Raw genomic sequence first — 141,146 nt, 5'->3', positions numbered from 1 at the left:
TGTTGTTTTGCATTCCGATATTTTATTTAGTAAATTAGTTTGTTTCTCCTCAGATTGTTGCCGCTGTTCTTTGCTCTCAGGGCCATCTCCCTACCCTTTTCCCCTTTCCCCTTTTCCCGGGACGTGGGCCCTTGGGTCCCCCGTCCCCTTTGTCACGGAATCGGGCCTAACGCCCGTAAACCGTTGACAATACATGTTCCAGGAAAATACATGTTTTCTGAAATGGAATGCCCCTTTTAATTCTCCCTTTTCAGTCAGATCGTTGATTCTAGATGTTGTGGGAAAGGAATTCTTGCAGTGATTTTAGCAAGCGCCCAGCATCCATGTAAACATTTATCCTCCTACAACAGCTGACACTATTTTTTTATAAACATCTCCATTTCTTTTATTTTCTTGGTTATTCAGTCCCATTTGATTTTCCCATTTCCTCTGACACTGTCTTTGTAGTCAGCAGTTTCATTTGATTTGAAGGGGCAATGTTCTCAGTCTTTGGGGTATCATTCTTGGATTTAGATTTCACAGTATACAGTCTGAACTGAGCTTATTTTATCGTCTCTGCAACAGAATGTCACTCAGTCTTAAAGGGCACAATCTGCTAAAACATCAGAGCTGTGTTAACAAACTCTATCTGAAGAATTGATCTCTAAGCATGTTGGTTAAAAAATAGAGTTCATTTATTTGAATAATAGAGGTAAACTCTGTGGTTAAATCTTAGGAATTGAACAGAGAGGCTCAGCAAGAATTCTGCATATGTATATGAATATATTAGTGCAGTAGGAGTGAAAGGCTCAAAGACATTTTGCTTATTGTGAGAAATAATTCCTTCTGTAGAATTATCATTCCTTATAAAGTCAAGCAGTTTTTTTGCTATGTTCCCAAGCTAAACTCTTGAGTTGTGTCTATTCAGTAGATACAAATGGCTTTTCAAAATCAAGAACAGCTGAGAAAAATCATGAAAATACAGAACTGATGGAAGCTTTTAAATAATAATTGGTCCAGGTATAATGTCAGATCTACACTTGTTTGCTTGAAGGTTAGTCAAACAAGGAAGTAATAAATGATGGCTAGTCCACAGCTATAACGTGAATCATGACCAACTGTGTGTTTGAAGAACTTCATTATGCACAACAGTATACTGGGGATTTTTCAGTATGTCATGATAAATGTGATGCTTATTTGCCTTCCCTCCTGCCTTTGATCTATACTGACTTCACTATACTGGAAGTAAATTTGCATTTGGCACATGGATAATAATGAATGGTCATCAAACCTTAATTATCACCTGAACCTTAATCTTCATCTGTTTGTAGTAAGCTCTTTTGGACAAAGCGGTGTCTAAAGTGTAGAATGTGCCAATATTTCAAGTTTGAAGACTTGATTTAGATTTAAAAGTGTTGATATCTGCTGCTAAGGAGAAGGAAGAGAAAGGAAGGGAAGGGAAAGGAAGGGAAGGGAAGGGAAGTTGGTAGTTCAGTATTTAGTAGATAGGGAAAGAGGAAGAGACCACGATGTAGAGAAGAGGCATTTAGAAGAAATTCATGAGCTCCTGGAGGTATCTTCCCATTGTTCAAAAGCTTAAAAGAAAATTGTGGGCAGTAAGACAAGCAAATGCTTAGAAGTATTTTACAGCTTCAGGCTAAAGTTATGAATGACTAGTTTGGAAATGGTATAACTTGCTTGAACCTAGTGAAAAAATTATAGAAATATAACATTTCCCAAATCTGTGCGTCATAAAGGCCAATTAGGATCAGACTCAAATTCAGAAGTCAGGCTCTATGTCCTCTACTTGTCAATATCCATACTGTTTATGTCCAAGGTAGATTCTAATATTTAGTCAGATGAATCTGATCCAAGGTGCTGAATGCATGTGAGCCAAGTCTTTGAGGCCTAACCACAGCATTCAGTCAAAAGCCCAGAAGCAAGGGAAACCCTGCCAGGGCTGGAACAGTATGGACTGTCTGTTTGAAATGTCTCAGTGTTGATAAGAAATGAAAATAATTCATCTGTTAATAAAAATGAATAGGAAGTGGCCTATCCCTCTACACTACATTGCAAATCCAAACCTACTTTTCCTCCCAAAATTAAATGCTTATAATGTTATAAATTTAGGAGATATCTTCCTTGATATTTACTTTTTTTTAAATCCAGAGAGGCTAGATGTTTTTGATCTGGTAATATTCTGGAAAATGTGTCATTCATGATCTATGCATTTCATAACACTTCTGTGAGGTATTCAGTTTAGGCTCAATATTTTTATCTTCCTCCTTCAAAGGGGCTTAAGAAAATCTATCCTTTTGCTGCCCCACAAGTCTCCATGACCTCAGCTGCACCTCAAGAATCACGATCATGAGTCAGATTGTATCAGCTGTAATTACCTCCCTGGGAAAGGAACAAATGAAGGCACAGCTCTTTGTAGTTTGCTACCCACCCAGAAACTTGGTGGGGAGGAATAAGCAGTAGGTGCGGGGGCAAGGACTTTTCTCCAACTCAGTACCTGCCTGTAGTCTCAATCTGTAAGTTCTACAAAATGAACACGCCACAGTTCTGTACTCCCAGAAACACATATACACACTTATAATAGTGCTTTAAGGACTGACATAGAAATATCAGTCTCATCTGCAGCCCTTTCCCTGGGAAGCACAGAAGTAGGTGCTTCACGCAAGATAGAAGAAATACAATCCCTGATGGACATATCTACAGTAATGACAAAGATTGTCATAAACTCGTGTCATGAAATTTATTAAATCTTCCAGAATTCATATTAGCATTCACTACTGTAATTGGGGATAATTCTTGGGAATTATAAAAACATTCAGCTACCTCTTCATCTCACTAAGTCTTCAGCCTTAACAGCATCCTTTGAAAAAGCTTTAGTATTTATTTGCTCTGTTCAGCAATGTATTTCTTTTATTCTATTTTGAATTTACCTCTTTCTAATTTCATAGAAGTCCCCATATTCTTGTGTTATGAGACAGATGTTCCTGATCTATCTCTTCCATACTGTTTATTATTTCGCATATTTTTATCACATACTCTTATTCACTTTTTTTCTCCCAGTGTTTTCAATTTCTCTTATATGAGTTTTTCCCCTGCTGTATTCATTGCATACATGAAGATGAGAAATGAAATAATTTTAAAATAGTTAAATCAGATAAAATGGCTGAAGCTTACAAAAAAAAAAAAGATAAAGCCAAAAAGAAAGAGGAAAAAACAACTCTTTAGTGAGACCAGGGACAGGGAATATTAGTGATAAAATATGCTATTTTTGAAAGGCCCAAGTAAAGAGAAGGAATTGATTAAAAATGAATATTATTTTCATTATGTATTTATGCATTATGAATATATGTGTGAATATATATGTATATATGTGAATATGTATAATGAATATACGCGTGTCAGTACATATAAATGCATATATCTATATATGCACACACACACACACACACAAACACTTACTGGGATCTAAGTATATAAATGTATATAGGAACATACATACAATACATTTAATTTAGCTGGGGGAACTGAGTCCCGAGTCAACGAAACAGTTAAGTCAGAATTGTGGCTGCAAAGATTTGCCAGCTCGTGCTACACTTCAGGGTGTTCCAGAAGCTGAAATTGATTTGCCACATTATTTAAGTAGAATGGACATTAATATGATAGAATTCTATTTAAAATAAAATGTTCATGGTATTACAGACCAAGCAACATCATGGTGCCTGTAAGTCTGTTCTGTTACCAAGAAAAATAAAGATGGGTCTTACACCAGCTGCTGAACCCAGCCTTGCAAATATGCAGAAATAAGTAAATTCACCCAAACACATTTCTATTGGCCACATTAGTTTTCTCATCTTTAATCTAGATCCCTGCTTCAGTTGATTTATTACATTCATTTCCTTCTTAAATCACAGCCTGAGACACCTTTTTGAGCTGAAATAGATAAATATTCTAGTTTCCTACAAGTAATGCCGTATATTTATCTATTTTCCCACTCTGGAGTTGTTCTTTTACATTATAAATGGCAGTGAGTGCACTGTATGCGAGCAGTAAAACTGTAATTCAGTCCAGAATCCCAGCATCTGTATGAACCATGGATTATAGCATGGTTTACAGTGATAGCACAGTCCTCAGCAGCATTAACATCTTAAATCACCAGTAGCTTCCAATCTGCCTGTATTTGACCAATGCATTAAAAAAAAAAAAAAAAAAAAAAAAAGGAAAGATATAGAAAGCATTTGCTGAATCTTTTTATGAATATGCCTAGTTTATTTTACCTTTCAAATAGATAGAAGCAAAACCAGGAGTGAGAAATATCATCTCACAGGAATTAATCTCATCTTGAATTACCACTCAGCAATACACTTGGTGGCAGAGCATCCATCGTGTTGCATCAAGCTCTTATTTGCTGAAGCAGAATTGAGCAGGGAAGTGCAGTGAGAGCCCAGCCTGGCACCAGCCGTGATGTCTTCACACAGCCCTGGGAGAGAGCAGGAGGAACAAAGCTCCTGTAAAGAAGACAAGGGAAGAGCACGTTTTCATTTGTATACCATCTTGCCTAAACCAAAGGACAGGTCAATGGCTTCTGCTCACTTCTGAGTCATTTTGGCATCGGCCCCTTGACCTGAGAATGAATATTCCAGTAGCTTGCTGTCATGGTTTTATGATTTTGTTGACCACATCCGTTGGGATGTGATGACGTCCATCTTGCCACTTTATACCTAGGAACTGAATTTCCCGTGCAGATCCTTTCACCTTGTTCTGCTTAATAGTGAAACCAGCTCGCAGAAGGATCTGGATTATTTGCTCTCCTTTCTTGAAAATTTCTTTTGCTGTATTGCCCCACACAATAATGTCATCAATGTACTGTAAGAGCTCGGGAGCACCAGCCTGTTCCAGTGCAGCTTGGATCAACCCATGGCATATGGTTGGGCTGTGTTTCCACCCTTGGGGCAAACAGTTCCAGGTATACTGAACGCCCCTCCATGTAAAAGCAAACTATGGCCTGCATTCTGTGGCCAAAGGAATGGAAAACAAGGCTTTAGCAATGTCAGTGGTGGCATACTACTTGGCTGCTTTGGTCTCCAGTTCATACTGGAGTTCTAGCATGTCCGGCACGGCAGCACTCAGTGGGGGTGTGACTTCATTCAGGCCACTTCATTCTCCACTGGCTTTATATGCTGGCCATATGGGGCTGTTAAAAGGTGAGTGAATTTTGCTGATCACTCCCTGTCTCTCTAGTTGACGAATCAACCTATGAATGGGAAGCAAGGAATCCCTGTTGGTGTGGTACTGCCGTCTGTGCACCGTTTTTGTGGCAGTCGGTACCTGTTGCTCTTTCACTTGTAGCAACCCCACAACAGATGGATCTTCTGACAGGCCAGGCAAAACAGACAGCTGCTTAATGTTGTCTGTGTCTACAGCAGCTATTCCAAATGCCCATTGATACCCCTTCGATCCTTGAAATGTCCCCTTCTGAGGTAATCAATACCAAGTATACGTGGAGCCCCTGGGCCAGTCACAGTAGGATGTTTTTGCCAGTCTTTACCAGTGAGGCTTATTTCAGCCTCCAACACAGCCAACTCTTGGGAACCCCCAGTCACCCCAAAAATATAAATTGATTTTGTCCCTTGGTGACTCGAGGGCATTAGAGTGCACTGCACACCAGTGTCCACCAATGCCTTATATTTCTGTGGTTCTGATGTGCCAGGCCATCGAATCCACACAATCCAATACATTCTATTGTCCCTTTCCCCCCCCTGGCTGGGGGCAGGGCCCCTTAATTTGTTACCTCTATTGTTCTTCTTCTGTGAGTCATGATCAGGGTCCATACGGCTTTTGATGCGTCCCACAGCAACTGGAGCAATCACGTTTTTGGAGGATTTTGCCTTGATGGTTGATCTGTCTTGTAGTTCTTTTACCCACGCTTGTAGTGCAGGAGTGGGTTTTTTGTGAGGAGAAACAAACTAATTTACTTAATAAGATATTGGAATGCAAAATAACACAATAGAATACAATAGAATACAATATAATTGGAATTGAAGCTAGTAAACCAAATAAAATGAGAGAGAGTGTCCAAAAAACAAAAGGCCTTACTCTAATGCTGGTGGCAAGACAGGCAGGGAGAGACACACTGCCGGGATGAGCAGGAGGGGAGCGAGAGCAAAAGGGGACGTCTCGTGATATGTGAACAGTTTTTATCTTTCCCTCTGAATGGAAAACGGTAACAAAACAGCGAGTAGTCCTCTGGGAAATGTAGTTCTTCTTCTCTTCTGAGAACCAGGTACCCAGATCTATTCACAATCCACGGAACTCAAGCATTAACTCTTTAACTCCCAGTGCACTACATGATGTTATGATGTGGAATACTGATAACCAAAAATCATAAAACCATGACACTTGCCGAAGTCAGGGCATCATTTCCCAGAGAAGGGAAAGTCTCTTGTCTCTTGCTCTGTTCACCTACCCTAGAATCAACACCAGTCACTTGGTTAGTCAAGTAGCAATATAGGCACAACATCTTTGATTAGGAAAAGACACGTGATTTTACGTACTCAATAACAGTGGAAATGGCCAATTTCTTAAAGCTGCTAACAAATAATATTGTACATTTGTACCTTTCTGTGTTGTAATGGCATCTCCTTGACAGATATCATACTTCATTTTCTGAAATCTGATATTATGTGTACTAAGCTCCATACTGCATACTTCTCACAAAGTCAATATACTTCAGTAGCAGATGAGATGAAGATTGATACATCCTTGTTTGTAGATTTGGGGTCAGTACATTCAAGATGTGTTCAGCTGCACAAGGGGCAACAGCTACAACAGCACAGCAGAAAGCCTATTTTATTGCATATAGGACATGAGGAAGAAAGATTAAGTATGAAGAACCAGTACACAGGAGCAGACATTCGTATCAATTTTTCCCGTGGAAAAATTGTAGCAAGGAGTTAATTCCAGATTGACTCACGCCCTCCCATCCTCAGATGCTCAGCAGAAGGACTATCTGAAGGTCTGCTGGGAGCTCAGGGTCTGATCCAAAATCCTTTAAGCCAGCATTTCTTTTAGCCACCAGATTGCAAGTGCTGCTCCAAAAGTAATGACTCCTACTTTATGATGTTGGCTCACAACATCAGAAGTGGATGTCAGTGGTACAGCAGTAGAGGTTGAACCTTCCCATCAATATCCCATTTCATTTTGTTGCCATGTGACAGATGGCAGAAGAGGGGCAGTCTGACAAAATGGCATCTGACATGGAAGTGTGCATGAAGCAGAAGTGTGGAACTGAATTCTTATATGTGAAAAAATGGCACCCATTGACATTCATCAATGCTTGCTGAACATTGATGGAGACCAAATAGTGGATGTGAGCACAGTGAGGTGGTGGGTGGTGCGCTTCAGCAATGGTGACAATAAGTCATATCCGCTGGTGCAGATTTTTATAAGCATGGCATGCTGGGCATGCCAGCATTTGATCACTGCTGGTAAAAATGTGTAGTTAATGCTGGTGACAATATTGAAAAACAGTTTTTTGTGACTGAGAATTTTCTCAGTCAAGTATTGCTATTGTCCTATTTGTACCTGTTGGAGTTTCCATGGAAATAAATAGGAGGCACTACTTTTGGAGAGACCTATATAGAATGAACTACTCCTCCTGATGCATTTTCACGCTTCTGAGTTTGCTCAGTTGATATTAACTGACCAAGACAAGTAGCCAAATATTTATCACACATAACTCTACCCAGCCTGGATGCCTTGTTCAGTAATATGTCTGTGCTGAATAAAGGAAACACTAAAGCCTGAGAAGTTATTTGAATTCAGATCTCTACTGCTAGCTAAAACATTTGGTAGTTGTTACTATAAAACCTGACAAGATGTCACTCTTGACAATGAAGAAGGAAAGCCTGGAGTTCTCTGCAAAGACCTGTTTGAAACAGACAACAAACACTGAAATCACACATTTAAGAGGTTGCAACAAAGACTGACTTAGTAGCTAAAAAAAAAATTCTTAATTCAAGAAATGATATCATTCTGAGCTTTGGTGTCAGCTATTAAAATTCTTAAGAGAGATATTTTTAATACTGAATTTTATTGCTTTTTGTAAGTGGCCAGGCTCGCTACACAGGAGACCAAAGCACAAGACAGGCACAAGCTGTATTGGAACTGGCTGCCTCTTCAGCCCTGCGGTCCCCTGACCAGGGCAGACAGATGACCATCGGAAACAATGCCTCCATGCCTCTCCTGTTCTTGCTATGTCTGTCTGCTGACATTGCCAGAGGGTCGTTTTCAGATAGAGACAAGAGTGCATCACTAATGCATAAACATGTCAAAACTAGACTGTTTAAAACTCTGTTTTATTACACTGGAGCTCACAGCAGTGATCTGGAATGAGTGATGAGTCTGGGTTTCAGGTTTGAGGATGGCCAAGTTTTCATTAATTTACATCATTTTTGGCCTTGACCATTCACTGGTATGTTTTTTAAGATTTCGTGCTGGCACAGTTCTGATTGGTTCCCATCCAAAAACCCATCTCAAAATAGGTTTACCTCATGCTTTTCAAGAGAGGCTTTATTAGCATTGTCTAGTAGTGAGAAACGAAAGCTCAAAGTGTCCAATTTAGTTTTTAGAATGCCATGCCGCTGATGTATTAAAAACCATCACAGTAAGTCTATGGAACAAAAAGGGAGGAAAATAATAGTGATAAAAGTAAGAAATGAAAGAGGAGATTGTTCCATAATTAATATAGCACAGAGCTCCTCACTACTAATTTAAATCCAGTTCAGATATTCCAGACCCACTTATTGTATGTAAGCAACAGTTTTTCATTATTAGCTGTTTTGTCATGTTTTCATAGATTGCTTTCTGTCACAGACCTGTCACTCTGTATCTTATACAAAACACTGGCTTGTTCTTGGTGCTGAACGGATAATGAAGTTATCCATTACAGTTTCTGGACCACTCTGTCATGGAGTCACTCAGTTTATTTAGCAGAAAAGAGGCTTGTGGACACAGATACTGCACTCTTGCAGCACTTCCAGTAGGAGACGAAATCCCGACTGCCTGTACTTCTGACAATAAAGTGCTCAAGTCGCATTCCTGTTGATGCCTCTGAATGATGCCTGCCTATAGGCTGCATGCGTTGCCTACTCAGGCAAAGGTTGACACAAGCATTCCAATATACAGTCCCTAGCAAAAACCCTGTTAATGTCTCCAGACTGGTAGTGAGTGGCAGTGCAGTCAGTTTAGAGCCTAAAGTCCTATTCTGACAATCTTTTTCAAAGGTATTTTTACAGAGTGTTGCACTCCCGATGCTTTCCCTCAGTCCCAGTCTGGACCCTATTTAAGCTAATCAGCTGGGAATTTTGTCTTGTCACAGAGCAGAGACAGTTTTACTCCAAAATTCTTAAAACATGCATATGCTGCATTACAAAACCCTGACAGGAAGCCCAACTTCAGAGAAAAAGGGGAAAAAGGGATCCCAAGAACTCTATAAAATACTTCATTGGCATGTGCAGTTTAATGTTTAACATCAGAATAAAATACAATAGATTTATTTTCACTTGAGAATATCAAGATTTATAGATTCAATTATATAGAAACTTTCAATTCTGTGGAAATACTAAACGGTAATAATGGCCAAATTTTTGAATTTTAAAATAACAAAAACAAAAGGCAGAAATGCAAAAGCTTCCCAGAAAAAAGATCTAATTTTTCATTTGGTTCTGATCTTGAAACTCACAATCAAATCTGAAGAGAATTCTGTCTGGCATAAAAGTCTCCACAGTCTTACAACTGGTTTTTAACTGATTACAAGAATTAAAAAGAGCTCACAAATTCAAAGAGCTTCAGCACAGAAATAATGTGTATCACTGTAGTGGACAAAGTAAATGCATTTAGAATTACAATTTATGTTCAGAATAAAACAAAACAAACAGACAAACCAAAAACCACCACACATATGTGCATAGCTTTCTGAGGCACAAAGCATGTGCTTTAAGTTAAATTTGGTTAATATGCTTTCGTGGACAGAGATAATTTTCTGCATCAGGTTGTTAACGAAAAAAAACTGTAAATGAAACATTTTTTCCCCCTACAAGTACAAACGTATCATGATAATTTCAGACCAGCAAGTAATAAAACTATATTGTGAGAAATACTTTACTAAGAAAATCTACTATGAAATGTTATATAAAAATAACAGATTGTTCTGCATTTGATTTCTCCAAATGATCTCATTTAAATGTAAATTTTAACTAAGTTATGCTTCCCTTGGTGGTATTACTGTTTAAACTAATTGCTGGCTGTTAGAACTCAAAATCATGTGTGTATGCAGCTGTGAATAATGAATTTCTATCATCTCGCTAAAGAGCACAGGTTTTTCTCTCTTGATATCTCTTTGTCTTCATAGTATCTATCAGAACTTGTTTTTACACAAAATGAAGATTAAAAAAAGTGACCTTCAAAAAGAACTTGAAAATAGATTTTGGAAGAGAGTAGGTAGATCTCTTCTGAGGGAAAAATTGGCAAACTTGAAAAATTTGATTCAAGAGTCACAATAAAATCATTCACTTCTATTAGCACAAAATGACCCCTTACCTATCTTTGTTGCTTTGCTTTTAATTTGTATCTTTTTTCTCTCTCTCTTAGTTTTTGCACTTGTATCAGAGATAATCAGTTTACTTATGGCATCACGCACAGTAAGGGGAGCAGAATTACAAATCTATGGCATTACCACAGTATATACCTCATACCTATGATTTTTATTTTCTCACAGATTCCTTCAATTTGCAGCTGGGGAATAATGCATATCCATATTTGGATGTTCCTCTCCAGTGTAACCATGTGCAAAGACCAAGATTTGCCCCACACAAAAGCACATGTAAACCCACTGCCTTTTGTGGCTTGGCAGGACCATGCAGGGTCGGACAGCACAGCCACATTCAGCTTCAGATCCAGACTTGCTTGCTCACTGCATATCAACGTGTGAGATTTGCTGGATTCCCAGTGTGTCGAGAAAGGGGAAACTGAATGCACGTGGTGCAAAATGTTTCCTCCAGGAAGTCTGAATAGATCAGAGAGAGATGGGGATAAATGTATTGGAGAATTTCTGGTGTTACTTTTTTTTTTCTTTCATACCACAGGGATTTCTTTCTAAAGGAGAACTGTATCTAAGAGGATTACTACAAAAGTAATGCCTCCTATTTTATGATGTTGGCCCATGACATCAGAGGCAAATGGTGGTGGTATGGCAGTAGAGGTTGAACCTTCCTGACAATATTCCATTATATTTTGCTGTCATGTGACAGATGGCAGCAGAGGGGCAGCCTGACAAAATGGCATCGGACATGGGAGTGCAAAAGAAGCAAAGGTTGAAATCGAATTCCTACATGCAGAAAAAACAGCATCCACTGACATTCACTGACACTTGCTGAAGGTTTATGGAGACCAAAGAGTGGATGTGGACACAGTGAGGTGGTGGGTGGTGCATTTCAGCAGTGGCAACAGTGACAGTGGATCATCTGCACTGGAGCCGATTTTTACAAGCACAGCATGCAGGCTTTTCTTCATTGCTTGAGAAAGTGCATAATGGTGGTGAGTATATCGAAAAATAGCATTTTGTGACTGAGAATTTTCTCTGTCATCTGGCGTTATTGTCCTCTTTGTATCTGTTGTAGTTTCCAGGGAAATAAATAGGAGGCATTACTTTCAGAGTGACCTATGTATTACCAGGAAGTAGAGTCAACTGCACAGGGGATGTGTTCTTAGTAAATTTAGCCCCACTCTTAGGATACCTGGTATAAGCCTTCAGCCCACGCTTGTCCTTCTGCTGTTTAGGCTGACCTTGGAAGCTCTGCCAAACAACTGGGCATGAGATCAGCTGCCTACTTTCTGCCTTCTAGTCCTTTCCTTTATAACATGTATCTGAAACCTACCTTGATCTCCCACTGCTCTGACCTTAGAAAATCTGTCAGCAGTCTTTCTGATTCTGGTAACTGGCCCTTCTGCTTAAAAGTAAATACAGCAGGAAAGAGAAGCTGTTGGTCCATCATTAATTTGTAAAAGGATTTTAATGTTGCAGTGGAGAAAGAATAAAAGGATTACAAACAAATGACGTGATGTTGGAATGAGATATGATAAAGGCAGTAAGTAGCAGTGATATAATCTCTTTTAAATTCAGAATTTCACAGCATGGATGACCTTGGAGATTTTCACTCTGCATTCCAATAATATATTTGCAAAATTAAGAAAAAGATTCTTAATAGAAAAATAAAATAAAGCTGGTTTACGTGTTTAGAAGTGTAGAAAGATAAACCTTCAACTTTTTCTCTCACAAAGCCTGAAGGAAAAGCTTGAATTCTGGCTCCTTGTGAGAAATATAAGATTTTGCAAAAATTCGTCACATGAAAAACCAGACGAATGAACTGGAACCCAATGTACAGTTTACATGCATTATTTAAAAGCCAGACTACTTAAAAACACAGTTTTCCTTTACAAATCTCCTGCCAGCAGAGTTGAAATATTTTACTTTGTCCAGCTTCCATTTTTCTGCCAAGGCTACAAAATAAATTAATTCATTCCTCCTGCTGCCACTTTACCTTAAATTAAGTTTCCAAATATTCATTTAACTTAAAATACAAGCTGATGATGATAAGTTTAGCTCAGAGGTGGAAGCTTTAATGATATAGGAAACTCATAACTGGGCAGAATCTTTCAACTTGGATTACCAGTTTAAACCCAACCAAATGGTAACCTCTTGTGGGTTGGTTATGCAATTCATTGACACTCTGAGCCTCATTCCTTGAACAGGAAACCACTTTGTAACTGGCACTTACTGGCAGACGTGCTGGCAATCTATGCAGAACAAGTTAAGATTTAGGAGGCTTGGAAACTGAATCTCTTCCAAGTTTGGAAGAGCGCAGAAGGTCCCGTGGCTGCTGGAGTCACTGGGAGCCCTTCCACTTTCCACATGGGCTTGGGATCACCAGTGGATGCTGAACTTCAGCTTCCTTCAGCAGCTGCTCTGGGGCTATTAACAGCAGAAATGTCATTTTGTTTTTAGCTGGCTTTAGGTGTGTTTAAGACACCTTCACATAGTGCTAGAAAAATGCTACATGCAGTAAAGTCATAGACCCTACCTCAAATAGTATAACTTTTATGGTTGCCAAACTTAATGCACTGATAACTATCTAAAGTCCACTTCAGTACTTACCAGGTAAACACATAGCACCAGCAAACTTGTACCGTTCCCTTTTTTTATAGAAGTCTGTGTTTCTGTACATTTTGACAGAAAAAAAAAAAGGTAATATTCTGCAGCAAAATTTGGAAAACATAAATTTCTCAAAGTTAATAGTGAAACATGAACTATAATTATTGCCATCATTAAAGTTATATTTATTTAAAGAATAAGTCTATGCTTAAAACAAATGAGAACAATAGTGCTACATTTCTCTCTGTTTTGTAGTCTTCTAAAACAAATTGAAATGACATGAAAATATATCAGAAATATATAATAAGAGCTTGGAAATGAATCAGGAAACATAAAACTATGGTTCTGACCAAGGCACTATATTTTCCACATTGCATAATGTCATTGCAGCCCTTTAAATCAGGGTTAAGGCAGCTTAGACTGAAATTCTGTTAATGTTAATTTTAAAGATACCTATTGACTTGAGTGACTCGGGACAGACCTAAAAGAGATTTTACTTTTATTTGTTCTTGTTCTTTCAAAGTGAAATTGCAGAATTCTGACCAAAGATATGCTTTCTCTTTGTCAAAAGCATTTGTCACTTCATGATATTGTCTCCATTGAATCTCATTTATCAGGAGAGTCAGAGATTGTTATATTATCAAATTAGAGAAGAATGAAGAAAATCTGTTGAATGGCATTAAGCAGGACCCACAGCAGGGAAACTGTAAACCTCAGCCCTTCTTTTGGAGAGTTGCTTGAACACCCTCCATAAATTCTCTCTGAATATCTTCTGTGTGTTTTTGTGTACTGCCTATTTAGCCATGGAACATTAATTAAATTGAACCAATATGGATATATCATTTTGTATTATTGAAGGCAATTTTCTTCAATTAGTATAGTAAGACGAAAATAACATATCTTACTAAGGGTCACTTGTGTCATTTTCCTGAACACAGAGGTCTTTCCAACTGATTGTTTTCAATCAGCTTAGAAAGCACGATGAACAAAGCTGCTGGAGTGTAGCAGTCTTACTTCCAGCATTATTCATTTCATACATGACATATTTTCAAACATGGTTTCTGAGATCCAGACCACATGAAAGGATTTCTTTTGACTCTTTCAAAAAGTTTGCGGTCGATCTGTTTGCTTACAGTCATCATGGAAGGACTTACTCAGTGACTGCATGTTTTTAGTGCTTTTTTTCCTTTTCCGTCTTGTGAGTGAAGATGAAAGAAGAACCTAATTACTGCAGGATTAAGCTTCTTTATATGAAGGACATTTTGCTGTGACTTTGAACATTAATATCGCTAGAAAACACAGAGACAATTCTCATTTACCATACAGGTTCACATGATGCAATGTGTTGAATTAAAGAATGGAAAACTATAATTATATACATACGGCTTGTCAGAAAGTAAAAGGAATGTCATAATAGCTGCTAATTAATTTTTACAGCATGAGCAAAGTTGGTTAGGTAGTTTGAATCAAGAGATCGTGAAAAGTTATTCTTAATCTGTGCTGTTAAAAATAGACATTAGTTGCTTTTCCCCTGATGAACTTGTATCTGAACATTTGCATGTCAGTAATAAAGGCTTTTGACATTCAAGAGAAAGTTTTTTTCTTAAATATGAGAAAGGGAACAAGTTAAAAGAAAAAAAAAACACTAAAGCCTTCATTTCTTCAAAATTCCAGAAGTTGTAAAAATTTTTATATGAATATTTTCAGCTTCACAGAAACCTAGTAATAAAAAAAAAAAAAGGTGGTTTTTTTTTTTCCACTTTCATAGTTCCTTTCTATCTGAGTAGTTGGAAATAAATTGAACTTCTCAAACAATTTCAGTAGAAAATTCTAACTTACGTGGTTGGGCAATCATGACTCACAGTCTTACTTACCATAGTGGAAAATGAGGACATCCACCCAGGACAAGTAGCTATCTAACTCCATCTTTGAGTGAAAGTTCTCCTGTAGATAAGCCATAATTACTAACCAAGAGCCAGACTGAATTCTTTATTCATAGCAAGCAACCCCCAGCTTCCCCAGAACTCTTATACAAGCACTCTTGGAATGTTGACCAAAAAGAAAAATATAAAAATGTCCCTTGCAAAATGAATTCAATCGAAATCCGTAAGTACTACAGTCTGCTTTCTTTTTGAGGAATCTAAACTTGAAGAAAACTGAAACTCTTACCTCTGTCAAAAGATATTGCCCGGTGCTTCAGAGTAAAGTACTGATTTTTATTTTACAATGACATTCTTATTAAAATCCAGACTGTCATTAAAAATATACATTTTTTTTTTCATCCAGTGAAACTTCCATTTCCAAAGAAGTTCTGCAATTGAATTTTTTTTACAAGTTTTCCAACTCTTCAGATTTTTGATCCTCCCTGCCTTCACATGAAAGTGATCACTCATTAAGATTGTAGTCATTCCATATCACAAGCAAATTGATTTTCTCAGCATAAGAACATGCAGCATTGAGCACAGATTTGCCCTGCACCAGAATAGTCATGACGTAAAGCACAGTACATGCATCAACATATGTACCCATAATTCTGAGATATGACGCTTACATTGCAGTTCACAGGCCTTTGAGACAAACCTTTTTGCTGTTCATTACCTGGCTTTCCAGCACATGTGCAAGATTTAGCAACAGAGGTGACATGATTTTCATTTATAATAACAATAGAATGGCTTGTGTATCAACATTCCCTTGCAAGTAACATCCTTCCCAAGTAAAAGACTTGCAAAGAACAAATAAATACCTCTTAAATAAGCATTTATTTTGCAGTGACCACAAGCAAGGTCACAGGGAGTTTGAAAGAGGCCACTTTTCTAAGCTTGTGTAAATTCAGTGACCATGCTTATCTGAGCAAATCAAGCCCAAACTGCTTTTGTGTAGAATTTTTAAATGTGAATTACCCACAGAAAGCTGCTCTGGCTTTGATTCTTCATTTGGATTACCTGCAATTTCATGCAAGTACTTAGATGCAAATAAGCACCATTTCTTTTCAAGATCAAAGATTTATTGGATGTCAGATTTTATCTCTGACAATCAGAGCACTACACACATAAGCTTAATGCTGTATGTTCCTACATTCAGATTCCCATGTTCATTGTGTTAAACAGAAAGTAGGTCATTGCCACATAGTAAGTGAATGAGCATAACAGTATAAGAAATCCATAATTCTCTCTTGAGGGTTCAACAAGGGAAGCAGAGAAAGAGATTGGATTAATTCTCCTGAAACAGTGTGGTTGATCATTATTCTTTATGTGGATCAATATGAATTGAGTCTGGGCTATTCTAAAACGTACTGTTACTTTCCAGAAGGCAGTGAGCTATTCTGGTGGTGTGCTCAAACATTTGTCAGATTACCCATTATACCTCACATCTCCATAAAAATTCTCAGTGCTCAGATGTGCTATTGAAATAATCTTGAGTAATTTTGCTTGGAGGTGAGATGATACAGTTGGATCTATTTGGGGTGGTATTTTAATGATGGACCATTCTTTAAAAAAAAAAAATACTGAGGGCAATTTGCTCATAATTATCTCTAGATATTTTGACTCTTTTAAAAATTAATTTACCATCTAATGTGAGAGAGAACATCAGAATACGACAGGATTAGACCTTCAGATATTAACCTTACTATTATTAGCAAGGTTTTTTCTTCCTTTTCTAATTATGCGGCTTGCTTTCTTAGCAATAGAATCCCTACATGCAACCAAGATATATGAAATCTCAGCTTCCCATTGGGAATATGTGCGTATATACCACGGTGTTGTGTGTGTCTATTGATCAGGTCCTGTAAAGGGCTAAACAACTCCTGGAAGTGTTGAGTTTTCTTTTTTTTTTTTTTTTTTTTAAGGACCAGGAATTTGCGGAATATGCTGGTTGAAACTTTTACTGGAATAAGAAGAAAGACTTCAGTTGATCTATGATAATTTAAACCAGCCCTCACTTCCAAGATTTCAGAAGTTCAGGCTTTCATCACCACATTATAGGTTGGAGCCATGAAGAATAAAAGTTAAAAATCCCCTTACAGCCTTTATCATAAGGACTATGTGCTCAGAATGCATATTGAAGAAAGAGTTTAGAGCTGCATAATGTATGCTGTGCAAATGTCCTTCCTCCTTTTGACACTTACACCGGTTGTCTCAACCCACTGCAGAATGTTTCCTGCTTATAGTTAACTTCTTTTTTGTTTATCTTCACTGAATTAATAGATTCTGATAGTAGGTACAAGGTGCAGTTATTTGGACCAAAGCAGTGTGCTTATAGGCATCGCCAATACATGGTGTTAGAGAATAAAACAAAGATGTCCAGGAGCAAGGGAAGACTGTAAGGAAGCCATAGAGGGCATTGAGAAGTCAGCTTTTTGAAGGGAATGTGTAAGGAGATTATTGCAATAACCTTTATATGAAGGTAAAGCATTAGACCTTTATCTTTGCTGCAGTATTTAAAGGATGAGTGAAATGTTTTAGAGAGTTTTATTTTTTAATTCAAAAGATGAGAAATAAAATGTGTAAAAAAGCGCCTATTTTCAGTACTAGCTGGATCAAGAAAGTAAAACCTATTTTCTCATATGATGTTTAGAGACACTGCTGCTCAGTAGATGTCAGTCGAAATGAGTAAAAAGAGTTGTAACAGTGACTAAAAATCTTTTCTTCTGTCATTTGTTCAGATTTCAGCCTCTTTTCTCTTGAGATGTTATAATTCCATTGTAACTCCAGCTACCACAGAGTCTTTCAGGATGGACAACAGATGAATGCACATAAAAGAACAAATGACTAAATGAATGAAAGAAAAAAATGATTTTTTTTCTTTTCCAAGATCACTATTAAATGATATCTCTGTTCCTGATCTTTTCTTTCCTGAGAAAAATAAATACAATGACTTAAATTAAAGCAATGTTGACACTGTGACATGAAAACACAAGGTCGTTATTCATTTATTATACCCTGCTGAGTCACAAAATTTAGAGAAACATGCACTATCTCACAGACTATTTCCTAGAGCCCTTGATCTTGCCAACATGCACTTGAAATGTGGAAGTCACTCCACGGACCTCAATGGAAAAACTGACATGCTTAAACTTAAGCAGCTGCATAAAGCTACATCCTTTGTGGGATGGAAACCCAGACACATAGCAGCCAATATGAACACAGAAATGAATCGGAATTTCTGTATATTAGCTATGAAGGAATAAATATTAAATTTACTTCTCCTGGAAATAGCAGCTTAATTTCCCCCTCGTGGGTATCACTGCACAAGAGGAATACAAGGAGATTAAAACAATATATCAAATTTGCTAACATAAGCCCTTTAAATCATAGAAATTCCAGTAATAATGCTGCCTAAAGGTGATGTAACACGCTTCCTCAGGATATTTGCATTAAATCAAAGGAGAGTGCAAACACACAGCATCCCTATCAATCAGGTTGGTTAGTTAAGAGACTGAATGCGGATTTGGGATCAGGATTTTCAAATAAAGCTGAAGGAATTAGACCACCCCTTTGCCACACTGCCTTCAAGCCTAAGCAACTAAATGATTTAAATCTTATTGTCCTTTCCTTTGACCTACTAAAAATCCTAGCCTTGTGCTGAAATCCTTGTCTCACCAAGGTCCATTACAAACCAAACAACTCATTCGATCTCAGCAATGCCAGGTTTTATCTGGGCCACCAAACTTTCCCCATTCCAAAATAAGCACGCTCTAGATGAGGAGCTTGTTTTTGCTCCCACTAATGATTTTATTTAGAGCTAGGCTGAGCCACAGAAGATTAGCTTGACTTCAATCCAATTTAAGGTGAACAGTCTTTAAGGGGGGTGATTACATGGTGACAATAAGGCCTGAACAAAATAGCCTCAATAAAAGCACAAATTTCTGCAGGAGCTTTTATTAAGTTTCCAGTGTGCAGAAGGCAGCATTGCTGATCTGTGCTGCCACCCTGTGTCCCTTAGCTGACTGCCTCAAGACTGCAGTTGCAAACACATGGCGTATTTTCACTTACAATACCGGTTCCTTTTCCCTTTCTTTAGTATTGAACTTCTCTCACAGCAAGCATCCCATAATAATTTCCATTCAGGGTCTATATTACAGCGGAAAGTGTTTGACATCAGTATGGTTCCAAGCATACATGTCTTAATAGTTTTTTTAAAAAATAAATTAAAAAGGCTTTCATTGTACCAAAGTCAAACTGATATTTATTTACCAGCAGGGCAGGCATCATCGCATGCTAACTGTCAAATAGGTTAGGCCCTGATTTAATTGGAAAACCGCAATTGAAAATGATGGATAATGTTTTCATCATGCTTATTTCGAGGCATTACTTAATCACACTTATCGTTCACAATGGGGAAATATTTTAATTGGATTTCCCTGGGCCAGTCAGGGGACAAAGGCTGTCCTTTCATTTTCATGTGAAGTCCTTCAGGCAAGAAGATTCCGATCTTTAATCATGGTGTTTAAACACAACAACTAATAAACACATTGTTTACATATATGTATAAATTTTACTGTAAATTATAGTTTAAAATTCTTTACAGATGTGCAAGAGCTTGAATGGACGTGGGAAAAATTACCTGGCTGTTGCCTCACAGGACAATTAGGGATTCCCTCTGCTGAAAATCTGAAGGGTGCAAAGGGCAGAACCTTTTATTCATTTTAACCGCCATGTTCCACTTCCTCAAGAAAATATCATATAGAGAGACACCTGCAGTCTATCTGCTAAAACCATCTGCCAGCTGAACCTCACTGTGCCTTCTCCCTTGGCAGATAGGAAGACTTTAATGAAAGTCTGATTTTTGCACTGGGCAATATTCACTGACCAGTGAGCAGCCTATATTTTGCTTGCATTCCAAGCTGAGAGCTCTCTGATCACATCTCATCTGTTATGCCCTTGAAACCTGCAGTAGCCAAAGCAGGCAGCTTTGCAGAACCTCTGCAGTGTTGCCTTGGACTCTTCAGGTAGTTTGTATGAAGCTCAGTCATTTTTCCTCTTGAACTGCCTTTTCTCCAGACTGCAGAATAGGGCATTTCTCATGGGTCCTCTCTGCCTTAGAGAAATACTTAATGAGATATCTGTATTTGTATTACGTGTCACAAAACTAAGTTAACAAGTTGTTAACTGGTACACAAAACCAAACACACAGAAAATATGCGACCTAATATTGTTAGCCAATTAATAATTAATGAATACTGTCTTTGATCACTATTATTTTTTCCAGTGTTCTTCATTGTCAGGAATGGGCAACACTCAGGAAACTGGGATTCCTAGTAATGCTCAGGCCAGCCGGAGCTGAATGCCATTTACAGCCTGGAGGGTATACAGGGTTCCCATCCTTCATGGGCTTTTCATAGTCATTGCTCAATTTTTCACGAATGACTATTTGTGAAAATAGTCATTAATTCCAGGCATATTTGCACCCGGCAGTGGAGCACTGGACAAGCTGCTCACAGAACCAGAAGCATTTTAAATGTATCAGAGCCACATCGCATCTAGTCCTAGGGATGGGTTTTGCTATGTTAAGAGAATCACAGTTTTTGTAACTCAGACAAGTGTCTCTGAAGGTAACGCACTTCACTGGTGAGCTGTACCAAATTAGCTGAAGTTGGCAGAGGAATTTGGATCATGGCATTGTCTTACACCATACAAACACAGCTTTATCTGCAATATGCTGTGAAAAGGTAGGCAATGTGTAAGGAAAAAGACTATCCCTTTTTGTTCCTATCTGAAGATAACTGCAGCCTGTTTTTTCTGAGCTGCCCTGGGAACCTGATCTAGTGCCTCATTTAGTGGTTGGCAACTCTACCCGTGGCAGGGAGTTGAAATTAGATGATCTTTAAGGTCCCTTCCAACCCAAGCCATTCTATGGTTCCATGATTCTATGAAATCTCTGTCTCAGCCTAGGTCCTTTAAAAAGCAAATTTCAAATTGCACATGCAATAACTGCACTCGGTTTTCAGGGAAGACGGTGAATAGTGAAGGAGGTATTTTATCATTTTGCAGCAGTGACAAATTTTTGCTTTAGAATGTAATCCTACCTACCTAATGAGATATAAGTGCACAGCTTGTCTCCCTGCCAACTGTGTCAACAGAAGGCTCCTTTTAGCCAGCAGCACAATCAATAAGGTGATGCGAGAGGTAAAGGGAAGGAAGAAAAAAAACAGCAGTGTGACCAACACGAAAGCAAGGGTTAAGCTGAGGCTTTGGCATAAGACGGGACGATAACATCACTTTTAAAGGAGACAAGGGTAGAAGCTGTGCCATAAGACAGGACAAAATCCTGCTTCTATGAGGTTTTATGATAAAACAGGGAGCACTCGCCCTCTAGAGGATTAGTGACCAACAACTTATTTCAGGCTCGCAAGTCCTTTTGTCGCAGATGGAGAATGATGCGAAAGTGCTTCACGTTGCTGACATCGCTCCTGTGCCCTCCGTGCTCCTTGGCTCCAGTCCTGCTGTGCTCCCGTGACTGTGGTGAAGGCAGAGAGGAGGTGACTCACCAGCAGGAGCCTTCCCAGCAGTTGTCATGGAAAACAATTCAGACATTTCTGGAGCTATAAACTCACAAATTGCAATTTTCCTGGAACAAATGGGAGCAGTTGCTTGAATAGAAACTCTGCCTGTCTCCTCAGTCTCATTTAAAGATGATATTGCCACCCTTTCCTGTGGCCTTGGCTCAGTTTACCTCTTGTTCTCCTGCCCCATCCCAGCACTAGCCAAGCCCTGCCAAGCACTGCTGCCCACGGCCCAGGATGGGCACACCAGAGCACCAAGTGGAAAGGTCCTTCCTCATGTGGTACCAGACCACGGCTGCTTTGCTGACAGAAATGCGACCCCGGTGTCCTTCCTGCAGGTGGCACAAGTCTTTAACTGCCTCCTGTTGCATTCCACAATTTTCCTTCTGCCTTCTTCACAGTCTCAGAAAGCTTGAAAGATGGGAGATTATGACCCTTTTGCTAATTCAATATCTAACAGCATGCAGACCTAAAATTCTCCACTGCCAATATCAGTTCCCTAAAAGCTGTGAGAAAAACCAAAATTTGCCATCTGAGGAACGGTCAGATTTCCCAGTTTTATCCCAGTATGTGCTGTGTAGAATAAAACTTTAGTCTACTCATGGAGGACAAAGCATTTTTTTCTGATAGCTCCAGTCAATAACATAAATTAGTATTCCCAAGGTCCAGAAGCAAGGCTAAACTGATCATTTAAGAGAAAGCACTTAAAAATGCATGGCATGTAATGGCACTTTGGAACAAGTTACTATTTATACTTTTGTAACAAATGTAAACTCAACCAGGGTTTCTGAAGGCCTAAATTTTAAGGCTCAGTTGAATGCTAATTGCTTACTAACAACATTATGTAATTCTCTTATTAATCTTCTCTCAAAACAAGCTTACCCATGAGATGTATTCCAAAGTATTAATGTGGAAAAATGATATTCTTGAAAATAAAAATATATTGGATTTCCTAGCTGGAATTAACCTCTTCCATACTGAAGAATGTGTTAAGCAGAGTCAGAAAAGGTGACAGCCTCATTCTGCAAATAAATGCAGCCTTCTTGTGATTTCATTACATCACCTCTCTGAAAGTACTGACGTACTAGAAGAAGAATTGGGGCCAACATAAGGACAGCAGGATCTACAATCTAAAATGGGATGTGTTCTTTGAATTTTTGATGTTTTATTTATTTATTTTTACACATGTATGATATATATATAGGGGTGCTTGATACGTTACATTACACAAAGCTAAATATTTTATCTTAGACAAACATGGCTATCTGAAGGCAAAAAGCATGTTTGGTGAACTACTGAAAGAAAGATAGTAAGCAGGCCTGTAAGCAGGCCTGGAGAATATACATACAGTGATTTTTTGCATGTGCAGTTACTTTTCTAATGATAAATGTCTTATTTAGCATTCAGAGGATACGTTACTCCATCTACTGAAAATCTTGTTGGTTCTCTTTAGAAACTGCAAATTGTACCTGCTTGAGTCATCACAATGGAAAAGCTGAGCATAACAATGGGACACAAACCATGAGAGGGCAAAAGCTCCAGCCCAGAACAGTACTTCTGTATGCGACTGCACTCATCCAAGTGCAACTACACACTAAGTTACCTTTAAGAGTTGAGTAAGCCAAAGTTGCTATCATGTTCACTTTTATGCTCAGCTTTTCGTCTAGGGATCTAGTTTTCTCCACTCACAATGCTACTAAGGTGCAATTTTTATATTAGGTATTCATTTTAGTGTTTCAGACTTGCTAAATACAGGAATGCGAAATATAAAGTATGGATAAAATGAAAAAATATATATTTTGCTGAAACTTATGTTGGAGCTCACCTGAGGCTCCAAGAATTCAGTGTTCATAGCTACAAATTTTCAATTAGATTTTTCCAATTCCTTTTTAATTTTCTTTTGTCACAGTCTCACAACTGCATGCTAGATTTTTTCAAACTTTACTATTTGTTACTACATGCCATGCAGTCATAGTGCATTCCAGTTCTGAGTACCACTTCTCCTGCATGCAAAACCTTGCTGTGCTCATCCTATTTGCAGTGGGCCTTGATTTGGTCAGCAGTTCTCATATCCTCTTCATTTTCTATTTTCTTGTGAAAGACATGAGATGACCTTCCAGATAAAAAGCTGTTACATGTGTATTTCAAAGATATGGATATAAGCCATAGTTAAAGAGGATTTGGGTTTGGTTGGTTTGTTTGTTTTCAAAAATGCAGGAGACTGAGGCTATCATGTTAATTTCATGTCTTTTGTTTGTTTGCTTGTTTGTTTGTTTGTTTTTTACATAGGTTTTGCTTGGTTCAAAATGAGCAAAAGCAGCCTTTAGAGAATTTGCTGGTCCTGTGAAAGATTCACCTCTGAATTAGCTTTCATGGTCCCAGGAAAAATAACTTGAAAAAAAAACCTGAAATCTGTAAAAGCAGAAGAGATAACAGAATTTTTTTTTCAAATTGTATCGATTTTCTCAGGAAATCCATTTATGCAAAAAAAATATTTGTGAAAATTATCTTTTTTGAAATTAATAATGAAGGATTAAGATAAAGATTTATTTGAATTTCAGATGATTTGTATCTGCATTTGTATCTGTAAAAAAGTGTTCCAATTCTATGAGAATTTTGGAGGAAGCTTCATTCATAAATGTCAGGGAGGGATTTAACCCATAGATGTTACATGATTATGACAAAAAAATGAATATTTTCCTGAGTCCTGCTGATTAATTAATGGAAATCCATTAACTTATCTGTAGAATAATAATAGCAATCATAACTCATGAATTCCTTGTGAAACTGCAAAACTGAGACATGATTACTGAAGTAGAGATTATAACGATGCAGAAGTCACCATTAACCTTAGCAAGGCTGGGGTTTCTTTTCGTAAGTCGGTGGCAGAGTTAAAAGATTCCTGGAGTCATGACATGCAGTCTTCAGTTTTAATAACTACTGAAGCCATCAAAAATAATAACTTGATTCTCTTTCATATTATTGGTGCAGGCAGTCTTCCAACACTGAGCTTCTGTAGCAGGTTGACTTCAATTATTAAGCAGTAAAAGGTGGCAGGTCTTTATCAGAAACCAAGATGAAAGAGAATACTTTGCTTTACTACAAGATGGGAAAGACATATTGCTGAACATAATAAACTGTATACTGTGTGGAATACATCATAATGGGCTCTTTATTTGGCTTACATGTGGAAGATGAAACAAATATGTTCATACATTCCAGAGACATCTTTTCAGAACTTCAAACTATCTCATTTCATTCACTTTGGATAATATTTAACATCTGACAAAGAATAAGATCATTCAGCAGATTAGGTCACACAGCCTATTTGAAGTCTTTATGGATTATTCAAAGGAGATAGACTTACATGTCCTGAAAAAGTTAAGTAAAATAAAACATGCATGATAAAAACCCTGGCTCAGTTCTGCAGCCTTACTTAGGTAAATCTGCCAGTAGCACATAGCAGAATGCCACTGCTGCAGGAATGAAAGCTACTCACATCCTTGATGGAATGCAAGGACTGCAAAAGCTGCAGCTGTCCTCAAGCAGGTCTGCTTCTTTGCCTTTCTTTGAGCGCAGTGCTGGTAACTGTTCTTGTGCACATCCCCTTCCAGATGGCTAACAGTGCAGCTGCAGTTAAGAAGAAAGCACCATGAACATCAAAAGCCATGGGGCAATACTTCCTTGACGTTTGCTTCATGAAATTCTACTACTTCAGTGTGATTGACTATACCATATGTAAGGCAGAAGATATTTTTGGCCCATGAGACTTAAAAGATTAACTGAAAACAAGCTTATTGAGCAAATGAAAATACATGCACCATCTTCAACATTTCTGAAGTGTTTTGACTCTGAACCTTCAGAACAATGACACACATTCTAAAGTTTTACTTCAATAGTACAAAATGATAGTACAAAATACAGATACTTAGTAAGTCTTAATTTGTGTCTCATGTCTAGAATGTGATTATAAGAGTTGGACAACTGCAGTCCAATATAGACATTAACAGTGGAAGATACAGATAGTTTCTGCTTAGCTCTTGTTTATAGTAATGAAGTGTAAGTCAAGATGCATTTTGTGTTGTATTTTAAACAGCTGTGTAAGGCTGGTAAAAAATCTAAAATCAAGTACCACTTAAGATATAATGCTGTTTTACTTTTCTCAAAAGACAGTGAACTGGAGAATGTTTTGATTACTTTAACTGTATATCATTTGTACATTTGTTTTTATCTTGGTTTTCTAAGACAGTTAGACTTGCTGCTCATGCTTTTCCTGTCTGTCACTGAGTTCCCTTCTCCTCCACCAAATGACTACTTGCAGTGGAATCTGGTAAGAGCAGAAGTCTCAGGGACATTAAATTCCATGTTTTGTTAAAAGAGACAGATGAGCAGCAGAACAACTTAAGTGCTCAGATGAGGGAAAAGCAGGAAGAACTCATCCATTTTATACTCAGTTTTCTGAGCAATCTGTTCATGCATCATTCCAAATCAACCGCAGCATATGATTTTACACTGCTGTCATGGGCAATGGAAAATCACTGAAGAGATGAGATGCTCCTGAGAGCACTGCAATATGGGGACAGATAACGGAGAATTGGTTTACTTCAAAGTACAGGATGTAGCTAACAAGAAATGATATCTGTTTCTATCTGTTGCTCATGGAACAACTTGTCTAAACACCTACCTCTTCGCATAACAAAATTCTGATAGCTAAAGCAGACGGAGATACAAATATGGCCTTTTTACCATCACTGCTGTTTAAGCCTGCCGGAATACACCTGGCTGAGTACACTGAATGTTCAAACTAGCATTCAAATAGGAAAAGCTGAAGATTAGCAAAGAGTTGGTTCTCCAGCATTTGGAGTACAGAGCCGGGCTAGACCATTTGAGTGAGATTATGGAGATAGTTTGCTCAGAGATCTCCCCCAAAAGGCAACTGAACATAAAGTGAAGCTGGTTAGGCTGTCATCACCTTACACAACTCCCCAGCTTATTCATGGGGTTTTGTATCCTCAGACTTCTTCAAGGCCCTTCTTGCATACACAGTGGTACACAGCACTCTTTCATACTATAAAATCAGTGCACCAGTGCAGCTCTCTCACTTCTTCAGGTAATTTAAACTGAAAGTCCTCTCCCCCTAGCTATGCGTTAGGGACTCAGAGGGATCAGAAGAGAGCAGAGGCCAAGTGTGAACCTTAATTCTTATGAACTTTTTCTGTCTTTGTAATTAGAAGATGCTTTTCATCATACAGATGCCCTGAACACTAGTTTTTTTGTTGGTTTTTTAATTAAAAAAAAAGAAAGAAACTTCATAGTTAAATATTTTTTTACCTTTCTTCCCTTCTTCCCTTCTTCTCCCAAAATGAAAGCTAAGATATAATAAGAAACAATTCTTTCCAGCTCTTGACAGCTTAAATGTGAAGAGACGAAGAATGGTTTTTCAACTGCAACAAAATCAGATGTGGACTAAGTCCCATCTCTTCCCAAAACATGTTTTATTTTCCCAAAACAAGATAATATACTTCTTTTTTTTTTTCCCCCATTACTGCAGTTCCACAGGATCTAACATACAGTTTTGCAAACACAAGCAGAAAATTGCCTTAAATTAAACTCATAAATTCCATAACTCCTTTATGTAGGAGAGTACTTTGGCCTGTACATGTGCTATATGCGTATCTGCACTGTTAAGGTCTTAATAAAGGCTCTCTGTCAGCGGGGTGACAGGAGCAGGACTGAGTACTTTGTTAGAGCTATGTGAGAGACCAGATCTGCACAGCATTAATCTCCATTCAGGCTTGTCTGACTCTGGTGCAACAAAGAAGTTAAGAAATGAAATAAAACCCAACTAGGGCTAAAAGAAAATTCATGAAATGGAGCCTCTCCACAGTAAGTATCAAGAATGGAGCAGATGGCAGAGTTTTCTACTTGTTTATCCTTTTCTTGATGTTATGGATTATAGTTTTTGAATGGGTCTAAGAAGACAATAGTGGAATCTATAAGTAGGGAGGCATTTGTCTTTCTTCTGTTGGCAAAGATGGACTGATGTAATTCATGATTACCTATGTTATTGTTATTTTTTCCACAGCAAATGGCATTACTAATGGTTAAAATGGATTTATTCTAAACCATAAAGGGATGAATTATAAAGCTGATAAAACTACGTAAGTCATGTAGCGGAATATTTCTAAGAACTATAAGCAACCAGCAAAGGAAGATCTTTCCAAACAGAATCACCCTTAGAAAGGGTGATTATGAACTTTGTATGTCATAAATTTTTAAGGCATACTCAATGGCTTAAAATGTTGCTGCTTTGCTAATTCATTCTCTTTCTTTGTTATCCCTGAGATTCATAATCCATCAGCTGTATCGTTAACAAGTGCCTATTACAAAGTTTGGAAATAGTATGAAATTGCAATTTGGAGGCGGTACACAACAAGAAGTGCATTAAGTTCTTCTTAACCCTTGAGACATGAAGGTGTTGACCAACTTTCAACTCCTGTATTTGTGATTTTCTATATCAAAGTTTTTCAGTTAATGATAATTCTTTGTAATATCCTTTATTCTACAAATAATACTGCTGTTATTCTAGCTTCCCTTACTGATGTGTACACATAATATTACAGAAACATTGTATTTCAACCTTGACACAACCCCTACTTTCCCTCTACCTTTCGCTCTCCTTCCTCTGCCAGAATTCTTTACCGTCACACTATCTGTTAGCAGGGGAAGCAATTCAGATATTTAAATCTTCTCACAAAGATGAGGGAAAAGATGTGAAGGAGGGTAGTGAAATGAATACAAGTGTAAATGGTTAAGCAAGGTTTTCCTCTTGACTGTCATCAGATCTTTTGGTTTGGTTAAGATGATCCTACTCGTGATATGGCATTTTAGCAAGGCACAAGATTTTCCTCTTTTCCTGGAAATAAAACTTGTTCCTAGCATTGAAACACTAGGAGGCAATTTAATAGGAGGTATTCAACTTTAATAGTATAATACAAAGAAGGGCCTGCTAGCTCCAGTATCAATCCTGCATGGGGACCCAGAGCCCATTGTAGAGTGTATTAGCACCTTGTAGAAAGTCTTTGAGAAAAAGTGTCCAAAAATCATCATAATGAACATTACTTGTGGTTTTCATTTCATTTCCTCCTATAAAGTCTTTGTGGTGAACATCTACTTCTCTTTCACACTACAATATTACAAATTTAATAATCTTCCATCTGGCTTTGACAGGCTTCCCACTAACAGGCTAAAAACCTTTGGGTACCCTCAAATCTTAGCTTCAGGCTAAACAGGCATTTGGGTAGGTAGGAAAGAAGTAAAAAAAGAAGCAGCATCAACAGCACAAACATCAACTTCTGTCTTGTTCTGTCACTCACTTACAATCTTGTCCAGAAGGAAATACAGAGTAAATTAGGAGGTACACTGAACCTGACAAACTACTCTCCAAAGAGCTTTGTGAAATACTTACTTCAGCATGCTGCTGAATATTGGCTAACACATGTGGTGCAAGCTTAATAAATAAATTAATTGAGGAGAATACCTTCAAAAGTAGGAACATGACAAATTTTGGAAAGGAAATTGATATACAAGCAAAGGGTGCAGTGATGTTCAAGATAAAGCTGAAGCTCTGAAGCTGTGCTCATGCTCACATCCTCTCAAAGACCTATACTCACCAGATCCTTTTTCAAGAATACGATGGGTGGTGCACAAAGGGAACCAGGGCATCTGGGATGCTGAAGTTTATTCTTTTCAGCTTACAGAGTGCCATGTAACTGCCAGGAATTCTCTTCACAGAGCCTTTATTCATTGCCTCCAGAAAAGGGCTGACAAGCAGAGTCTCCTCATTATTCTTTCCACTGACAAAGCACAATTTCTGACATACCAACAGTATCGTTTTTATATTTCTGTTTTTCAGTAGACCTCGAGCTTAGGTTTTTTTTACTTGAACTTTTTCTGAATTTATAAGGAGTTTTATGTTGCTAAAAAGAACAGATAGTAGATGATTACACAGAAAATCACCAGTCTCTTACATGGGAGGGTAAAGCCAGGTCCTGCACTTTGGCCACAACAACCCTAGGCAACGCTACAGGCTTGGGGCAGAGTGGCTGCAAGACTGTGTAGAGGAAATGGACCTGGGGGTGTTGGTCAACGTATGGCTGAGCATGAGCCAGCAGTGTGCCCAGGTGGCCAAGAAGGCCAATGGCATCCTGGCTTGTATCAGAAATAGAATTGCCAGCAGGAGCAGAGAAGTGTCGAGTCTGGTACTACTTTTCTGAACGAGTGGTCAGGTGCTGGAATGGGCTGCCCAGGGAGGTGGTTGAGTCACCGTCCCTGGAGGTTTTCAAGAAACATTTAGATATAGTGTTGAGAGACATGGTTTATTGGGGTTATTGGTGATAGGTGGACGGTTGGACTAGGTGATCTTGTAGGTCTTTTCCAACCTAGCTAATTCTATGATTCTATGATTCTATGATTCTATGATTCTATGAAAGCATCGTCCTGACTTTGGTTTGGATAGAGATAATTTTCATCACAGTAGCTGATAAGGTGCTGTGTTTTTTACTTAGGGTGAAAATAATGTGGATAACACACCAATGTTTTAGTTGTTGCTATATAACTTTGTCAAGGACTTTTCAGCTTCTCATGCTGCTCTCCCGACAAGGAAGTTGGGAGTGCATGAGAAGCTGTGAAGGGATAAAATGAGGAGAGCTGACCCAAAATGGCCAAAGGGATATCCCATACCATTGTACGTCAAGCTCTACAATAAAACTGGGGGGAGTTGGCTTGGAGAGTTGCTATTGCAGGACATCAAGTTGTGAGAAATTGGGTTGTGCATCAATTTTTTTTTGTTATTTTCTTTCTCTCTTTCTCCTTCTCTTTCTCTTTCTTTCTCAATTTTTCTCCTTCCCTTTTCCCACTTTATTTCCATTCTCTTTTCTTCTTCCCTTGTTTCTCATTAAACTATTCTTACCTCAACCCAAGACTTCTCACACTTCTACCTCTTTCAATTCTCTCCCTTATCCCATAGAGGGAGAGTGAGCAAGTAGCTATGTAACGCTCAGCTGCCTGCCAGGTTAAAACACAAGTGGTCACAGAGAAAATCATTTATATTAACTTTAGCCCTGGGAGATCTCTGGAAGAAATGTGCAGATGCAGTCTATGCTCTGTGGAGGCAGAAATTCTGAGATCTAAGCATGGCATAAGAGCACTTCATAAAATAAAGTTATCCAGTTGCAATAAACATCACCTTTCAGAGGTTGTAACTTGGTAAAAAGTGGGCCATATTGTCCATAAAGGTAAGAAAAGACACACATAAGAAGAAGGGTCCGAACTCTGCTCCAAAAAAACAAAGAATGAAATTTCTTAGTTAAACATAGAGTAGTAGTCTTTTCATTCCTGAACAGTTTTATTTGAGTATTTTGAAATAAAGAGCTAAGCTAGTACAGGCATGGGAATCTTTAGCTTAAGTATTTAATTTAGTAAGGGCATCCCTCTATTCTAACAATGAGGATGAAATTGTCACCTCATTTCCACCAGTTATAAAGCTCTTTGTTGTAATTGCAGTTAGTTAGAATTTGCCACTAAATAACTGACAGCAAAATCTGATCATGGTAATTCAAACCATTTTAAGTGATTTGTCAAGACAAATCAACTAAGATCAATTTATATCTGTTATGCTGTTACACAGCTGTGAGACTGTTCTGAATCAGGAATTAAGATACAGAAGTCATGTTTATGAAATTAAATATGTACATATATATGCATAACTGTATACTCACAAATAACATAATGTCCTATTCATATAGGACAATGCAGCAGTAATCTTATACAGCAAGAATATGAAAAAAAAATACATCTGTTTCTGTTCAATTACCCAGACAAAAAGCCCTGATGTATAAAATACATGATAGACAATCATGTATAGAAAAACATTTTAAGTTTGTAAGGGGTAGTATAAAAGACCTCCATTTTGTGATTAAATTAAAGTGTGGGAATGATGTTTGACAGATTTTGAAATTCTGCCCAATCATATTCACTAAGTTTGTGAAAGGTTGCTTGTCAAATGCTATGTCAGTGATACAAAAACAGACAGCCAGTAAATCATCCTTCCAATATAAACATCAACTAAAAATAAATAAATGTCTGCAGTAGAATGCCAACTTGATGCTCCATTAAGATGAATGATATAAACCATGAAGCAAACTCAATATTGATGACAAGAAATCTGTAAAAAGAGACAGTAGCTCATGGTCTGATTAGGAAACTTAGTAGAACTAAGGAACCAAATATTAAACAGAAAAAAAAAAGTCTTTTAAAATCAGAATTGCTGTAAGTTAAATTTGTTGGGACTATAAGAAAATAAACTATAAATATATGAAAATATTTATAAATATTTGAAAATTGCACTATGCAGTGTAAACTCACTCTGTGTGAATCCCAGAAGTCTTTCTATATGTTCATTCTTTGAGAACACATTTCATCATATGCTTATGTCATTGTTTGCTTCTATCTTGAAAAAATGTGGAAGTTCGCATCTGCACTGGTTTTTCATGATGTTAGCCCCTAGAAACATAATGAAAGCAGCTTCTATCAAACTGGTGTGACAAAAGCAAAACAGGAGAAAAAAGGTCATAGGAAAGAAAAAAAAAAAAGAAATACAGGAGGTTAAATCATCGAATCATTAAGATTGGAAAAGATCTCTAAGATCATCTAGTCTAACCATCCACCTACCACCAATATTGCCCACATAGAATCATAGAATCATTAAAGTTGGAAAAGACCTCTAAAATAATCTAGAACTCTAAGATTGTCTAATAGTAGAATGGCAGGGATTAAGAAAATAGGCAGTAAACAAATGACATTCACTAGCACAGAGCTCCTAAGCTTCACAAGTTACTGGATCTTTTCACTGGGCTTAAAAATGAGTAAGAAATGTAATTAAGATAGATGACAGGTTGCATAGGTTAATGCACAACATTCAGAGTTTAACTAGAGCAAGTTATTAGCCTTGTTATTTAATATAAAAATTAATGAAATGGGAAAATTATATGAAAAACAAATGAGTAAAATAGAAGGAAGATGGACAGTGTGCATCAAGGCAGAGTAACCAGCAGCAGAGGCCGGGAGCAGAGATGGGCATCGAGAGTCACGGGATGATGCTGGAACCTACAGAGAAACAGATCAGAGGGAGGAACACAGCAAAGAGAAGGAGAAGGCTGGAGATGACAAAAATTCCTGGAGTGCTTGAAATTTCTCTTTTTTGAGTCAACATTGTAGATGAAGGCATGAAGCCAAGCAGTGTGGAATAGCAGCGCCGAAGGTGCCGAGCACCCGCGGCTCACGTGGGATTTAAAATCCCACCTCCTCTCTTATAATCAGGCCTCTGATATCTAAGTAAACATCTGGGCTTGGTAATTTGGTGGCCAGGCCTCATGGAAGTGAACTATGAAATTCCTTATTAAGCTATGACCTACAAACAGTACTAATTCGCAGAATGAAAGGAATAAAAACCTAGGCTTAGAACGCACCAGCTCTGTATCGGTGGGTGTAACACTGCACTGAAGCCCCTGTTAGCACGTTGGCTCGGGGGCATTTCTATGAGCCTCTCATCTACAACGTACCACTCCGGGACAAAACAACCCACGCAGGAGACAAACCTCCAAGAGCCCAGGCCGCCCTCGGGCTCACAGCGGCGAGCAGCGCGGGGCGGGCCAACATGGCGGGCGGGGCTTTCCGCCGCCGCCAATGCAGGTGGGGCTGCGGCGCCTGCGCTGCTCCCGCTGCTGTGCGGCTCGGCCTGTCCGCTCGTCTACCGGCCTGCTGTGCGGTGCTGAGACATGTGGAGCCGCTACCGGACGGCTGCGGGGCTGCTGAGCCGGGGGCGGTGAGGACGGGAATGAAGCGGGGAAGCGGGCGGGGGGCCCTCCATCCTTTCCTCTCCGTCCCCGGGTGCTGCTTGCCTGGCCCTTAGCTCGCTGCCCGCTGCAGAAGGCAGCCCGACCTTCCTGCCCCGCGGGCCCCACGGCTCCTGTGTCCTGCGAAAAGCTCAGTCCAGGGGCGGGGAATGGCGCATTGCTCCCCCGGCATGGACAGAAGGCCCCGTGCTGGCTGCCCCTCAGCACCGGGGCTGCCCTTCTGCTCCTCTCCCCAGCGCCAGGTGGAGGGAACATGCCTTGCTCCCCTTGTTGTGGCCCTGCGATGCGCTTTGCCTGAAGGAAACTTGCTGTTTTAGGTCTCTGAATCAGAAGTCATGGAGGTGGAAGAGCGTTTCTGCTAATGAACGGGCACTGCGGTATAGGGTTGGAGAACAAATACATGGCTTCACGGTAACTCAGGTGGGCATTTTCCTTGTATTGCTGATGCAGGTAAATTTTCCCTTGATAGGAAAAATGTCAAAACGACGCCAAGAGTTTGTACACTATGCAGCTGTTTGCATAGATGCTGCGAGTGGTCTGTTAAAAATGATGCAGTAGTTGTTTATCTTTCTGTGACTGAATTCTTTAGGTATCGTTAACACATGTTCCTGTGGGGATTTACCCTTCCAGAGTTAATAGTGCAGTGTGTGTGTGTCCGCTACAAACACTGAGTGTTCCATGTGGCCTTCTGAAAGTTCAGACAGTCTACTGATACCTCACTGTGTGCTGGTTTTATAGGAGACATTTAGGTAATATTTTATCCCCAGAACTACTTCTATTGCTTTGTTGAAAACTCCTGATAGGAATAATATGGGGAATTTCTTCTTACTTCTTTTAAGGAAAAAAAGTTGAAGTAGAGAATGAAGGTATTCTGCAGTCATTAGTAGCAACAGAACCAGTAGTAGAATTATTTTAGTTTCCTTCTGCTGTCCTGACCACTGATATGTGAATATATGTCTTCTCTTTTTTTTTTTTTTTGAAGAGTATGGTTTTTCCGATTGTTGTGTAGTTTATTTTTTAAAATTTATTTTCTATTTAAATATGTAGAGAGATTTCATAAAACGTGAAACAAAGAATCAGCAAACTGATTGTTGCTATGTCATCCTTAATTTATTTGATCTCTTGGCAGTCACTTTGTAATACAGATGTTTCCTTCCAATACAGGTTACGGCTGTTCCTGAGCTGTTCCTGACTGCGGTGAAGCTAAGTCATGACAGTACAGGAGCCAGATATTTACATGTTGCTCGAGAGGACTCCAATAATCTGTTCAGGTAAAACATATACGTCTCACATCCAGCATCAACCTTTGCTTTATACATTGTAATTCAACTTCATAGCTGGATTTTTCTGTGATAGCAAAGACAACAGTACTTTCTTTGTGGATCTTCCTTACAGTAATTCAAGTCGTAACAGATATTATGATGTCTGTTGTTCGGCATGCTGCTCAAAACAGGATCTGCGGTTAACTGAAATGAAGTTCCTCAGATAATCAGGTGGACCTTAAAAATTTCCGAAGATGGAGACTCTGCAGCTTCTCTGGGCAACTTTTTTTCCCAGAGTTTAACTGTCTATATGTGGATTATTTTTCTTTTTTTTTTTTTAATACATGTAGGAACCTTCCTTATTTCAATTAATGGTCATTGGTGCTTCCCCTTCCATTGTGTATACCTATGCAAATAACTTGTTTCCATTGTAACCTTCTTATAGGTATTGGAAGGCGGCTGTTGGGCAAGCTTCCCTTGTCTCTTGGCACAGTCAATCTTTTGTAGAAGGCCATTAGATTAGTCAGGCACAATTGGCCCTTGGTGAAACCATATTTGCTCTCTGTAATAACCTCCTTGTCTTCCTTATGCTTCCGCATAACTTCCAGGAGGATCTGTTCCGTGATCTTACCGAACACTGAGGTGAGACTGACTGATTGGTAGATCCTGGTGTGATCTTTATTACTAGTTTTAAAAATGGGTGTGATATTTCCTTTTCTTAAATCACTCTGGATTTTGTCTGCCTACTGTGACTTTTCCAATATGATGGAGGGTGGCTTAACTACATCTGCCACTTCCCCTCAGGGCACTGGGATGCAGTTCATGTCACATGGAGTCATGGATGCTCAGGTCTCAAACCTGATCTTCTGTTATGATGGAAGGAACTTCATTCTCCAAGACACTGCTCTGAGGTTCAGAGACGTGAGAGATGTAGAAAGAGTGCTTGCCAGTGAAATCTGAAGGGAAAAGATTGAGTAACTTGGTCTTCTCCATGTTGGTTGTCCCTAGTTTCTGCCTTATCTACTGGGGACAGTGGTGCATTTTCTTTTGTCTTCCTGTTCCAACCAATGTATTTGTATTATTCAGCTCCAGCTGTGCCTTAGCTTTCCTTATTGCACCCTTACATTCTTGGGCAGCATTAATATATTCTACCCAGGAATGTATGTCCCTGCCTCTGTTGTCTGTGCATTTCTGTCTTAAAATTCAGTATGACTAGGAGGTCCTTACACATCCATGCTGATCTCCTGCCTGATTACTTACGCATGGGAGTTGAGAGGTCTTGTGCTACAAGAAAAATTTCCTTAATAGCAGCCAGTTCTTTTCTACTCCTTTATCCCTGAGGATGGTTTCCAAAGTGGTCCACTTCATTATTTCCTTAAACAACTGAAAATTCACTTAAAATTCAAGGTCATGATTTTACTCTTCTGGCCCATATCTTTCAAGATAGTGAATTCTGCCAGTCCTGATCACTGTAGCGCAGGCTGTCACCAGTTTTGACCTCTCCAATTAGTTCATCTGTGTTGGAAGCAACACGTCCAGTAATGCTGCTCCTGTTGTTGGTCTTTCTGTCACCTGGATTAAGAAGACATCATCAACACACTCCAAGAATCTCCTTGACCACTTTCAGCTTGCTGTGCTATTTTTCCAGCAGATGTCAGCGTGATTGAAGTCCCCTGGCATGATCAGAGCCTATGAGTGTGATGCTGCCTGTACTTGAAGTAGGAACTCTTCATTAGCATCCTCCCATTAATCAGGCAGCCTGTAGCAAACACTAGTTACAAAGTTTACTATGCTGGTTTGGCCTCTGCTTTTTGTTCATAAGCACTTAACCTGCTTTTCATTGCTGTTTTTCAGTGACGTCTCTTTGCATTACAGACTTTTTTTTTTTGCATAGAGGACAATCCCCACACCTCTCCTTTTCTGCCTCTTTGCCTGCCCCTTCTGAGTAGTTTGTAGCTATCTATTGCACATGACTGGTCCCACCAAATTTCAGTGATAGTGATTAGATCATAGCTTTCCAACTGGACGATGACTTCCCAGTCCTTCTGTACCTGTGGGCCTGAAACTAGACTTCCTAATAAATTGATGTGTATTTGCAAGATGTAAAACTTCTCTTTTTGCCATAACCTTCCACAGACTTTTTATGAGCGATTTGACTAAAAGATGTGTATGTGTATGTTTTTTAGCTAATTAACTGAATAGAAGAGGAAAAAGATTATATTTCCAAGTAGGATGTAAATCTGTTTTGACAGCTATTATAGTTTTGTCAATTGCTTTTACATAAGTTGGCTTCTCATAGCAAATAAATGCATTCCTCTCTGTACTGTCTGTCTTACAGTTTACAGTTCCGAACCACTCCAATGGACAGCACTGGGGTTCCACATATCCTTGAACACACGGTGTTATGTGGTTCTCAACAGTATCCATGCAGAGATCCATTCTTTAAAATGCTGAACAGATCATTGTCCACTTTCATGAATGCATTCACAGGTGAGCCCAAAGTAAATACATTTTGCTTAAAATGAGTAAGGTGAATCTTTTTTTTCCCTTTGGGGAGGCATTATTATTGAGTGAATGAGAGATTCAGAAACTGTGAATGAGGGATTCAAAACTAACAAGGCAAGGTGACAAAATAGATCTTGTTTGTTAGGCAGTTACAAAGGCCCAGTAGAGCTAGATCTTTACAGTACACAACAGGACAATTGTTTATATATTTACATGTTTGATAAATAATTGCAGTGTTAATATATTAGTCAATTAGTAAGTTTCTTTACCAATTATTTGTATTGGTGAATGATTAATTATAAATGAGAGCAAAATACGCCTCAGACTTCCTAAAATTCTGGTCTCTTTTATGTTCATTTGTATGCAGCTAGTGATTACACACTTTATCCATTTTCAACACAAAATCCCAAGGATTTCCAGAATCTTCTGTCAGTGTATTTGGATGCAGCTTTCTTTCCGTGTTTGCGGCAACTGGATTTCTGGTAAGCTTGAGATGAAAAGCAAACATAAAATCATTTTTTTAGATTTAAAAAAATACAAAAGCAGACAGAAGATGTCTTGAGCTTCCAAGCAATGCTTCTTGTTATTAATTTTTTTTCAGGCAAGAAGGTTGGAGGTTAGAACACGAGAACCCAACTGATCCTCAGACACCTCTAATTTTCAAAGGAGTTGTTTTTAATGAAATGAAAGGGGCATTTGTAAGTTTTGTGGATTTTTCCTTTTTCCTTCGCTAAGGTCAGCAAACTGTGAAACATTTAGCCATGAAGTTAGACTGCTGAACGTTTGTTTGCATATAGGAGAGCACATTGTTGATGGATTTTATTGTAAAACTTGTAAGTTGACACAATGACATAGCTAATGTTATCAAAGTACATACGACTATAGAACAAATGCTTATGTGAGGTGTTCTTGTGTAAGTTAGAACTCAGGTCTTACTATTGACCACCTTTTATATTTAAAATGTGCTTTAATGACTTTTACTAAAATGTGGTGTTTTTTTTTTTCTCTTAAGACAGATAACGAGAGGGTATTTGCACAGCACCTGCAGAATAAACTCCTTCCTGATCACACTTACGGTGTAGTATCTGGTGGACATCCCTTAAGTATTCCTGATCTTACATGGGAGCAGCTTAAACAGTTCCACGCCTCACATTATCATCCCAGCAACTCCAGGTATGTGAAATTTGTGACTAACTTAGTAGGTTATGTAGTGAGTTAGCATTGTTTGTGGTTTTATGATGGGAAACCAGCTGTACAGTACTTCAAGACTACATGGTCAGCACCTTGGGTAAGCTATATTCTCCAGCAGCTAGCACAGCATGAAAGAAAGGAATTTGCTTTAGGGAAAGAGATGAAGGGTGAATTGGAGGCAGGGGCTTCTAAGTGAGAGGTGGCTGATGTACATTTTCTAGACTACATGTGCCTGGTTCGTTATGATGATTTGTCTAGGGTTTATTTACAGATGATTCTCCATGAATTTATACGTGTTGGGGGGAAATGGAACATCGTATAAGTACTTGGCAGTAATGTGAAACCATGTAAACCATACACTCAGATTAAAAGTATAAAAAGAAAGTGTAAGTGCATGACTGTTCGTTTGCTTCTGAATCACGTGTTACTGTATTGGGTTCTAAATACTGGTTATCCATGTGAGATGGACACTAATTCTGTTGGTATTGATAAGGTCATTAAGCTAAACATCTACTTGAAAATATGAGGGAATTCTTTCTTCTTTACAATTCTGTGGTCAATCTATTTAATTCATTTATGGAACATCACCTTATGACATGATTTTGAATTTACCATCTTTTGTTTGTTTCATCATTCCAAATATTCATTTGTACCTGAGTTAAGATTTTAATGGAGGAACAACATTTACCTGAGACATAACCCATGCTCATATTTAATCCAATGGGAGTTAATGTTTCTTGTAGATATGGGAGCGTACTTTGGTAAATTGACCTGCAGAACTCAGCTGTGTTTTACAGATCAACTGAGAAATGTATAATCATATTTTATATATTATGTGTGAGGATGATGAAAATTGTGTCTTCTGAAACATTAGAGCACTGGAGTTATGGTTCCAGTTGCTAGTATTTTCTTGTAATGTTGAAGCTAAATGAATTCAAGTTTTAGTGGACTCCAAAGCATAACACAGAGGCTGAGAAGTGTTGTGGAATTTTATCTGTACATCTGTGGGTTTACGTATGTGGCAAACTGTGATAGGTTTTAAACCTTACAAATCATGTTCCCTTGTAGATGTAACAGAATCACGGGAAATCACATGGAATTCAGAATAGAAAAAAAAAAAGTGTTACTATGAATTTCATGTAAAAATCTGATGCATAATTCTAAATTTATTTCGAAATGCAGATTCTTCACGTATGGTAACTTTCCACTGGAACAACATTTGAAGCAAATTCATGAGGAAGCGCTGGTAAAATTTGAAAGAATTGAATCAAAGACTGACATCCCAAAACAGAAACTCTGGGATAAGCCTGTAAGTATTAAATTAAAAATAAATCTATATCTCTGTATGATATGAAGTGCACATCCAGTAGTGGAATTGCAGAAACAGGGTGTTACAGGATAACATTTTTAGCCCAGCCTGCTGGGGTTATTTTGTTGAAGTGTACTTATATTAAGTGAGCTAAAACTTCTTCTTTTTTTTTTTTTTTTTGTTAAGGCAGTTTAAAAAGAGTGCTTACTTCAGAGTTTCAGTAATGTAATTATTCCATACCTGTGTTTATTTTCATTATTTTCAGTTTTCAAATGCCCTCAGCGTTTGGAGAACTGGAGCATTGGTTACTGTAAAGCATGTAAAACTAGGGATAAGAGTACTAATACTTTGTATTAGGAGATGTTTCTGTAATGTTACCTAAGCTTTCAAAGGTTGGTCTCAAAACAGCTTTTTCCATTTAAGTTCTTTTCCTCCCCAGTTTGTCCAGAAGCTTGAAAGTTTCTTTGAAACCAAGCTTAGAGTGTTAATTACGGCCAGATTTTCTTGATCCTCTTTATTTCTCCACTTCTAAAAAGTAGAGTTACCACTCTTAGTTTTTCAAGATATACTGAGCAAATATGTGTCAGTATACATATTCATGAATAAATATCTGCAAAATTATTTTAGGTCTTTGGGAGGAGGATTTGAAGGTGTAAACAGTCATTTTTTATTTGTAACTCTACTCTGAGTGTAGTCTGCCTCAGATGTACTTTTTTTTTCTTATGCTTTACAGCAAGAACACCGTATAACATGTGGCTTAGATTCACTTGCTGCTGATCCTTCCAAGCAGACGACTGTCAGTGTCAGTTACCTGCTGACAGAGTAAGTCTATCAAAGTGAAATTCTTAATCAACCCTGTAAGAGAGAACTAGACAAATCCTCCTTTAACAAAGGGAAGTTTAATGTGCTAAGAGTTTTTCTTGTCCTTTTCTTTAGCAGGTAGAGCTAAGGAAAATCAGGTGTTATCTTACAGAACTATTCAGTGGGTTAGGCTTTGGGAAACCTGGCTTCTTGTATTTCAGTTGCCTTCCATTTACAAGGTTTTCTGTCTAACCCAGTTGCTAACTTCATCTGTCCTTGCATACTAACTGTACTTGCAGAGCTTCTAGAATTGCTGGTTATAATGAGTGAAAAACCCAGAGCTCTTAATTTCCTAAGTTTGGTGTGGTGTTCATAAGTCATAATTATTTCTCTCTTACATGGTTTTGTAGAAGTAATTCTTCTGAAATGAGATCAGTGATGTTTGGTGTTACATATTTATAGCTTGATGACTTTTAATAACTAAATTTTTTTCAGGATTACAGATGTTTTTGAAACTTTCACGCTGAGCCTCTTGTCTTCACTGTTGGTTGACGGACCGAATTCTCCGTTTTACAAAGCCTTAATTGAGTCTGGCGTTGGTACAGATTTTTCTCCTGATGTTGGGTGAGTGTTACAATTTAATTTTCATCTCTATAAACAATATTAGAAAAGATATAAACCATTATCAAGCTGGAAAAAGTCATCTCTCGTACAGACAACAGATACTACATCAGAAGAATCTGAATGGTTCTTTTCTCCTGATAAAGCATTGTCAAGTGTAATTTTTGGCTTGTCAAAATAATTTGTTAAAAGCTATGTTAGTTTAAAGAAGCGGTACTATTTCTTGTTTATCAACAAGAAAAAATGTGTAGATAAGAACATGGTAAGCCTTCAGTGCACAAGTTTACTTGGAGTTTTTATCTTTTGTGTTTGGTATTACTCAAAAGAATGTGAAAAATGAGTTTGCTTGCCTTTTCTATGCACCGTTACCTTTGTTTTCTACTTTAATTCTGTGATTTAGTACTAGGTAGTTTTGGCACAAATGTGTTTTTGTGCAATTCGAAAGCATTAGTTTGTTATTGCCACAATATGAAAGGGTATGTATGCCAGCGTTCATTTATTCAGAATGTAGTGTTTGCAAGCAGTCTACTAAGCTTGCTCTGCACTGCAGTCTGTAGATGAGTGGATTCTGTTAACTTCACTACAAGCTGAGCTGTTCATCAAAGCTTGCCTTTATTGTCAGCAGAGAGAAGCAATTTCAGGGCATGAACATCTGACTGATATTAGACTTGAAGATGACAAAAATCATGCTTTGTTTCCACTATCTCAGATGTTTGAGTGCGAAGCCTAAACGTAATAATCAAGCATGGTTGTAATGCCTTGGGATAATCTACTTGGCTTGAAGTTATCTCTGTTGGTTTGCTGCAAGTCCTGCGTCAGGAATGCCAGTGCTGTGCAGATATCTTGACACCGCAAGGCATGGTATCCGTCTTTAGACACTGAAGGAGTGATTCAGTTGTATGTTTTGTCAGCTAAGCCTTTTGTTTGTTTAATTTATCTCGATCCATACAGTGCGTTGCCTTTAGCATGCATTAGTGACTGTGCTGATGAGTCCAGAGATGGTATTCCTGAATTTGACATCTGAGTGCGCCATTGAGTCTATTCTGTGTTTTTAAATATGGAATAGTGGATTTTTAGATTTGATTAACACTAATTGCTTTTTGCTTGTTGGCTTTGATCCAAATTGCTAGATGCTGCTTTTTTCTGCAAGTGTCAGTTTGGCTGTGTAAAGAGGAGTTCTTATAGTTCAATATGCCTGACAGCCTGGGCAAAATTATCTTTTTTTTTTTTTTCCCCCTCGGGTGCTATTGACAGTAATTGCAACAAAAACAAAATGCTTCACCTTCAACACTCACTCTACAAATACTTCTTCAGGTGTACTAATTAAAAGTACTGTTCCATTTGCTTGCTTAAGTGGAATATATGACTTCAGCTTCACAGGCAGCTGAATTTTTCACTTAGGAGGTTTTATTTCCTGAAGGTACTTACTGATGAACTGGAAGATGAACAGAAAAGACCAACTTTCCTTCTGTAACTGTTTTTCTTTCTGTAATATCATACGCCATATCGTTTCCTAACAATGTGCTGCTACTACTTAAATTGAACAAAAAGTGCTTTTAAGTTTGATTTCTTCAGTAAGATTTTTTTTGCTGTCTAGAGTTTAATAATCTCTGTGTGCATATGTGAAAATGTTTCCACCCCTGCCTTTGCTGGCAGATTTAATGCTTAAGTTCTAGTACTTGTTGCTGAGTTAAATGTGTTTTATTTTAGGTTTAATGGCTCAACAAGAGAAGCCTATTTCAGTGTGGGTCTACAAGGTATTTCTGAGAGAGACATTGAGACTGTGAAACAGATTATTGCCAGAACAGTTGATGAAGTTATTGAGTGAGTAATGTGAAATTTTTGGGAAAACTGCTCTCTCATGCAGTCTTTTACAATTAGATATATGTTTATATATGTAAGTACTACTAATGATACAAGAATACATATATATATTAACGTGCCTTGAAATTTTAATTAAGTTTCCAAAAAATTCACAGAAGAAGCAGTTATATTGATCATTATGCTTAAAACTCTTATCTTTTACTTCCTCTACTGTATTCATCAGCATAACCTTCAGGAGTTTAATGGTATTGGTGCTGTTTCATTAAATGACACGCCACGATAAGATTTTCCTATCAATTTTAATTCAGTGTGTGAGACATCATGTTGTAATACTTCCTTGCTCAATGCTGTAATTCATGTTCATACCTTCACTTAGAGTGATTAGTGCTAATGGATGCTATTTTCTTCTCTCTCCACTCCTTCTCAAAGGAAAGGATTTGAAGAGGACAGGATTGAAGCTCTACTTCACAAAATTGAAATCCAGCTGAAGCATCAGTCTACAAGTTTTGGTCTTGCCCTGACGTCGGTAAGTCTGTACATGTGCTCCTGTGTGATGTTTTCTTTAGGAATAAGTTAGAAATCTGTGTGGTACATCTTTATAAAACATGGAGTCATTTTGTAGGCTCTTGATACCTAAAACTTTTCACTTCATGGCTTTTGCCTTGTCATATCATACACATCTCTGATCTTTTCAGGAGTCTTCAAGCTATTGCTAGACTCTACGGTCTGTGATTTAATCAGGCAATGAACTTGTTGTCTTTGCCTGAATAGGAGCTTTGATTGCAGTAGGACTGATTACTTTTGTAAGAGAGGAGTGTCATGCTTCCTCTTGGTATGTTTTGGCCAGTTGCTTATCTGTTTGTAGAAATCAAATCAAAAGACTGTATTTTTCCTTGGAATTTAGGGTTGTGCCACTGTAACTTAATATAATTGCTAACCCTACCACTAGAAGGACTTTCTTCTGTGTGATTTCTTTATTTAGAACATAAATAGGAGAATTCAGTAACTGATAGCTTTTCTTCTTAGCCTGTAGGCTTCCTTTTGTTTCTAAAGTGATTGAAACAGTAGAAATTGTATTCTAAAATGAACAAGAACACAGTATATTTCAGGTGAGGCTGTACCAGTGCTAAATATAGCCGGAGAATTGCCTCTTTTGACTGGCTGGCTGCATAATGTTTAATGCACCCTAAAATGCAGTTTGTCCTCTTAGCTGCTAGGGCACACTGTTGGCTCATGATGAGCCTGCTGAAACCAGCCCCTTTCTGTAGGGCTGCTCTCCAACCACTCGCCTCCCAGTCTGTACCTGTCTCTGGTATTACTCCATCACAGGTGTGGCACCTGGCATTTCTCTTGTTGAGCTTCATGCTTTCTCTGTATGCCCAGTGCTGCAGTCTATCTAGATCCCTCAGCAAGGCCACCTGCCCCTCCAGGGAGTCAACACCAGCTCTTGGCTTATTATCAACTTGGAAACTTTTGTAAAGGATGGATTCAAGTCCTGCATCCAGATCACTGATAAAAAAAAACATTGAACAGAACTGGGCCTTGAATTGAGCCCGGTGGAACACTGCTGGCGATTAAATCGCTTCATCAGACTGATAGGGTAAATGAGGAGACTGTAATATTCATGAACTGTTTTGCATCCACCTCCTGGTCCACTTTTCCTTCTTTCTTGGGCTGAAAAAAATATATTTATTTTAAAAGGGGAAGAGAAAAGAGTATTTTCGTAAATTTCCAGAATGCAGGCATAAACATCTGTGCAAAAAAAGAAAGAAAATTTGTGTTATGATAAAATTGGAGGAGAGAAGGGAGGGAACAAGGAACAGATGATGGTGGTGGTGTAGTCCTTTAGTCTGAACAAATATTTCAGCTTTACAGTTCTACTCAATCTATTAAAAGCGTTCATCAGTTATTACATACCTGTGGTTCAGATACAGATGTAAGGTAGTTTTGGAACAAAGATGCTGCCAGTTATGGAAACGCGTATGGGTTGTTCTGCTTAATTAACTACCCTTTGCCTTTCAGTATATAGCTTCCTGCTGGAATCAAGATGGGGATCCAGTGGAGCTTCTGAAGATTGCAGATAAAGTGTCTCGGTTCAGGCAATGCCTTAAAGAAAATCCCGCATTTCTTCAGGAAAAGGTTAAAATGTATTTTAAGGTAGGAACATGTCCAGAAAAATAACTGCAGTATTAATTTTTGAATCACAATTTAGTACTTAAGGTTGAACTGAAGGGTACTGTGTAGATGAACAGCAGTGCTTTTGAAACGTGTTAATTTTAAGCGATTGAAGTGAGAACTTTTTAAAACTGGAAGAATTGGCCAGTTGGACACTTGGAAATGCACGTACCAGAACAATGACAAAATACTAATGTTTGATTGACCTGTGATGCCTGATGCTATAGAAGGGCACATGAGAATTGAAGACATGGACAGAATTATGGATCTAGTTGTGTTCCTTAGAATTGGTGTAGCAAGAGTTTCCTCTTCTTCCTTGAAAACACTTTGGCTGTTTAAGTAAGGTGGTTTTAGTGCACTTTGCATTCATTCAGTTGTTGTCTGAATTTTACAGTTGGCCCTAATTGCTTTCTGCTCTTTTTCTTGTTTACCTGTGTGTATGTTCTGCTAGAACGCTTACAGATTCAAGAAGAGCAAAGGCATTATGACCTTGAATGGTTCGAAGCCCTAAAATTCAGTGGCAGCAATGCTTGAAGGGTCTTTTGTTATTTTTGTTTTGTTGTGGTGATGTTTGGGGTTTTTTGTTGTTTCGCTTAAATTGTTCAAGTTGTTTTGAAGGACTCATCTTTTATACTTAACTGCCAACTCGATTTACCTGTGAGTAAATGCTTGCTCGCATAGACTCAAAAGTGAGAGGAAACAGTGGCATCTGTTTTCCCAAAGGCAGTATTAGTGTATGGAAGTAGTAAGGAGCTGTCAAGTGTTTGGCTGTTGTATTAAGAAATATAGACACAGTATCTTTGAGCATGTTCTTTAATGTGTAGTTCTGCTGAGGGTTCTGATATAAAAACACCACTCAGAAGTAACGAAAATTGTTGGATTTTCTGATATTAGAAGTTGACGCACCTTATGTTGTACATTGTGCCTGAAGATTAATAAAGCAGGAAGGCTGGAAGCAACGGAAAGGATGCTATTCATCTGCCCTTGGTTAATTTTGCATTTTACTTTCTTACTCTGTAGTCAGTCATGTTTCCTTAGTCTTTCCCTATAACGGTGGGGGGGATAAGCTCAAAACAGGGAATCCAATTACATTGTCTCAAATTATTGTCAGTGTATCTCAGTGACAGATGTTACTGTTTGACTCCTACTTTGAAATGGGCATTTTTGAGGTCACCGTCTTTTGAATAGCCCCCCATTATTAAATAAAGTGGAAGCTGCTGGGTGATTTTGTTATGAGAATTCCACAGTGCAGTATAAACAAAGAAATTTGACAGCAGTTGTGATGCTTGCATAATGCATGGAGTTCTTTGGCAGCAAGACTGTAAGGCATTTTTGAGCAGGATAAGGCATGCACATTTTACATCATATGGGATCTCTGTGCACTCAGGCTTGGACAGGTTGAATGAGATGTTTAATGAAGTTCTCCTGCATTTAACTGGATTCTCCATCTTAGAACATTCTCCAGATATAACTTATGGCGTGCTGCTCTGTAGTTGCTAAACAACTCACACAGTTGTTTATGCTTGATTTAATTACACAAGTGCTGTGTGCTGTTAGGGGAATCGGACTCCATACTGAAACTTCACCGAAAGTTGTTCATGCTTGTTCATGTGGTAAGCTGCCTCTTGTCTTCTCCCTGGCAGCAGGCTGCTCCTCATTAAATGAGGAGTTTGAATTGCCTGTTTGTGATTCTTTTGATAATATGACAAAACCAAATAGTACATGGACTCTTCTGATGAAGCAATAATCTGTGGCAACACAGGTGGAAGTAGCCCTCAAAATTAATAATTCCTTGTTTTGGGATACGTTTCTGCAGGATAATCCGCATCGATTGACTCTGTCGATGAGTCCGGAGGAAGGCTACTATGAGAAACAAGCAAAACTGGAAGCAGAAAAACTGAAAAAGAAGGTCAATGCTCTTTCTGAAGAAGAGAAAACCCAAATCTTTGAAAAAGGTTAACATACTTTTTCATGTTTTTGTTTGGGTAACTGTTTAGAAATACACCGTGGCTTTTTTTAAGCCATTGTGCTGGAAACTGTCTTAAATTCTTGAAGTGTATCATACACACTCTGGCATTTGTTCTGAACTGGATAGTTTTGTTGTTGTTGCTAGCTTGTGTAGTAGATGTGTTAGGAGGCTATGCAGCTTACACTAAATTATATGGTTGGTACATTCCATTAGTTTTAGCACTCAGAAAACAGAATGATCGAGGTCTTCAGCCTCCAGTCAGAAGAAAAAATATTTTAAAATTTTAGTCTGCTTCTTTTTCGTGTTAACTTGCAATTAGTCCAAGGTGATACCACCACTTACCTTAAAGCTCTTTGTTTCTGAGCATTTGCTCCACTCTTCTATAAAACTTACATTTTGTAATTGTATTTCTTACCTTTTCTACTTAAAAAGCCAACTATAAAAATAATACTGTTTGGTTTATTCTGAGGAATAACTTAAACTTGGAAACCTTGAGCAGTCGTGTCATTTTGTTAAAACATTGATCTAGACACAGAAATCCTATATAAAAATGGAGTTCATGTTCAGAAGCAGTGTCCCAGAGAGGGGGAATAGGGGAACACAAAATCTTTCAGGTGAGTTTATCTGCGTACAAAAATAATTTTGAGGGTACGTAAAGACAGCCAGCTAGAATCTTAAAGGGGCTGAGGCATAACATTAAGCACAGTGGTTTAGCTGCGTCAGTGTACTGACAGTGCTGGAGAAAGATCTCCTGTGGGTTAGAACCAAGATCTGTGTTGCCTAGTGGTGGTGTGTGCAGAGCTGGACAACAGGACAGACTGGCAGATATCACTTCTTCAGGGTTTGAAATACATGGAAACAGGATGTGAGAGAAGGGGGTGTGATGGAAAGAGAACTTATGAAGATACGGTGTTCTGTTTGCTGATATTGACACAGTAATGCGCAGAATTTGTTTCCGTGCAATATTTGAAAGAACATTTGTTAGTAAATGCTGAACTAAAACACATGCTTTTCTGATCTGCATCACCTGAGTAGATTTAAAAGGTTAAAATGATGAACTCTAGTATTCTGCTTTCTTTATTAGGTTTGGAATTAATTGATCTTCAAAGCAAACCTCAGGATACCTCTTGTCTCCCGGCTCTAAAAGTGTCAGACATTGAGCCCCAAATCCCATTCACTGTGCTGGAGACAACATTTGCAGGTTGGTGTAACCAGTGTTTTGTCCTGGGAGAAGTGTATGTGTGTACCTAGCTGTAAGCAAACAGTCATACTGTGAAACAAAACAGTAAACAGCAGTAGCTTGTGGAGAAAGAAACTGCAGTCATTTTGGCCTGAGTTGTTTGGTTTTGACTGTCAAGGTCGAGGGTGTTCTGTTAAGCTAACTACAATACTCAAAACAAACTGTGATAGCACTGTGGGTCAGGCAAAAGCCCTGACCACATAGCTCCTGGCTTTTTTTGTCTGCCAAAGCAAGGCTTCCAGTCTCTGAAGCTATCTTTTTATTAGACTTCAGAATTGTAGATTGGAATGAAGTTTTAAACACAGAGTGCCTAGAATTCTTTGGGTGAGATTAATTAAAAAAATAATATCTGAAAGTGATTCTCCCTGTTTGTTGCCCATAGCTGTGGTTCACCACCTCTGCAGTAGACCATGTGCAATGACATGTAGAAAATTCTTGCTATCACCTCTGAGGGGTGATGTTGAGGTGCTCCCATCTGCACTCCAGCTGCCTGCTCTTTGTCTAGCAGTAGCACTCCTGATGCAAGCAACCTGCCTCCTGCTTTCTCACTGCCTGCCCTGCCCTGCAGGCAGAGAAGTGGCTAGGTAGTATGCTCAATTATTCTTGAGCAATCCTGCTGCTTTCCAAAGACTTCAGCATTGTCCAAGGTGCAAGAAACATTTGTTAGTGCTCGCTTCCTACCTCCTACCTATTTTTAAAAATAAAGACGTGCAGGAGCCACGGAGAAGAAAAGTCACTCATCGTAACTTCATCAAACAATTGTCCTGCTTTGCCCATGGCTCTCCTTATGGGTTGATAGGAAACAAAGAATCATAGTTTGTCACTGTTCTGCCAAAATCTTGCAGGTGATATTGCTCTGTAGTACGTTTTTTAACAGAAACTTTTCTACTAAAATTGTCAGCAAGTGAGCAAGTGTCAAGAACTGGATAATTTTGATGCTAAAATGACTTGTTTTGTGAAAACTGAGTATATAACTGATGTTAGAGTAGAATGTACAGAGTGGAAACCCCTTTTTCTCAACTTCTGAGGTAGAAAGACAAAAAAAAAAGTAAGGGAGAAAAACTTCTTAAATTATTCAGAAACAAATTACCATGCCATTACTTGAGCATTATCTCTAAAATGTGCACTCTGCCAACAGAATTCTGTCTTGAAATTTTCCAGGCATGTCTTACTTTACCATGAATGAAATTAAACAAACACCAAAAAAAGAAACAAACACAACCCCCACTGCAGTCCAGCATTCAGTGCGATATTCGAAGTTTAAACAAAAAGTGGATCTGAAGTGATTACAGAAAATAACTCTAAGTTCTTGTAAGAAATGGTTTTGCTTCCGTGTACTTGCAGAGGAAACTTGTTCTTTTCTTGTTTATTCATCCCTAGCTGATGAAGTTCCTGTCCAGTACTGCACTCAGCCAACCAATGGGATTGTGTACTTCAGAGCTGTTTCCAGCTTGAACACGCTTCCCGAGGAGCTCAAGCCATACGTGCCGCTGTTCTGCAACGTCCTTACAAAGTGAGACATTTACTTTGCTAGAACCTAAAGCAGGAAGGTATAGTACAGCTTACTGAAACAGTACTGCTTCTAATAATTTCAGTGGCTGTCTTTATAGGAAGGGGACAGTGATAAGCTGGAGTCCTGCTGAAACAATGGTTCTTCCCTCTCCCCAGCTATGGTGCCAACTCCTTCAGCCTTCATCAGTCTCTGCATTGCTTTGTTCCCCAGTGTCAACACAAGCCTTCCCCACACAGATGGGAAACTTTATCTAAATGAAAAAGAGCCTTGCAGAAATTTAAGTTTTCATATAGATTTTCTTGGTTTAGTTTCACATGTGGTCAAAGAAACTCTGACAAAGGAGTGGAGTGGCACCGTATTTATTAAGTGACCTTGGCCAGAAGGAATCTATTCTTTTTAGTAGTGATAACAGCTTATGTGATGCTTCTGATCTCGTTCCACGTGTATGTTGGGAGCAAGCCTGTGCACTAAGCACCCTTTCTAATGCCCCATTTTGAATTTCTAGTGGGTTTTAATTGATGGCTTGGTGTATGACTTTTATTTTAATAAACCGTGAAGTATTACGTTTGCCTGATAATGTCCCAGATTGCTTAGCTGCTAAATTGTATTTGCCTAAAAGTTTCCTTCACATTTAGTATGAGCCTTGGTTTTGCCATATAGTGAAAATGGAAATACATCTGATTATTTTTCATAGGCTGGGATGTGGTGCCCTTGATTACAGAGAACAAGCCCAGAGGATAGAGCTGAAAACAGGTGGGATGTCTGTCAGCCCACATATCATTCCAGATGATTCACACCTGGATGTGTATGAACAGGTAAATTAATCATAAACTTACTGATGTTAAGTTGCAGTAACAACTCTATAGTTAAGGTCACTCAGGGCTTCCAGCAGAGCATCAGTTAATGTGTTTTGAAAACAGTGTATAAAAGGGCTTATGCATTTGGTGCAAAGTATATATTTGACAGTTATAATATCTTAATATTTTGTATTAAGGGAAGCATATGAGATGGTCATCCGTTTTAACGCAGTGTTTCATTGACATCTGGCTAGATTTTTGAGTTCTGCAAAACTCTTTGGAAACAAAGAGTAGAGGATAGAACGGAATAGTGCTGTGCACAGAGATTACTGTTAATGTGTATATGTCACTATTAACTGTGATTTGGAAACATTCAGTGTTTTCAGGTTTGTTCAATCTTAACACTGGGCATAGCAGTTTTAGCAATAAATACCTCTTAAGATATTTCAGAGTTACTGAGGCCTACTTCCTGTAGTCTGTTCCCCATGGATCAGGAAGCTGAATTAGGGAGACTTCTTTGCAGAAAGATTCAGCCCCAAAACAGTTCCTTATTCTTCATATAAAGTACAAGTAAAACTATTTGTGAACTTCTGTTTACTGCTGAGAGTCAGTAGTTGGCAGGCTTGCTTTGTGTGAGGATCAATCACATTTCATGTCTGCTCTGATTTTAGCAATGCAGCCTGCATTGAAGTGTTTTTGTGTTGCGAAGTATTAGATTGGCACCACTGTATCACTTCCATGACAAAAATTCTTGCATGTTTCTCCATTGCTTTAGTTATTTGTCCAAAGGAGTTTTTTTGTGTATGTTTTCTTTTTTTCCTTCAGGGTGTGCTCTTTTCATCTCTGTGCTTGGATAGAAATCTGCCAGACATGATGCATTTATGGAGTGAAATATTTAACAAGTACTGTACATTGTTTTTTGGGTTTCGGTTTATTTTATTTTATTTGCATGGTTTTGGGGGTTCTCTTTTTCCCTCTTGTCCCAGTCACTTCTTACAGATCCTACTTTGAGATTTGTTTTCGTAACTGTATCTTTGAGTGACTCCCAGATTCTAAATCATAGAATGGTTGAGGTTGGAAGGGACCTCTGGAGGCCATTTAGTCAAGGCTCCCCAGTCAAGCAGGGCCACGTAGTCCAGGTTACCCAGGATCATGTCCAGACAGCAAATCTAAGTACTCCATTCTCTGCATGACTGTATAATGGATTAAATGGAGAACTGATGGTCTGAAGGCTCTTTGTTGAAACTGGGTTGATGAAAGATGTGGTATTATTAAACCCCGTGGGCGTGATTTTGCACGAGATGTAGGGACCTGCTTTTACTCTTTTTCAGCCCTCGATTTGAGGAGGAAGAACACTTTAGAGTGCTGGTTAAGAAGACTGCCCAGGAACTGTCAAATGGGATTCCAGACTGTGGGCATTTATATGCTTCCATTAGAGCCAGCAAAAACCTTACACCTTCTGGAGAACTGCAAGAAATGTTCAGTGGGATGGATCAGGTGAAAAGTTAATGGCATTTTTAAGTGAGGCTCAAACTCTACTGTGGAATGACAGTGCTAATTTCTGTTAAATCTTTCTAATAACTTCATCTGTAGTCCTTCTGCCCTTCCTGTGCAGGTGAAGCTGATGAAGAGAATAGCTGAAATGCCTGATATTAAACCAATACTACGCAAACTACCGCGCATTAAGAAGTATCTGTTAAATAGTGACAATATCAGGTGAGTTCCAGCTTAAACAGAAAGAGACGTTGTGGTTAGAGAGAGGCCATGGCCTGCAGATGGGCTTTTCTCAGTATTGGAGTCCTGTGAGAAGAAGACCTGAGGAAACACTACAGAAATGTTCAGTCCATGTTTTATGTGCTTAAGAACTTGATGGAAGCTGTGGCTTTTGTTTGATTTTTTTTTAACTGGTGTGAAACCTACAGCAAGTGCAAAATTCCAATGTTGGATATTGTTGGATATATGTTGGATATTCCATCAATATTCTGCCTTTTTTTTTACCTTGAAAAATGCTCAAGAGAAATACTGTTACATTGCGTTGTCATAGTTTAATATAGTTTAGGCACCACTTAGGCATAGCAGTGCAAATTCTAATGGACTGTGCAAAGCCACAGAAAGATATTAAAAAAGGTAATGTTTTTTTGACAGATGTTCTGTGAATGCAGCACCTCAACAGATGTCAGAGGCATCTAAAGAAGTAGAGAAATTCATAAAGGGCATAACTAGAAGTAAAAAGGAGAGAAAACCTGTCCGCCCCCATGTGATTGAGGTAGGAAATCATTTCATTTGTGACTAATGCATCAAATACAACTGAATTTGGTCTTCTGTAAAGACAACAGTTCAGTCGGAAGGCAGTTTGAACTCAACAAGCACTATATCCATAGAGATGTCTGAATGAATTGGTGAGTCAGCTCTGTGATAGGCTGGCTTCGAGGCAAACATACAGCAGCTTGTCTTCATCCCGTAAAGCAGACCACAGCAATCCTGTAGGTCACCTGTTGAATCGTACCCTGAGGTGACTGCTTATGCGTGAGATGAAGGAAAATGAATTCTTCCTTTCTCAGTCACATGAAACTGTAACTTCTTTTTTAGCTGCGCGTTACTTGACATGCTGGCCAAATGGAAATAGGGAATAAAATGCAGTTCCTTAGTTGTATAGGGATCTGCTTCATTATTTGGAGGGACATTTGGCACAAATTGTACTTGGTTCGATCTAGTTGACAGAGAATCCACGCTCTTAATTTCTGGAACTGGAATAGACTCCTAGTTCCCTACCCATGAAGGAAACAATTGGCTGAAAGTTTTGGGGGCTCTTTAATATTTCTACTGGTGTTTTTCAGTACAAAATTACTCTTGAAAGGAGATCTATTTAGCATTTGCTTAGAAATACAAATATAAAGAAATGATCAAGTAGCTTGCTTATGTTTGTGAAGACACCATGGGCTGATGGTGGTTTCAAAAGTTACCATAGGAAATAAGAGGGAGTAGGGATTGCATTTATAGTATTCTTAGCTTAAATTGTTAAATCATCTTTTGATACAAGGGCTGGATCTTTTGCAGAAGTCTTCAGAAGTCAGACCTGTGGGAAGCAAAATGCTTAATAGTTTGCAGATCACAAGGAAACTAATTAATGTAAGTACATTATTGTTTGTGGATTGTGTGTGCCCTTTGCTCCCACACTGTATTGTTTAAACTGTCCCTCAAACTTCTTCATCTGTCTGTCATCCTTTTTGTTGTTTTCCCTTTGGTTCTGATTTGAAGATCATGTAGCTGACTTCACATCCATGCTTCCAGGAAGTACCCTGTAAAAATAAGATCTTGTAAAAATTGCTTCTTTCGGAATCCAATCCATGTGGTGTTGCTCCTGGTTAGCCCCCTCTTTTCCTTCCTTTACTCCCTAAATGGTTTTCAATCTGAATGACACTGGTCAAAAGAGCATCAGTGACAATTTAGTAAAAATGAAAACTTGGTTTTGGCTGTAGGAGAGAAATGGAGCTTAGCATACCATGAGCTCCCCATGGAGAAAAGGCTGTGAGAGCTCAACCTAAGATGTTTTTTTGCTGACACGTCATGCATGTGGTACTGTGCTTGGCCCAACCATCCAGAGATGTGTGGGGATCTGGGGGGCTGGGGAACAGATCTCTGTAGTTAAGAAACACTTGGGAGTATTGAAATGTAATTATAAAAAATTTTGAGAGTGCTTAAGGCTTTGTTTATAGTAAAGTAAGCACACAGGTCTATATGTGCAAGAGAGAAGTTGAGTGCTTTAGGGGCCTGGAGGCATGAGAAGGTTTGGAAGTTTTGATGTGAGGGGATCTGCATCTCTGAAGGTATTTGAGAGATGCGTGGTGCTGGCACTAAGGGACATGATTTAGTGATGACACTTGGTGGGTCACGTTCTTGGTTGGACTTGATCTTGAGGGTCTTTTCTAACCGAGGTGATTCTAAATAAGAATCAAATTTGCTGCCAGGGATATGTGAAACTTGTTGCTGCTGCTTGTCATAAAACAGTTGTTTTTGTGGGGAGAAGTGTTGTTTTCAGGATTCAATACATATGGTTGAATAGATGAACTGAAGTGTGATGGATATAGAAGTGGAGAGTTACAAACACTTTGTTCAGTCAGAGTAAAGGCGTGGCAGAGAAAGTATGCGTATCAAAACTCTTTGGTAATAATGTATGGCGTGGAATACTGAGAAACTGGTGAGCAAGGATGAGTAGCTGATGTACGGTATCTACACACTGGTTTCCTAAGGCAGTTGTAGTACAGGATTGCTCATATGGGTGCAAGCTGAATGTCACTGACTGCAGTGTATGTCAGCTGGCAGCTTTAGCATCTGTGTGTCTGTACCTTCGGCAGTTTTTCAGTTACAAAAATGCCAGAGTTCTCAAAGGGATAAATTGTCTCATCTCTGCTGTGACGACCATGCATTTTTTTTTTTCTCTTAGGATCCTACTTTCAAACCATGCCCAATGAAGACCCATTTTGTACTTCCCTTCCCAGTGAACTATATTGGGGAATGTGTTCGAACAGTTCCCTACACAGCTACAGACTACGCAAGGTAGGAAGCAGAATCAGCAGGGAGCTTGTATGTATGTTGCTTAACACAAAACAAAATGGGAAGTTTTAGGCCATTGAAAATGGAGTGTCAGTAAAAGCTTTGTGGTGTATTTGTGACATTCTTTACAGAACAATCTTTGCATGGCTAGGTCCATAAATGCCCTGTTTTAGTAAGTGCTGAGATGAAGTAACTAGGGGCTACTAACCACTAACTTCCAAATAACAGCCTTGATACTTTAATGTGTCTGAAGTGACAGTCCTATTGCATATAAGAGCTGCAGCTAGGAGGCTGCTTTTGTATTTCATTAAGGTGAAAGAAATGGAACTGATCAAGAATTGTTCCAAAGTAGCAACTCTTACCATTAAGTCACTTTATTCAGCTGTTACTAAATGTTCATTATCACTAGTGTTGTAGATTACAAGAAGCAATGCATTGTAAATGGAGATCTTCTTGAACTGTAGAGGCAGTTGAGAATACTACTGTTACCCAATTAATTTAACATTTTTCTATTATTTCTCTCATTACAGCCTTCGAATTCTTGCACGGTTGATGACATCTAAGTTCCTACATAGAGAAATTAGAGAGAAGGGAGGAGCTTATGGTGGAGGTGCTAAACTTAGTCACAATGGAATATTCATTTTCTACTCCTACAGGTAAGTCCAAATCTGAGGGGACCACTGACTACACTTGCATCTTTGACTTAGTTGCAGCTCTCCTTCAAGATGAAGTGAAACATTAAGAATACTGAATGACAAGAAAGTGATTCAGCATTGATGCAGTTAAGATTAATTGCTTAATGTATATTAGTTTTGTTAACAAACTCTCCTTGCTTTCTCTGGTTTCTATCCCTGGGAAAGTCTAGCTTATCTCTGATGGTGTAGCAACCAGTGTTGTCTTTGCACCAGGTTTATGTAAGACAGGTTTTCATTTATTTTGTTATGGGTTGAGGAGACTCTTAAAAACCTTTTGAGATCGTGGAGTAGAAGAGTGCTTTTTCTGAACGTCTTGCTTTTGAAAATACACAGCCTCTTTTGGTGACCATGGCTGGAATCACCAGACATTCAGAAAAAAACATTCAGAAAGCATTGCTAGTAATGAGCTAGAATGGAGAAAGTGTATTTCCTTCTCCACTTTTTGTCAGTCTGAGACAGTTAACCTGCTCTAGTTGTACAAGGGCATTTACAGATGAAATTTGAATTCAAAGTATTAAAGACTACATATAATCCCCACTAGAAATGTCACGAGTCGAGGAAGGTTGTGTTTTAAATCATTTTCTTTACCAAAAATAGACTAGCACAGTACTTGGGCAAGATTCACGGCTAAAATCTGAGCAGCATTGCCTTTCTGCAAAGTTTTCAACATGGTGGGACTTGCCTTAGGTAGTATTTCAGTAGTTGTCGACCTGTTGCACCTGTTTTACGGAGAGCAAAAAGAGGTCTAGCAGGAAAAGCAACTTAGAGAAGATATGGTATATCATAAATACTACTGGTGTTCTTAATGGAAGCTATGCTTAATAAGCTGCTGCAGCAAATTGATGGTGGATTGCCAAGTGTTGGTTTACCATCTCTTTAATACCAATTCTCTACACACTGCCATGAAGCTGCTTTTAGCAACTGAGCTTGCTGCTTTGTGTTCTCGAAAATTCAAAGTAGGTTTGGTTCATGCTATTCTAAGAAGCTTGGTTTAATCCCCATGTATGCGTGTTTTGTGTAATGCACATAAACTGAATGAAGTAAGAGCAAAGTAATTACTGTAATTCATTTTGTAAGATTCAAGTCATTAATTTCACTTTTTTCCCTGCTAAGGGACCCAAATTCACTGGCCACCTTGAAAACATTTGAAAAAGCTGTTGAATGGGCCAAGTGTGGAGAGTTCACACAAGAAGATATTGATGAAGCCAAGTTGGCAGTATTTGCTGCTGTCGATGCACCAATAGCTCCTTCAGATAAAGGTACATTCTCACCAGCCTCTCAGCACCGGGTTATTTATTTTCTTTTAAAGGAGAGAAAATAGTTTGTTAAATTAAATCATATGCTAAAATTTCTACGTGGTGGATGTACTGGGATTCCAGTCCATTACTGCAGTATGTGGCTTTGTTTTATTTTAGGTATGGACAATTTCTTGTATGGGATTTCAGATGAAATGAAGCAGGCACACAGAGAGCAGCTTTTTGCTGTTAACAAAGATAACCTGGTTGATGTAGCAAACGAGTAAGTCTGTGCTTGGATTATGGGGGGGGTGGAAAGCTGCTTGCTTGAAAAACAAATGCCTAACAACTTTGGGGGGAAAAAAGCTTGTAAAAGTTGCCACAATTAAGTTCATGTATTTCTTTCATCGGCCTTTTGTCCTTCTTTCACTATCTGCTCCTGTAACCTAGAGAGATTTAATTATACCCTGTGTTTTGCACTCTAGCAGATGTAGCCTCCCTCCTACATTCTGAATCTGGAGGTGATCGTTTTACTTTTGAAAAGCCCAGGAACTCTCTGAAGAATATGTCTGCTCTGACTTCCAACTCCTGGCTACATGAGTTGATTCTTCTGGGCTCCTGCCTTTTTGTGCTTACTTAGACTTGAATTCCACTGCAGAAGAACATCAGTTTAAGCAGACAGGCCACTTCTGGCTAGGCCACAGTGACTGTTGTATTGCGATGACGGGGTAGAAAACACTAAATCCAAAAAGGTGTTGTAGAAGCTAACAGCGGGTGTATATCCGACAGCATTTTGTCCTGAAATATTTTCAACTTGTATAGAATAGTCACAGAAAACTGAAAACTGCAGCAAGTTATTTGTTTCTTCTTGCAGGTATCTTGCAATTGGGAAGAGCACTCGTGGCCTGGCTGTACTTGGCCCAGAAAATACGGATATCACCAAAGATCCCTCATGGGTCAAACGATGAATAGCTGCTGAACATCCGTACAAAACAAGCCCCTCTTTGCGACTACATTAGCTTTTTATATTAATTTTTAACTGAGCTGTGGTCCAGCTTAAATGCTAAGTTGCTGCTTGTAACAATGTCCAACAAAGCAGTTAAAAGTGTGTAGAAAAATGTTGTAACCATACAGTATTTGAGAGCAGGAATGATTTGTTGTTATAGCAGAGACAGACTTTAATATTTTATTCAAGACTCACTCCTTCCATCACATACGGATACTATATAAATAAAATATTTTTGTATATGTAGAACTTCAGAGTTCTAAATGGCAATGGGTTAAAACATGTCTGCTATTGGGTATATAAAGAACTATGTCTCTTTTAGACTGGTTTTGTTCTTTGTTATGCTAATTCCAGCTTCCTGGCACAGGTCTGTGCCAGTGCATTTCACCTGACATCAGGCCAAGTTTATGGTGAAGGGCAGCAGAGCAGGCAAATACATGGTGCATTGAAATTCAGCTTTTCTCTTTCCTGTTTAGGCAACATTTGGTTGAACTCTGATATTACAGGGGTAGTACTTAATTTTTTGTCATCATTCAGTTAACAGAAGTCTACACGAGGAAAGATTTTTTGGCTGTATTTAACCCAGTTTTAAGAATTAATTCTGCAATTTTTCATTATTATGGAGAGTTGCTATAGCCTTAAAGAAGCTATAAGAAAGGAAATATGAAATTAGGACCACGTTATGGTTTTCTGAATCTCTAATTTTTGTTCCTGAGAAGTTATCCCTGTACAAGGAGAAAAGGATGCAGATTTACTAGCCTAAATCCAAAGCAGCAATGAAAGACAGTTGCATTACTGTCCTGCTTTTTGATTAGGAAAGTAAAAAGCTAGTTCCTCTTTTCTTTCACTAAGGTCTGTAAGAGAATTCTTCATGAAGCATTGTGTTCCAGTTGTTTAGAAGCAGGTCAATACAATTTGACACATCACATTCATGATGTTTGCAACGGTACTTTATTTCACTTCAGATACATTAAGCACATCCTGTAACTTAACACAAAGCTAGCCCTCTACACTTACTTATTTTTGGGTGTAAGTATTCTGGAACAAAGTGCAGTGGGTGAGTAACTTATTACTCTTTAGTAAGTGCAACACTGATCTATGCACTCTGTATCAGTAAGATGGTGCTTATTCATTTAGAGGCTAGGGTTTGTTTGAAACATAACACAAATACAGGACAAAGAATCTGTGTGACATGTGCATGTTGTGTTTCACATAAAGTGCTGGTACAATAACTTAAATGTTACAAAACAAAGCTGTAACGATTCTAAAGCATTGTTACTCACAATGTGCATCTATTACAACAATCTAAAAATGATCTCTTTAGATGGCTCCAGTTTCTGCTTCCTTTGGGCTGTGCATAGCAACATGCTCCAGCTGGCCTGAATCTGAAACATCATAGCTGGTCTTGTATTTGGCCAGGATTTTCATCAGTGGTCGCAGCTTCAGCCACCATTGCTCCATGGGAATCCTATGTCTGTGTAAGGGGTGAGCAGGGAAAAAAAAGCAAGCAGTTACTCAGTAGTTAAGACAAACACACACTGTAGCTCCTTTGGCAATACTAACAATATTAGTAATCAGTAATAGTCATCTTTATAACAGGAGCAAATATTGCTCTTCATTAACCCAGATAGGGACAGAATAGTAAAGAACAGATTGTACTAGATGGTATATTTCAGGGAGAAGTATAATAGCATCCAAGACCCAAAAATGCTGCTCCCTTAAACTTTATCAGAAGCAAGCCAATTCTATACATTACAGCAAACATAGTTATGGAGAAGGACAAGGGGCTCTCAGAATTAAATTAAATGAGATAAGTTAATAACAAGGCATAAGGAGGGTAAATAGAAAGTATTAAGGGAGTTGTTTGAGAAGACAAGTGAACAATCAAAGTGAATTGCTGTCTGAATGTAAGCCAGAAACAAAAGCACAATAAAACAGTTGGCGAACGCTGTGTGTCAGCGCTGTGGCAAAGACGTTCATTTGATGTGGTGGAAGGAAGCCTGTTTTGAGATGTCTGAAATGGAAGCAGCGTGTACGTACACAAAGTCTGTTTCATTCTTCAGCTCTGCTACCGGCTGGAACACAAGGTTGCGTCTGCGCATTCCCAGCAAACAGACTGAGTCATCGGTATTGGCAAATACTTTTCCTAAAAAGAATGAAATAATTCAGCATCCTTTTTACTCACACTTGTATGGGAATGGGGAGCTTAGTTGCAGTTACTGTATATTTAACATAGTAGTAAAACATCAATTAGTACTTTAATAGGGTTAGGAGAACTTTTTAAGTTTATCTTTGGTGATTAGCCATGAAAATAGTGTAATTAATAAAACAGTAAGACTGAATTCAAACATCCAGATTTAAACTGGATTTTAGTAAATAGTTTGTAAATAGCTTTACAAAATTCCCAAAGAAGACATATTACCTTCTTCTGTCTCCCATGTAGCCATCATGAAACAAAAAGGAAGAACAGATGTAACTATGTAGTCAGCAATTCCTTCATGCATGATAAACTGCAAACATACTGTCATTTTTAAAAGGTAGGTAAGAAGAACAGCTATCTAAAATACTGACCAACGGAAGGGCATCCTACAGCAGAAAGCACAGCAAGACATGACTGAATAATAAAAACACAAGATGGAAAGAAATGTGTTGACTAACAGACTAGTATATGTTCATATGTTTTTGTAGGAAAGCAGTCTCATATACTGACAGCTAACCGAAGGCAATAGCAAGAGATAGCACCGAGTAGTTCTGCACCTTTCCGGTAGGTCTCTTTCAGTTTTTTGGAGATCCACTGCATAGCTTTCGCAGAAATCTTTGTCCCAAAGTTTCTGTCAAATGGTGAAGGTGCACCACCCTGTGTGAAAATTTAACTGAGTTAATTCAGTATCCATGGTTCTTTCTTTTATTTTATTTTACCAGTCATCTCCGTTACTGGCCTGCTCTACCTCTTACCTCCATCTTCCCCATCTCATACAAAAATGAAAAACCCACCGCAGAAAATAAGCTAAAACATTTAAAATTCTTGTTATTCCAGTGTGGAATTCTTCTTTGAATCAATAATACTTTTCAATAAATGGGGGGGTGTCGTTTGCACTTTCATCTTCTTTTCCCTCAGTGCTGATCATAAAGCACTACCACGCTCTCAAACTTCATAGGGTAACCTGGTTTCAGCATAAAATAAAACAGACACTTGTTGAAGGAGAAGGTCTCAGAAGGAGTGTAAGAAATCCAACTGCCGACTCTAATCTAGGAAGTCTGAGAAGCATAGCTCTCCTCACTGCAGGTAGAACAAGGAAGGCTACAGTGCTCTGTGTATAATACTAGGAAGAAACAGCTGGGCTGGCCCGTTTTAAACTAGTAATCTTTATGACCATTTTTATACGGCTGCTTTCATTCCAAGTATTAAAGCAGCCTTTACGTAGCTCTAGGAACAAAAGGAGTGGGTTGGTTTGTTTTAAACTGTCTACAAGTCAAGTCTGATTTTTGCATTCATTTTCAGTGCAGCAGATGGGACTGAAACCATATGTAACTAGAGCGACTTTACCAACAGTAGATTGACTGACACTGGTCTTAACTGTCAATTTTTTTTCCTAAATTTTATGCAGAAAGGGCCAACCTTTGTACTGAGTAATCTTAGAATATGTAACAGTAAAGGGAGTATGCACAGAACAATAACTGACAACACAAACAGCAGTCATTTCACTTCTAATGCTTTGGACATTTAGCTCTACATGCATCCTTGACTCTACTTCAGTATGGTTAGTTAGCGTAGCCAAAAGAGAAGCTGCTGGTTAGCCCACTGCCAAGCAGTACAGTGAGATAAAGAGAGGGAAGGTACAAAGATGAAAAGGAATAGCTGGATGTTGTCTTTTCTACAAGGATAATCCACCTGCACATAATTTCTTAAACAAGTTTCATCTCTTCCAGAGTTCAGAAACCAGATACATTATGGATGGGTAGAGAGCTATGTTCTAAAGATGCATTACAATAATGATAACTGTAGAATCTATGAAAAAATGTGTAACTTATTAATATACAGAGAAATGAAAATAAGAAACTGAAGCATTTTTCATCTAGATTTTAAAGAAGGAATTGCAACAAGATTTGTTGTTAACAAGCACCTCTAAGTTACCTACAAGCAAACATCCAGGCTTTTTTTTTCTTTAATCCTGAGTCAGATTTACTTGAAATACTTGAAACAGCATATGCTCTTTATGCATATTAAGTTGAGCATGTCTGGAAATTATAAGGTCAATTTTACCTGCTGCATGTGGCCCAGAACATTTTTTCGACAGTCAAACACTCCTTTTCCTTCTTCAGAATATAGCTGATAAATGAAGTCAGTTGTGTAGTTCTCGTTGCAGTTCTCATTCCTATAACAATTCAGTCCAAGTACTGTTAGCAAATCAACTGTTAGTTGTAAAGACATTCCCTACTTACTGAATGACAGACATTTTCCCAGTTTCTTTATACCAGCAATCACCACTTGGATATTTTCATCTAATCATATAGGTTTGCTTTCACGTTTCATGAATGTGTTATTTTTACTACACCCACATTACTGACAGGTCAGCTGGATTCCATTATCGAATAATGTAGTGAGAAATACCATTTTAATTCCAACAAATTCATTACGCAGATGGAAAATGCATAATCCAAGTTATATAATTTTATACAATTATAAAAGCATAGATAATGAATAATACCTGTCCCTTATTAATACTGTAAATTTCAAGTTGTTTTTTTTTTTTTTTTACCCAGATCACATTAGCAGTAGAATCTATACTAGTATAATGGTTTCCTTACACAATTTACTAGAGTATTCATTTTTCAACTCTTTGCTATTCAGCACACTTCCAACTCTTTATAGAAGAGAGAGTGAGAGAGAAGCTGTAGACTGATTCAGAATGCCTACAAATGTATCATTTTAAAGTATGTTTTAAGGATTATGATTTTTGAAAAATGTTTTATCTTTTAAAACCTAAGTATAATTTTTATAGTAAAGGCCGTAGCATACATATGTACACATATAGTAGTTTTCACATTATTAAGAAAGAATCTGTAGTAAATGACAAAATAGGCTGAAAACAGAATAAAGTAACAGATCACAGAGCAAATATATTTACATAGAAAGAAGGAATTTTCCGACTTGAGCTTCCAGACAGCTCCCAGACTTGCCTTCTGGAGCAATAGCTTTGCTATCATCTCGTATTAAAGGAATGATCATGGAATATAAACTTGGAGTGTCTTCGCGAGAGGCCAAACAGCTTTGTCTGCACTGAAATCACAGATTTCATCTATTAAAAGTACTTTTGCTTACCTCAGCACTAAACCACGCTGGATGCTGGTTTTCATCTTTTCAGTTAAGTGTTCCACATTAGCCTAGGAACAACAAAGGTATTTTTAAAGAGCCATGCAGAACTCTTTAAAACAACTTTAATATGTCTACATATTGTCTTATCCTCAGAACCACATCAAGTATGTGCAAATTCAAATCAGTTTTGGAGATCCAGGAAAACAGACAGTGTACAGCTATTCATCTTGGGTTAAAAATAACTTCTTCCTCCACAACACAAATAACTGATTTTAAATAGCTACATAGAGTTATTTTTCTATATGCTATACAGAGAAGCTGGATAAACTCAATGCACAAAAAACACACAGAAATTGTCATAAGCAATCAGATCCTGCAGTTACTTCTACTCCTTGCAACAGAACCTGCATTCTGCTGTGTATTCAGCTTTGGTTTTGTCCATGACAGCAGCTAGCACCAACCACCTCAGAAGTATAAAAGCCTCATAGTAGATAAGCTCCATATCACCTTACCCCCTGTGTGAAGTTACCTCCTAGTCTGGCATCTTTATTTTAATAACACCTCAAAAAATGATCTCAATAATTTGATTATCAAAGTCAATACCAATTTCATTATACATCACTTTAAATTTCTGACCTGTAAAGCATTCTGACAAATGAGCTGAGAAAAAGGTGTTTCTTTTTATCTCATCTTTCTTCTGAAACTACTCAGCTCTTCATTTATATCTAACTTGAATTTCAATCAGAGGACTACAAATGAAACAACTGCCCTAATAATGTTTAGCGGCCAGTACAATCATTCCATCAGTCAACCTACTGCCAGAAATAATGGTGCATGTTCCTTTAGGGAACGTGGCATAAGAACTGGAATTATTTGACAGTGCAACTGACAAGCACAGCTTTTAGTTACAGTATACAGATATGTATTTTTAAAATGTTAGCTATCTACTTCAAATACAGACAGTAAGCTACATAAATACAACAATTTCAGGATCTACTTAAAAATAAGGAAAACATTTCTAATGCTGCATACCTGGAGCTCTCGAATGTCAAACTGTTCTTCAAAGATATAAGCAGCATCGGCTCCTGCTGCAAGGGCTCCCATATTGGCCAGGTAACCGCAGTAACCACCCATGGTCTCAATGATGAACACGCGCCGTTTGGTACCACTGGCTGACTGTTTGATGCGATCACATGTCTACTCAAAGACAATATATTAGGAATTAACAGCTCTGACTTTTTATATTTTTATGCGCGCCAAAACATCTGTGTGACATCTATATGTCTCACGTATAGATAAAAGAATTTACTAAAAGACATGTTAAGTAACATTCCAACATATCATAACAGCCATCAGATAAAGTAATTTTTATAATTCATACATAAGCAACACAGTCAAAACGTTCTGCTAGTATCAAAACATATTTGTTTCGCATTTGAGAAATAAATTTCTCTTCTGCATGGACACAGAAGGTCCTTACATAGATACTAAGATACTAATACACAAAGTGGAGCTTTTTAAACAACTTGAGTATATGTTTCCCTTTGACTCCATTAATTACTGAAAATCACTGATTTTAAAATTCTCTGTGTTTCCATCTATGCTTAACAATTACAGTTTTTTAAAACTTAAGTCTTAGGCATGTTCTGCCCTGTGGATTAAATTCCAATAAGGATCTTTACATAAATATAATTCTCTCCAGCACTACTGGAGCAATTGCTCCCGTTTTTGTTTTTTTACTTGCACCCTGACCAGCATAAGAAATATTCTCTACTAATAGACACAGTGCTCACATAGTACTGATAACACCAATATTTACTACAGATGCCCAAGCGACTTGGAAAAGTAATGGAAAAAAATCTCCAGGACCTACGAAATTTACACTACTACACATCTCCAGGCACTTAAATAGCACTCAGGAACCTAGCTGACAAAACTCTCACTTCCTGGAATGAAAGTATTTCTAAAGCAACTGTTCAAAGTTATTTTGAAGTCATTAGGCAAAGGTGCTTCCTTCCAGGATGAGATTAAGTAATAAATAAATAAAAGTTATATGGGAGTTGGTGACAAGAAAAATGTGTAAACGGATGTACTGTCCCTACATCATGTCTGTTTGGTAAAAATAAGAAATGAAAGCATAGAATCATAGAATCCTTAGAGTTGGAAAGGTCCTTTAAAGGTCACCTAGTCCAACTCCCCTGCAATCAGCAGGGATGTCCACAGCTCGATCACGTTGCCCAGAGCCTCGTCCAGCCTGGCCTTGAAATGACAGGGATGGGGCATTCTACAACCAACTGTTGTAGAATGCTAGCATTTGGTATGCGGGTAAACAACAACAAATTCATTAAAATCCCCATTACTTTTAACAGTGGCAGGCATTAACTCATTTTTTTTAAAAAAAAAAAAATCTGCCTGGAACTGAACTGATATTTCACCTAAATTATGCTATTAAAAATACTGGCATTAGAGATTGAAGAAATAAAAAGCACACATGAAGATTTCCTTCACTTTGAAAGACCTAAAGCATTTCTGAAGTCCATGCTTTCCACAAAAGGTTTCCAGCTGCTGGTAGCAGAATGAAATTTTTTGCTTTTTGAGAAATTATAATTTTGAGTAGAGACCTAGATTGTCTTAAGGACAATCATTATTTGCTTTTGAGATTACTCATTTTAGACTTATTTAGAAGGATTTCCATTACTGACTATAAAGAAACATGCAAGTAGAAAGTATCTGTTACTCTTGCTTTCTTAGAATGACTGTTCCAGAAATACTCAAATACCAAAATGACACTGATCTGTTTTAAAGAAATTCAGACAGTTACATATAAGATATATTGTAAGGCTCCTTATTCAACCAGCAGCTTGACTCAAGACTTACAGGATGCATTAAATTAGACTAGATTAAAAATCTCAAGGCTTGGAAAGACACGTACCACTGCATGTCCACATGTATTTATTGCTAGCAGTGGCCTTCTACAATCTAGCAGCCATACCTTTAGGTCCATCCATATGCCTGCTGTAGACCATCTTTAAAAACTGATACTGTATTGCTTTCTAACACAATACCAATCACCATCACGGCAAGCAGTAGCACTAGGTACTAAAACCAGAAGTCAATTCCTGTGTGTCCCAAATTCCTGAATGTCTCCAATGTTTTAATGGATTTGCATTACTGTATCTTGTCACAGTGCTATCTCCTTGTATCCTAGAGTTTTCATGGTGTAATTTCAAATGTAACTTACTTCCAGTAATTGTGATAAGAAAAAAAAAAAACAACCTGCATTTTACACTGAAGTTATATTTCTTGGTTTAGAAGAACTGTAAGTAAATATTGCATCTCCCACTGACCAGACCATAATGCATTCTGATGCAGCACTTGAAAAAAACCTCTTGAAGATAAATGACCATGCAAATAAACCAGTACCTGAGCAGGAAGGCAAATCTGCATTTCTGAAATCCCAACATCTCCATTCAAACTTCCTTGGTCAATTGCTTCATAATTATTTACATGGATTGATAATAAGAGTTCTGATAAAACTCAAGAGTTATTCAGAGCCTTACTCATTTGCTTGCATTGGTTATCATCTCAGATCCCTTTTCTGTTGTTCCAGCAGACTTTGTGAAATGTAAAGAATTAAAGAGTTCATATAGCAGTTGCACCCAAGGGAAAAAGCAGACTCTTCTGACCAAAATGGAAAGCTTCCTTCATAGCAAGATATGTCCACAAATCAGGATCAGTGACAGACTTAACTGCTTGTGTTATCCTTATATTTACATGCACTTAATAAATTTTAACCCTAATGTAGTCCACAGGATAATTCATGTGTTTAGCACTAACTATGTATTTAAAATGTTCTACTACACTAAGCTCACTCATTGGCTCATGCAGTAAATGTGGCATTCATCTACAACATCTGCTTTCATCTTTCAGCTAAATAATACTGAGGAGCTACTTCAGTTAAATAAAATAATAATAAAATAAAATGAAATTTTAGAAAAGCATAATTTTTTTTGCAGAAAAAAAACACAGAAACCCCTAATCATTAATGCAGTAGTCTTGGATAACAAAACAGAATCCTCAAAAGATAAACACCAATTATAATAAATTAAATATTTAATCAGTCTTGGAAAAAAAACCTCTAAAACATAAAAATGACAGTGACTGAATTATTTTAGAACACCAGACATTTAAAGGTCTTTAAGTATCCTGATCTTATGCATTTTACCATCTTAACTTTTAAAAGATATGTAGTCTTACCTCCACAATAGCATTCAAGGCAGTGTCAGCACCAATGCTAAAGTCTGTGCCTGGCACATTGTTGCTAATAGTAGCAGGCAACACACAGATAGGTACGCAAAACTCCTCAAAGCAGGAACGTGCCTCATGTAGCTGCAGACAACTTTCATAGGCCTGAAGCAGTGGTACAAATATGAGTGATACATTCCTAGTCCTTGGATTACTGTGCTAATGACTCCTTGCACGTGATGGTAAATTTGGCTGTCCATTGGCCCAAATACAATTGGTGAGATTATTGGGGGGTGCATCCTGTACATACCACAACAGTGCACTGGGGTTGCATTGGCACAATGCTCTTTGATGAAATGCAGATTAGTGCAGGTTAATACAGAGTGAATATGAAGTGTGCACAGCATTAAAGGTCTGAAGCAATTTAGCAGACAAAGGCAGCACAGAAGTAGATTAGAAATCTTTCTACAAAAAGACACTTAAAGAACAGTTTGAAACATGTTAAGGAGTTCAGAAAGTTAACTAGAAGACACCTGCAATTTGAAGGAAATACTTTAAGAAGCTGTTTAAAAAAAAAGACAACACTATGTTATCCTATCTAGTCAAGACACACACACATCCATTTCCACTGAGGAAAAAAAGAAAACATCCTACGCTTTCTAAGATTCTATCAGCACACACATCTGCTTCTAGGGACACAGATTGGACAGAGGTCCAGAAAAATCCAAGCACACGTGCATATGGATGAGTTAAGGTTTACAAGTATATTTCAAAGATTCTTTGAGAAGCAACCATAGATTCTTGGGAAGATTCCAAACATTACAAAATAAATTAATATGTGAAAAGGACTAGGTGTTTCTAATAGTGATCAAAATACTTGAAGTTCAAGCTGTTTTTAAGTAAACACTTTTTAAAGTAACATTATTCCAGTTCTACCTAATCCAAACTAATTTGGCATTTCTTATGATGTGTGGCAATTTTTCAAACTGCCTATGTAACGACTCTCAAGAAGAAAGCCTAATTACATAGTAAGTTCCCACTTTGTCAATGGCTCCCAGAAAAGAATGATGTTCACAGAAGTCTCATCTTTTCAATTTATCAGATCAGTTCAGAAAAGCAAATCAAATTATTAGGGCATTATCCCCACAAATATCTACTCAGCTGCTAAGTTAAACAATAACTTGGATGAAAGTGATGGGGAAAAGATTCACCCATGAGAGCTCTGCTCATAGACTCTTTTCTCCAGATAAATCAGATTCCATTTGGGGAGAAGACATAAATAAATATAAATAAAATGCAAATTGAGCTTCTAAAATCTATGCCAACTTTAGGAATATTTTGGAACTGCAACTTTCAACTAAATTCAGTGCTAGGATGCATTTCCAGTATGATGTCTGAAACAGTCTAAAAGGCTGCTACAAATATTGCTAACTGACCTGTAGCTCGGACTCTGAGAAGCAGCATAGGTAGAAGATAAATGGATTTTTCCTTTTTTTTTTCTTTTTTTTTTTTTTTCTTTTTTGAGCAAATCAGACTTCGCTGAGAATATTTCAGTATGTAGTAATTGCCTAGCTCAATTCAGTCAGCTGGAACTTTTGTCTCTACTGAAAGAAAATGGTGATAAAACCATAAGGCTTCCTGAAGAAGTGGAAGAAGACACCAATAAGCTTCTCCAAGTTTTATAATGAGACTTTTGGGAAACTGAGTTGAAGGAAAATTTAGAGCACTAACTAACACGATTGGTTAGTTATAATACACTAGGATATGTTTTACTTGCATTAAATATTGCCATTTCATTTGATGCAAGTGATTTTAGTAAACATATCCCAAGATTGCACCTCCACCAAGCATAAGCATTAATCATTAATGATTATATTACTAGCATCACTGCAGAAAATATGAAAATACTTCCAAAAAAAAAAAAAAAGCGGGGGGGTAGCTTAACAATTATAAAATGTAAATAAGTAATTGGTGGTTTAAATATCAGCTTTGCAATTCCTTTTGTTTATTTTTATATGAGGACTACAGTAAGATCATACAGGGATACTTTACCACGTTAATAATATGTTTTTTTTTTCATACACTTTATTGTATTCTTGTTATTTAGAAAGGTACAAACAGAATCAAAGATGCTTTATAAAAACACATGCAGTCAAACAGACTGCCGTTTATTTACTTTATGTTGAGCTAATGCAAATGGCCATTAAAAGGGATGGATTTACTGCCAGATCTCCACAGCCACATTGCTAGGACTGACATGGATGAAAATTTAATTGGATAGTTAGTTTGGAACAGTTAATTTTCAGCCAGCTCAGCTGCCTGATTCAGATTAATTCAGTCACAGATGCTAGTATCAGCACTGGAGAATACAGGAGAGCAGTCAATCCTTCTCAAGAAAACTGCAAAGAGATTGCATTAAGACAATTTAACACGTTTTCCACACTCCTCAGTGAGTAAGGGTCTTCTTGTGGCTGTTCATTTTCTCACAACCAGTTGATCAGCCTGTACGCTCTTCCCCTTGAATTAAGTTCAAGGCAGACTGTCACCTCTCCGAGCATATCAGAGTTTTAGCCACTTCCATTTTTAGGTTTCTTTGTCCTCCATCTTTAGTTCATACTACTACATTTTCTCATTCAATTCTACATGCCCTAAATCAAATACATATTCTTCCATTCCATACTTTGTTTAGGTTTATTCCTCCTTCCATCAGTGTCCACTAGCCCATCAGTAACCTTTCTCTTCAGATTAAATTTTCATTTTCTCCATGTTTTTCCCACGTTTTGTAGCTGAAAAATCTAACTTTGTATTCACTCCTCTACTTACAGAGTAGATTTCTATTTCTTAGTTTCACCCACAACATGTATTGGTAATCTCTCTTTTAAATGGATAATTAATAACCCAGCAATATATAGCTTTCATATTTGTGTGGAAATAATGGATCACTTCTTTCTTGTCATATTCCAGAAGTCTGCTATCAGAAATAATACTCTATTCACTTCATTGAATTACTAATATGAATGTGAGTACATATTTTTATTGAAATAATTACTTTCTTGCTGCTTCTGTTAACAGAACTCCAAATTCATGTTCTTATACTGCAATTCTAAACAATTTATTATGTCTACCTATAAAAGCCTTAAGAATACCCTATTCACATATAAAAAACCTCAGGTTTCTCCAGCTATTTGATACTGTTGAGTTTCCATTGACAATTTTTCTCACTGATCTTCTTAAACTAATGAGAAAATAGAGCATACAAGCAAATTTAAAATGCTGTTCAAAAGAACCCATGTTCTGCTACTCAACTGATTAAAAGCCTACATTTTAAAATACAAATGGAAGAAGAAAAATCAAGAGTCAAAGAATTTGTTGTATAATCTAAATTCTAGTTGTTGAGAAATGTACCATCCATGAGTTAGGACAAGACATGGTCTCACCTAATCTCTTATTCAGAAGATCTATAACTAAGTATTTACACATGATATATTATCTCTGCTAAATCCACCTAGAAAGAAACAGTTAATGCCAAATGTAGGTAAATATAAGACCAGTTGATCTGGTCTTTGTTAGTCTGCTTTCCCTTGGAAAGGCAATGTAGTAACATTTTATTTGCAAATGTCTCAAGATAACACTTACATGCCTTGGCAATTTTCAATCAACCTAATACTGACAAATGTCTAGTTATGACAAACACTAACAAGGCCTCATTACTCAGCAGAGAAGAATGCACTTACCTTACTGAAAGCTGTCGATGAAATAGAAATACAGGCAGTACCACAGAAAAACTAAGTGTGATAACATTTAGGTGTGCTAATCTGAAAGCTAAGAAACGCTAATCTGAAAGCACTATAAACTGGGACACATTTATTCATCTAACAGTGGCAATAGGAATGAAAATTGTATGACTTGTACTGAGCTTCTCAGCCATATATGGGACAGCATCACTATTGAGCCTGATTTGAACACGTGACAGAAGACTGAAAGGAAATACTTTTCATTATCTGTTTAGAGGATCGCATTCAAACAGTTGGAGGCAACTGAAAATATACTAAGCAGAATTCTTTCTCCAACATGAAAGACTTCTTCCCCAGAAAAAGAACACAATTCTCTATCGGCTTGAATCTAAATCCTGAAAAGTCATTACATTTCATATTTATTTCAGAGAAAATTCTAGGCAAAACAAAAACCAAGAACAAGACGAAAGCTATTGATAAAAAACAGATTGAAAAGTTCTCAACTACTGCATTGAAAATACAGAGGTACTGACAGTTTATTATCTAATGAAGTCATATGATATCTAGGGATCCAAGTTTAAAGCAAAACTCAACATCATGGAGAAAGGGGAAGAAAGAGAGGTCCTGCTCTACGTGAAATAACCTATAAAAAGAAGGCAGTTAAGTAAACACACAGATTATGAAGGAAGAAAGAAGAGAAAAGTAGGTGTCATGCACAGTCATTTTACTCACCTCAATCATTTTGGAGAGATATTTTTATTTACCAGAACTGGAAACAAAGTCAACCTTTATAACCTAAGTTGTCTATAAAGAGTACATTCTAGGCAAGTTTTGCTTAGCTTGTAGTCTTGTTCAAGGCAATAGCTTGACAAACTGAAATTTGTTAACTCAAGGGTTTATTTTGCTGAATAGAAAAATATTTATGTTGGTATGGTAAATGAAAATAACAGCTGAAAATTATGGTAGTGCTCTTGAGGCTGACAGCATTTGAGGAATCCTTGAAATTTCTCAAAATAGTATCATGATTACATTTTGCAGACACATCTAAGTGATAGAAGAACTGGCAGTACAATTTCAAAATGAATCTGAGATGCTGTTCCCACTTAAGATGCGTATGCATCTATAGATTATATTGAAAATAAAAAAACTGGATGAAGCTTAACATTCCAATTGTTGTTGCATGGACAAAACTATGTCAGATTATATAGAAGCAGAACTGTTTTTCTTAGCAAAGGTACAATAAATTAATGTTTCTTAAGTGATTCAGGTGAACTGTAAATGTGCTTGACAGGGACCTTTGTGTGGCATTTGACAATTCTCATTCCATCCAACTGAGTTCAGTTTTAATAAATGCATTTTTCATTTACATTACTGGATTTTTTTTTTAAATACATCGTAGTATGTCTCAGCTGTTTATGTTACAATCATTTGTTTTATTATTATGATTGCTATTATTACAGAAATGATGGCATATAAATAAGGATCAATTTGTGAAAATAATAAGATTAACTTGAGACTTGTCACAGCTGATTGTACAGACATTTAACATATAGATTTCTTCCTCTACAGTGTATCAAATGTTCATCAAGTCCAAGCTTTACAGTTTTTTTTCTCCCGTATGCAATGAATATACACAATCCTATTTTATGGTTTAGGAATTCAAAGGTCACTGTAGTTCCAGAACTACTTTAGAGATTACAAATCTAGTCTTCCAAATGAGTATCATAACCATGGCTACATCAAGTAACTACATCATTTCCCAGTCCAGATTTCCAAAGTTCTGGTCTATAAAAATATCCAGCTTTAGCCAATTTAGTCAGTTTTAACCAGAACTGCTTTGTTAGTAAGCGCATACACCAGAATAGACTTACATCAGTTATAGTGTTCAGAGCAGTATCTGCACCAATGCTGAAATCTGAACCCGGTACATTGTTGGATACTGTTGCGGGAACCATAACCATTGGAACACAGAATTCATCATATTTCTCACGGGCAGCTGACAATTCCAAAAGTCCGAGGTAAGCCTGTTGGGCACAGGCATTAGGTGAAAAATCAGGATGAATACAATAAGGGCAAGGTTAGAATGATAAAATGGAACGGGCCACAGGGGGAGCCATTTCTACCATGACATACTTCAGCAAGTCAAAACAGTAAGGATCCACTAAAATATGATACACACACACAAAGGGTAAAAAACAGGTACACATTAGAAAATAAACAAATAGAGCACTCAAATAAATAGTTTTGACATAACAAAGTTGCTTTGTACAACACAAAAATACTGCGTAATAGACAGTTCCCCAATCTTCAGGTACTCTTCATTTAAATTCTTACTACTCCTGAACTATACCAACATCCAACAGAGTGGATAAAAAATAATCATGGATGATTCATTGCTTAGGAAGAACCATTTAAGCACATTCTTCTCTACAAACAGTTGACTAACGAATATTTTGCTGAAATAAGACCACTCCCAAAGGTACCATTTTGGTAAAATGTGATGAACGTGAAATATAAGGGGGAAGAAGGGAAAGGAGGGGAAAACATACCTTATCTTAATTACAGATTTTGAAATGCATTACATGAGAAGAATGCCTTAAGTAAAAGACCATAGTACAATTACTACTAAAGCTCAAGAACTTTTTGAGTAGTGTTCTAAGTATTGATACAGTACAGATGAGAGAACTGATGCTTTTTTTTTTTTAATGTAAAATAGCATCATTCCATATCACCTAGTTTATCTGTTTAGTATATCTTGTTTTGCAATTACTAGTCATTGTCTTAAACGGCAACTTCCTACCAGAATTAGTGATTAATACAATTTCTGATCCTAAACATTATTTGTGTTGTATATAAAATACAGTTATAAGCAAATTCATTCTACATGAAGATTGGGTGAAAATTAAAATAGTCTCTTTTTTTTTTTTTGGTCAGGAACTGTATTCCACTTAGACATAAGTTGAAACTTCAGTGTACCTCAAATCCACCAATAACCATAAGAGCGTTAATGTTGTTAGTGCGCATCTGGTCAGCAATCTTCTCCAAATATTTTGCAGGAAGAGTACTGAAAATTATTAAACCAAAAGAAAAAATAAAAACACTTCACAAACACTGCAGCAATAAGAATTAGTTATTAAGCGGTTAACAGTAAACTTTCAGCAGGAATAAAATATTTTTCATTTTACGTATCTATCCATACAAATACTTCTTTCCTGACTTGCTGATGGTAAGGAATCATGTTCAGAAATCATGAGGAAAATATAGGTTCTTAATCCTTCTAAGAGTTAAGTACCTTAGAAAATTTTTCAGTGAGGTCCCAACTCCCATTTTCATTCTCTTTTCAGAGTTGGTACAGTACTATCAAGATACCAAAATTTGAATTTAAAATTTAAAAAAAAAAAATCATTACTTTTTAAAAATAAAAGTTATAAAATACTCAGTGAAAGGAAAAAAGCATTGAATTACATGCAGGTTATAACATACTAGAATTCAACATAGCAATTGGGAAAATATTGACATTACCGTTTGGTACCAAGAATTGATCCTCCTTGACCAGTCCAGCCTCCAACATCTCCCCAGCTGATTTCCTTGATCTTTAATTTAAAGTAGAAAAGAAGATTATGTTAAGTGATTACCCAGTTACGTCTGGCATGCAACAAACAGGCGTAAAGTTGCTGAACCAAATTGTAGGGCACTTTGGCAGCACCAGAAATGAAAATGGCAAAAATAAAAACAAGAGGTTAACTTAAGTTCTCTTGATCTCTTACCAGTCCTTTCCAATTCTATTTGTTCTCTCTTTCTCCAGATCTTGATAAGCCCTGCCTCCTTGTTTGATATGATCCTGTTTTCACATTCTTTTAATGAACATGAAACACAAGCATCTAAAGCTAGCTTTTTGATATTAGTTTTGGGATATATGGCTCTGTAATATTGCTAATTTCATAGCTCTGTAGCAAGTGAATAGTAGTACTCAATATAAACGAATCTATAGGCTCCCCTAGATGAGGAATAGAGATACAATCCGCGTTTAAGTGATTTATGAAATAAAAGAACTTCTAGAATCACTTCTCATGAGAGTGCCACAGAACAGATCTTCCAAGAACATGACCAAGGTGGTAGAGTGGGATGCGATACATGATACAATATTATACTGACCTTTCCTCTAGCAAAACCTTCAAATCCGTCAATGACAGCAAACATTTTATGGCCTTCAGTTATGCCAACTCTCACTGCAGCCCTCACTGCAGCATTCATTCCAGCTGCAGGCGCACCAACATTTAAGACTGCCACGTTAAAATTGGTCTGCAAGAGAAAAACAACAAATTTTAATAAGGACTTTCACTTCTACACCATGTTCTATTTTTCCATTATACACAGATATTAAATATTGGAATGTACGAAAGGAAATTGCATATTGCCAAAAACCATGGAAAATGTAAAGTCAGCAAGAATATACATAAACCTGTTCTCCCCATTTGCACAACGCCATACAAGACTGTGACATTTTCATTTGATTCACAAGTTGTTAATTCAGATTTCTATAACCTGGCTCAGTTAAATTCAAGAAAAATAAACTGCCTAAGCTATTCAACCACTTTCCTATTATCCACTCAAGTTTTGCAATATACAACTAGAATAGCTCAGAAGAGAACAAGAAGTGATTTTGTTCATTCCAGCACCGTAACAGTTAGGCATATGTAATCAGTAAAGATGCACAGCGGCAACTTTTAAATTAGAAGCACCAGCCTGACTTTTAGAGCAGCTGAAGGTATAGCAGGAAACAGGATTGTTCAGCATCTTGATATAATACCACAAATTTCCAGATTATGCCAGATTTTAAAGCATTTCTTACTGATTCAGAATTGATTGCTTACATATAGTGTCATCATCCCCTCCTGCAAGTTTAATAGGTGCTCCATGGAAATTTCTATCCCATTCAAATGGAAGAGTATGATATATCAAGTATACATTTTTAATCTAAAACACAGATAATGTAAGAGAGAAGGTTCTGCTTAAAAACAAAAGTAATAAATATTTTGCTACATGATATACATTCCGTGAGCATTTAGTCTCCTTTTGTATTTGTTGGTTATCAACTGCATTCTAGATAAAACAACAGTGTAAATGGATGTAAGCATTGCTGACTCAGCAATAAAAGTGACTATATTCATGAAATCTAGCGACAAAATAGGACATTAAAAATCTGTCTTATTGCAACGGACAATTCTAAGCCATAACAGTTTCAAATTAAGAACTCTTTCTTTAATGGATTTACATTGCCGTACTAATAAATCCAAGACCATTCAGACCAAAGATTCTTTTCCAAAGAGAAAAAAGAAAAAAATCAATGCTTCCATTAAAAAATAAAAATATAAATAATCACACATAGAATTGCTTTGTAAACAAAGTAAGGGTAAACAAAGCAAGAGTACTCTACATGTGTAAAATTCTAGCAAGCATCTTTGGATTTAAATTGAACTTTAAAATGTGAAATGCCATATTTCTGTACATGAAGCATTACTTGAAATATAAAACATTAACAGATAAATCTCAGACCGCTGTCTTTGATTAAGAAAAGGTCAGACAATATAAATCACTAACACCCAAAATGAATTATATTTTTATCATGTGAATAAATATCTATTTAAATCTGAGGAAGGCACTGTAATTTATCAACAGTTTTATACTTACAACTTCGAAATTAATACTGACAGCAAAATATAAGCAAGGAATTAAAACTTGACATGCCTGACCTTTTAGGAAATGTGCTTAGCAAAACAGAATTTAAATGATATCAAACTACACAAGAAAAATGCAAGAAAAGTTGACAGCCTGAATTTATATACTGAAATTCATCATGCTTTACGCCAGTTGCATGATCTTAAATTTTTAAAAATCATTAATATGACGAAATTTTAACAGTTCAGTACCAGGGAAGATCTAGAAGTTACTTGGTTTACTCTGGAAGATGGGAATACAAAACAAAAACAAAACAACAAACACAGACAGCAATTGTTAAACAACAATTAGTCAAACAAAAAGAAATAAAAGGATGTATGCTCTTTGTTTTATTTTAAACTTTAGTACAATCAAAAGGACTGTACAAAAAGGTAAAGGAAGCATAAGAGTAAAATATTTGTACATAGTAACACAGCTAAAGCAGAGCATTTAGTAGACTCTAGTGATCTGACCAGCTGAGCCTTTTCCTCAACAGTTTATCTGGTTTTTAATTCCCCTCCAACTCCTTTTAGTGAAGCACACAGATTTGAATGGTGCAGTCAAATCTAAGTACTTGTTATTTATTCCAAATGACCTACAACTCCTTCTAGTGTCATCCATCATAAAAGGATATAGTGAAACTACTGTAAAACAAAACAGGCTCTAAAGTTAGTTATTGTTAAATTGTTTGTTACAAGCATTTTTCTTCCATTATAATAATTAACTAATTTTACAAAATGTCCTACAGCATAGATTTGAAGACAGTACTAAGTGGGTGGGAGAAAAAAGATTTGTTAAGAAACCCCAATGGCGGACAGGCATTGTACACATTCAAAACTCCTCACCTTTGGAAGCTCAGCATCTGGCTTTTTGTGTGATAGTAATTTGTAGGTGTTAAGGTTGTTTTCAAAGCTCCTAAATAATGAATAAATAAATTAAACATCATAAATTTTTTGGATACATAGTTATTTTCAAGGAAATAGTGAACTTTTTTCCTAAGCTGCTCAAAAGTATCCTAACATACAGAATATGCTTTTAAGATAGTATATCCTATAGTAAATAAATATATATTATTACATAACATGTAAGTATATGTACACTGCAGGAAAACTAACAGCTGCTTAGAAACACTCATCTTAAGCAGGTTTGGTTTCAAAACTCTGAAAAAACAAGCACATGCTTGCAATCAGCCAGTTCATACATACATACATACAACAGCAGTTCTTTTTTCTGTAACTAGTTATCTTAATATCAGTCATTAAGACTACTGTTTTCTTTGGTTTGTGTAGTGTTTTTTTACTTGTTTTAAACACAGATAAGAGTTTCAATTATTGCTTTGCACAGAAACAGATGAAAACTAAATTATTTAAAATAAAAAAGCACTGGCAGAACTGGAGAACAATGCAGCATTTTCTAGAGCAAATAAACTGATATGAGTGGCAATACCTCCCACGAAGCCTCACAGCCTCAACAAATCTTCCTTCATCCATGGCTTTCTGCACTTCTTGAGTCTTAAAAAAACAATTTTATTATTGAACATGTTTGAAAAATGTAGAAAGTTATTTATCTAGTATTTCTGTAAACGCATTCTGAAATAGCTTTCTAAAGGGAAAAAAAATGAAAAATTGATACTTCAAACATAACATAAAAAGCTACAGGCTTGGGGTAGAGTGGCTGGAAAACTGCACGGAGGAGAAGGATCTGGGGGTGTTGGTCGACACTTGGCAGAACATGAGCTGGCCGTGTGCCCAGGTGGCAAAGAAGGCCAACGCCATCCTGGCTTGTATCAAAAATAATGTATCCAGCAGGACCAGGGAGATGATCATCCCTCTGTACTCACTCTGAGTACTGTGTTCAGCTGTGGGCCCCTGAAAACAACAAGGCTCCGGAGAAGTCTGGTGAATAGGAGGCTCAGGGGAGACATTGTTCTCTACAACTCCCTAAAAGGCGGTTGTGGAAAGGTGAGGGTCATACTCTTCTCTCTGGTTAATAGTGATAGGAGAAGAGGGAATGGCCTCAAGGGGAAGAACCAGAGGAGGTTCAGATTGGATATTAGGAAGAATGAGTGGTTAGGCATCGACAGGTTGCCCAGGGAAGTGGTGGAGTCACCATTCCTAGAGATGTTTAAGGAAAGGGTAAATGTAGTACTTAAGGATGTCGTTTAATGGGCAGCACTGATGGTAGGTGGATGGCTGATCTTAGAAGTCTTTTCCAACCTTAATGATTCTATGATCTTATTGTAAATCACAGTGAACAAGAGAAAAACAAAGAACAAACTGACACCTGAAGAAGTTTCCCTGGAGAAACAAGCGTAACTATTTCACATTTTCTCAGTTTAAGCTGAGGTAGCACTGCACAGTTTTGGTGGAGAAACTAGAGCAACATGTAAGATGTGTAAATGGATGCAACAATTCATCATGTGCTTCCATCGTATGCAAAATTATTTCTTGATTGGTGGCTCGCAAATAATTAGTAACAGAGAACACACATGGTGTTCATTATTCCAAAACGTGAGTAAGCGTTGCATACATTCCCATTGGCATTTTAACTACAACAGACCATTGATTATAGTACACAGTGCTCTGTTATAGTTAATGAATAACTATAAAATGTCTTTTTGCCAGAAACTCACCATCTGCACACACTCCATCAAAGGCAGACGGACAGCCTGGTTTCCAGACAGGGACACAACACAGGCAGGAGTATCTGGAGTAGCTTCTAAAAGTGCAAGCACAGCTTCCACACCCATTCGGCTTGCCTGAAAATAGAAAACGTTCTAGTGTTCAAGCAAGCATTTCAAAGCAAAAGGCTTCCAACCACAAAACTGTTCAAGATTTCTCTGCAAATCAAGTTGAAACAAAATATTATTTTCAAGTGAAGTTGTAGCAGCTTAATACCACATCAGAATATAAAATGTGCAAGATTGATCTTGCAGCTTTGCTTATTAGCCCTACTGCAATTTTATTTATTTATTTTTTTACACAAAGCTCTTTGCTATTCTAAATTTGAGGTTTTCAGACAGTTAATTTGCAACCTCCTTCTCTCCAGTAAAAAAAAAAAAATCAAAAATCTATACAGAAGGTGTAGTTCAGCTAGTCAGTGTGAAACCACCACAAATGATCAACTGTGAAGAAAGTGAAAGCATACTATTTACTTCTACCATGTGGTGTCAAAAGAAGTTATCATAGGTTCACTCACCAAAATTCTATCAAAAGCTGAAGGAGTTCCACCTCTTTGCACATGACCCAAGATAGTTACTCGGGTGTCAAACCCAAGCCGCTGAACCACAAGCTGAAAAGAATTTCATAGTGTAATGGTTTTATTAGCATAACTATTTTATATATTCATGCATTACTCAGTTTCAAGTATTACTATAAAAACAGAAAATCTAACATACTGTACATTATTAATGTCAACTTTTGTATGTTTTCATTACTGATAAGTGAGGTTTTATGTCTTTCTTAAACTAGAATGAAACTCCAGGTTCCCAATCTAAAAGTGCATCTTATTTAATAACAGCAAACCAATTCCTTAAATTGCAATACTATAACTATATATGCCTGCAATTACCGATTTGAGAAGACTTCCAGATTCAGTATCAATATATACAATAATGAAATGTTTTGAACTGTTGTCTTATTTTATGAATAGAAAAGATCCTAACGAACAGCCACTGAAATAATTTCCCTTTAAATGTAAACTGGATAAAAAAGTACAAATATAAAATACAACCAGCAATACATCTACGAATCTGTTTTATATGAATCATTCTTGCATCAAGAGAAGCATGGCCAGCAGGTCAAGGGAAGTGATTTTGCCCCTCTACTCTGCTCTCTTGAGATACCATGAAGATGCTCAGAGGGCTGGAGCACCTCCCCTACAAGGACAGGTGGAGAGAGCTCAGGCTCTTCAGCCTGCAGAAGAGAAGGCTCTGGGGGAACCTCACAGCAGCCTTCCAGTACCTGAAAGGGGCCTACAGGAAAGCCGGGGATGGAGTTTTTGTAAGGGCATGTAGTGACAGGATGAGGGGAAACGGCTTCAAACTGGAAGAGGTTAGGTTTAGACTAGATATTAGGAAGAAATTCTTTACTGTGAGGGTGGTGAGACACTGGAACAGGTTGCCCAGCAAGGCTGTAAATGCCCCCTCTCTGCAAGCATTCAAGGCCAGGCTAGATGGGGCTTTGAGCAACCTGGTCTAGAGGGAGGTGTCCTTGCCTATAGCAGGGGCTTGGAACTAGATGATCTTAAAGGTCTCTTCCAACCCAAACCATTCTACAATTCTACAATCGATTTACATTATAGAAACGCTGTTAGTAAAAAACCTCCCTATTATGGACAAACAAAAAGTGCATCTTAAGGATATTGACACTTACATCCTTAACCTTCTCTGATGTTATAGGTTTGTTGTGGCAATCAATAGCTCCTTCTGCTACAATAATAATATTCAGTCTTTTCTTTCGTGCACGGTTCTACAGTAAAAACAAAAGCATAACCATATAAGAAAAAAAAAAATTCACAGCACAATTTTAAAAGCAATTACTATACATTAAGAAACATTCCCTCTCCTTGCAGTTTATACTTGACCACTTCACAGTTCTCATACATTTCATTTTCATACAGGGCTTTTCACTGATGAACTGAAACATCTTCTATCGAATGAATAAGGAAAGATGCTGAAAGGTCTGATCACATTGCTAAATCACTGTTTTCAAACAAGTTTCTGCAAAAAATCAAAACACAATAATACATTACCTCTGAAAGCTTAACACACATTGAATCCTCCCATCCTTCTTCTGGTGGGTATTCAGGAATAAATACCCAATCTGCACCACAAGCTAAGGCACTGACAAGAGCTAAATACCTAATAAATATGACAAAAATAATTAGACATTTATTGTTCAGATTTCTTGATCTTCCATAATTATATCTGTATGAGACACAAACTTCTGAAAACAATACATACCCACAGTGTCTCCCCATAACCTCCAGAACAAATGTCCTCTGATGGCTGTAAAAAAAAAAAAAAAAAAAAGTGTAAGAATAACTCACTGCATCTCAGAAATCCAGTCCAAATTCCTGGACAGCTGATATTAGGAAACACACTCTGTTTGCCATGTTACCAAACAAAATTAATTTGCAAAATAAAAGATCATATTGAACTATGTATTTAAATTGCATATCTTTCATAACCTAATTTACACTTCACTCTAAAATAAATAAAAGTAGTTAGGAGAGAAGAGGTGAACATCCTCTAGAAACATAAGTGATGTAAATGCATAGTTAATAATTTTAAGGATACAACTGTAGAAGAACTTTCTTGTCTGTTTGGTTTTAAAGTGCATAAGAATATATAATTTAATTGCTTAAACTTTGCCTGAGGAAAGTTTACACAGAAATGGATACTGTCTGAATCTTCTCTAGAATATTATGTCAAGGAAAGATTAAAAACAAAAACTGAAGCCTTCCCCTAAAGCTGACATGGCCTTTACAGTCAGATGTTTGAAGTACTGCCACAATAGGAAGGGTAGAAAAACAGGTGCAAAGAGACCAAGATATGTGAAAGATAGCTTACATTCACACTCAGTAAGTACTATGTATATCAGTTACCTAACATCTTAAGATGAACATATATCCTCCATTACTATACAGCAACAGTAAACAAGATTTGAAGAATAAACAACCACACATTTGTTAGAGTTTTCTATAACGTGCACAGTTTACCTTTGTGCAGTGGTCATGATGGCATCCACAACTTCAATGATTCTGTGCAAGGCTGAGTCAGTACCTATGGTCATATCAGTGCCACAGAAGTCATTGTCTATGGATCCAACCATTCCCACAATGTTAAGATAAGCATATTTCTTAACAGCCTCTTCATCAATCTTTCCTGTAAAAACAAAAATATCCAGAGAAGGATCTGGATTAATATTAAGTTAGATTGAACTTAATAAAACTCAACGTTATTAGATACATTGCTCGGCTGCTCTACAAATTAAACATATCCAAACATTAACTGCTATTTAGATATTTCAAGTAACAAGGTTAGTCAAAAGTATAACGGAAAACCAATCAAACAACCAACCAAAAGAATCCTGCATACAACTCCTTATGATAAGGAGGGAAACAAGAGCTTTTCAGTTCACTTTAAAGTGTCAATAGATAATCATGTCTTGTAACCAAACTTAAAATTGATGGTTGGGATATAACAGTATCTAATTTGGAGTATCAGTGTCTGACATGCAATGAAGAAGTAAAGTGATGCAAAATGAATGAGAGCGGGCATATGCGAGCAATCATCACATCTAATTTACACTTTTAAAGACTTCTGCATCACTGAAAGGCTCTGATTTCCTGATTAATAAGTAAATATAATAGAAAAGCTCCTATTGTCAGTTTTAGTATATGTCTCCATAAGCATCAGTGAAAACGCTGAATCACCCAAGAGTTCTAAAGGATCTCAAGGACAAATTATCTTAGCTGCTTCAGTGCTTAAAACTACCTTAGTATCTGTGGAGGGGATTGTAGCAAATATAATAACAGATTTTTAATGTGAGATTCAAGACTACATATTTGTATGTTTAATGGCTATAGCAAAGAAAACATTAGAAATCATAACAGAAAATATAACTAATGTTCTTGCAGATAAATATAGCATTCTGAAGAAGAGTCAAAATGTTTTCTATCAATGTATGCAATGTTTTACAAACTGTTTCTAGTGTTCTGTAAGTGAAATCACACAAATAAGGGACATCTGGTTGACATATTCTACTTAGATTACCTAAAAGCCAATGACAAGGTCCATCCCCAGAGGATTTTGGAGAAACTGAAAAGTCACAGCATAGGAGAGAAGGCTTTTGCATGGAATAAATTATATGAAATAGAGAATGAAAAATAAAAAACAGAAGGCTGTAGTAAATGCAGATTCTTGCATCTAAGGAAGGTAACCAATGGAGTACTACAGAGGTCTGTACTGTTCAGTATATTCAGCAATAACCTAGAACAGGGAACGAGCAGAAAGGTGCCTGAGCTTACTGACCAAACTGAGTTATTTGGGCTCTAAGGGTGTGGGGTGTCCGTGAAGAAACAAAGAAGCAAGACACAATGACCAGTAAAGTATCAGGTGTACTTCACTGTAGATAAATGTAAACTAATCCACATGAAAAACATATCCTAACATCAAAAATAAAATAATGCTGTTTTCATTAATGAATCAGCACCAGTGCCCAGTAGCCATCAAAAAAAAGGCAAAAAAAAAATCAAAATATTAGAAAATATTAGGAAAATATCAGAACAAAACAAAGATCATTATACTACTGTGTAGATCCACGGTTTGCCCTCATCTTGAATACTGGGTGCAGCTCGGGTCGTCCCCACTTCAAAAAGGATATGGTAGAACTGGAAAAGGTTCAGAGAAGGGCAAGAAAGATGATCATAGATACAGAATTTCTATGTAAGGAACAACTAAGCAAAGGACTCTTTCTTCTAGAAAAGAGATGAAAGAAAGTACAACAGTTGTAAAATCTCAGCTGGCAAACAGAGAGGAATCAGGATTGATCATTCACTGTTTGTTCTGTTAAAAACTAGAAGACACCAAATGAAACTAGGAACAAGCAGGATCAAAATAAATAGGAGGAGAAGATTCTTCACAATCTTCACAAATTCCTTGAAGCTGTAAAACTCATTGCTACACAATGTATCAGCAAAAATCTGTATATGTTCAAGGAGACTGTATGCATTCATGGAAGAAAAGTTCCTTAAAGGACTGGTAACAGCATCTGGTTCAGTGAGTCCTGAAGACAGAAACTGATGGAACCTAGGAAAAGAACTTATATATTCTGAATAACATATAGCATCAACACAGCATTATTCAAGCTTGCTCTGTCGTACTTTTCACTAAACATTCTTTGGATGCTATCAAAAATGACTAATAGGCTGCATGCATTTTTACCAACAGATACAATGTTCTGACTTTAAACAGAGGCATATAGGCAGGAAAACATCATAATTTAATAACAACCAAGTGTGTAACTTGTAGGAAAGAATTTACCATCTCAGTTTGTACTTGAAGAGAAGGTGCTTTCCTAGTAGAAGGTTTAAAGTTCATGACCTGAAAATGGTTCATAATTGGGAAAACAAACAAAGAAACCACACAGATAGTTGTCCAGTCGTTTATTTGGTCTTTTTCAGCATTTGTGGTGTACAGGAAAGGATGCACAGAAATCAAGAACTATTACATTATGAAGAGATATGCAATTATGTAGAACACATGCATATCCTCTAAATATAGTTTGTGAATAATTAGTTACAGTACATAACTTCTCTAGAGACTGAACTGTAAGTCTGGTTGGTCTACATGCCAACTTACCCTTCTGTGCTAGCTCTTCTAGAAGTCCGCTCCATTCTTCACGGAACAGGTTGGCACCAGTTAAGCTACCATCTCCACCGATCACACAAAGATTAGTGATTCCTCTCTGAACCAAGTTGTAAGCTGCCTGCAGGCGGCCCTCCCGGGTACGAAAGGATTTGCAGCGGGCACTGCCAATAACTGTACCTCCCTAGAAAAAGGGAACATAAAGGGAACTTTTTAAAGTTGCATTAATGATGACTAGTTACTTCATAGCATAACCTCCATTTTAATTCCACAGTGAGGAAAAAGTAATAAAAACAATTACCAAGCTTGTGGGAAATTATGCTCTCGGGAGTGGATACGCACAGTAGGGAAAAGAGAAACACTCAAAAATGATTGAACTACCCTTGAAACAAAATGTTAAATTATTTGGGCTTAATTTCAGTAGTATTCAAATTAATTATCTAATATTTACTCACATGTGATAACAAAGGTGAATGATACAAGGCTAAGTAGTCAAGATTCAGATGAATTTGATTCAGTGAAATTGCTTTTAACAAAATATATGAACAGGAACAAAAAGGATTGATCAATCCCTAAGGCTCAAAATTAGCATTTATTGCGCCTCCAAGGAACTTCTGAGAAGAAGAATGTTCAATTTTCTATTTCATTAATGTATATACTGCATATATTAATCTGACTTTAAAAAAAATCTTCCTCCAGAAACAGAAGTAATTATTTTCAAAAATGCCAAGAACATCTCTATGTACATGTGGACATTCTCAAAACATAACATGTAATATAACTGAGAAAACATACCAAGCTAGGTATTTTCATATTTAAAAAAAATTAGTTGTAAGTGGAAAAGAGACTGCATTTGAAACAATGTACTACAACTTGTTCTAATTAAAGAGAAATATATATCAGGCTGAGAAACCTTTTATCAGAACAACTAAATATATTATCAGCTCCACTGTTGCTCGGAAAGATGTTATTCTTGCAGTACGTATTCAGCATGCCTACTTCTGCTGCTGCCTTTGCTCATCCATCCTTGGCCATATCACCTCAATTTTCTTTTTAATCATAAGGCCACAGATTATACCAGATGGACAGAGGATAAAACAAACATACAAAATACACGCATGTATAAGATCTTGCAGCATTCCAGGCTTTTTCTGCCTTTTTTTTTTAAAGCTTATTTTTCTCTGCTGTTTTATGTCTATTATATTAGCTTTACAGATAATTCCATAGAAACATCCAGTTCAGCTGGAGATAGACAGTTTTCAGAAAGCCAGTCAAGCAATAAGGCCTCCTTGCCAAACACAACATCTGCTCTGGAAGAGGCAACAATATTACCATGCTGAGGAGAAGTGTAAGAAGACACAAATGGCCAAGCCGCAGAGCATTGTAACACAAAGCAGCTCCAGATATCTGAGCTCCAGATAACTGTACTATAATCACACCCATTACTATAATTCTAGATTAATTTAGACAGGAACCCAGTGGAGTTCTGTAAGAAAGCACTTGCCTTATAAAATATAGTTATTTCATAATTTGGCCCTATAATATCGTTGTCAGTAAGTCTTTAGGAGGCTAACAACGTGTGATACTGAAGATCTAGAACAACGGCTTTCAAGATTATTTTTTCATACTACATTTGAGTTCCCTGAGATCATCTTTAGAATGTGCCAGGCAATCACACTATAGAAAAGGGGTACTGCTGGTCACTCAGCCATCACATAAATAAAATTCCATAATTGCAATTGTTGGCCAGGATCTGAAATTTTAGTTCATATTGAAAAAAAAAAAAAGAGACAATTAAATTCCACCCCTACTCCCCAATGCTTACCACTTGCAGGATACTTGATACACTTTCCCAAGAAACTTCAACAATATTATCACCGCCATCAACCATTCCTTGGTAACCCTAAAAAAGGAAAGTATTTCATAAGTGTTATTTGAAAAGCTGTAACATTCCCATTGTAATAGTACTCCCCATGTATATTTTAATGAAACTTCAAGTATCTTTTAACTCACTGTTTTTAATTAGTTAGGATATAACATCCAAGCAAGTATCATGTTAGGAAATATAGACATATGTATGTTTAGAACACAGCAACACTGACACTATAAACTAGAAACACCTAGTTTGGGATGGTCCAGAGCATACAAAGGTTTTATCCAATATGTATTAACTTGGTAAAACTAGAATACTGTATAATAGAATAGCATATGAATATTCTATAAAACTTGGAATCCCTCACTGACACAATAGGATGTGAGGATAAATAAAACACAGTCTCCACAAAAGTATAAGTTATTCAAATTAAGCTCACAAGGATTCTAGTACAGATTGCAAAGGGAAAGTGTTACAAGCTTCTGCCCAGTGAGACTAATAAACTTACATTTTAGATGACTGAGTAACAGCAAAGAAATAGCTAAGTAGATGACTGGTCTCAGACTTCTTCCAGTCAACAGATCTTTTCAATATTTTGTGTACTCTCTAGATACCCTTAGTATGTATCTAACATATACACATCCAAAATAGGTGTGTTGAAGCTGAAACATTATTTGTGTAATTCCTTCAGAATTAAAGACCAAGCTGGCAAACTATGAAAAAAAAAAAGACACTTAATCGACATAACTTTAATATACTTATGAATGTATGTATGCATGTATACAAGATACATAGCAATATTTTTCTGAGAAAGTACAAAGATTCTCAGTGAGATTTATTCCAGTGTATCCAACTGAGCTTGATGAAGGCTAATAAATTAAGTGCAATTATCAAAGAGGTATTTAAAGAAAAACAAATAAGAATCCACAGAGTTCATTATGTCACTCAATACTAGACAGAAAGCTTTTCCTACTTGTGTTCATTTTGGTAACTACAGCACTGAAATACATGAACAATAAATCCTGAAAGAGTATCATGATATTGCACTTATAACACACTACAGCAAGCTGCACTGTAAACTAGTGAAAATATATGCAGTCCACATATTTGCTCCAATTACTCACCTTCCATACTTACTTGAAAGGAAAAATAATCAAATTGCATTCAAGAAAGTATTATAGGCATATGTAGTAAAGGCATATCGCAGTAAAGGCATATTTGTAAATGAAAATTGCTAATTCATATTTTATTAACCAATCTAGAACATAGGAAAGAGCAAAAGGACTAACTGCCACTTGAAACTGGTTCTATGTTTTGAAGTACAGCTTTGAAAAAGATGAGCTCTGATTGACTCAGAATCATAGGATGGCTGAGTTTGGAAATGACCACTGGAAGTCACCACTGGACGCCATTTTGTCAAAGCCCTGCTCAAGCACGGCCACCTACAGCTGGTTCCAACTTCAACCAACCATTCTGCAATTCTGCAAAATTTCTCTATATAGACATGCAATAACAAGGGCTGTATTAATGATTCCTCCAATTGCAAGGCAAAGACAGGGAGCTTTTGGAAAAAGCTAGATCCTTTTTTGCTTCGTTTACATTAGCTTTTAACAACTCAATTCTGCTTCTGCTTGCTAAGAGGCGTATCTAAGCTCACTCTAAACAATTTGACTACAATTTCAACTCAACTGACAGATACAAAAGGCACAGAAGTGTTTAAAGAAAGCTTCCTAGGAAAGGTATAGAGAAAAAAAGGACCAAGTATGAATAAAGAGTGTGACTTCTCTTTACCAGTTTAGCTATTTAAATGCTGATGCCAACCTGAGGTCTGAGCAATTCATTTTAAAGGTGGAATTCAACTTGAAATATTTCATCCATACAGCAAGCATCATACTTGAAAATAACTCTTTTCTGTTTCCTTCCTCTATCCAACATCTGAGATTTCAAACATTGTCAGGATACTTACATTTACACTATATCTTCTGGAAAGAGCAGTAGAGACAGTAAACATTGCTCTTTCCAGAAGTTTTTTTTTTTGTAGACTTAAGATGAGAAGCAATCTGTCTTCTGATACCTTTCATGTGAGACATTCAGGGCTTAAGCAGTTATTTAAGTTGGCTTATTGAGCTTTTTTGGTTATTACTCAACAATATAAAATACAACTATCACTGAGTACACAAACCACCACATAAAAGACATAAATTTTTCCGCACAGAAATCCATGACTGCAGTACCACTTCATTTCCAGTGCTGGCCTCCTGAGACAAAGACTCTTAAAAGCAAGGTGAAGAATCTAAAAGTTCCATAGCTTAGTGGCAAGAACATGCATCCGTGGGTAACTATGTGCTCCAAAAGAAACCTCCATTTCTAAAGTGAACTGCCATAGAGGAGAGCTACCACTTCTACTTCTCATTCTCATTTAAAAAAAAAAAAAAGTCATTTTTGATTAGTAAAAAAAACCCAAACAAACAAAAAAACACCCAACCTTAAACTAGTCTCCTACAGCAGTCTGGTACTGTGCTTTCACCTCTTAGATTTTCACAGGGTAATAACGTGATGCTATTCTTTGAGGGAAACTACAAACTGTTTAAATGCTAAAAGACGTTAACATGACTGAAATGAGAAATCAGGGCAACTGCGTAGAATAAGCACAATTTCCACAAATGAATAGAATGATTTTCAGAGGTGCCCATTTCAATGAAACAAGATATGTTTGGTTTGTCAGGGTTTGTTCTCTAGTATTATTCTCATTCTAAAGCTAGTTTTAATATTTATAATATTCGTGTGGGCTTCTTATTCATTTAACACACACACACCCCCACGCACACCCTTTTGGGAATCAAAGTCTGCCTAAATAGCATGAGAATTCCAGTTTCCTTGAGAAGATTAACTTTAAAAAAAAAAATCTATAAAATTGGTCTTAGTTCACAGCTCATTTACAATAATAGCCTCTCTCTTACCTCTGAAAGAAGCACAGGAAAATGGAGCTCATGCTTTTTACTTAGAATACTGACCTAGTTTTGGCCACAGCTGTAGAAGATGGATGTTTTTAGAATGCAGAAGTTCTTATGAGGGAAGACAAAAGTGACAGTAAAAAAAAACAAGTATACTACAACTACAACAAAGTAAGCTTCAAAAGGCTGAGACCTTTTACTCTGTTTTTGGCTCCAAATAAGAAAACATTCGCCAAAGCAGGACAACAAAGATGATGAAAGGACCGAAGGGCATGAGAACAGTTGAGGGTACTTGGTTTTGTTTAACTTACAGAAGACTGAGAGGAGCTCTCAGGGCAGCCTACAGCGTCCTCTGGAACTGATTTCTGCTCTCTGGTAATCAGTGATTAGATGGAAGCTGAGTCGGAGGAAGCTCAGACCAAAAATCAGGAAAATGTTCTTTAATGAGAGAGTGGTCAAGCACTGGAACAAGTGGTCACAGCCCGCAAATACATCAGTGCTCAAGAATCAAAACTTCAACAGTAACTTGATTTCTACAACTCACTTTCATTCCAAAAATTCTGTGATTTTGATATAGGCTGGTTTAGCAATGGAGATCAGCATATTTCAGGCGACAACTTCACATTAGAAAATTATAGCAATTATTAGAGAAGCATGCTAATTTATAACGGAATTTTTTCTAAGTTCAGAAAAACAGAAGCATTTCTCTGGAAATTTATGACTAAGTACACTCCATTATACAAAACAGCCTTTAAAAGGCAACAAACATACTCTAGGACAAATGATAAAGATGGTAATTCTCAATTCAGGGGTAATAAGAAAACCCACATTCTGTCCTTTACAGATAACAAAAGAAAAAACTTCCTCAAAAATATTTGACCCATTTCAGCAAGCCTTCAGAACAGCTGAACACTGAAAGAATTCTAGAGGTTGGTCACCAAATTAGCACACACTAAGTATTCAGAGCTACTTGCTGTAGCAGTGTAGTACAAAAGAATTTCGGAGCACAGTGCTCTACTTATTTGCACTTCAATACACTTCACATCTCTTTAGTAAATGAACCCTAGGAATAGTCAGACCAAGAAAGTAGATAAATAGCTGCCTTTTAAATCTAAATTGTATATTCTGCATGCACAAAACAGAAAACAAAGAACTTTTCTAGCGTTTCTATGAATTTGTGATTTGATAAATCACATTAAAAATAAAGAACGCATTTTGCTAGGAACATTGCCTACTGGATTTTGCCCCGCTTAATTTTTTTTTTTTTATTAAAGATTTCTAGTCACCACTTACTTCTAAGTAGGTGTAAAGGAATTCAAGTGTAAACAGAATGACTATATTGCTAAGAAGTATTTACTAAATTGTGTAATCTGCACATTTTACAATAACTGAAAGTGTATTTCAGGCTATCAGCCTCAAACAGTATTCTCCTAATTTATATTAAACTTATACATTTTTGTGTCAAATAACAGTTAACATCGTTATGCAGGTTAACATTCTTCATGCACAGGCAGTCAAAACCTTCAACCAGAAAATTCTATGTCTGAACATGCTACTGATAGAGAAGGCTTTCGGTACTTAACCCAGGAAAGATGACACTAGCCCTACAGAACTCTTGGTAAAAATGAGTCGTTAAAAAGCTCTTAGTGTTATCTGTGAAATAGGGACAACGACCCCATTTACCCAGGGGGGAAGCCAAAGAGTTAAAAATTAGTAGTTTAACTAGGCTTAAGGAGATAATTATAAGTTACAATGATAAGGGCCAGACAAACATCTAAAAAGCACACAAATACATCAATGAGTGTTAAAGTTTGAATTCACCACTGAGCAACAACCACCTATTTTCTCAACATTTTCAGGCTTACAGCAGTACATAAAGAATTTGATATATTATAAAAAGTAGCTTTTAAATGAAATAGATTTATCATATACCATATGAAAAGCAACTTCCACAAATAATAAGTATGAGAGTAAATGTTGATAAAGGTACTGATATATACAATATCTTCTTCATTCTATATTACTTGCTCTTCACACTCTCCACAAATATAATCACAAGATTACTCAAGTAGAAGCAGAAGACAAATACAGAATGAAGAAAAAAAAACCACTAACCTCATAAACAAAATATACTTTGGCTTTCACATATATTCCCATGCGTACTACTGCACGCACAGCAGCATTCATACCTGTTAAGAAAAAGCAAAATCACATTGGTATTATTTTTGTATGTGTCCTGTGTATTTTCAGTGCGTTTACAAACAAATTTAAAAGCCCAAAACATTAATTCATTTTCTGAAGACAATGATCAGCATGTACTTAATCAGAAATTTGCTTAATGACAGTGCAATTAGCCCATGAATACAAACAGTGCAAAACTATTTGCTTTGATACAATGATTACCTTAGCTTCACCAGGGATAGAATCAAAGACAATGATATGAATGCCAGTATATACATTGATCAGAGATTAAACTGCTCCTGATTGTAGAACAGCATCATAAAAGAGCTACTAAACCAGAAAGAGAATGGAAATTCTTGTAACAATTAGTTTTCCATACGAAATGTAAAACATTCAACCAATGTAGCTCCTTCAAAGGAGAAATTGTGCTGCAACAGCCGTTTCCTGAGCTCTTCAAAATAATGCAATCTATACACACAGTATTCTGCTGGAGAACAACCAAAGCTCCTGACATTGACAGGTGTCCACTTAAAAAGAAAGAAAAAAGTAGGAGTAATATAACAGATTTTTTGTATTCATATCAAAGAATAGAAAAATGCCTACACTCTACTTTGCTTCCTTGAAATGCAATCTCACATGGGAATTCTCTGCTCACACATCTAATAAATGATTATTAATATGAAGTCTTACACTCGAGTCCAATGATCAACATTGATCTCCTGAACAATAGTGAAAGTTCTACTGGTTTGCACTAAATGTATTTTTATCATAATACATCCGTTCAGTTATTGTGTCATCTCACTTATTAATTAAGTTCACAAAAAAATATACTACTTCCTTCTGTAACACACAGGCATAAGAGATTACACAAAGTAAGGTAAAAATGCAGTAGTTAGGCTGCACTGAAAGAAATAACCTCAGCACATCAGTTAAAAGGGAATGCCAGAAACATGGAAAAAGAAGATCTCTAAACCTGCTGCATTCAGTAACATCAAAATAACAAAGTAGTAGGTGAGCTCGGCTGCTGACATAGACGTTAAGTGCTTAAGAATCCGGAAATACAAAACCAGGACCACTAGAATATATAACCCACATCACAGTATGCCATAAAGATCTAGCCCTACAATTTCTACCATTATTGGGAAAAATAATAAAAAATTGATCTATAAATACTTATCAGTCTGAATAAGGAATGAGACTGAGGTTTTCTTGAAGATTTTATCCTTAGGAACACACTAACTTTCGTTAGTGAAGTTGCCTAACGTGAAACATAAATTTAAAAAGTCTGCCAAAAATCAAGAAGTCATGCTGACTGATTTGTTGTTTGCGTACTGGCTCTTAACCTTAAGACTAAAATCCTAAGTAACTGTTTTCCCATAAATTCGGAACTAGGAAATAATAGCAAGAATTCTCTCATTGCCCTTCTGTTCTGTGGATGAGCACAAAAAAAAAAAAAGCAGTTTTGGAACAAGATCTGGATAATGCCAAGAGAAATTCTTTTGACACACTGTGCTGAAAAGAAAGTTAGCATGCTAAATTTCAGATTAAAACAAACCTACCATGCAGAGTGAAACAATTTTCAAACAAACAATAATGAAAAAAGACAATAACACACACAGCAGGTCCTCTGGAAAACAGAGACAAAAACCTTTCATTTTTTCAAGTCATAAAATCAACTGTTCTTCCCAGCACTGCCATTTTCTGCAAACCAAGACGAGACAAAAACAAGCCACTCCTTTAATTAAAGTCCACTGCATACTTCAACTCATTAGCTGAACAACTGTTAGTTGTTCTCAGTGCTTTTTTGTTTTTTCTTTTGCCTTTTTTTGTTGCTTTTTAAGAGATAAGAACAAGTTTTTGTAGTATCCACATCACTACGAAGTTCTAGAAGAGTGGCTAGAAAGTTCATTTTCTGAAGGAAAGACATACATTGTCAGCCACCGAGGACTACTCAGAACTGCCTTGCTTTAAGAACTTTCTGTTCTCAAGGTTCAGCTCCGACACCCCTCATGTTTGGCAGAGAAGGGGAAATAAGGCACGTTCAGCTACAAAGACTGTGCTGTCTCACTCGTTAACTTCTGTCTTTGTACTCCAAGTATCCAAGTAGAAAAAAAGGTGTCTGATCCAAGCAAACTGAAGTTGGAAGTTTTGTCAGCAAAAAAGACATGAAATATAAACATTAGAGTGTCTATTAAAGACATATGCTCATCTTTTATCTTTTTACTACTTGTATTTCTGTATTATTGGTCACATATCATGCCTTTATATCTTTAGGATAAATCTCCTAAGCAGTGTATTTTAAAGAGGGGTAGCTCTTACTCCAAATTCTGACACACCTTATTTTCTCTAAAAATTAGCCTGCAAATGTTGACCAGGCTTAACTTTCACACTTGCGTTTTGATTTACTACTCTATTTTAGAGTGTTTATTTCTCAAAATGAGAAATCCATTAATCCTTTTCACATGAATATATTCATAATATAATCACATACTTTTTTAGTATATCTTCATTTCCCTGTGTCTTATATGAAAAGCTGGTAAGGCTCGTAATTTACCTGTCTGAAAAAAGGGCAAAAGCCCAGCAAAAAGTAGGAGCTACAGGCAGAAAGCACATCCTCAGTACCCACACGGAAACTCCGTAAATTTATGCAACACACATTGTTATTATTTTGTGATGTGCGTTTTTTTTCCTCAATACAGGAGGAAGATTTGTGCATCTACTGCGAAGGTCCCGCAAAAGTGGCTAGCATTTCATGAGGGCTGAGGACTAAAGCATACTATCATTTGGTATCTTCAAACTACAGGTGTAACACTGAAGCTTTAGACTTTTATGTGTTGGCTATCTAAATCTGAATACTGTGCTGCTTGCAGTGATTCAAGTATGTAAACACAGAGCATTTCACAAAGTCTCTGCATAACTTGTCTAACAAAATGCTGCTCTATTTCATTATCTGTGGAGCCTTACAATAGCATTCATGAATTACCATAATATCTATGAAATGTAATTTTATGCTTATTACTGAAAAATAGATTTACCCAGTTAATCATGAATTTAGTTCTGAGTAATAAATACTGCACTGATGAACACATAGGATTAGAGTAGCAGCTTCAAAAGTAATCCACAGACAAAAACATTATTTTTAATAACATAAGAATTATTCAAATTCTTTCTCAATTATCATTTGCTTTTGTGTTAAAGCCTTTGATAGAGGAAATGATTTATTTTATCCTTTTGGACTCAGCGATGTTTAAGTTGTCTGCAACTACTTAAATTAATTTTAGAAATTATGTAAAACTATCTAAGAATTTATTGTCTATTCAATTGTGTTTTAAATCACTAGTTTTTCATAGCAGAGTAACAAACAGAACTGCTGAAATTTTAAAATTATTTCAAAGACAATCCCTTCCCTCAAAAGAATATTTCTGTGCCATGACTGCATCCTGATGCATATACACATGCAGAACTACAGCAGAGGAGTTGGAATAAAATTAAGGCACTATATTGTGTTGAGCTAATTTTTTTCAGTTTAGTCAACTAACAGAGGTGTTTATACAAGTAACTACAATACTAACAAAGGAAAAGTAAAAAACATGCATTTTGGTCACACATCAAGAAATCCTTAAGTACTACCAATTTTAAAGACAGGTATTGGCTTAAACATGTTTGCTAAGCCATTAAGCATGTACTTAAGTACTATCTTGAATAAGCAACCCAAGTTAAAAGATTATAGAGCAAAACACACAAACTAAAGAAATGTCTTAACACCATGAACCAGAAAGACTTCATTCAGGTACACAAACGGATATATTCGTAATGAATTAAGAGACTAAAATCACCAAACTGAAAGATGAGAAAAAAAACAAATACAAAATCTCAACAAATCATTGAAAGAAATAATAATAATTGGAGTTTTCTCCATTTACCTTTAATTATGTAAGATTTTACTGCATACAATCACAGTAATGATTCTAGATACCCAAATACTATACAGTTTTTCTAACAATAACACTGTATTAGATCAGAGCCGTGTACGGTACAAACACATAAGTTCTATACTAGATGATGCATATCTCCTTCAAGATTTAAAAAGCATCTTAAGAGTCGACTTTCAACCTTAGAATTACAGATGCAGTTCCTCCAAAATATTAAATGTCTTGAAACAGATACACTCATCTATTAATAACTATAAGCCTTAATTTTCCGTATATACATATGCGTGTCTGAAAGTTAAATGTTCTTTGTACATGCCTATGTCTGTAGAAACACAGAATCGTATTTGCTGAGAAAGATGCCTCTATGACTATCTTCAAACTACATGAGTGTTAACAAATAAACTCTACAATTTGGACATCGTAAGGGAGTGCATTTTATTAGTGTTACTTATTTGTTCAGTGACCACAATTTATTTTTCCTATGTAAACGATCACAACAAGAGCAGTACACTTATGCTACTATATTAAATTTGCTTTGAAACGTCGTTGGTAAGCCTGTAATGCTTCAGACAGAGAAATGTAGATCTTTACTTCAGCAGCAATGTTCTATGGTACTCTAGGACATTGCCAGGTAACCCATATTCTATCTCCCTCACTTGCTATCTTCTACAACACTAAATCTTTGAGTTTGTCTCAGAAATAACATGATCACCTTTTAAAAAAATAATCCCAAGCAAGTAAATGGGCAACTGCCACAAATTCATTATTTTCCAAAGGTGCAAAATTGCCTTCCATCAGCTTTAAGATGATATGGCTCTTCTTGCTGTAGGGCCATACCTATCATGATCCTAGATCAGGCAGACTGACTGGAGGCTGTACAAATGCAAAAGTGACTCACAGCTGTCAAAACTGTCCATGGTAGCCAGAGTAAAATACTGCCACTGCACTTAAAGCAGATCATGCTGAGTGCCACAGTGTGATGACAGAAGAGTGACTCAAAACCCAGTTCACCTTTCTGAGCGGCAGTCACCATCATCAAGAAATAGCTCAGAAACTGAATTAACTCCTAAACTTTGAGAGTTACTGCCAAAACTTCTTTTGCCTCTCAAACTACTTGTGATTAAGGGAGAAAGTACTTGCTTTGGTTCACTATTTAGCTGGCTAGGTAAAGTAATGGCCTGCTAAGTTTAGTACTTACACGTGTTAGTACATAAACATAAGAGTAATATTGTAAATAGTCTAATGACGTAAAATAAACCACTAATACATTATTTAACCCCACCATAAACAATACATTCGTGTTCAAAATGTGATGCCTAAATTATAATAACCCTAGTATAGTATATATGTATTATATAGTCCTTAATATTTCACAGTTTTCAAAAAGACAAGAAAAAAAACTTGCAAGGAAGGTGAGAAAGTAGTTTACACTTCAAAATGTCCTATAAATAGAAAAGCCTGTGTATTTTACATAATGCTCCTCCTCAATTACTCAAAGGTACAACAGCCGCAAAGGCAGTAACTTGTATTCTAAAATATTATCAAGCGTATTTTGTTCTAGGCAAAGATTTACTGCCCACCTATCTAAATCAAGGCACCTGAGACGAAGACTCATGTTTATTGCAACTATAATTGATGCTCTTTCCACTGCCTTTCCTGGTGAGGTTGGTTTGCATTACAGATAATCTGAATATTTCTGATGTCTATCTAAAAAATCTGAAAGAAAACAGGAGTCCAGAACTACTCTTGTTTCACTTTTTTGCCTACTTCAGAGTTCATGGTTTTGCCTGCCCTACAGTTTTGCTTGAACATGTATTTTCAAAGAGTTCTACAGCAACAACACCATATTTCCTTCTGCTCATAGTTCACAACTTCTCTAGCACATTTGCCCTAGACAGGGCAAATGACCTTGACAAGGCATGACTCATCTTGTCCCTTGTCCTACGCGTAACCCAGCATGCAAACAGACCAGAGGTTGTATTTTACACATCTACGTTGTTCTCAAGATAGTAAGGTTTATGAAACTCAGCTGTGTTGTGTCATTCAGTCCAAAGGACCAAATTCTAAAACTGCATTTTTCTTATTGTAAGGTAGGTCAACAAAGCTGCCTACAAAATATCTTGGAAGCCATCCAGTTTGCTTTGTTTAGTCTTCGCAACAACCTCACTCCTCAGACAGCACCTTTCACTGCTGTTAATCTTTACCTCTCCCTGTAAATACGCTGCACTTGCAATCTGTTGGCTAATAGTCTAGATGCTATCCACGGATTCTGAAAGTCCTTTAAGTGCCTTAATTCACATAGTGGCAAGCGGAGATTAATACTTTATAAAGAAGAGATGCATCTGCTGATGCATTATATAATCTCCAGACGCGGAAGCGAGTCAGCCTCTTGCTGAACACGCTACTGCTGCTTGAGGCAATGCCCTGTCACACTTAGAAGTTAAAATGGCGATTTGGCGACCAGACCATCAACACAGAGAAGCTTTGACTCACAGTTCCTTCTGAAATCATTTAGCAGTGGAAATAATGACTCTGAGAGCAAACTGTAGCTAAAACTTGAACAAATGTAACCCGACTGAGGAGCAAAAGAGAAGCCGTTTAAGGTCATCGATTTGCTTTTTCTCTGGAACGACAATGTTTTCCTCTCTGCTTGGTACCAGAGCCCTTGCATCCCCGATTAGAAAGATTCCCGATAATCCCAAGTAAAACCGGGGACTCCCCGTTATTCCTGCGGGGAGAGGGCGGGAGGATGCTTCTCCCAGCCCCGATGACGCAAGGAGGCGGAATCCGCAGCGACTCGCAGCGGATCACGTACACACCGGCGGCGGGGAGGGAGCGTGGAGGCACCGCTCCGTGGAGTTGCCGGCTCGGGGACGCACCGGGAGCGGGCACCGGATGGGGGGGGNGGGGGAGAGGGGAGGTGGGACGCTGCTCGTACCGCTCCCACGTTGGAAGAACCGGGAAGATGCCCCAAACGGGGCAGGACCCCGCATGTGTCCACGTGCACGGCAGCAAGTGCTGGTCTTTAAATTATTTATTATTTTTTTAACCCTTCAAAACGTGAGTTAGAGGAACATTCCTTCTTTAAGTTAAAGTATTTCCTAAGCACTCTCTGGCAATAATATTAATAAAATAGTTGTAACTTCAGCAAAGGAAGCTAAAAGCAATCCTCACTTAACTGGCAGAAGTGGTGAGTCCTGTCAAGCAGCACGAAAAACATCGCAGATTAGAGCCTTAATCAACTGAAACTTTAAACTTAATTTATGTGACGTTTTCTGGTAGAAAAGGGGAAATGAAAGTGCGGGAAAACACGACTTCAGAGCTAAGTATACTGCGATCAAGGTTCTTTCTCTTTCCTTTTAATGCCTGTAAGTCTTTTGTTCCCCTTGTTCCCGTGGCTAGAACTCCCTCCGCACTTCAGGCATTTAAATGAAACACGTTTCCAGCGTGCTCTTTCTGGGCTGGGGAGCCAAGCACCACCCGAGTTTTCTCAATCACGGGTAGGAAGAGGAAGGCGCTCCCGGTGCCAACGCGCAGCGAGAAGCCGATGAGGCGAGAGCTGGCAGCAGCGAGGCAGGCTCCTCCAGTTCCCACCAGCCATCCGCTCCCCACCATTTCCCGACGTGAAGACATTTTGGTGGTGAAAGTTCCCGGAGCGCCTCTATCCTCTGCCCCGCCAAGCTTGGAGGAGGCCACGCGCCGGGAAACGCGAGGAGAAAGGGAGGAACGGACGAGAGGGTCTGCGTGCGCCTCGAAGGCCGCGCAAAAACGGCTGTAAGCGATCTCAGTAAGAGAGGCAGCAAGGAGACGGGAGCCCGAAGACACCGCAGCCCCTCCCCACCCCAAGCAGCCCCCGCTCCCTTCCCCGGCCCTTTCCCCTGCTGCCCGCACTGCCGCATGCCTCCCACATGGGCTCCCCGCGCTCCTCCCTCCCTCACACCATCCCCCGAAGGCTTCCCCCACCCTCCCCGCTGCCCTTTCCCTTCCGTGCCTCAGCCTCCCTTCCAACCACCCCCATCTCCCCCGGCTCCTCCATAGCCACCTTGGGCATCGCCGCCGCTGGTCAGCACCCCGATGGCTTTCCCGGTGCCGGAGAGGTTCTCGAAGAACTTGGGCTGGTGATCCATGGCTGCGGGGGAGGCGCGGAGCGAGGTCGCGAGGGGGCCCGGCGGCTCGGCCCTGCTGCCTGAGCGCGCAAAAGAGGTTCTGTCAAGTATTTGGCCTCCAATTAAAAAATAAAAATTAAAATTAAAAAATAAAAGCAAACAAAAAAAACGCTGCTGGAATGTAATTACAGAACGCGTTTCTATAAGAAAAATAAAATGGAGACAATGCTAAATGCCGGGGGAAAAGAAAAGAGGCGAAGAAAACGCGAGCGAGATCAGACGTGCAGCAGCCGCATCGCGCCCCGCACCTCCCGCCACCGCCGCCGTTTCCTCCGGCCGCTCCCGCTGACAGCCCTCCCGGCCCCACCCTCCAACGCCCCTCCGCGAGCGGCCGTTGACGGGCGGGTCGAGCAGCCAATGGGACGGCGCGCTGCAGTCGCGAGCCACGGGTGGGCGGTTACGCTTGTGAGGAAGCGGGCAGGTGGGGGGGGGGTGGTGCGCGAGGCGGAGGAGCGGCGGGGGAGGGGTGCAGGTGGGAGCGGGAGGCGCCGTGGCGCCCTTCCCCCCGCGCTGCCCGGGCTCGCGGTGGGGGTGATGTGGGGAATATGGCTGGCGTCTGGGCTGGGGGAGGTGCAGGGGGAGGAGGAAGCTCCGTCGGACGGAGTTAGCGCATCCTCCCGGCGCTGTTGTGCTGAGTAACTCCGTGGTGCGTGGAGCCGCTGCCGGGCAGCCCCTCCTGTGAGAAGCTCTCGGGCCCTCCCGCTGTCAGGCTTATCTCTGCGGGGGGAATCCGTTTCTGTGAGAGCTCATCCTTCCCTTCCCAGCCTGTCCCCAGTGTTTCAGTTACTGCCCAGTTCCTCTAGTGCAGCGTCGTTTTCGGTCTCTCGCTTGGCTGCTGCTGAGTAGTGAAGAAAGCAGCTCTCGCCGAAGGAGCAGAGCGGGTTATTTCGGCCATGGGGTGGCACAGCTTATGTCACAGGGCCTGCTCGTTGTCTGCCTCGTCAGGCAGTGAAGCTCACGGGGCTGGAGCCTCTGTCACTCCTTACCTTCCCTCCCCGGGTATGTGTCTGGCATCTAGAAACACTGCAGGCATTCAGGCACGCAGGAAATCCCTGTCTACAAGTATTCACAGCTTGGAGACACGTGTTGAGTCTAAGGGAGAAAGAGAGGCAAAGCAAATGAGAGAAAGTGGATAGAAGCCGTGTCTTTTTGCCATACATTTTGTTCTGTTTCATTGCGCGATGTTCCCGCGGTCATAGCAGAAGCAGCTTAAGACCCTGATTTTATTAATTTAAGTAAATATTAATGCGTTGCTCCAGAAGCAGTTCTTTGTGGAATAACGTAAAACGTAAGTAAAAGCGTTTGCAGAATCAGGAACTAAGTTACTTGCCCAAAATCACAAAGTCAGGGAGAGTCGGGAACAGAAGCAACATGCTGACTCAAGTTTTACACTTTAATTGCTGTAATAATTATTGTTTTAGTTCAACAACTACATCACATTAAACAATTCTTACTCAAAAACACGTTCTCATCCTGTCAACTTTCACACAGTCACAGGCGCACGTATAGTCATTTGAGTAGTTCAGTCATTATTACTCAGAGATAAATGCTTCCAGAAACTGTACGTGCAAACAAATGTCTATGCTTATTAGGTAGGCAACTCATATTTGCACATCTCTGAGTCTGAGTGTGTTGACAATGGAAAAGACAATTTCCAAATAGCTTGCATACTTTGAGTACTTTTTCTGTATAAGTAGCTGCACTAGTGATAGTATAGGGAATTTACTGAGTTCTTTCCCTGTATTTGAAGACATCCCCAAGTAATACACTGTAATAACAAAGATAAACTTTTAATTGTAGAAATACATAAACATCTATGAAGTCCCACTTTCATTGACTCTGGTTTGAAATGAAATCACATCAGTTCATTTAAGGATAGCTCTGGAAAAGCTGAATTAATGCTTATACACAGCCTCTAAAATCAACTGGAAGATCTTAGGCTAATATACACTTTTACAACAGCTTCAAGATAACAGACAAATGATGATTTCTCATCTAAACTACTAAATGATGATTTCTCATCTAAATACTTTGAGGAAGCTTTGCACTGACTTGTTTTGGTACAGATACTTAGCCCATCTTTAGAACTGACTTGTTTTACTCGGTTTCATTAAACCATTTATCTTGAAGTAGACTTGTCCCTTTTACTTCCAAATATATCTTTGGTGCTATGGAGCTATGTTTTCTGAAAGTTTTTTTTGTTTGTTTCTTTTTCCAGCTGGTCTATGGTACATAAAGAATTCAGTCCTTACAACTGATGTAATTGTTTTCCCACCTGTCTAATTAGGAAGTGCCTACAATTTCACTGCTTTTATCATTTATTACAGCTACTCCTTGTTCTTTAGGACAGCTCTCAGGAGAGAATTGTATTTTGACTGTGTAAAGGCTAATGACAGAGGTGGAAGGAAGGAACGGATGTAGAACTGTTTGTTCTCAAGGCAGTCTTGATGTGCTTAAATATCCTACAGTGCTACAGTTGCCAGGACTGAATTCTTGGCTTGAATATTGAGGACTGTTAGGGCAAACAATCTTGTTTAACCTTGTGGGATATAGTTGCAATACAGTTAGGTACAGATGCATAAATCATACTGACACTAAGAAAATAGGCTTTTTGAGATATTCAAACTGATAATAAAGAAACTGCATATATGAATAAAACCTCAGCAGCCAAGCTACACACTACATTGTGTGCTCTAATTTTCCTCTTACTGTGATACTTTATTCAATCAGATTACACAGGATAGGAACAGCACAGATGGATTTCGACTGTTCCCTGATACTCACCATTGCAGATGGTCTACTGCATCCTTTTTCCTATGCCTATATGTTCCCCGTGCCTCATCTAGATAAAGGCTATCTGTCCATCTTTAGATCCTGACACTACCTAAATAATCCTGCTAGATGTTAATAAATACTTTCATTTGCTACCTGCCTCAACTTACTGTGCCAATATTGTTAAACATTATTCATTTGAACTACAAAACTGTTCATGTGGTAGATGCAGAATTGCAGCAGATACATCCAGTACTTTATTCAATGCATTTTTCATAGAAATTAAGTTAAACTAGTAAGAAAAAACATGTCCAATAGGAAAAAGGTTATTTCATGAGTAACACAGTAGAGGAATTAATTTTGAATAATTTTCCAGCTTTTAGTACGTACAAGCTGAAGTTCCAGCTGAAGCTATACAGCTTGACCTTTCTTTCACATATGGTGTCAATGGTTTATGGGCGTTTGGCCCGGTTCCGTGACGAATGGGACGGGGTACTCATGGACCCGTGCCCCGGGAAAGGGAAAAGGGAAAAAAGGGTAAGGAGATGGGCCTGAGAGCAAAAACAACGGCAACAATCTGAGGAGAAACAAACTAATTTACTAAATAAGATCGGAATGCAAAACAACACACTATAATACAATATAATTACAATTTAAGCTGATAAATCCAATACAGCGAGAGAGAATGTCCAAAATCAAGGTAGGCCTTACTCTACTACCGATGATAAGACAGCTGGGTAGCGAGGTGCTGCCAGGACAAGAGACGGGCAGAAAGAGAAGGGACGAGGTCTTGTGATCTGCAAGTTTTTATCTTTTCCCTCTGGCCGGAAATGGTAACAGAGGAGCAAAGTCCCCTGGGGAATGTAGTAGTCCTTCTCTTCTGAGAACCAGGTACATACACTACATGATGTTATGATGTGGAATACCAACAGCCGAAAATCACAAAACCATGACATATGGATTCTCTGCCGTCTAGTAATATGTAAACCCATAATCCAAGGTTTTCCTTCAGAGCTTATAGAAGCTGTCTCTTCTTTCCAGCTACCAGTTTTTCATGAGACTTATGGATCATTCAGTTAATTATTACTCACTATTATTAATATTGAATGTTATTAAAAACAGAGAACAGAGGGTGAGATTGACAGATTTATAGAAATTACAGCCCTTTAAAGTGAGTAAGGGTAGTTGTGGAATACACAGATCAGCATAAAAAAAAGAAGGAAATAAATAATTTGTTTATCATTTTTTTGAAGACTGACACAGGGGTTTCTGTTAAAGAACTCATTATTTTCTTTCTTTAACACTATGGTATCCTTTTGTCCTAGTGGCAGTGATGTCCATAAGGCTTTCTTTATGCTAGAAACAAAAGATGTAAAGAAATCTAGAACTAATATGGGGCAAGAAGTGTGGAAAAATCTACAAGAGATTTGAAGAATTGATGTTAGGGATGGGTGAGGATGAAAGATAAATGAGTACAATGGTAAATTAAAACAGATTTGAGAAGAGGACATAACTGTATCCACAATAAAAAAGACTAGGTAAAAATTCAACAAGGTTTTCCAATGTATTTATCGTATTTTCAACTCTAACTGGTACTGATATTGCTAGATAGGGAACAGCAGTTAACACAGCCTTAGATAGAAATATACTTAAAACTCTGACAGATACAGACATTGTGGAAAAGGTAATAAAAATATTAATCAGTTACTTCTCAATAAATGCATCAAAATCATTTTTCATTCTGAAGATAGATTATGTCACTGCAATATCAGCTTTCATCCACTAGCTCTAAGGTCTGTGAATATGCCTTTTTTACACACGGACAAAAAGACTTAGTAACATACTAATTGTAAACCATTTAAACTGACCAAGCCAGCTCAGGAAGTGGGAGTGTGAACTAAGAAAGACAGTTATCTTATTTTCAGAGAGAGTTAATAATACAAAAAGTCACTGTACTCTTCATGAAAGAAAATCACTGCATGTCAACCACTACTTTTTCTTGAATGTCAAATGGCAATTGTTAGAATTTCCTGTACCTGACCATTCAGTGGGGAGTTCAGATACTAATTTAAAACATTCATGACAGTTCCAGTAAAATCAAATGGCAAGACTCTTTAGTGGTACTTGAATCAAGTTTTGTAAAAATGAAAAACAAAAATCTAGTCCTCAAGTTTGTTTAGCTACAACTGTTGTTAATCTATAAGAGACAATGATTGAACAGTATTTTTCTAGGAGTTGTTTCCTCCGTAATGTTTTTGCTTATCTCAAAAGTTTAATAATCAGATACAGTAAGAGCAAGATAACTCCTAGATAAAGTATTTTTTAGTAAGGGTGTTATTATAGAACTTCAAAACCAATAAATACTGTTCAGCTCTTACTAGCTTTGAAGCTTCTATGTTTTTTTAATAGAAGATATTCTATAAGTTTCTATACATTTATATATATATATATATTTATTAAAACCATAAATTTTTATTTTAAATTATGTTTTCTTTCTCTAATTTTCTATAAATTTCTATAAATTAGGCAAAAACCCAGCTTGAACTCAGCTTTGCAGTTAGGGTAAAAAAGAACAAAAAACTTTTTTACAAATATAATAACATGAAGAGGAGGGCTAAGGAGAATCTCCATCCTTTACTGGATGCAATGGGGAATGTGACCACTGAGGATAAGGAAAAGGCTGAGGTTCTCAGTGCCTTCTTTACATCTGTCTTTAACAGTGAGACCAGTTATCCTCAGGGTGCCCTACCCCCTGACCTGGAAGTCTTGGATGGGGAGCAGAGTAACCCCCCCCATGATTTGAATGGAAATGATTAGAGACATGCTACTCCACCTGGACTGCCACAAGTCCATGGGACCAGATGGGATCCACCCGAGGGTGCTGAGGGAGCTGGTGGAGGTGATAGCCAAGCCACTTTTCATCAGCAGCATTCCTGGTCAACTGGAGAGGTCCCAGAGGATTGGAGGCTTGCCAATATGAGTCCCATCTCCAAGAAGGGTCATAAAGAGTATCTGGGTAACTACAGGCCTGTCAGACTGATCTTGGTGCTAGGAAGGGTTATGGAGCAGATCACCTTGAGGGAGATCACACAGCATCTGCAGGACAACTGGGAGATCTGGCCTAGCAAGCATGGGTTCATGAAAGGCAGGTCCTGCTTGACCAACCTGATTTCTTTCTATGATCAGGTTACCCTCCTGGTGGATGAGGGAAAGGCTGTTGACTTAGTCAACCTAGACTTTAGCAAAGCCTTTGATTGTGTCTCCCACAGTATTCTCCTGGAGAAGCTGGCAGCCCGTGGCTTGAACAGGTACACTCTTTGCTGGATAAAGAACTGGCTGGATGTCCGGGCCCAGAGGGTGGTGGTAAATGGAGTCACATCCAGCTGGTGACTGGTCATGAGTGGTGTTGCCCAGGGGGTGGTACTGGGGCCTGTCCTGTTCAGTATGTTTAATGATGACCTGGATGAGGGGATTGAGTGCATCCTTGCAGACAATACCAAGTTGGGAAGAAGTGTCAATCCACCTGAAGGTAGGAAGGCCCTACAGAGGGATCCGGACAGGCTGGATAGCTGGGCTGAGGCCAATGGGATGAAGTTCAACAAGTCCAAGTGCCAGGTCCTGCACTTTGGCCACATCAACCCCAAGCAACACTACAGTCTTGGGGCAAAGTGGCTGCAAGACTGTGTAGAGGAGAAGGACCTGGGGATATTGGTTAACTCTCAACTGAACATGAGACATCAGTGTGCCCAGGTGGCCAAGAAGGCCAGTGGCATCCTGGCTTGTATCAGAAATAGAATTGCTAGCAGGAGCAGAGAAGTGATCATCCCTCTGTCCTCCGCACTAGTGAGGCTGCACCTTGAGTATTGAGTGTTCAGTTCTGGGCCCCTCACTACAAGAAAGACATTGAGGCCCTGGAGTAAGTTCAGAGAAGGGCAAGAAAGCTGGTCTGGAGTACAAGTCTTAAGAGGAGCGGCTGAGGGAGCCAGGATTGTTCAGTCTGGAGAAGAGGAGGCTCAGGGGTGACCTTATCACTCTCTGCAACTACCTGAAGGGAGGTTGTGGTGAGGTGAAAGTTGGCCTCTCCTTCCATGTAACTAGTGATAGGACTCAAGGGAATGGCCTCAAGTTGTGCCAGGGGAAATTCAGGTTGAACATTAGGAAATACTTCTCTGAAAGAGTGATCAGGTGCTGGAACAGACTGCCCAAGAAGGTGGTGAACTCACCCTCCCTGGGCGTGTTCAAGAAATGCTTAGATGTTGTACTGAGGGACATGGTTATTGGGAAATATTGGTAATAGGTGAATGGCTGGACTGGAAGATCTTAGAGGTCTTTTCCAACTTTGGTGATTCTATGATTCCATTCTGTCATAGGTTTATGGAAAATCATAGAATCTTAAAATGGCTTAGGTTGCAAGGGACCTTAAAGATGATTATCTCCAAGCCCCCTGTCATGGACAGGGCTGCCATCCACTAGATCAGTCTACCCAGGGCCCCATCCAGCCTTGCCTTGAATGCCTCCAGAGATGGGGCATCCACTGCTTCCCTGGGCAGCCTGTGCCAGTGCCTCACCACCCACTGAGTAAAGAATTTCTCCCTAATATCTAAACTTTTCCCCTCTTTTTGTTTAAAGCCATTCCTCCTTGTTCTGTTGCTATCAGACTGTGTAAAAAGTCACTCCCCTTCCCACTTTCAAGCTCCTTTCAGGTACTTGAAGGTTGCAATGAGTTGTCCCCAGAGCCTTTACTTCTCCAAGCTAAACAAGCCCAACTCTCTCAACCTTTCTTCATAGGAGAGGTGCTCCAGCGCTGCCATTTTTTTTGCCATTGTAAAATCACGTATGTTTTCTTAAATGACATGTATTTACTACAATCTGTAATCCATACACAGTGGGTTCATTATTTGATAGTGTTTTGTATTGTATACAAAATATATATAAAATAATATATAAAATATATTATTATATTTATTATATATATATTATATTTATATAATATATATATATAATATATAATATATAAAAATATATAAAAAAACAATATCTGAACCTCAGAACATATTTTTCAGTGTATTGACATGATCCATATAACTGCGGAGTCAACTTCTTTTAAGATAATAAAAGTGTGTTTTTCTCTTTTTATTGGGTAGGAAAATTCAACACTGAGCTAAACACCACTCAAAATAATGCAGATCAAAGAGGATTTGTGTTATGAAAGATGGATTGTGTCAGATATACTAGGCTTGGGATGATTGGGCTGTGCTAGTCATACGTGTATCATAATTGCTTCGTTTAAAAGACCTCAGAAACAGAAAAAAACTGCTTCAGTCATTTCTTTAAGAAGAAACATACTAATTAAATGGGTAATGAATCATAAAATTGACCGAATTATTTCTCCTCTTTTAGGGGAGAAGAATACGTAAGTCTGTCTTTCTCACCTAGAGAACTTCAGCATTGTGCCACAGGATAATTTGTAAGCTTGCAGTACTATGACCCACAAAAGGTGCTTGTCGAGTTGTGAAATGAGTAGGGCCATGTATAGAAGTTCATAGTTCACATGAAAAGATTATAGATTAATAATGCTATTCTCAGAATATGATGCCTCTAATGTTTTATTTTAAGCAGTATGAATTATCTCAGTGTATTCAAGAATTCTCTCAGGAGAATTCTTACTATTTGTGTGATGTGAATTGCATGTTTATGTAACTTTGCATAATATAAAAATATAAAAAATACTTACAATATTGTACACATAACTTCTTTCATCTAGATAGGTGCCCTAAATACTTGTTTGTTAGATGGTGTTATCCTTTGTACGTTATTTCTGAATTAGTGAATCCTTGTAAGAGCTTCTACGGGAGAGTTAGAGTGTGCTCATACAAAAATAAAGCATCCTCCTGACTGGCAGGACAGACTGTGGAAGGCTTCAATGCATTTGGGCAAAAGAGGGGGCTGTTTTTAGCACTATCGGTTTCTGGTCATGCACTCCAATTGTTAGGCTGTATTATATAAAAGGTGAGAACTGTGGAAGTCACTTCAGATGAAGAGATGATATTAAGTTCTCTGAAAATTTGTTCTATGATATTCCTCAGGCAAATTTGGTTAGAATTATGCTTAGGCTTTAGCTTCTGACACAGCATGAATATGAGAGACAGCTAACTGCTTACGTGGATTGGGGCCAAATGGATCATTTGGCATGAAGCTGTTTCTCATTTTTTTCCCTCAGCAGACTTGGTAGAAATAACTGGAAGGGGAAAAAAATCTGAAGGAGCTAGGTATAAATTTGTTGGGTTTTTTTAAGGGAATAGTAGCCTCTTCCCCACTTAATGACATTGGGAGTTGGAAAAAAGATGTAAACAAAAAACAGAAAACAAATAAAACACACACACACAAAACAACAACAACAAAATACTCACAGATAGACACTGAAATGTTATTCTCTGTTATGCTCCTTAAAGCTATGTAGTAATGTTGAGCTTCAAAAAATTGACTATAATAAGTAATGATCTGACCTAAAGTAATTCAGTTAGTTTGGTAAGTGTAACTTCATTTCTTCCTTAATGTAATCTCTAATGCTCTACAAATATCAAAATGGTAGTTACCTTTCACAAAGATTTGATTTTTTAATACTGAATTAACAGAACAATATAATTAATATACACCAGTCACTCCAAAAATAATGCCTCCTATTTATTTCCATGGAAACTACAACAGGTACAAAGAGCACGCTGTTTGACAGAACAAATTCTCAGCTACAAAACACTATTTTTCAACATAGTCAATACCATTAGCTATGCATTTTCACCACTGATGAAAATAAGATTGAATACCACACTTGTAAAAATCTGCACATCTGTCTGGAATTAATGTGCACATTACTGTGCGCACATCCACTGGATCCATAAATTTTCAGCAAGCATTGATGAATGCCTGTGGATGCAATTTTTTCTGCATAGAGGAATTCAGTTCCACACCTTTGTTTCATACACACTTGTGTGTCAGATACCATTTTGTCAGTCTGCCCTTCTGCTGCCATCTGTCACACAGCAAAAAAATGCAATAGAATATTGGCAGGAAGGTTCAGCCTCTACTACCATACTACCAACACCCGCCTCTGACATCATGGGCCAACAAAATAAAACATTAGGCATTACTTTCAAAGCAGCTTTCATAAATTTAGTTATACAGTTACTAATCTGATGAATTAAAAAATGCTGTTCTCTCAAATATTTGTAGAATATATGCAGCAGTTTCCATATAGCTAGAGAATTTTAGTTTATCTAAAATTATACTAATTGAAACTGTGATTTACAGAATCATAGAGCAGTACAAGTTGTAAGGGAGCTCAAAAGATCATCTAGTCCATACTTGTGGAAGAAAGTATCTAGATGAGATTATCTAGCACCCTGTTCAGATGCATTTTGTAAACTTCCAGTGATAGAAACTCCATCACATCCCTGGAGAGATTGTTCCAATGATTTTCTATTTTCACTGTTTAAAATTTCTTCTTTATGTCAAGATGAAACCTTTCCTGCTGCAAATTTTGCTCTTTGTTCTTTTTATATGGCTCCTTATGAAGAGAGAACATCTATCCCCTTTGTATCTGCTCTTTAAGTACTGGAAAACAGTGAGGAGCTCCCTATTTCTACAGGGTGAAAATACTTCACTCCTTCAGTCTTTCCTACAGCCCTACATTCATCTTTGTGACCCTCTTTTGGACTCCCTGCAATCTATATCTTATTTGAATTGTACGTACCAGAATTGGATGCTGTACTCCAGATGTAGCCTGACAAGAGATGAATAGAGTAGGATGATCACGTCCCTATCTCTACTAGTCATGCCCCTGCAGATCCAACCCAGGGGCTGATTTGCTTTTGTTTCTACAGCAGTGTACTTCTGACTGGTGTTCAGCTTGTTGTTCGCCAGGACCCACAGGTCCATTTCTGTAAGGCAGCTCCTCGTCCACACAGATCCTGGCTGGTACTGGGCTCTTCAGTTATGTCATCCTCTGGGGGACCCTGCTTATGACAGGTTGCCAGTCTCAATAAAAAACATTGATCACCACCTTCTGAGTGCAGCTGCTAGCCAATTTCCTGCTCGCCTTTCATATCACCCATCCACTCTGTGTCTTACAGTTCATATAGAAGGAGGCTGTGGAAAACAGTATCAAATGCTTTGCTCATGTCCGGGTAAATAGTATTCACTGTTATCTCCAGGTCCATGGAAAGTGTTATATTGTCAAGCAGATGATCTGTCATACTTTGTGATCTTCCAGTTAGAGAATCATGGAATCATTAAGGCTGGAAAAGACCACTAAGATCCTTTACTCCAACCCATCTCCACCATGCCCATTAAATGTCCCTAAGAGCCACATCTACCCTTTTCCTGAAAACCTTCAGGGACAGTGACTCCACCACTTCCCTGGGCCAATGAATGCCTTACCACTCTGTCATAGAAGAAGTTTTTCCCAATATCCAACCTGAACCTCCCCTGATTCAACTTCAGGACATTGCCTCTTATCCTATTTCCCATTACCTGGGAGAAGAGGCCTACCCTTGCCTCTCTACATCCTCCTTTCAGGGAGTTGTAGAGAACAGTAAAGTTTCCCCTGAGCCTCCTCCAGTCTAAAATGAGTGTCATGAGTTTTCCCATCAAATATCAGTGATTTCTATGACATCATAACTCTCTGGCTGGGCTTAGAGCTCCAGTTTGTCCTGTTTGTTGCCAAGACCGTATACATCAGTAAACCTGCACTTGAGTTTTTGCATTAAGAGAGGGCTGAGGAGCATCTCTCTGTGCTCTGGTATGTGCACTCATCCCGCTTGTTGCTTTCAAATATTCAGGTGTCACAGCTATGGACACAACCTCCAAAATTCTCTAGATTAAAGACCTATACACTAAATCAGCCAATCTGCTAGCGAGGATTAATCTGCCTCTTATGGGTAGGTGGCTCCCATATCTTCCAATAAGATGTACTCACTGAAGAATCTCCTGTGATCATAGAAGCCAAAGCTCTAGTGATGACACCACCCATGAAGCCAAGTGTTGTTCTGCAATCTTTATTTCTTAAAAATTTTGAGATTTAAACAGATGAATTTGCTTGATTCTTAACACACTCAACTTCCTACTTAATATATGCTTTTGTATAAGTTACGGTATTTATGCTAATTTTATTATTATCGATATACAATAAATTTGATAGATTGTTCTCATGTTTCTTTTTTTTTTTTCTTTTTTTTTTTCCCTTTCAGGATGGATTTCACTCTTTATATTGAAGACTATACATGTTTTTCTTGCAGCTTTGGGGATTGCCTGAAAGAGGAAGCTCTAGCGATGTGTATGATAATTTAGGTGACTATGCAGACTTCAGAAAGCCATTAGTGATAGATTGTTGAGAGAAATGAAATTATATATGACTGCATTTTATTTTTTTTTTAGCTCCTATGGCCTGAATCCTTCAAAGTTTCTTGTTATTCATTGTGTTGTCTTACTGCTGGATTGAAATAGAATTCTGTATTCAAAATGTCTAAACTTAACAGAAACATTAATCTGGGTGTTGATAGGTGGGGGTAAGAGTATAACTGGTCAGAATGGAATACGTTCCAGTGTCTACAGGTCACCTGTGTGTCCTTCATGATATATCTGTGTAGCAGAATGTTGTGAAGTTTTCTTTCTGCAGGATTGAGTGGAATAGAAAAGGAATTATTTCAATGAAGCAGATAATGCGACTGCATTACAGCTTGTGTGTTAGCAGCCAGTGATTTCTGAGAGAAATTACAAGTACTTAAAGAAAGTAATAAAGTTAAATATTTGCTCAAAATTATTTGCATTTCAAGAAACAGTCATTTCCTTTTGTTTTTGTTGTTTTGTTATGGTGTCATAAATAATACATAATAGCAAAGATTGATTCTTCAAAAAAGCATCATAATTTTTATGTATACCACTTCCTGGTCAGTCAATACTTCTTGTTCTTAAGCATATGCTTTCTGTCTTACTATTTCTATTCCTTGTTCCAGTTTACCTTTCAGATTTTTGTTTGTTTGTTTTGTTTTTCAACCATCTGTTTTCCTTTGCTCCTCCTTGATTTCTTTACTTGCAACTTCCTTCCATTCTCCTTATTCCTTGCTTCCTAACATTGAAGGTAAGAATGTCAGGAGTTTTCTCACTCTGTGGATAGTTTTAGTGTAGTACTTAATTGGTCCATATTCTTTCTTCTAAATATTTTTTATGACACTGACTTGAGGTCATAACTGATGATGAAACACATGTCATGTTTCCACTTATGGACGAAAGAAGTAGCCTTTAATAACGAGCAGTGTTATTTCACTTATAAGACACCAATCTGGATACTTTATGCAATATGATCAGTATTCTTCCTGTGAAATTTTTTAGTGACATCTCCTTTCTCATTTTCTCTGAAATTTAAAAAGTTAGATTAAATGTATTTAATAATAATTCGTTGTAAAAATGCATCTATATGCATCCTTTGATTGCATATATTTAAATTTTGGAACAAAGCTGAGGAAAAAGACAAATTGCCTTTACTATTTGCAGAGTTAGTAATGTTGTAAACTTATGTGGCAAAAAGCATTCAAGAGCATGTGCTAGTCATAAGCATATACTAATGTCTGGATTTTTACATATTGATTTTTTTTCCCTGTAATTGACTGTGATTCTTTGGAATACCATAGAAATCTGATAAGAGAAATTACTCTCTTTGATTATTTATGCAAGTGGCCAAAGTCTTTTTATGATACGCTTGAGCAATACCATTAGATTAGGATCGTTACATCAGAGAATTCAATCAGCCTGTGGTTAATAAATTGAATGGTGATTTCTGTGATGAGACATAGATGGAGCATATTTAATGTTTTCAGGAGGAAAGAGAGTAGAGATATCTGTTAGCAAAAAAATGTTTTAATATTGTCTTAACCATCATATTGCCATCAATAAAAATAATTTATTAAGAATCACAATAGAATGAAAACTACTTTGAGAAATGTTCACTTTTCTAACAATTTCTGCCTTGGATGTTTTCAAGACCTACCTTGACAAAGTCTGGAATTCAGTGATGACCTTACTTTGAGCAGGAGTTTGAATTTAGATCTTACGATGTCCCTTCCAAACTAAACTATTCTGTGATTCCAAATTGTACTCAATTTTGTAAAGAACTAAGATAATCAATGCATGTAATACTTGGTTTAGAAGGTAATAATTTATCTTTAAGTTCATTTACAGATAAGCAAATGAATGAAGGCATACATTTCTGACCAGTTCTCTTTTGGAAAATATGTAAATCTTAGTTATTAAAAGTATTCAGAAAATATTGTTTTCTTCTAGTTTTCAAAATTCATTTTATCTGAGCACTAGCATGATAAACTAGCTGTTAAAACAAAACAAAACAAACAAACAAACAAAAACAGTAGTGCAGAAAATTATTTCCGGGACTGTCAATAAACTGCTGCTCTGAGTTTTGTTCTTTATGCTTTTTGTTATTTGTAATTTCCTTCTGGGAATAGATTTAATTATTTCACTGCACTTTTGACTTTAGCTACCACTGAACCCAATGGTTTCAAAGCCAAATTTAAACAGAAATTTATCATAAGAAACAAAAAAATAAAGGCCCCAGTCTAATTCAGCAGTGCTTTGTCTGTAAGAGATCTAATAGCTTTCTTTAACACTGATATCATGTGCTTCAATCCCTGAAATATGGAGAAACCTTCTCTAGAACAGAGACAATGTTGTTCATCTACCAGTGTCACAAATTTGGTGTGGTAAAGCTTTGGTTCATTCATTCATTCATTAGAACGATGACAGGTTACAAAGCATTGCTTTCATAAGTGGTGTGATATAGCCACTTTTTTTTTCCTCAGGAAGTTAGAAGATCCATGCCTGGAAATTACTGACTTCTTCCCCTGTGTTCCAGTGTAGCAAGTGATAATACATGTGTTTATGTTATAACATCTTGCATGGAAAGGAACAGTGTCCATTACAGGATGAAAGTGTCTGAAGGGGTTTAGACGTATGATTAGGGTGCCAGCTGGGTGGTAGCTACTCTGAAAATCTTTTTGTTTTAAGAAAGAACCAGTGTAGCTTTAGAAAATTGGAACCCTTATTGTAAATTTACTGTGCAGCCAGAGGAGTGAATAACATGTGAACATGTGTCACTGCAAGATTGTGACTAATGAGCACACAGGGAGCACTTAGTAGTTTGGACAGAATAAATCCAAGGGGCTACCTAGATTTCCAGGGTAAAGAATCTTTAGAAGCATGGAAAGGCCAAAATAAGTGAAACTGCAGTTACTTTCTTTTCTCAAGAAGCCATGCACACCAGGAAGAGGCTAGTCTATGCTGCTGTGGATGAAGAAGTGATATGATGTTGCTATAGAGACAGGTTAGCATGGAAAAAGAAACTGAGGGTATTCTAGAGTACGTCTGACTACTGCAGCCTAGTGTGGAGCAGCAGTGCCTTACGTGGTATCCTCTGGCACCAGTAACTCAGCAAACACTTAGAGAAAACATAGTAACAATCCTTTACAGGAAAAACATGATCTGCTGGGGGGGGGNGGGGGAGATGTGTCCAGCACAAGAACAGCAGTAAGAAGGCATATGGGAGAGATTTGTCCTCTGTTAATTTATAATCAAGCTAATTCAGTTTTACAACCATTCCACCCTAGTAGTGAATCGCATCTGAAGCACAGGCTGCTCTTTGATGTGGGTTAGGGCTCCTAGTGAAACTTAATTTCAGTAAGATAACAACCACTTACCTGGAAGTTATAAAACATTTCTTACCGTTCCTTTTTTCCTTTGGCATTTGTAATAGAAGTTTCTATTCAGCCAAAACATTTTTTATTATTAGTATTGATGTACTTTAGGACTTATTATTTTTTAATCAAATGATAGATTATGTTGTCTGATCTCAAAAATTTCAATGATTTCATTCACCATATTTTGAACAGTATTTGTAGCTACTAAAAAATTAATCTCTTGAGGATAAAAAAGAAAAAAAAAAGATGTTCAGATACATAACAAAGCCAATGAATAAGGGAAAATTATTTCATACTTTGCATTTTTATAGGTCATTATTTAATTTATTTAATATGAAATGTTCATAAATTTGGTGAAATAAATAGTTTCTGGATTTATGGCTAGGAATGTAATCTGAGTACATGAGCATGAATAAATATTAATTATGATTTAATGAAGTGCAAGGATATGAAAGGCAATTTTGAAAGAGCTTTGTAAGTTACTGTAAAATACTAATTTCTGTGCTAAACTTGAATATTCAGCATTTTGTTATTCATGAAAACAGAAAGATGTAAAACACTTTATTCTTCACTATTTTTTTATTTACTAGTTATCCATTGAATTAAACATGTATTTATTAAATAAGACTTTTCCCCCTTCAGTTACGTCTGAATAATCTACTAAAATAAATTGAAGTGCTTCTCAGCAAGCATTTAGTGCTGGTTTCTAGCCAAAACCAAACAACCTCTGTACCACAAAGTAAAGATGTTATGTGTTATTGAAAGTATGGAGGCTTTAGTATTCAAAGAGTGGAGGCTTTAGTATTCAAAGAGTATCTACCAACTTATTTTCATAAGGATGGAAAATCCTTATGCATCACTTCAAAAATACTCAAATGTATTAATTGCTTGAAAGAAGCAGGTAGAATCACAAAATACTAATGTATTGAAATGTAATAAGGGCATTATGCTGCACTTATTTGGAATGTTGGTATGGATGGCATTTTTTTCTTTTTATTGCTGTAGTAACAACAGATTGTATAAGCTACGAATGAGTCTTGAGCAAAGCTGGAAGATACAATGGCCTTTATATTTCTTCCTTTTTAAAATCTTTCTCCTAACTCCCTTTGTTTTATTCTATCAATACACAATTAGTGTGTTAGAAGACAATGAGTAATATTTCTCTTTTGCAAAAAACATAAAAGTTTTAGAAATTCAAATGCTGCTTTCCAGGAAAAAAAAGAGTAAACTCTTCATGATAGTTACACATTGGTACTTTTTTGACTGATGTTACATTTGTACTGTATAAAAACAGGGTTGTTAATCAGCTCTTCATTGCCTAAGTGAAAAACTACTATTATTACCTCTGACCTACACTTTTATCATGATGTTATTACTAAAAGTTCAAAAGCTACCTCAGGTACTACCTTGTTCCTTCAGAACAGGCTTTAACAGAGGCCTTATCCTTGCTAGTCCAAAATGTTTGATACCATCTGGCACAAATAGCGTATTGCAGTAATCTTTGTGATTGTTTTCCTCCAGATAACACATATAGATGTCTTAGTTTCATATATTGCTTCAATTTGCCAGTATACCTATAAATACAAGGAAAAAATATGCTCCCACAGAGATAATACGAGTTGATTTTTGTTGAAAATCTAAAAAGGTTAGAATTTGCCAACTTCTCGAGCAGGAACTAAAATATCTTTCTGTAGCTGCAGCTTGGAACTCATTGCAAGATGCCTAAAAATTTCCTAATTCAAATAAATCTTCCTCTGTGGCAGAATATTCATATAGATATTTTAATATGAATCATTAAACAATTAATTAGCTGAGGATCTAAAGTCTAGTGTATCTCAACTACTTTATTATTGCAGACTTGTTTTTCTTCACTTATATATTCTGCATTGAATATTTTGAGTAAATGGTATCTGTTCTCATCTGAGTAAAATGGATTCTGACTGTTATTAAAATAAATACTCAGACACATGTATTAGCACAATAATTGTACCCTCCTAAGATAACTCAATTTACAAATGGCTACCCTTAGGGAATAAAACTATTCAAGGAACTCAGTGGAAACGTAATGGAAAGGGACATTTTAAAATTTTATTTATCATTGCTATCAGTGCTATCATTGCATATAATGTACTGGCAAAGCACCTTTCATGATGAAAAGTTTGCATCCATGTCCCAGCAATATCAATATCTTCCATAGAATGTTGCCAGAAACAGAAGCTATTTCTCGGCTCAAAACTGTGTTGTTTTTTATTTGTTTTGCATTGTTTTACTTTATTGTCTTGGTTTAATTCATTAAAGAGGTTTCATTCTTGTACAGATAACTGTGATTTTGAGATTTTAATTTGCTACTGGAACATTGCACTCTCTGATCAACAATTTTTCACAGAGAGGTCTCATCTGAGGGAATCACTTCCAATTTCAGTAGCAAATGAATATGTCACTGAATAGGTGATCAAAACTGTGTTTGCCCTTGAAGATACAATGTAGGTCTAAGGAGATTAATTTTGATAATGTTGATTGTCTGATAGATGTCTTTTGTTTGGAAAAGATGTAGGGTTTTTTGTTGTTGTTTGTTTGCCCCTCCCTTCCCAAGCCATTTTTGAAAAAAGAATTAATGGAATAATGGCAATTTGGGAAAGTAATTTTAAATTGAGGTACTGGACTACACATGAAGAATTGAAGTAGAATAAAAAAAAATTCAGTAGTGGTAAGGAAATAGGACAGATATAGAATTACAAATAGATGCACAATGAAAACTAGTGGTACAACTGTTATGCTCACTGTTTAATCTGACTACAAAGTTTAGAGTGCCATACCTATTATATCTTTTTTATGAAATATATTCCTTTTTTTTAGTAAAACAATAAACATCAACACATTTACATGCTTTCTTGCATCTTTTTTATTAAGACATAAGTTATTATAAGTAGGTTAGAAAAAATGGCAAAAATATCTCGAGAAAATAAGTTAAGTAACTTATCTTTAAATAGGAACTATGTGCATACTACTTCCTTTAATATTTAGAAAAATAAGATAATTTATCTTGATGTGAAAATATATCCTCAAAATATTTGATTAGAACTGACTTTCTTAATGTGTTGATCTTCTCCTGAAAGAGTAATTTTCAATTCTTTGAAGTAGCTCTCTTGATTGTGCATGGATCTCTTGCCAACTGCAGTGATCATTTGTCTGTGAAGAACAGGTTATTAAAAAGTGTTTTTTAGCTGTTTTATAAAAGATAACATAAAAATATTATGGCAGAAAAAAAAGTGTGAATTGAGAAATAGCCAACTTACCTTGGACACAAAAGTATCCATTTTTTGGAAGCACTCTTTCACTATGGATTCGTGGATAATGTTAAGTTTGGGCTTTAGCTGTTATTTTTAATGGAAAATAAAAGAAGCTATTAGTTCAAAAAGGGATAAGTAAATAAAAAATGGACATAACTTGGTAAAACTGGTAGACATGCATTGTAATGCATTTCTCATATACAAGCCTTCTGAAGGGGTCAATGGGAAAGATAGCATAGTGCAGACAACTTTTGAATATATCCAAGAAGGAGATTCTACAATCATTCTGGTCAACCTGTGTCAGAGTTTAGTCATCTTCACAGTACAAAAGTACTTTCTGGTGTTCAGATTTAACTTTCTGTGTTCCATTTTGTGCTCATTGCCTCTTATCCTAACACTGGGCACCACTGAAAAGAGTTTGGCTCCATCTTCTTTGCACTATCCAGTAGGGTATTTATAGACATTGATGAGAGCCCCCCTCAGCCTTCTCTTCTCCAGGCTGAACAATTCCAACTGTCTCAACTTTTCCTTATAGGAGAGATGCTCCAGACCCTTTGTCTGGAGCCTTCATGGCCCTTCCCTGGACTCTCCATTACATCCGTATATCTGATATGGAGGGCCCCAGAACTGGGCACAGTATTCTAGGTGCATTCTAACCATTGCTGAGTAGATACTATTATCTCATTTAAATATCATGCTGCGGAGTAAGACACTATACTTACACAAGTCTTGAGCTGAGCATGAGCTTCATATATTTCTCTTAGAAAAATGTTCTTATTTTGAAAAGGTGCATCTGCTCTCTTGAAAAACTCAGCAATTTCATGCAGTATTTGAACAATGGCTGCGTGATCATATTTAACCTACAAAGACAAAAAAAAAAAAAAAAGATACAGACTAACTTGGTTTCTGAAGTTTGCACTTAAATTCCAGTTAATGGTACCTTTTCCAACACCCTGAGATCAGATGTTATTGGTTCTTGCACAGTTTTTATCACTTGCTTTTACACTTCAAAAATTTAAGTAGAAAAAATTGTAGAAACTAATATGCATTGAAATGACTGTGTTAGTTTGGAAATCAGAAACTATATGTGCAATTTCCAGATTTTCTCTTTCATAAACTGGATCTCTATTTTGTAAAGTAAATATATCTTGCATTTTTGGTCTGCTTTTATATACTTGAATATTTACAGTGTATGAGGAATAATCAATAAGAGAACAAAAGTCAAAAATAGATTAAGATCCAAGCCAAGGGACTAGAAATGTGCAGCTCTTTCCTCACAACTATACATCTGGTGAAAGTGGAGATGTCTTTTTAAGAAAAAGTGGAAGACCAAAAGTAGCTAATACTGCATTATATCTTTTTTTGTTCTCTGGTTGTATTTAGAGACTTCATTAGAGGTGAATTGGAAGTGGGCTGAATGAGCTGCTTTCATGTGGTGACACACCCTCAGCCAAGCACCCTCTTAGTTTGTGGTATTGAAGACCTGGGCTGAACGTCAACTGTATGCACATACTATATGCATGTGTAGAGTAGTATTTAAAATCACTTGCATGCTACTTTGGGATCTGTTTCTGACTGAAACCAAAACTGATCTGGTAAATTCGAGAACACCAGAATAATTACAACTAATTTTTCACTTTAAAAAGCATACTAACAGAATAGTATCTCATCTTTGTCTTGTACACAGTAACGTAATTTGAAGACTAGGAAGCACATAAAACAAGAACTTATCACCTTTCCTTTGTTTTTGTTCTCTTCCTACTTCCAAATACCTTTTTATTTTCAGGAGTAGTTTATGAAAGCAAATGAGAATTCATTGTAATGGTAATGATAGGACAGAGTTTGATATTGAAAAGGTAACCAGTTACTGGCTAAATTATCACTTGGCTTAGTTTATGTGATCTCTGCAGTCTTGATCAAAGAGCAAATCACAAAAGGAGACAAACTGGGCAAGGGAACGTTCCTTCCTTATTTCTGTTCTCCAGAAATATATTCTGAGATCATTTGTGCCAAAGAAAATTTTTTTGTGACAGTGGAAGTACTTTCTTTTGAGTAGGATTGTTTTCTTGCAAAGTAGACTGGGGTATTATGTTCTCAGCTGATGCCAGATAGCAGGGAGCCCTGATGGATTCCAGAGGATGTGACTAGGAATATTTCCCCTCGGGGAAAAGAATTTGCAGTGAAAAGTAAAGAATCTGATTTACCATTTAAACCTAAATAATTAGTATGTCATAACTCTAATGTGAACATCTTGTGACTAAGAACATATCTAGGTGAAGTAGAATTGTTACAATGAAATATTGCCAAGTACATTTATTTTACTACTTACTGCTTTTAGCATCTTCTCGGGGAAGCACAAGTCTTCACTGCTCACTTCATCACACTCCAAAGAATAGCCTCTATTGTTCTTAAAGAAAACATTAGTGTCATTACTTTAAGTATATGTAAAATTTTTATTATAGAAAAAAAACACAGAATGGTTCATTAAGTAATTAATTGATCTCTCAGCAGTGAAAGACTACATCCATAAGGGACTTTACATATCTCATGAGGTTGTGTGAAGGAGATTCATTTGTCTTATAATTCCCAAAATGGAATAAATATCTGCTTGTGTAGCCGGACTGTTCACCTATTTCACTTTTTTTCAAACATTCCATGTGTATGAGGAGGTGTTGACGCAAAGGCAGGCCAGAAAAATATCAAAAATGCCATCAGACAGCATTTGTCTCAAAAACTTTTCTTCGTGACTGTAGAAGCTCTTTTCTGTGGCTATTTCCTGTGGAATTATGGTGTTATGGCTTCAGCTGATGCAAAATAGCAGAAATCCCTGAAGACTGTACTCCAAAACATGTGACTTCTGTCACTCCTCTGTGAAGTACGTGGAGCTTTTCATGGGAAGACACACAATTGCCAGATATTGAGATGAATTTGAATGAATTAAAAATGTAAGATTTTGGGTTTAAAAGAGAAGGGACGTTGTAGTTCATAATTTTTTTTATAACAAAACAAATTGCAGTCACACAATTATTTTTTATATATTACAAAACCATATATTTATTAATATATTAATATTATTATTTTATTATATTTAATAAATAAAATATATTACGCCTAAACTGAAGAAAGAAAAGATTGAAGACTACATCTATAGATTAAAATGGTATTTTACACATTACTTACAAGTTTCTCAATCTCCTTTAAAAGCTCACTCCACTGCACACTTTCAAAGCATCTATGGATGTTGCTTTGTCGATTACCAAGGGATGTAGCAATAAGGCAGACAACTAAGATGAAGAGGCTTCTGGGGCAATACATTGTCTAGCTCTGGAACAGTGAAGAATTGAACAGTAGGCTTAACACAATCAGGATGATTTTACAATTTTGTGAAGTCGTTCAAGAATAGCTGGTACCATTTACCCGATTGCTCACTTTTACTCCGTAGTATTTCTAATAAAGATAAAGATCATAACTATACCTAAACACGGACTTAACTCTCATCAGTGCAATTATATCCACTCTAACCTGATAAGAATTTGGGTCAGAACTTTAGCAATCATAATGTTTCCAGAGGGTAGAAGATAACATTGACGATGATTATGCAGTGGTCGGCCTGATGAGCTACATTTTTATGGTATAATATTTTGAAGTTAAGTATATTATCCAGTGTAGAATCAGAAAAAATTATATAAGAAAACTTTTAACATACTGTCCATACAATATATATAATATGGATGCGTTGTGTTTTGTTTCTGTTAATTGTATTCCGATGTTCTAAAATGTATATTTTCCCACTGTTTCTTTATAGATAAGCAAGAATAGTATATAGAAAAATGGCATTGTTTACTACAGTAAATTTGACATCATGTAAATAACTGCCAGGTCTACTAAATAATGATTTAAAAATTAGATATTTTTAGAGAAGTTTGCTGTATAGTAAATACCTGTAACTTGCAACATGGTTTAAAGCAATTGCTTCTAAATATAAGGTTTTATTAATAAGATGCGATACTAGTTTAGCACTACAATAATAAAGAAAAAATGAAATGAGTAAAACAAAATTCAGCAATAAAATCTAAGGGACCTACCTCGTGGATAATATTCTGCACCCAACTGTGCAACTTCTGGAGAGCTCCTGGGGTACCATTCTGTCAGCTATCTCAGTCCACTTTAAATACTTTTCCCCCACTTTAGAAATATGTAACTGCCTCCTTTTAGCAGATGATGCAGAGTGAAACTTCCTTCTTTCAGTATTCCTTTTCTTCAGGTACATCGATTTCCAGGCAAGAAGGTAGGTAGTTATACGTAGGCGGCATAGAGGCTAAATTTTAAAGTTTTTATTTAATCTGATAGAAGCTAGGTAGCTAAAGAAGAACAAAATAGTAATATTTGTTTTACAAGATTTTACACCAGCTTAATGATTAACAGTTAGCAGTTTGTAAATAGTCGCATACAGTTAATAAAATATAAAACTTCCTGTTCTTCAATATGAATAAATAATATTTTATGTATTTACATTATGAATATATATAAAATTTCATACGTTTTTAATTTGTGCTTGTGTAAGTAATATCAAACATAGTAAAAAAAATCTACGCGAACATTTATTTTATAGTTCTGTAAAAATTGTATTTACATATAAATAGAAGATGCAAACGTGCACACATGTACATACATATCACACACATATACATGCATATCCACAGCTACATCTGTATAGACAAAATCCCTAGATTACACCAAGTACTATGAAGAAATCTGCAGAAGTCTTTAACTGGCTGTAGGTTGGAGTATTTAAATGTACTGAAGAGAATTGATGTCCCAGAGAGCCACTCTCCAACAAATTCAGAGTTGTTTTTATAATAACAATAGTAATATTTTTTCAATACATTTTCTCTCTAAGGCTTTTAAATCCTTTCAAAATTCAAAGCAACTGTAGCATCTAAATGTATTGTCCTTTTTCTTTCATACCTGTCTGAGCTCTTTATCCTACTGCCTACAGTTTCTCCATAATAAAGTCTGTCCAAATGTTAAGCACAGTTACTTGCAAATTAAATGTTTTGCACCAAGTTTTTAAAGTTTTTTGGCAGATTGGTAGTTTTAAATAGTCTCAAGATATCTAACATCTGACTTCTGGAAAGCTCATTAAGGCTGTATTTTTCTTTCATTTTGTAATTTGACCCTCTAAGGATGACTTCTTGTCTTTGCTAATTTTCTTTTACAAATGGTAGTGAATGTCTCTTCTACACTTAGCATTGACAACTCTCAGGAATTGTCATAGGACATCTAACATCTGGGAGTAAGAACAATTTTTGTCCCTTTTCTCTGGATAAGTAAAATGGCCTCATGGGTATGTAGAGCTGACATCCAAACAGTGGATGGTAGCACACTGAGGTGGTTTGTAGTGCATTTCAGCAGTGATAACAGCTATGTGAGAAACATGATGTTCCAGATGGCCATGCACAGCTGTCACACCATGAAATCAAGAGTGTCTTGATCCACTCATGCATGCAAATGGGCTAATGGTAGTGACTATATTGAAAAATAATATTTCATAGCGGTGAATTTTCTGTCATACAGTGTTATTATGCTCTTTGTGTCTCTTGTAGTTTCCATGGAAATAAAAAGGAGGCAGTACTTTCAGAGTGACCTGCATGTATTACTCTTGATATACTGAAGCATGCTGGTTAATTTTCAGGCTCTAACATACACATAATGTTAATACAATTATCTTTAATCAGTAGCACTCTGAATTGTATATGTGATGTTTGACTCAAGTTAGCTTTTAATTGAAATCAGTAAAAATTGGAAAATATAATTTATATGATATGACTTCCATGGATATTCCATGGGAAAAATTCTGAAAAGTGTTTTGGCAGAGGAGGAGAGTTGCATGAAAATTGCCTGTGCACTTTATCTTTGTCTTCCCTTTCTTCCTTTACGCACAGAAGATGCAAAATGGTTGCTGTGTACTATCTTGTGACTAAACCATAATTATTCATCCTAAAAAATTAGTGTACATATAATAAAATTCAGCTGAATCACACAGATGAGGTGGGAATATATTAGGAACAAGTGCAGTGAGGTTGAAGTTAAAATATCAGCTTTCAAAATCATTCAAAATCAGATTTTTTAAATATTTTTCCCTATAGAATTTAGCTGGACAATCCTAATTATGTAAGTATAGACGCTAGTTGCTGACAGAATGATAGACTTGTGAGCGGTCTGAAAGATGTCTGACAGATGTCTGTGTTTGCAAATTTACTGCTTTTTTTCCTCCCTGCTTAGCTTTCTACATTAGGTCTCATACTTCAGGGTCATTTTCTTTTGTGCATTGGAACACCATTAGTAACTGGGACAAGGCATCTGAAATTCTTTAGCATTCTTCCTTTAATGCTTTCTTTCTCTATTGTGGTTTTCCTTTTTAAAAAATAGCAGTGATGTGGTAAAACTTCTATTCTGTTGTATTTCTAATTAAAACATTTCAAACAAAAAAGGCTAGAAAAAGAATTAATTAAACAGTTACAGAAGCTTTACTCAGATTAAGAACTACATTTTTTCTTGTGTTTTGGCCCTTTTGTGCTGATATACCAGAGGAAAAGAAGCTAGTTTTCTCAAATGAGGTAATTAAATACTGCTGCTATTGCTATGCAAAGATAAAAAATTGTGCTAGAAGATCACAATCTGTTAGGGTCTGAAGTGTGTGGGATAGGTGTTTCCTGCCCAACTCTTCACTGGTTTTTTTCATTTTTCTTTGACATGGGTGTGAACTCTTAAATTTTTTTTTGAGTCAGCATGCCTTACTGTATCCAGTCCATCCGCAGAAAGTGAAAGCCACACCGAAAAGAAAGTGATTTCCTGCTGATCAGGGAAAGTAATCTGAAAAGACTTATTGAGGTTATAAGGTTGAATATCTAACCACACTTAAACTGCATCCTGTAGATGAAATGATTGCAACATAGCTCTCAAAAATTTTACTTTCACTTGTTTGAGAAGGTGAATATTGCGGAAACTATTAAACCTTGACTTTACTACCTACTTTAAATCTTTGTCCTAACACAAATTTAGCCTATAAATCATCTTTATGGCACTAAAACGGAACTTACGTTAAAGAGCAGCCATGGAAAAAGTTAGTATTGTATTGACTTGGAGGAGCCTAAGGTTTTCTATTTGCTGAGAGGTGTTACAAACTAAAGCAGAAGCACCTAAGCTAGAGCTTAGCCAGTAACACAGGAGTCTCAGAAATATGAAACTGATAGAATCTTTCCTATCACAATTAACTATATGTAGCATTCTTAGTTAAGACAGCTGCAGAAGGATGTATAACTGTGTGCACATTTATGTGGTATACGTTGTAATTTTGATTCTACTAGATGTCCTGCAAATTTGTCATAGTTTATGATAGATAAAGCTAAAATATCTATCAGGAAGTGTAGAAAAAAATAACATTTTGTGACAGCTGTATGTATCTAATTATTGGGAAATATATTCAAATTGCTTAAAAGTGTGTATTTCATTTCAATTTAACTTAAATGAAGTTTTGTACCAGAATGTAATATTTTTGTGAATATAAGGATGTTAGGTATATAATACTGAGGGTGAGTGGGGAAGACTAATGATGACAATAACTCACCATTAAGAAAATATTTTGAAAATTATGTTATATTTGGCCCTCATCAGTAATCAGGGTTGTTCTGATCCAACATGATACATTTTATTGTAAAAGAAAGAGGAAATTTAGTAGTGATAAAGTATTATTTGTACTAGCATACAAACTTGAGAAAAGGATATTGTATATCAGAGTTTGATGCTGGATTTAGTGATTTTAGAAATTTGTTTATAGTTTTTTTTAAAGTGTGATTTAAAGTAAGCATTCTTCTTCAGAATTTATTAACTAAACCAAATTGGACTGTGGTCTTAAATTCAGAAAATGTCAGTAAAATAAAAGCTGCCTCTTTTTCACGTGTTGTCACAACTATATCTCCCTCAATTAAAATAACTGTACAAACTATTGGAATAGTTGAATATTGTAAGCTGAGCCTGAGAATGATTCCTCCTTATCACTTTTGGTATCATTTCCTTCCGTATCTTTTAATGCTCATTACTTTCTATTCCTGAAGGTTATGTATCTGTTTTAGAATTCCCACTCATTTCTTTCTCTGCAAAATATTTCTTGCAAAGATCCTGCTCTATGTCACAGACATTCCTGAGTTAATATTTGAAAGCACTTTGTGGTTTATATAATATATTTAACAATATTGTAATGTGAAACATTTAGTCACGATTATTTTGGCGTCCAGGTTGAGACATTTTTAAAAGACTTCCTGCAAGTGATCACTCAAGCTCTGGTGATCTCATAATTAAAATCATTTTTTTTTGGTGCTTTTGAAAATGATGGCCATGTCTAATCTTATCCTTTTTTTTTTTTCTTATACTTCAGCTAGAATTTACTTTTTCTACGAACACATGCATGAACATAACCCCTGCTAACAATTTATACTAATCAAGACAATGTTGTCTGAAAATAATATGAAAATGTTTTTGGAAAATCCACTGATAAGCTACACAGTTCAGCTGTTCAGTATAGTGTGACACTGTAATTAAAATTTAAGGTTACAATTCAGTTCAATTAACTGTTTCATTCTCATCAGCTTCCATAGGATTTCATACACACTGAAAGATAAATGCAATTAGAACTTGAATTGATTTAACAAAATACTTCATTGTTGAAAACATAAATGTCTGACATTTATGACAGGATACATGAAAAATCTGTATTGTCCTACTAGAGTATAAAATCGGTGAAAGAGCAATTAATTCTCATGAGAAAATCTCATGCTTTTTCTTTGGCAGGTGAAATTCCTGCTTCGGGAAAGAACTAATAAAAGATGGCAAAAAGGCTAAGACAATGTGGAAACAGAAGTGAAATTAGAAGGAAACCTTTAATGGGAAAATTGATTTCCAAGTATTTGCAAACTTTCTAAACTTATTCATGTGGATTTACATGAATTTATCATTTATTTTACGTGATTCATAACTTGAAGTCTGGGCTTCTTTGCTGGGCATAAAAGTTCCAGAAACAGAATTTGGAAAAGTAGATTAGGTACACCGAGGGATTCAGCTAACAAGAAAATATGTATATTCCTCCTTCATGTGGGTAATGTCTATTAGGTAGTGAGTTGTGCTTTCACTTATGCAGTTGAAGGGCAGAGGTAGCTTGCACGGGCAGCTAGATTCCCAGACATGCAGTCACTTCCATTGGTTTCCAGCAAATGAAGAGAGAAATAAGCTTATGTATGTTGAAAATAGTGAGTATTCAAAAAGGACTCTGAAGGCTTGCTAGTAAATATTGTCTACCTAGATTTGAGTAAGATTTTTGACACCTTCTCCCATATGATCCTCATAGAGAATCTGTTGAGGTATGGGCTGGATGAGCAAATATAGAGTTGGACTGAAAACTCTCTGAATGGTTTGTCCTTGAGAATGGTGATCAGTGTCACAACAATTAACTAGAAGCCAACAGCTGGTGGTGTACCCAAAGAATCAGTTATAGGTCCAGTACTGTTTAACATCTTCATTAATCATCTGAATGATGGGGCAGAGTGTACCCTCAGCAAGTTTGCAGATTACACAAAACTGTGAGGAGAGGCTGATATGTCAGTGGTTCTGCCAACAAGAAGGACCTGGGCAGTCTGGAGAAATGGCCTGACAAGAACCTCATAAAGTTCAACAAGGAGAAGTGCAAAGTCCCACACCTGGATAAGATCAACTGCAGGCACCAAGAATATACTAGGGGCCACCCAGCTGCAGAGAAATTTGGCAGAAAAGGATCTGGGGATCCTGGTGGATATCAAGTTGAACATGAGTTAGCAATGTGCCCTTACCACTGAGAAGGTTAATAGTATTCTGGGCTGCACAAACAAAATATTGCCAGCAGATCAAGGGAGGTAATCCTTCCCATCTGCTTAGGACTGATGAGTCCATATCTGGAGTACTGTGTCCAGTTCTGGGCATGCCGACGAGCCCAATGAAAGACCACAGAAATGCCCATCTCTTCTATCAGGAGAGGCTGAGAGAGCTGAGTCTATTCAGCCTGGAGAAGAGCAGGTTCAGGGGAGATTTCATCAATGTCTATAAATACTTGAAGGGAGGGTACAAAGAGGATGAAGCCAGGCTCTCTTCAATGATGCTCAGTGCCAGGACGAGAGGAAAACAGCACAAATTGGAACACAAGCGGTTCTGTTAGGAAGCATTCTGTGCTTGTCCAGAAATGCTGTGGAGTCTCCTCCTTGGAGGTATTGAAAAACTAATGGATGTTTTCTTGAGCAACCTGTTCTATGTGCCTGCTTGATCAGGATGTTGTATAGGAAGACCTCCAGAGGTCCCTTCCAAACTCAACTTTTCTATGATTCTTTGTTTGAATGCAAATTATTCAGAAAGTTATTGGGAAAGAATAATTATCTTGCTTCATGCAGGAGAACTAATATAATGTAGGAGAACAAGTGGAACCTCATTAATCCAGATAGCAGAAGCCTAATTTGTCATAAAATATTTTAGGTTTATGGCACTTGTGCAGGTATGTTTAAATTAGGGAGTGATGCACACAGGGCAAGTATATTAATATGGTATTTAAAACAGATTTTTCAAAATGTGGTAAGTGAACCAAGTTATTGTGGGAAGTTAATATGGGGTTTTGGACTACTTGCACGCATTGATTTTATAATAAGACTGAAAACATTAATGAGATTTGCATAGACATTAATGCTTTTAATCACTTGCAGATGGCAAAATTATAGAGGATAACTTTAAAATTGCCACATATATTAAACACTGCAATTTCTGTTTCTGTGTAGCCTTGTACTTTAGGAAAGCTTAGGTTATGTGCAAAATGAATGGGAAACTGAGGTAACAAATGTGGTGAGAACAAAGCCAGTCAATTTTTCAGTTCCCAGAAATGGACATTTGAAAGATATGCATAATATATTCAATAAAGTTGACTGTCATTACTGATCTCTTCAGACTTGCAGTAACAATCTCTTTTTTACTTTTTTTTTGTACAGAGTGCTTATGAGAAAATTCAACATCGTCAAAAAGGCATAGTATAAAGACTGCCCTTGGAAATATGCACCTGACTTTACACACAACCTAGAAACTTACTATGAAACTTTCATTTCTGAATAGAAAGCATCATAAAACAAATGAACTGTCAATGAGTTTAAATTTTTAGCACAATGTTGCTAAAGTACTTGAAATAACACTTTTTATTATTTTATTTATTATTAGGTATTTTTAAAGCTCTGTTATTTTCTACAGAATTAATAGTTTACTGCAACTGTAATTTTCCCCAAATTCCAGAATCTTTCAAAGCAGCGTGAAGTAGCAGATTTACTTGTCTCTTAACAGGAGACACAACGAGACATTCATGTTTATTTTCATTCCTGTTATTCCCAGAATTCAGGAAGATATTTTAAATGGTAAATAGACAACTGCAAGATATTCTAATGTAGTGTGAATAGGTGTATCAATATCTAAGTATATACCTTTATATGTCTAAATATTAGTTGTGCTGAAAAGTCAGTAAGTATATTTTAAGAAGCTGCTACTTTAAAAAAAATCGTAACTCTAAGTAGGAAAACTGATGTCTGTGTAACACATATCTAGCCAGCTTTACTATGGGTTTTGAAAGCCATAGCACACCAATGACACTGATAGTTGAATACAATAGCACGGTTTCTAATTTTTAGGTTTTAGGTTATTCCAGCTAGCTAAAGAGGCTCTTTTCACTGTGTAAAATCATAATGTTCTGTTCCTAACTTTCATTTTTCTTACCCAGAGAAGCACTGGGTGGTTTCACTTTGCACACCACAGTGTGCTAGGAGATACTCTCCACCCTTCCTATAAGTTAGACACCTCACTTTACAATAACTGGCAACAGCTTTTTAGTGGCCAGCTCAGTTTTTGTTTTGTTTCTTAGTTTCATTTCAGGAAATAGGCAATATTTGTGCACTTCATTCCTGATAATTCCAGACTGGATTTTTTTATTTTTATTATTTGTTAAATCCCATTTGTGTTTCCTGGCAACAAACGGAGTCGCTCTAACTACGACCTTACAATGAGAATTGAGGAATTTCACAGGTACCTCACACTTCATGCCTCTGCACTGAGACGAAATCTGACACACTTTCTTTTCCTCCCTTTCTCAGTACCCCAGGCCATTTCCTTGCTATGCTGAGTTCAAAAGGAAGGACTGAGCTGTGTCCTGGCAGGAAGCCTTTTTACCCTTAAGCCAGCTGTCTGATTTTTTCTGTGAGTGTATCTTTAGAATAATCCAGCAGAAGTTACAGATTTAGAAGAGTTGTAATGCGTGGCATTACAAATGAATATCAGAATTTCTACTAAATTCATCTAAATTCTGGTTTCAAATCTGCATTTCAAAAGGCTGTTTTTCATGATGCATTTGTCACTTGGGGTATTCAGTTGAAAGTTATAATTGATGGCTATTGTTCACATTCTTGTTATATAACTGAGTTGAAAACATAAGTCACTTAGATTTTACTTTACTAAAACACAGTACTTTTTTAATTTTTGTTAGGATAACAAATCCAGTTTTCACTGTTTCTAGTTACACACTTTGTGCTTCAGTCTCCTAATCATATTAGTGATCTTTTGCTGAATTTGCTCTAGTATGACAATGTCTTTTTTGTGCTGGAAAGTTCAAAGTGGACTCGGTATTCCAGATGAGCTCTCGCAAGTGCTGTATAGAAGAGAATAACTATTTCCCTGGACCTGCTTGCTGACCACAGCTAATAGAGAGAGGCCAGTACTTCTTCACTGCAAGGGCTCAACATTGACACATTTTCATGCTAACTACGACCACGGGCCCTTTTTGCAAAGCTGCCATTTAGCTGGTAACACCCAGCCTGTGCAGCTGAATGGTGTTGTTCTATCCAAATTACAAGGGATTCTATTTGCTTTTTTGAAGTTCATGACATCTGTCCATATCTCTAGTCTGTTGAAAATCTCCCTACTGGGGATCCACCCTCTAGGGTACTTGTCCCAGCCCTCAGTTTAATATTCTCTGTATACCTGTTGGGACTATATTACTTTCCATTGCTCAGGCCATTAAAAAAGTCATTAAGCAGATTGATCTTAACATTGACTCCTGAGGAATGCTATTTGGAACTCACTTTCAGGTGGCCTTCATGCTGTTGATTGCAACGCTTTAAGCCAGTCTAGCCCATTTTCTACTCATGTTATAGCCAATATATCCAGCCTGCATTTCTCCAATGTGACTATTAGGATACACTGGGAGAAGGAAAAGATAAAGAAAAAAAAAGTAACTAATTTAAATGTGACAGGATTGCTATGTTTGTCAAGAGCATTTTGGTCATGAATTTGGATGTATGATTCTGTCTTAATTAAGAGCTTAGCCTGTTAAGCTGCAGATGATGTATTGCATTAAACTTTGTAACTCTTTAGCAAGCAGTAATTTCTAGTTGTAATTGGCCAAGACAAGAGCTCCAAATATTTTGGTGCCTGGCTACGATAACCAGTATTGTAAAAATCTCATGATTATCATTGGCCACTACATTTTTCCATGTATAGTTTATTGCTAGAATGAGTTGACTGAATTACAAAAGTAGTTATTAGACAAATGCTTTGACCTCTGCAAGCCCAACAGTGTAATCAGAGAGAGCTGGATAGGCAATCAAATACGTTACTTAGAATGTAACTGGCTGAATTCTGAAACTAGCACATGGTCATTGTGATTTTTTGCCATTTGAGTGCTCTTGACAAATGAGAATACAACTACAAAAACTTGACAAAACATTCCTGATGATTCATCTTTAGACTTGTCTCATCTTGCAGCTCACAGTGTTTACTGAGTGTTTTATTCTTTTGTGTAGCAACAGTTTGTTCCATCTTTCAATGCTTTAAAGGTGGAATATGCATTCCAGGTGAACAAACAGTAGCTTCAGTCAGGAAATCATTTTCTCTTATACCCGTATCTAATAAATTAGGACTTGAACCTTACCATATAGGAGTATTCTTACTGTATTTAAATAATTAAAAATATAATAATACCTTATGTTTTTTTGGTAAAGATCTTCAGGTTAACTGGGACTTCAAGACTGAATTTACAAGAAAAAGATTTAGTATTTATAAGGCCTATTCCATACTTCAAGTTAACAACATTTCCACAGAACTTGTACTTATGTATATCTTGGGCTGCGTTCAGACACCTCAGAGTAATTACTTGTTATTACCTCTTAGTGCATGCCTCAACCACGCTAGAACAAGACATTAATCTGTACTGGGGTTAAGCAACAGCATTTCCCTTTCTGTTTTTAAGCTCTTCTTTCCATTAGAAGTTGCCTTCACAGGAGCCAAAACTTAAAGGCCATCTTTGGATCCAGCATACTTGAAAATTCCATTTGGTTTTCCCTGTTATAATTAAAAGCCCCATGTGAGTGATGGTTTATTGAGGTAGAACATGTTTCCTGCTGTTACATGCTATTTTAAACCCTAGAAGAATAAGATATTAAAATTTTCTTTTTCTTTTGAGGAAGACACATCAATGCTTCCTAGACAGCTGTAAAATCTCATCTCTAACCACTAACATACAAGAATTATCAGATATGTTTTTTCCCAAAGTAGCACTTGAAACTTATCTTTCCCTATCTGTCCAAGTGGATCTAATAGAGAGTAAATATTTTTTTATGAGTTGGAGGGGAGTGCCATATGAAACAGTCTTCTTGAATATTGTAAAACTTGTATTAGGATGTATGTGGGAAAAGAAATAACTCTTAGTAAGTCTCATTAGAAACAATTAAAATAGTCCAGATAAGTACTGCGTAGAAAACAGCCAGAACTGTTTCTATGCTCTGTTCCTTGTGACATCTTGTGAAATGCTCCTGGAAATAAGAGTTCTTATTCTTTAAACTAGCCCTCTATTGTACATCCTAGATATAATATTTAGTGACATAAGACTTCCCTCCACTCTTTTTTTTCCACAAAGATTCAAACTTAAATATAAATATTTTCTTTAGCTGCCCTAGACTGATAAGGAAAAATGTAAAAGATGTTTTCTTCACAAATGAGAATCAGGTAAAATGCTTTCAGAAACAACAGGCTATTCTTACATGGTATTTACTCATGAACTTTATGACCAATGGCAGAATACAGCTATTCCCTGCATGCACTATAATTTCTAGAAACAAACACACCTTAATAACAAGCTAATGTGAAGTTAACAACTCCCCAAAAAAACACCAAAGTGCAACTGAATTGTTATTGTAATATTTCCAGTTTTCAAGTGTGGACTCTTCTGTTGCATCCAGTAAGACGTCTGCTCATCAATTCTTTTGACTTTTTTTTCTCTTTCGTAAGCTGTTCAAGGTGAAATGAATAAAACATTCAGCATCAAACAGGAAATGAGAGCTTAGAAGATATTTCATCATGCTTGTTGCAATACGTAGAAAACCACAAATCGTTTCTGAAGGAGAACAGGTTGTCCCTGAAATGACAGGATAAAATGAGGGAAATGAAACTTAACAGCTGTAAATATATGGAATGATCCATATGTTGAAAGGGAAAACCTCAGTCTAGTATTTTGAAACATGCAGGTGAAATCTGACATTCTTTTTACAGTGCTAATTTGCTAAGAGTACATGACCTACACCAGATCAGTAGTTTCTTGTGGAGAAGCACTTCAGGAACTGTCTGGAAGAACTCAGATATCCACAGAACAGTTTAAAGAATTCCACTCGATTCTTTGCTTCAAATGCAACTTTTCCATTTTCAGACTGAATGTATTCTTTCAGTGTATTTTGGAATGTATTCTTGTCAGTGATAGCAATGTACCCTTGCTACAGAGAGTCACTCAGTTCTACACTATGCTTGGGTTACTCTTAGACATTTTATAGTTTATGCTATAGCAGTTAGCAGATCTCAGCTTTTCTGGATTTGTTACTAGTGTATTCCTGTTACAGAAACTACAAGATAACTCCTTCTTCAGGCCTCTTAAATCCGTACTGTGGTTAATTTAATAAACTAAATTTCTTCTGAAATAAATAAACCATTTTAGTAGACTATTTTTATTTGTCTGTTGTATTTTTTCTTCTTGCCTCCAATCATGACAATTCCCAGCAGACTTACTTTGATAGCATTATGGACAGTAGAATCATAGAACGGTTCAGGATGAAAGGGACCTTAAGAATAATCTAGTTCCAAATCCCTGCTGTAGGCAGGTACACCTCCCACTAGGTCAGGTTGCCCAGAGCTCCATCCACCCTGTCCTTGAGCACTTCCAGGGATAGGACGTCCACAACTTCCCTGGGCAACATGTTCCAGTGCCTTACCACAGCCTGAATAAAGAATTTCCTCCTACAATCCAGTCTAAACTTCACCTTTTTCGGTCTAAAACCATTTCCCCTTTTCCTATGACTATCTGCCCATGTAAAAGGTTAATCTCCCTCCTGCTTATAAGCTCTCTTTAAGTACTGGAACACCTCAATGAGGTCTCCCCAGAACCTTCTCTTCTGCAGGATAAACAAGTCCAGCTCCCTCAACATTTCTTCACAGGAGAGGTGCTCATCTGATCACAGTCATGACCATTCTGTGAACCCATTCCAACAGTCTTTCTTGTGCTGGGGGCCCCAGACCTGGATGCAGTACTGTGGATGGGGCCTTACAAAAGCAGAGCAGAGGGGAATAATGACCTTTCTCTCCCTGCTGGGCACCTCTCTTCTGACGCAGCTCAGAATACAGTTGGCCTTCTGGCCTGCAAGTACTCACTGCTGGCTCATATTCAGTCTTTCATGCTTCAGTACCCCTACATTCTTTTTCTCAGTTCCGCACTCAGTCCATGCCTTGACTGTATTCAAGTTTGGGATTGCACTGACCCAGGTGCAGGACCTTGCACTGTATCTCTTTATCTACAATCCTCTGCATGTAGCTCTATTCCTGGAGAATCTGTTTAATAATTCTACTTGTATAATTTTTTTGCCACAAACAGATGTCTTTACACATGTTACCTTTGTTTGTTTTATTTTATTTATATACATACATATATAGATTTTTTAAGATTGTGCAGTTCTACGCTTCTGTATTCCAGTTAAGACTGGCATTTAACCATTTCTTAGTCTCCTAAGTTTCTTTCATTGTCAGGACTGTTTGGTCTACCATCATAATGGTTAGTTCAGCATAACAATGTTGAAATTCCATTTGGAGTTTAGATTTTGGGTTGTTCGATAAGAGACTTTGCAAATGAGCTTTTATAACACTTGGCAGCTGAATACTCAGTCTCTAACTGGAGTATCTTAAGTGCTCAGCTAACATCAATTCCTTTAACATGGTAGTTTAGAAGCATTCCAACCTGTATGAATGTTCCTAAAGCAGAAATCTAGATGGTTCTATTGTAACTCAAATGCACACAAATATTGCTGATACATTTGCCTCAGAAGTGGCTGCATTAGTTTGCTCTCTTCCATTTCAGTGCACATTACAACAATGCAAGAATGACTATTATCAAACAAGCAAAATTGTTAATTCTTTTGATGTTTCAGAAATAGTTTGAACTAAGAAGAGTGAACTTCTGTATGCATTTTATTTCAGGACTGAAATAACATAACATTCCAGCAGAGGGAACTCCGATACCTTATAATGCATGGTTAGGGCTTGCTTGAGTATCTTGCTCCTAGATTAATATTTTATCCTCAGAGAAATGTTTAGCTTTCTAGTCTGTGTAAAAAAACAGAGTGAAAAATGATGGACTTCAAGATAGCCTGTGACATAAAAAATAAAAAAAAAAAACAACAAGAAGATACAAGGGTTTTGTACTAGGGAAACACAGTCTGTAGCATTAAAAATTCCCAAAAAAAGCTATCAGTTCTATAAATAAAATATACAACATACATCTTTACCTATCCATGAGTAGACAAACTGTTCTTATTTCTCTATATGTTTTCTTGTTTGAAATCTAGAGCCTACATTTTAAATGTTGACTCTAAAGAAAGGAAGGACCTAAGAATTTATATTCTTTATAGCTTTTTCTTCCACCTATGAGAGATTCAACATTTGGTTTCAGTACTGCAGATGAGTCAAGTTGTCTAGGTAACAACCCATTCTCATTGCTTTACTGAGCATATATTAAGTATTTTCTTATACCGATCCAATACGTTTTAATCAAATCAAAGTAAAGCCTGTGGAGACACTAATGACATTGTCATAAACCTGAAATGTGTTATATCTTTCTATTGATTTATACATAATTTTGGAAACTGTCTACAAGCTTGTTTGAATATTGTGTATTTCAATTGTACTGAACACAGTCTTATGTTCAGTGCAGGCAAAGACTGAAGCAAGGCTTACAGAATGTTCGGACACTTTGCAGCAGTTTTTTCTGTTTGGCCCGTACAGTTAACTCCTAAATATACTGGATCTATCCCTGTAAAGTCTTTCATTTATGCAGCCCGTGGCTCAGCCCTTGGGTCCTTCCAGATTCTGAAGTTATAACTTCCTATGTAGTCCAGCCTGAAGGTCACTAACAGAGCATACGCATACACGCACACATGCACACCTGCAGAATAGACAGCATCCTTGCACAGAAAATATGTAGAAATAGAACTGAATATGGAGATCAGGTGCAGGGCTTGCCTGCAACTTGCCCCTTTGACTATCCCTCCACTTCACTCCTGCTCCTCCCCCATCCACATTGTTATCTGTCACCGCCTCTGGCTTTTTCCCTAAACATCTTGTAATGGGTTTTGCACTTTTGTCCACTGCCTTCAAAACATCACATAATAAAACTTATGTAGTCCCATAGTCCTCCACAACTACCCCATAGCAATTTTTGTCTTTCTTATGAGACCCCTTATAGTGTTGTTTTTTTGGTGGATAACTTGTTCTATTCCTTGCCTTTGTCTCTTACACTGGATACTGATTAACTAAATACATTTCTGTATCCAGCTATCCTTACATTTCAGCAATATCTCCAATGCAGAAGAAACTTCCTGATAAAATTATTTCTCTGTGTCATCTTTACAAAGATAATATTCACAAACTCAAAAAAAAAAAAAAAGTAAGAATTCTATACTCCATCAGGTACTACTAAATGAAATGGAGAAATTACACATACAGGAGTAACTTCTTAATTTAGGCATTTACAGAAGCATTTAACTGCTGTTTATCATTCAATGAGGTGGATTCCATACCTGTCACTGAGGTTTTCCATATTCTTTAGCATAGAATAAATAAACTTCTAGCCTCAGTCCAAGATACAACAAAGGAAAAGAGTATGAACTAGCAAATAAATATTACTGCATCATGTGTAGAATTATCTTAGAAAATAGAACTGAAAGAGGATTGAGGAGACCATCTGTTCCATCCTGCTGCCCCAAGTCAAGATTGACTCCATTTGAACCACTCATTTGTTAACTCTGGTTAACTTATAATAAAAAACCTCCAATTATGAAGCTTTTCTGCAACCACCATATCTAATCTATTCCAATCTTAACTGCTTTCATTAGACAATTTCTCTTAAATTCTTAAGTAAATATCCCTTAATGCATATTAAATAAGTTATAATAACCCATCAGACTCTTCTTCAAGTGCTGAATTAGTGCTTCTATTTAGATTGTTGATACCAAAGTACCCACACATGCTGTGAAAGGTAGGCTTAGCTCTCATAATCTTTGACAAAAGATGTAAGTAGCAGAGAGTTGAACTGGGAGTTAAATATATATATATACATTGGAGAGAATGGATTCTACTCTGCTGATGCAATTATGCTTCAGTTCTAAGCCTGGCTTCTAAAGAGTTTATGTTTATTTGTCTGTCACTCTGTAAAATTAAAAAACTTGTGGCATGCAAAGCAGAAACACATTGTATGTATAAAGCCAAGAATTTATCATTGGCATAAGTGAAGTCTCATAAGAAAAATCAAAAGCATTATTACAGCTAAGAAATGCCAGAAAATGAAAGAAAATAAAGAAAAAATATTACTCAAAGTAGTAAAATGAAAGTGAAAATAAAGGTTTTAATAGGAATTATATGCTTGAAATCATTATACATACCTGTCCATTGCCCGTCTGGATCTTGGTCCTTTCTCAGAAGGAAGTCAGGGAGTAGGGGTTGCAGAAAGTTTTGGTGTCCCATGGTTTTCTTGAGTGATATTGGTGGCGTTTTTTTCTTCCTTTTTCCCAGGTTATTATGAGGTTCATGGTTTCTTCTTCACTATGGGTTCACTTGAGGTCGTTTTCAGTTTTTCTGAGTTTTTCACTCTTTTCTTTGTCAACTGGTCTGCAACATACTTAATATTGCATGCAAACTTTGTATGTAAGGTATGTGAGAGCCCCCATAACTCCATTTCTTTAATTCAGTTTCTTTGATTCAGTGCTCTCCTGCAGCCTCTTTCTTGCCACTCCAATGCCTGTACTCCTCTACGTAGCCTCCTGCGTGCTCAGTGCTACCATAGCACTCCTCTGCTGCTCTACCACTACGTCGTTACGCTGAACTCACTTCACAGAGGAATTACTCTCTACTAGTATCTATAGAAAAAAATGTAGCTATACCATAGAACAAAAAGCAAAATGACACTAACATGATGTAACAACCTGGCCAAGTAGAATAATTGTTATTACATCCAAATACGCTGAAACAGGAAAGGTTCTGAGACCTTGGAAAGCCAGTTCAAGGCCTGTGGGCAGTAGAGAGTATGAGAAATGATATATTTTGGGGGATAGTGGGCTACAAGCACCTGCCAGGACTTTATTAGCTTTTGAATTTCTACTTAAAGGTTAGAAAGTCAGAAGCATGGCAAGAGAAGAGTATCAATAATACACAGTGGGAAAAAGATTATTTAAGTGGTACAAAATCATGTGTCCTCCCTAGCCCGCCAGATCACCACTCAGCCCATGTTTCTCTGAACAAGCCTCTGGGCATGCAGACACCAGTGAGATGTGGAATAAGTCAGTGCTTTGTGTAAATCCAGGGATAGCTTGGGAAAACTGGAGTTAGATTGCTTGAGCCACTGCAGTTAGAGGGGGACACAGGAATTCAGACACTTAACAGGAAACTAGGCCATAATGGCTGTCTTTCCAAACGTGCATGTTGTGCTGCTAAGCAGCAGCAATCTGAATAATAGTCACATACCGGTTTGAAAGGAAAATATTAAATACACAAGCATCCATGGAATTGTACAGCACATGCACTTTAAAGTTGCTGGGGAAAAGCTGGCTCAGATCACTTCCTGCCTGAGGAAACCCAGTATTACATTTTGTGTTTTTTTTTTTTTCTTTTGTTGAACAGTCACAGTTCTTTGTTTGCCAGTGGAATGATTCCATCATCCATCCCAAATACAATTTTAAGGAACTGATTGCTGCAGTATTTGATTGCTTCATCATCACCAACACACTTATTTTTACATAATTCCTGTGACATAGATAAATGATTATTCTGATGTTAAGTCTGGGAATCTTAATCACGACTCCTCAAAGATACGGTGGGTGTGTAACC

At 37.2% G+C, this 141,146-nt stretch overlaps 2 protein-coding genes and 1 long non-coding RNA gene across 10 annotated transcripts; 1 reads left to right on the top strand and 2 right to left on the bottom strand.

Annotated features, from left to right (window-relative positions):
• LOC110393170 lies at positions 24,857-33,427 on the bottom strand. The gene is made up of 3 exons (XR_002434867.1): positions 33,236-33,427; positions 32,133-32,270; positions 24,857-25,337 (listed from the first exon to the last, which is right to left on the bottom strand). It is a non-coding gene; the product is annotated as an uncharacterized LOC110393170 (long non-coding RNA).
• On the top strand, positions 33,441-58,640 carry PITRM1 (pitrilysin metallopeptidase 1). 2 transcript variants are annotated; one of them, XM_021385707.1, is made up of 27 exons: positions 33,441-33,591; positions 33,940-34,042; positions 34,787-34,893; positions 37,223-37,374; positions 37,757-37,871; positions 37,991-38,087; positions 38,402-38,562; positions 39,763-39,889; positions 40,623-40,711; positions 41,186-41,314; positions 43,022-43,135; positions 43,565-43,661; positions 45,158-45,292; positions 47,127-47,265; positions 48,364-48,480; positions 49,900-50,032; positions 50,727-50,847; positions 51,655-51,731; positions 52,161-52,326; positions 52,445-52,545; positions 52,975-53,095; positions 53,887-53,958; positions 55,274-55,386; positions 55,914-56,039; positions 57,192-57,337; positions 57,494-57,596; positions 58,188-58,640. In XM_021385707.1, the coding sequence occupies exons 1-27, from the start codon at positions 33,545-33,547 to the stop codon at positions 58,279-58,281; spliced, it is 3,102 nt and encodes a 1,033-aa protein (XP_021241382.1). In that variant the 5' UTR covers positions 33,441-33,544; the 3' UTR covers positions 58,282-58,640. The 2 variants fall into 2 exon arrangements, 1 of the variants encoding a protein (XP_021241382.1); XR_002434866.1 differs by lacking the exons at positions 57,192-57,337; positions 57,494-57,596; positions 58,188-58,640 and having other exon boundaries at positions 53,870-53,958; positions 55,914-55,942.
• PFKP (phosphofructokinase, platelet) lies at positions 59,252-101,144 on the bottom strand. Of its 7 annotated transcripts, none has more exons than XM_021385709.1 (25): positions 101,059-101,144; positions 100,687-100,830; positions 92,647-92,720; positions 87,530-87,607; positions 85,699-85,888; positions 83,055-83,220; positions 82,297-82,341; positions 82,086-82,194; positions 81,707-81,802; positions 80,532-80,624; positions 79,966-80,091; positions 78,780-78,844; positions 78,179-78,248; positions 75,771-75,917; positions 75,138-75,208; positions 74,592-74,679; positions 73,487-73,639; positions 67,894-68,046; positions 64,669-64,833; positions 63,643-63,704; positions 62,584-62,695; positions 61,077-61,176; positions 60,742-60,747; positions 60,360-60,465; positions 59,252-59,793 (listed from the first exon to the last, which is right to left on the bottom strand). In XM_021385709.1, the coding sequence occupies exons 2-25, from the start codon at positions 100,769-100,771 to the stop codon at positions 59,640-59,642; spliced, it is 2,514 nt and encodes an 837-aa protein (XP_021241384.1). In that variant the 5' UTR covers positions 100,772-100,830; positions 101,059-101,144; the 3' UTR covers positions 59,252-59,639. The 7 variants fall into 7 exon arrangements, with proteins under 7 accessions (XP_021241384.1, XP_021241383.1, XP_021241388.1 ...); XM_021385708.1 differs by having other exon boundaries at positions 100,687-100,866; positions 101,059-101,137; XM_021385713.1 differs by lacking the exon at positions 67,894-68,046 and having other exon boundaries at positions 100,687-101,073.

The sequence above is a fragment of the Numida meleagris genome, chromosome 2, assembly GCF_002078875.1.
Source record: "Numida meleagris isolate 19003 breed g44 Domestic line chromosome 2, NumMel1.0, whole genome shotgun sequence".
NCBI classification, from domain to species: domain Eukaryota; kingdom Metazoa; phylum Chordata; class Aves; order Galliformes; family Numididae; genus Numida; species Numida meleagris.
This window is presented reverse-complemented; position numbering and strand designations above follow the sequence as displayed.

What these genes read in the sequence shown, in the direction of transcription:
- PITRM1 (XM_021385707.1), top strand. Translation starts at nt 33,545, where the DNA reads ATGTGGAGCCGCTACCGGACGGCTGCGGGGCTGCTGAGCCGGGGGCG. An exon ending in TGTTCAGTGGGATGGATCAG is followed by an intron (nt 52,327 to 52,444) that starts GTGAAAAGTTAA and finishes CTTCCTGTGCAG; the next exon opens with GTGAAGCTGATGAAGAGAAT. An exon ending in TTAAATAGTGACAATATCAG is followed by an intron (nt 52,546 to 52,974) that starts GTGAGTTCCAGC and finishes TTTTTTTGACAG; the next exon opens with ATGTTCTGTGAATGCAGCAC.
- PFKP (XM_021385709.1), bottom strand. Translation starts at nt 100,771, where the DNA reads ATGGATCACCAGCCCAAGTTCTTCGAGAACCTCTCCGGCACCGGGAAA. An exon ending in CAGCGGCGGCGATGCCCAAG is followed by an intron (nt 92,721 to 100,686) that starts GTGGCTATGGAG and finishes TTTTCTTAACAG; the next exon opens with GTATGAATGCTGCTGTGCGT. An exon ending in GTTATGGGGAGACACTGTGG is followed by an intron (nt 82,195 to 82,296) that starts GTATGTATTGTT and finishes CATATTTATTAG; the next exon opens with GTATTTAGCTCTTGTCAGTG.